The sequence below is a fragment of the Lithobates pipiens genome, unplaced genomic scaffold (genome assembly GCF_037356315.1).
Source record: "Lithobates pipiens isolate NorthernLeopardFrog02 unplaced genomic scaffold, aLitPip1_a1.2 Scaffold_28, whole genome shotgun sequence".
Taxonomy (NCBI): Eukaryota; Metazoa; Chordata; class Amphibia; order Anura; family Ranidae; genus Lithobates; species Lithobates pipiens.
Genome location: NW_027507789.1, coordinates 82,332,895 through 82,477,073, shown reverse-complemented (window position 1 = coordinate 82,477,073; position 144,179 = coordinate 82,332,895). Strand labels below are relative to the sequence as shown.

The following is a 144,179-nucleotide window of genomic DNA, read 5'->3' as shown; positions in this document are numbered from 1 at the left end:
TATATAAACTAGCCGGTCTACTGTATACACTAGTCCATCTGTATACACTAGCAAGTCTGCATACTCCTGCCTCTCTGTGTAACACAGTCTCTCTCTCTGTATACCCTAGCCTCCATCTCTGCATAACCATGACGTTCTTCTGTATAATCTAGCCTGTGTTTTGTACACTTTAGCCTCTCTGTATAAACTAGCCGGTCTTCTGCATACACGAGTCTCTCTTTATACCCTTGGATGTCTTTTGTATACACTAGCTGCTCTTTATACATTAGCTCTCTGTATACCCAAGCCTCTCTATACACTAGTCCGTCTGTATACACTAGCAAGTCTGCATACACCAGCCTCTCTGTGTAACCCAGCCTCTCTCTCTGCATACCCAAGATGTTCTTCTCTATAATCTAGCCTATTTGTATACACTAGCCTGTCTTTTGCACACATTAGCCTCCCTATATAAACTAGCCGGTCTTCTGTATACACTAGTCCGTCTGTATACACTAGCAAGTATGCATACTCTAGCCTCTCTCTCTGTATACCCTAGCCTCCATCTCTGCATACCCAGGACGTTCTTCTGTATAATCTAGTTCATCTGTATACACTAGTGTATACAGACAGACTAGTGTATACAGAGGACCGACTAATGTGTACAAAAGACAGGCTAATGTATACAGATAGGCTAGATTATACAGAAGAACGTCCTGGGTATGCAGAGCGCTCAGCTTCAAGGTATGGCCAACGTGAGTAATATGAGGGACACTCCTCACCCCCGCCCCCACCTACCAGATCTGAGTTTCATCCCCTTGCCCTCTCTGCCCCGGTCATCTGGTGGCAGTTTTATGCACTCCCTGGCCCCCACCCATTCATAATCCTTACCGACCTTTCTTTCCGCTGCTCACAGGAACACACTGGATGACTTGTCTAATTAACCAACTTGTACAAGACACAGCTATCCTCCTGTCTGACACCGGTCCCCCTTGGAGGCTTTACCCCTCACTGTTTGGGTGGTCCCTGCCTCTCCCTGGATGCTCCACATATACCACAACGACATTGTCAGAGGGGCACCACTTGACAGGACACAGGGCTTTCATTCCGGTGGCATCTCCCATTGGAGGAAGGGATGATGGCCCCAACCCCTTGGCAGCAGGTTCTTTCATGTACAGACCAGGGCGGCTCATCTTCCCTTCTGGAGTCTTGACCTTAGATGGGGGAGTTGCACTTTGGGGGGTCTGAGTGATACCTAATGCGCTGTACTGGAAGGGCTTGACATTCCCGCATATGTGTCCCCTCCCCCTGGATGTGCCCCTTGTCCCCCCCTCTGGCTCCCACCTACTCTTTGCCGACATTGCCTTCTGCAGCTTTCGGGGACCCTGGATGACTTATTTATTGAGCCTATTGGTACGAGACACTGCTTCCCTCCAGGGTGACTCTGGACCCCCCTGGAGGATTTACCCCTTACTGTTTGGGCGGTCCCAGCCTCCCTCTGGATGCTCTACACAGCCCCCGATGGCGATGCAGGAGAGACACTAATTGGCGGGCCCTAGGACTGCTGCTCGGGTGAAGTCTCCCATTGGATGGAGGGATGGTGGCCCCAGCCCCTTGCCTGCCGGATTTTCCATGCACCGACCAGGGCTGCTCCTCTTTCATCTTGATGTGGTGACCATGGAGGGGAGGAGTTGAAATTTATGGGGTCCGGGTGTTTGCTGGTGGGAGTGCGCTAAAGGACTTGACATTTCTGCATGTTTGTCCCCTCTCCCCTGTTTCCCCCCTCCCTTCCCCCCCTTCCCACCCTTCCCTTCCCTCCTTTCCCTCCCCCTTTCCCCCTTCCACTCCCCCTTTCCCCCCTTCCACTCCCCCTTTCCCCCTTCCCTGCCCCTTTTCCCCCCGGGGCGTGGACAGGGGAGAGGGGGTAAGGAGAGGACAATCTGCCAAAGGGAGAAATGCATTTGTTCGGGGACTGCATGTACTTTAGGGGTATGGGATGGGGGGTGGTGGATCCCATTCTGTGATGCCTTTTCTGTTGTGACGGGCTCCCTCGTGCATGCCTATGTTTAGGGCGAGCCGAGGAGACCCCTCAGTGCTGACAGTTATATGCTCTACCTCTGTTTTGGTTATATGGAAAGGCCAGTATGGTGGCCTGGAATTATGGGTGGAGCCCGGTGGAGTATATAACCAGCCCGTTCGCCTGGCTCCCTCGTCGGTTCCGGTGCGCGATATCTGATACGTCAGAAATCAAGGGCCGACTATCCACGAGACTTTACAGTGAGCCGGGTTCGTGAGTTCCTACGTTTTCGTCCGCCTCGTGTCGACAAAACCTTGTCGTTCATCAGCGTCCGTCCGGTCGCCGTCTGAGTCGCTATACTCTAATCGAAAGTTTCGTTGTCGTACAACACGTCTGGGCCGGCTGTCGCAGGTAGGGCTTCGGCACCCTTTTCGTTTCATGTGTTATTAAAGTCACGAAAATTAGATTCCTGAACTCACGAACCACTCACTCTAGGTCACACGAACGGCTTAACCGCGACACTTGTATTCGGTACCTCACTGTCACTACCCCTTCTTCGTAGAAGTCGTTGTCACCTTTTCGATACATGTCGTTCGTGCCAACTGGCACTTCGTTTCGCAGCACGTCGTTGCTAAACCGAATGACTCTTGTTGTGTTCGAACCGATCGAACCATCTCGAAATCACAGCCGTCTGCTTGTCGCGCTAAATTGAGCAGTCCGGGCAATGTCAATCTCAGGTTGTTCAAAAACCAAAAAAAAAAAAAAAAAAAAAAAAAATCATGTCATACCGTTTGTACTATGTCCGTCATGTCATTTCCTTTCATGTCAATCATTGCAGTCACTTCAATCATGTCAGTCGGTGATGTCGGATCATTTAATTTTCTTTGTCATGGCATATCATTTCTGTCACTTATTACGCTCCAATTCGAATCTCATCGCATTCCTCATGCATCGATTCGTTCTGGTGCGCCCAGCTGCACGCCTCATTTCAGTACCCCCCCCCCTTTTTGCCTGAGCTCCACGTGGCAGGGTCCCCCCCCCCTGCCTGATCTCCACGCGGCAAAGTCCCCTCCCCCCCCCTGCCTGAGCTCCACGTGGCGGGGTTCACCCCTCGCCTGAGCTCCACGTGGCAGGGTCCCCCCCCCCCCCCCCCCCCCTGCCTGAGCTCCACGTGGCGGGCTCCACCTCCGCCTGAGCTCCACGCGGCAGATCCCCCCCCCCCCTTCTCCCCTGCCTGAGCTCCACGTGGCAGGGTTCACCCCTCGCCTGAGCTCCACGCGGCAGGCCCCCCCTCCCCCCCCTGCCTGAGCTCCACGTGGCGGGCTCCACCTCCGCCTGAGCTCCACGCGGCAGATCCCCCCCCTTTCCCTCCCCTGCCTGAGCTCCACGTGGCGGGCTCCACCTCCGCCTGAGCTCCACGCGGCAGATCCCCCCCCCCCTCTCCCCTGCCTGAGCTCCACGTGGCAGGGTTCACCCCTCGCCTGAGCTCCACGCGGCAGGCCCCCCCTCCCCCCCCCTGCCTGAGCTCCACGTGGCGGGCTCCACCTCCGCCTGAGCTCCACGCGGCAGATCCTCCCCCTTTCCCCTCCCCTGCCTGAGCTCCACGTGGCAGGCTCCACCTCCGCCTGAGCTCCACGTGGCGGGTCCACCTCTATGCGCATCTGCGTGGAAAAAAAAAAAACGGGGAAGGGAAAAGGAAATTTTGCATCTACGACGCAACCAAGTCACGTCTCTGTCGCCATACGCACATTATTCTAAGTTCGGTTGTCTGCTCGTTTCATTTATGCAGCTCGTTTCAGTTATGTCTTTCTTCACATTTTCCAGTCTTACCTCCACGATTTAGCTAGACATCTCTCTGCAGGCATAGGAGTCTCATACAAACTTACCTTCATCTCCTCAGATCAGTCGAGTTTTCAGTAGGTCCAACCTGCACCGGGTCGGACGGTGCCTCCTTAGGTAAGAGAATCTTCGGGAAGGGAAACGCCCACAAGCGGTAGTACCCTTCTCAAAAAAAAAAAAAAAAGTTTGCTTAGGAGTCTCCTACGAGTCTTGTAATCCATGTCACCCTCTTAGGTTTCGTATAGGAGAAAAACCCGGTCCCAGGGATTAATAAAGCTTACCAAGCCCGGATTTTGCCACCATGTCCCAGGCTGGCAGCGAGGACTACACGGCTCCGTTGTCTCCGTCTCTTTTCTCAGAGAGCGGCAGCCAAAGGTCCTTCAGAACATGGACCATCCCCAGGCTGACGGCCGAGTTGAGGCGTAGGGGCGTACCCTTCCCAGCTACAGCCAGAAAGGCCGAGCTCTTCAGGCTCCTTTTTCCTCCCCCAGCCGCGGTTGAGGATAGTGCCCAGCAGGCCTCCCTGGGCTCCATCGCGGCCTCCATCACGCAGCTTCACACGCTGGTGTCATCCCTGACGACCTCAATGTCAGAAGTTCAGAGTCGGGTGGCCCTCCTCGAGACCCGCCCAGTCGTTTCTCCTCCTATACCAGCTTCACAAGCAGTGGAGAACACCAGCGCAGGTACCCCCGGGTGTACACCAGTAGTGTACCCTTCCCATTTAATATCAGCCAACATCAGGAAGGACATCCTAGAGGGAAAGGACGTCAATCTGGCCTCGCTACTGATATCCATTCACGAGCTGGCAGAAAATAAAGCTTATACTTGGGGGGACGTGTCGGTGGTCCTCAAAGCCAAAGACCCCAGGCTGGACAGAAAGCTGTCAGTCACCGAGTTCACCCTGGCCTTCGGCATGCTGAGGGATGTCATCTGCTCGGCCTCCCCCGGCAGAAGGGAGGAACTGGATCGTTACCTCCACGTAGTAGTCGACCTGGGGTACAAATACGGCGGTTTCGCTTTTTATGACTATCACCGCTCCTTCTCCGCTAAGGCGGCCGCCAGGCTCTCTCAATTTCAGTTACCTACGGATTGGAGTGCCTTGGACACCGAGTTGTTCTGCCGACACTTCGCAGGGCTGCGGTCTCCTCTTTGTGCCATCTGCCAGTCAGCTACTCACACCGCGACTTGGTGTGCCAGCTCGGTGGCAACCCCGCCTGTAGACGGTCCATCAACCTCAGGTTCTGCCCAGGCCCTACCAGCGCCGGCACGCCTGCCTCAGACAGATAAACTGGGGCGCCCGGTCAAGACCTTGGGTGGCGCAGCCATCTGTAACAACTTTAACAGTGGGTCGTGCAATTTCAGCCAGTGCAGGCTGCTCCATGTATGCTCACGGTGTAATAGAGCTCATCCCAGGCTCATGTGCGAGCTTAAGCAGGCTAGGAAATCATGACTGAGCCGGGTCAACGTGTCGTGGCTCGGTGTCTACCTCGCCAATCACCCCACCCCCTCACTTGCCACCTACCTAGTCCAGGGCTTTACTCAGGGCTTTCATACAGGACTTATTTCCCTCCCTCACCTCACACACGAGTGCCAGAACCTGCGGTCAGCAGCCACCGACGTACAGGCCATCGACCAGCTGTTACAGGCAGAACTAGACCGGAATTTCATCATAGGCCCTTTCACGAAGCCCCCATTTAACACCTGGCGAGTCAGCCCTATTGGGCTTGTCAAGGGCAAGTTCTCAAATAAACTTAGGTTGGTCTACGACTTGTCAGCGCCTTATTCTTCCTCTGTCCCCAGTCTTAATTCTCTTATCCCCTCCGAGGAGTTCTCCCTCAAATACGCGTCCGTAGACATGGCCATCCAGGCCATTCTCAAGTCAGGCACAGGTACATGGCTCTCCAAGGCCGACATCTCGGACGCCTTCAAGCTCCTTCCTATCCATCCATCTCTCTGGTGCTGGCATGGCATCAAATGGAGGGAGCTCTACTATTTTGCCACTAAGCTGACCTTCGGGTCCAAGAGTAGCCCCTGGCTCTTCGACTCGTTTGCGCAGGCTCTCGAATGGATCTTGCTGCACGTAGCCCAGTGCCAGGGAGTCATACACTACTTGGATGACTTCCTGCTGGTCGAGTCACCTGGCTCCCTTCCAGGGGATTTGGATAAACTAAGGGTGGTCTTCAATAATCTTGACGTCCCGATTGCTGAGCACAAGGTAGAGGGCCCTGCGCAGGCAATCACCTTCCTCGGGGTCAGCTTAAATACCAGCACTATGCAGGCCAGCCTTCCCCCGGATAAACTAAGCCGCATCAGGTCGGTCATGAGGGACTTCACCCGCACCAGAACTTGTACCAAGAGGCAGTTACAGTCCCTTCTCGGTATGCTTAATTTTGCCATGCGCATCATCCCTCAAGGTCGCGCTTTCATATCACGCCTGTTAGTCCTACTGTCTCATTCACAAGACCCGGAGCATATCCTCAGCCTGGACCCCGCAGCTGTAGCAGACCTTGCCATGTGGGAAGAATTCCTGACGTCCTGGAATGGCGTGTCCCTCTTCATTCCCTCCGTGTCCTCCTCATCGCCGCAGGTCGTGACCGACGCAGCGGCCTCCACGGGTTTTGCGGCAATTTTTGGCCACCTCTGGCTTGCAGCCCCTTGGCCTCCTCAGATACTGGCTATTCCGGGCTTCACCGAGACGTCCTCCCTATTTGAGTTGTACCCCATCGTAGCCGCTGCCCATACGTGGGGCCGCAGTTGGTCCGGTCAAACAGTGACCTTTTCAACGGACAATCTCGCCACTGCGGAAATCATTAACAAAGGCAGGTCCAAGTCTCTGGAGATTATGTCCTTCCTGCGGCGACTGGTCCAGCTCTCGTTATTGTTTCAATTTAATGTCCATTGTGCCTTTATCCCCGGTAAATGTAACCGGGCAGCGGACGCCCTTTCCCGCTTTAACTTAGTTTCCTTTTTTGATCAGGTGCCCGGAGCCGGACCAACGTCAGCAGTTATCCCGGACTGGTCTCAACTGACCCTGGATTAACCCCTCACCTAGTAGCCGCGACTCAACTCATCAATCACTCCCTCGCAGACAATACCCGCAAGGCCTACCAAACAGCCTGGAGGGCCTTTAACCGCTTCTTAACGTCTCACTCCACAGAGACCTCCCGGGTCAAGCAAGTTCTGGCCTTCGTTGCCCATTGCCACTCGGACTTGGCGCTATCCGTCAACACGATCCGACTATACCTGGCCGGGGTACAACATTTTACGTCCCTCCAGGACCCCGCTGAACCCTCCTTGTTCACTTTCCACGCCATTCGGGCCGTCATGCGTGGCATCCAGAAACGCCAGCCTGCGGCCTCCCTCAAACGCTTGCCTATCACAGGAGACATTTTCAGAAACATGTCCGATATTTTGGCCACTGCACCTTTCGGACTCCACACTAGTACCATTATACAAGCAGCCATACACCTGGCCTTCTACGGCTTCCTGCGGCCAGGCGAGTTTACCTCCAGTAGCCCCTCAGCTCGCACGCTATGCAAGCACCACCTGGTCAGGCACGGAGACCATTTCATCCTGCATATAGCAGTGTCCAAGACGCAACAACTTGGCCCGGGGACGGACATACATTTTTATAAAACTAACAACCGCTGGTGCCCGGTCGCCACGCTCACCCGCTTGTTGACCCTTCTGGCCGATCAACCAGGAACTGGCCCGCTTCTACCATTCCACGGTAAGCCACTGAACGCAGCCCAGTTCATGGAGCATGTCAGGATACTCCTGAGCATCCTTCACCTCGATCCGGCTCACTACTCCGGACATTCGTTTCGGATCGGAGCAGCTTCAACTGCCTCTCGCCAAGGGGTCCCGGTCCACATCATCAAAAAGTTGGGTAGGTGGAAATCCGCCTGCTTCGCCCGTTACATACCCAATCCGCAAGTAGAGATGGCCCAGGCCTTCATCAAGCTCACCCAGTAACAAACTCGAATCAATAAAGGCATTCCCTACCTGTATGTTTTTGCCCCCTTATTTTGGTATACCCTACGTTAGGCCAGGGCACACTTTCAGGTCCGGTTCAAGTAAGCGAGTTTTGTGTTATCCTTGTTTGTCATCCTTATCCGTATCGGTCAGAGGGCTCTGGGCCATAAATGGAAAGGCCAGTATGGTGGCCTGGAATTATGGGTGGAGCCCGGTGGAGTATATAACCAGCCCGTTCGCCTGGCTCCCTCGTCGGTTCCGGTGCGCGATACCCGCCCACCCATCCCCTGTCAGGGCATTTCTCAAGCATTATACTCCCGGGCGAGTACTCATTTCACTCCATTTCATTTTCATTTCATTCATTACTCATTTCTCTATCAAGGGTATGCCCCCTTATTTTGGTATACCCTACGTTAGGCCAGGGCACACTTTCAGGTCCGGTTCAAGTAAGCGAGTTTTGTGTTATCCTTGTTTGTCATCCTTATCCGTATCGGTCAGAGGGCTCTGGGCCATAAACTATTGTTTTTTGTTTCTTTGATGTTACTGATTGTCTTTTATTTGCATAGCGGTATCAGACGTGACATTTACCACTGCCGGGACTGGGGGGACTAGGATTCGGGGGCTCCCTCTCCGACCTGTCTACCCAATAACCCAAGTAGGACAGCGCTTTAAACCCAGTGTACATCTGGTAAGCGCTATAGCATAATTGTGCTGTTTTAGTATACCCTTCCTGTACTGTTGAGTGCGGACAACCCTTAATTTCCCTCTCCCCCTGGGGTTGGGGTGCCCGGCCTCTTTTTCCCTTTACCTTTCCTTCCATTTGCCCTTCCTTTCTCCCCCTTAGTTCCCGCCATGCATTACCTACCCAAAACCTACCTTGGTTCAACTTTCTTTGCTTTTCTCTGACGTCCCCCTCCCCCTCCCCGAGGAGCGATGGGAGACTCAGTCAAGGTCACCTCTCTAAACGTTAAGGGACTGAACTCCCCTGAAAAACGGTGGATCCTCCTGGGAAAACTGAACACATCCTGTACTGATGTGGCCTTTATACAAGAAACACATTTTAAAAATACTAGCCTCCCCTTTCTATGGTCGAGATCCTTCCCTAAGGTCTACCACTCTACTAACCCCTCCTCTCCATTCTGATCTCTAGCAGGCTCCCCTGGGTTCTCCAGGATTCTCTGGTGGACCCTGGGGGCCAATATCTTTTTCTTAGGGGCCACATTGGAGAGCGCCTTTTTACATTTGCCACTGTGTACGCTCCCAATGATCACCAAGACACGTTCCTCAGAACTACCCTGCACAGATTATGTGACTTTCGGGAGGGCCAATTGATATTAGGTGGGGACTTTAATGTCCCCTTTCGCCATCGGTTGACACTTCTGCCTCTTGCTCCTCGCTCCCTACCCCTCACCTAGGTCTCTATTCTGGCACCTTAATGAGAGCCTCATCCAGATACCGGAAGTTTTAGCAGATGTGACCAGGGAATTGAACCTTTATTTCCAAGAAAACTAAAGCAGGACTGTGACCCGGGGATAATTTGGGAGGCTCACAAGTCAGTACTCCGCAGGGTACTTATCAGGAACAGCTTGCTAATCTGTTTCGTGAACTTGCCTCTGTGGAAGCGAAACATAAACATACCCCCTTACGGACCTTAGAGATTGAATTGGGGACACTCCATACCCATATTGCTGTCCTTCTCCATTATAAAGCGAAAGCGGCACTCCAGTTCTGTCGTAAACTGACGTAGGAGTCAGAGGACAAATGCAGAAAAATCTTAGCCAGGTCGGTAAAGGAGTTGAAATCTTGCTCTTACATACCACAGTTGATAGATGAGAATGGCCAGAGGGCCTCTACCCCAACCCAAATAGTTGAAGTCTTTGAAAAATGTTACTCTGATCTCTACAACCTGCCCGATTCAGGGTCTGGACAGGACAATATAGACAGATATGTAACCGGTTCTGGTCTACCAACCCTCTCATCGGAATCACGGGAGTACTTGGAGGACCCGATCACACTGGAAGAAGTCCAGACGGCCGTGGGACCTCCGAAGGTGGGTAAGGCTCCGGGCCCTGCCGGATATACCGCACAATACCTTAAGACCTTCCTCCCTATTCTCGGCCCGCGCTTGGTGAATTTATTTAATACTCTGAGCTCAAATGGGGATTTTCCTGAGGATACCCTTAGAGCCCACATCTCGTTGATACCTAAGGAGGGCAAAGACCCGGGCCTATGTGGGAGCTACAGACCCATTTCCCTCCAAAATTCGGTCCTAAAACTATTCTCTAACACCTCGCCACGTGATTGGCACATCACTTGTAGTCCCTTATACATATTGACCAGTTAGGTTTTATTCCCACCAGGGAAGATAAGGACAACACCACTAAGGTGCTTACCCTGATCCGTAAAGCAAAGTCATCTGGGACCCCTTGTCTTTTCATGAGTACTGATGTCGAGAAGGCTTTTGATCGGGTCAAATGGACATTAATGTTCTCGGTCCTTTGCCATATAGGTCTGAGTGAACGGATGCTGGCATGGATAAGTAAGATATACTCACGTACTTACATTCCACCGGACATCGCGCGTACGTTTATGTTGAACTTCCCCCCACCCCTTGTCACTAAGATCCGCAGTTTGCTTCACGGGTGGCATTCTGGCCTCCATTCCTGGTTCAGCAGATGCAATCTCATTAAAATGAACATACTCCCTAAATTTACTTATCTTTTCCAAGCTCTCCCGATCCAGATTCCAGTCCTGTTTTTTAAGCAAGCTCAATCCTTGCTCACTCAATTTAAGTGGGCCCACAAAAATCCCAGACTTAAGCGGTCACAGCTGACATTGTCTAAACAACAGGGAGGGTTGGTTCTCCCTAACTTGCGACGCTACTACCTGGCCTCCCATCTGGGCCGTGTATTGGACTGGAATCGAAACAAACTTTCTAAGCTCACTCCCGAATTCCGCTAAGAAGCGCCATGTAGTGCTATAAGTATTTACCCACAGAATTTATGTCACATCCCACTATAGGGGCTTAGTTGAAAGTCAGTCACCTGATCGCTACCCAAAACACACTCACGTCTTTGACTTCCCCCCTATTCCCTATACGTGGCCATCCAACCTTTGAACTGGGGACCCACTTAGAAATTCCAACCTAGACAATGCGTCTAAATTCGTCATTGATGGAAAATGGCCTTCTTTCTCAATCCTAACAGATCCGACAGGGCTTTTCCAACTGCCTTTTTGGAGAGCGGCGCAACGACATCATTTTCTCCATTCCATCCCCAATCCTCAAACGTTCGCCCGCCCTCAGACGGAGTTTGAGACTCTATGCAGGAGCGAAGGCCCTTTGGCCCACATTCTCTCTCAAACAGATTACCCACACTTAACCTGTCTGTCCAACTGGGAAAAGGACCTTAATTGCTAATTTTCCCCAGCACAGAGACAACGCATTATCACTTTGGCTCTCAAAATGTCGCTGTGCACGAAGATACAGGAGACGAATTTTAAACTTCTCACCAGGTGGTATTTGACACCATCAAAGCTGCAGAAATGTTTCTCCTCTTCCTCGAACATATGCTGGAGGTGTGGAGAAGAAGAGGGCACGTTGCTGCACATTTTTTGGTCCTGCCTCAGCTTGGTGGACTTCTGGACAGAGATCCGATGCATAACACAAAAATTCACAGACTTCTCCATCCAGGAGGAGGCTGCATTCTTTCTCTTGCACCATTCACAGATTCCCATTAAGAAGTACAAAAAAATCTATTTTACGTCATGTGATAAATGCGGCGAAATCCTGCATCCCTCTCTATTGGAAAAAATGTTCCTCCCCTTTCATTACTCACTGACTTAAGAAAATAGAGGACATTAAAAAAAATGGAGGACTTGATCCTCACATCACAAGGTATACAAGAATTTTTTAAACAAACCTGAGACATCTGGAATACCTTTATATTCTCACTGGAAGGATGTCGCCTGCTATCGCCTTAGTGCTCTGAGCTTTCCTTGACTGGCCCCTTGGACAGTGGCTGCCATCGTGTCTCGTCCCCTCTTCTCCTTTTCTGATCTTTCAACCCTTCTCTTTTCTGCCTTCCTCCCCTATCTCTCACCCCCTCCACCCCCTCTCTCTTTTGGAAAGAGTGGAAAATTGGGAATGACGGCCCCACACCCCCCTCTGGATGGATTATGCCGGAGGGACCTGGGGGTTTGTGTGACCCTGGATCTTGGTACAGTACTTTATCCGTGCCTCGAATCATTGTGATTGATGGAAGGCAGACTCACAGTTGCGAATATACCTGTATCAAGTATTGTTCAGCTGCTTTTTGCTCTGTATTTCTCTGTTGCATTATGTACTTGGGGGACCGTCTTCCCCTATTTGGAGAAAAAATTATATTTAAAAAAAAAAAGAAGCCTACGACACCTGGTATTCCCAGGCAGTTTCCCATCCAGGCATTAACCAGGCCTGACCCTGCTTAGCCTCCAAGATCAGACGAGATGGAACAGATTCAGGGCGATGTGGCCGTAGCCGATATCTTCAGGCACTCTCAACTCTCTTGACAAACACCAAGATGGTCACCTTGGAAACAAGCGGAAAAAAATAGGTCAACGGCCACAACATAAAAAGAAGCCTACGGCATCTGGAAATCCCAGGCGGTCTCCCATCCAGGTACTAAACTGGTCCCAACCCTGCTTAGCCTCTGAGATCAGATGAGATTGGGCTCTTTTAGGGTGGTGTGGCTGGAGGAGATTTCTTCAGGCACTCTCAACCTTGACTAACGCCAATATGGTCACCTTGGGAAACAAACAAAAAAATCAAGTCAACGCCAACAACATGAGAAGAAGTCTACAGCACCTAGTATTCCCAGGTGGTCTCCCATCCAGGTATTAACAAGGCCCGACCCTGTTTAGTCTCTGAGATCAGACGAGATCTGGTGCTTTCAGGGTTATGTGGCCATAGGCGAGCTCTTCAAGCACTCTCAACCCTCTTGACAAACACCAAGATGGTCACCTTGGTAAACAAACAAAAAAAAAAAAACAAGTCAACGCCAACAACATAAAAATAAGCCTTCAGCACCTAGTATTCCCAGGTGGTCTCCAATCCAGGTACTAGCAAGGCCCGACCCTGTTTAGCCTCTGAGATCAGAGGAGATCGGGCGCTTTCAGGCTTATGTGCCCATAGGCAATCTCTTTGGGCACTCTCAACCCTCTTGACAAATGCCAAGATGGTCACCTTGGGAAACAAGCGAAAAAAAAACAAAACGAATCAAGGCCAACAACATAAAAAGAAGCCTACAATAACTGGTATTCCCAGGTGGTCTCCCATCCAGGTACTAACCAGGCCTGACTCTTCTTAGCCTCCAAGATCAGACGAGATTGGGTGCTTTCAGAGTGCTCGGACTCTTTCCCCATCACTAATGGGACGAGGCAGGGGTGCCCTCTGTCTCCCCTAATTTTTATTCTGACACTGGAACCACTTATGTGTCATGTTCGGAATGACCCGAATATTACTGGCATATCCAAACCCTCGGCACACCACAAAATTGCGGCGTACGCTGACGATCTAATTTTTTTCGTCTCCAATCCACACATTTCGCTTCCCAATATACTCGTGGCTCTCCGGCGATACGGCAGCCTATCAAACTTTAAATTTAATTGCACCATCGGCTGTATTGAATATATCGGTCCCGGATGGTGAGGCCAAGAGGCTATGCTCCGCTTTTCCATTCTACTGAGCTGAAAAATCTATACGTTACCTGGGCGTTGACATCGCAGCGGATTTGGTGCAATTGTACCCGCTTAATTTTCTTCCTCTCCTGAATAGACTGAAATCTGATTTGGGAAACTGGCATGATTTAACACTGACCTGGTTCGGGCGCTGTAATGCATTCAAAATGACGGCCCTCCCGCGGATCTTATACTTGTTCCAGACATTATCGATCCGGTTACCCCCAATCTTTTTCAGACATCTGCAGGTGCTGCTCCGGGACTTTATTTGGGCGCGCAAACCGCCCAGAGCCCGTTTGCAATTGCTTGCCAGACCAAAGGACAAGGGGGGTCTGGGTCTCCCAGATCTGAGACAATACAACAGAGCGACTCTGCTAGCGAGAGTCGTTGATTGGCATTGTAATGGCCACCACAAGCAGTGGGTGGAGATGGAGATTGAGGATGGATCCATTCCCCTATTGACCTCCCCGTGGCTCCTGTCCTCCCTACCAAAAGACCTCAGAGATCACCCCGTAGTGGGAGCTACGTTGGCTGTTGTGCGGAGGTTGTTCCGCTGCACACACATTGCTCCCCTGCCGTCACCAATGACTCCGGTTATAGGTAATCCAGACTTCCCACCGGGATTTACCAACAAGAAACTGCGACAGTTGACAGTGGTGGGGAAACAGCGTCTGGGAGAGGTGTGGTCCTCGGGAGGGCTCCCGACCACGCAAACTGTCGCCGAGCTTTCTGACCCTCCGCTTGACTTGTTTAATGCTTATCAACTTCGTCACTTTCTTCTGGCCATACAAAGGGCCCCCTACACTCCTAGAGACCTGACGCCCTATGAATCCATCTGTCACAAAAAGGAACCTGTGCAACACACCCTCTCCCTCCTGTACAACCTATTAAGTAGTCAGGAGGAGGAGTCGACCCCACCATTTATCCACAAATGGGAGATTGCATTTGGCATCACATTTACCCCACAACAGATAGGGAAGATCCTGACATTAGTACATAAAGCTTCCATCGCAAACCAATATCAAGAATCAGGATACAAGATAGTCTCACGCTGGTATAGAGTCCCATACCTTCTGAATAAAATGAATAGATCGATTCCGGATGTTTGTTGGAGGTGCAATTCAGATACGGGGACCATGGGACACATTTTCTGGGCATGCCCGGCCTTGAGGAACTTTTGGGTGGAGGTGACCGGGACAATAAAAACAGCCTGTTCGAAAATACAAAAAAACCCTCACAATGCAACTCCTGAACGCCGCCCGGGCCTGCATTCCCACACTGTGGAGGCAGCCTCAGCCCCCATCCAAGGTGCTGTGGTATTCCAAAGTCAATCATATTCTCCGGATGGAAGAATTGACCGCCACCCTTCACAACACTGAAGAGGCATTTAGTGTTACATGGAGGCCCTGGAGGTATTTTACTGGTACTTGAGACTACATTTGGGAGGTGAGCAGCGCCCCTGTCCCAGAAAACGACTGAACATCTAACGTTTACCTACGTAGGCCAAGTCTGCCCTGGGTGGCATTCCCCCCCTTCCCTTTTTGTCTTTTTTTTCTTTTTTTCCCTGCCGCCATCCCCCCCCCTCTTCTCTCTCCGTCTTTGCACTCTCTTCTTCCCCCGTCCTCCCTTTTGACTATGCCTTGTCTCCTTACTAGCCTTTGGGACCCAGAAGAACCCCAGGGTTATGGACACGACCGGCTCATATTTTACTCTGGTTCACGTAGGTCATGATAAGCTGGCTCGCTGTGGTCCCAGTTGTTCTCCATGATTACATTTGTCCGAACGGAGCTGCATTAGTTATACTGTACTACATGTCGGAGGTGGGGTTTCTCTCTTTTCTGCATGAAACTCTTGGACTCCCCTCTGAGAACCCAGAGTTATTTGGCTGCCTATTTTTTGTTACCATGTAATTGTGACTCTGGGTCATGCTGTATGGTTGACTGTTATATTTATGTTGTTCTACTTATACTTAATAAAAGAATAAAACAAAAAAAAAAAAATAAGTCAATGCCAACAACTTAAAAAAAAAGCCTATGGCATCGAGAAATCCCAGGCGGTCTCCCATCCCGGTACTAACCAGGTCCCAACCCTGCTTAGCCTCTGAGACAGGGCTGGTGCAAGGATCGTTGACACCCTAGGCGAAAACCTAATTTTGCCACCCCCCCCGGCTGCGCCCATGACTCCACCTTACCCTGCCCTTGCTACACATGACCTATCTGACCCCTACACTGACCCCCTGACACATAAACTAATCCACCTGACTCCTACTTCCTGCACTACTCACATCACATTGACCCCTACACTGACCCACCTGATAATTACACCGACCCACCTGCCACCTACACCAACCCACCTGGCACCTACACTGCCAATTACACTGACCATCACGCTGACACCTACACTGACCATCACGCTGACACCTACACTGACCATCACGCTGACACCTACACTGACCATCACGCTGACACCTACCCTGAAAACACATACCCTGAAAACACATACCCTGAAAACACATACCCTGACACATAAAATGGCACTGACGCATACACTGACGCATACACTGACATGACACATACACTGACACGACACATACACTGACACATTACACTGACACGACACATACACTGACACGACACATCACACTGGCATGACACATACAGTGGCATGACACATACACTGACACATCACACTGGCATGACACATACACAGACACATCACACTGGCATGACACATACACAGTCACATCACACTGACATGACACATACACTGACATGACACATACACAGACACATCACACTGACATGACACATACACTGATACATCACACTGACATGACACATACACTGACACATTACACTGACATGACACATACACTGACATGACACATACACTGACACATCACACTGGCATGACACATACACAGACACATCACAATGACATGACACATACACAGACACATCACACTGACATGACACATACACAGACACATTACACTGACATGACACATACACTGACACATTACACTGACATGACACATACACTGACACGACACATACACTGACACATCACACTGGCATGACACATACACTGACACATTACACTGACATGACACATACACTGACACATTACACTGACATGACACATACACAGACACATCACACTGACATGACACATACACAGACACATCACACTGACATGACACATACACAGACACATCACACTGACATGACACATACACAGACACATCACACTGGCATGACACATACACAGACACATCACACTGACATGACACATACACAGACACTTCACACTGACATGACACATACACAGACACACCACACTGGCATGACACTGACACACATCACACTGACCTACCTGACTCCTACTTCCTGCATTACTCACACACAAACCCCCTCCATACAGCTCAATGGATCAATCCTCCTCCTTACCTCTGCTCTTTGATGCTGCCTTCAGCGACCATCATCCCACCGGGCCTCTCCGACTCCTCCGCACTGCCAGCGCCATCCATCCGCTCCGCCGGGGCCACACCAGCGCCGTCCACCCTCTCCGCCGGGGCCACACCAGCGCCATCCATCCGCTCCGCCTCCATCATATCCCCGCCGGGACCAGGCCAGCGCCGTCAACCCCGCTCCATGATGTCCCCGCCGGGCAGGAGGTCAGCTGACCGACCTCTCGAAGCTCCCATCTCCGCCGAGCCCCGCCCCTCCGCTGCACTCACACAGACACACAGCGCAGCTCCAGAGGGACAGGCTGGAGCAAAGGAGTCCCGGAGCGGCGCTGTGAGATGAGTACGGTGGGGCGCTCAGCGGGAAACATGGGGGATTGGTGGCGCCGGTGGAACACCACAGGGGGGGCGAGAGAGTAGAAGAGGAGCTCACACTGGGCAGAGGCCGTAGTTGCGCCCTAGGTGGTAGTGCGCCCTAGGCGGCTGCCTACTTCGCCTAGTGGTAGCGCCGGCCCTGCTCTGAGATCAAATGAGATTTGGCTCTTTCAGGGTGATGCAGCCATAGTAGATTTTTTCAGGCACGCTCAACCGTCTTGACAAATGCCAAGATGGTCACCTTAGGAAACAAACAAAAAAAACAAGTCAACACCAACAACATAAAAAGAAGCCTACCGCACCTAGTATTTCCAGGCGGTCTCCCATCCAGGTATTAACAAGGCGCGACCCTTTCTAGCCTCTGAGATCTGAGATCTGAGATCAGCAGAGATTGGGCGCTTTCAGGGGGATGTGCCCATAGGCAATCTCTTTGGGCACTCTCATCCCTCTTGAAAAATGCCAAGATAGTCACCCTGGGAAACAAGCGAAAAAAAACAGGTCAACGCCAACAACATAAAAAGAAGAATACGGCACCTGGTATTCCAAGGCCGTCTCCCATTCAAGTACTAACTAGGCCCAACCCTTCTTAGCCTCTGAGATCAGAAGAGATAGGGTGCTTTCAGGGTGATGTGGCTGTAAATATTGAGTAATATGAGGGACACTCCTCAACCCCCCCCCCCCACCTAGCAGATCTGACTTTCATCCCCTTGCCCTCTCTGCCTCGGTCATCTGGTGGCAGTTTTATGCACTCCCGTGCCCCCACCCATTCATAATCCTTACCGACCTTTCCTTCCGCTGCTCACAGGAACACACTGGATGACTTGTCTAATAACCCAACTTGTACAAGACACCGCTATCCTCCTGTCTGACACCGGTCCCCCTTGGAGTCTTTATCCCTCACTGTTTGGGTGGTCCCTGCCTCCCCCTGGATGCTCCACATATACCCCGACGACATTGTAGGAGGGGCACCACTTGACAGGACACGGGGCTGTCATGCCGGTGGCATCTCCCATTGGAGGAAGGGATGATGGCCACAACTGACTTTATAATACAGACAGAAGGGTATACTAAAACAGCACAATTATGCTATAGCGCTTACCAGATGTACACTGGGTTTAAAGCGCTGTCCTACTTGGGTTATTGGGTAGACAGGTCGGAGAGGGAGCCCCCGAATCCTAGTCCCCCCAGTCCCGGCAGTGGTAAATGTCACGTCTGATACCGGTATGCAAATAAAAGACAATCAGTAACATGAAAGAAACAAAAAACAATAGTATAACCAAAACAGAGGTAGAGCATATAACTGTCAGCACTGAGGGGTCTCCTCGGCTCGCCCTAAACATAGGCATGCACGAGGGAGCCCGTCACAACAGAAAAGGCATCACAGAATGGGATCCACCACCCCCCGTCCCATACCCCTAAATTACATGCAGTCCCCGGACAAATGCATTTCTCCCTTTGGCAGATTGTCCTCTCCTTACCCCCCTCTCCCCCGTCCACGGCCCGGGGGGAAAAGGGGCAGGGAAGGGGGGAAAGGGGGAGTGGAAGGGGGGAAAGGGGGAGTGGAAGGGGGAAAGGGGGAGGGAAAGGAGGGAAGGGAAGGGTGGGAAGGGGGGGAAGGGAGGGGGGAAACAGGGGAGAGGGGACAAACATGCAGAAATGTCAAGTCCTTTAGCGCACTCCCACCAGCAAACACCCGGACCCCATAAATTTCAACTCCTCCCCTCCATGGTCACCACATCAAGATGAAAGAGGAGCAGCCCTGGTCGGTGCATGGAAAATCCGGCAGGCAAGGGGCTGGGGCCACCATCCCTCCATCCAACGGGAGACTTCACCCGAGCAGCAGTCCTGGGGCCCGCCAATTAGTGTCTCTCCTGCATCGCCATCGGGGGCTGTGTAGAGCATCCAGAGGGAGGCTGGGACCGCCCAAACAGTAAGGGGTAAATCCTCCAGGGGGTCCAGAGTCACCCTGGAGGGAAGCAGTGTCTCGTACCAATAGGCTCAATAAATAAGTCATCCAGGGTCCCCGAAAGCTGCAGAAGGCAATGTCAGCAAAGAGTAGGTGGGAGTCAGAGGGGGGGACAAGGGGCGCATCCAGGGGGAGGGGACACATATGCGGGAATGTCAAGCCCTTCCAGTACAGCGCATTAGGTATCACTCAGACCCCCCAAAGTGCAACTCCCCCATCTAAGGTCAAGACTCCAGAAGGGAAGATGAGCCGCCCTGGTCTGTACATGAAAGAACCTGCTGCCAAGGGGTTGGGGCCATCATCCCTTCCTCCAATGGGAGATGCCACCGGAATGAAAGCCCCGTGTCCTGTCAAGTGGTGCCCCTCTGACAATGTCGTTGTGGTATATGTGGAGCATCCAGGGAGAGGCAGGGACCACCCAAACAGTGAGGGGTAAAGCCTCCAAGGGGGACCGGTGTCAGACAGGAGGATAGCGGTGTCTTGTACAAGTTGGTTAATTAGACAAGTCATTCAGTGTGTTCCTGTGAGCAGCGGAAAGAAAGGTCGGTAAGGATTATGAATGGGTGGGGGACAGGGAGTGCATAAAACTGCCACCAGATGACCGGGGCAGAGAGGGCAAGGGGATGAAACTCAGATCTGGTAGGTGGGGGCGGGGGTGAGGAGTGTCCCTCATATTACTCACGTTGGCCATACCTTGAAGCTGAGCGCTCTGCATACCCAGGACGTTCTTCTGTATAATCTAGCCTATCTGTATACATTAGCCTGTCTTTTGTACACATTAGTCGGTCCGCTGTATACACTAGTCTGTCTGTATACACTAGTGTATACAGATAAGCTAGATTATACAGAAGAACGTCCTGGGTATGCAGAGATGGAGGCTAGAGTATGCATACTTGCTAGTGTATACAGACGGACTAGTGTATACAGAAGACCGGCTAGTTTATATAGGGAGGCTAATGTGTGCAAAAGACAGGCTAGTGTATACAAATAGGCTAGATTATAGAGAAGAACATCTTGGGTATGCAGAGAGAGAGGCTGGGTTACACAGAGAGGCTGGTGTATGCAGACTTGCTAGTGTATACAGACGGACTAGTGTATAGAGAGGCTTGGGTATACAGAGAGCTAATGTATAAAGAGCAGCTAGTGAATACAAAAGACATCCAAGGGTATACAGATAGACTCGTGTATGCAGAAGACCGGCTAGTTTATACAGAGAGGCTAAAGTGTACAAAACACAGGCTAGATTATACAGAAGAACGTCCTGGGTATGCAGAGATGGAGGCTAGGGTATACAGAGAGAGAGACTGTGATACACAGAGAGGAAGGAGTATGCAGACTTGCTACTGTATACAGATGGACTAGTGTATACAGTAGACCGGCTAGTTTATACAGAGAGGCTAATGTGTACAAAAGACAGCCTAGTGTATACAGATAGGCTAGATTATACATAAGAAGGTCCTAGTTATGCAAGAGATGGAGGCTAGGGTATGCAGAGAGAGAGGCTTGGTTACACAGACTTGCTAATGTATACAGACGGACTAGTGTATACAGAGTACCGGCTAGTTTATACAGAGAGGTTAATGTGTACAAAAGACAGGCTAGTTTATACAGATAGGCTAGATTATACAGAAGAACGTCCTGGGTATGCAGAGATGGAAGCTAGGGTATACAGAGAGAGAGAGCGAGGCTGGGTTACACAGAGAGGAAGGAGTATGCAGACTTGCTAGTGTATACAAATGGACTAGTGTATACAGTAGACCGGCTAGTTTACACAGAGAGGCTAATCTGTACAAAAGACAGGCTAGTGTATACAGATAGGCTAATTTATACAGAAGAAGGTCCTGGTTTATGCAAGAGATGGAGGCTAGGGTATGCAGAGAGAGAGGCTTGGTTACACAGACTTGCTAGTGTATACAGACGGACTAGCGTATACAGAGGACCGGCTAGTTTATACAGAGAGTCTAATGTGTACAAAAGAAAGGCAATTGTATACAGATAGGCTAGATTATACAGAAGAACGTCCTGGGTATGCAGAGATGGAGGCGAGGGTATACAGAGAGAGAGAGGCTAGAGTATGCATACAGGCTAGTGTATACAGTTAGGCTAGATTATACAGAAGAAGGTCCTGGTTTATGCAAGAGATGGAGGCTAGGGTATGCAGAGAGAGAGGCTTGGTTACACAGACTTGCTAGTGTATACAGGCGGACTAGTGTATACAGAAGACCGGTTAGTTTATACAGAGAGGCAAATGTGTACAAAAGATAGGCTAGTGTATACAGATTATTATACATAGCATTGTTAGCAGACCAATAGGACAATTTACATGGCTTAATATTGCAGAGCGTAATTTATCAGGAAAGAGATCCAAAGCGTTAGTTGCAGTAGCTTCATAAAACTGAGAAATCGTTGCATTACTCTAAATTTAAAATATGTTCCGGTTGCACTGAAAAGACGATATTAGATGAGTGATCTACACATTTCGTTTACTATTTCACTATACCGGCTAAATGTTAATATGTTAATATGTGCTGCGTGTAAGGTAGAAATTAGATGGTTTAGTGTGAGCTGGTTTACCAGGATTTAGAGATAGTAATCTGTTTATACTAGTATATAAATATAGCAAAATAATTATAACGGGTTTAAGTGGAAATACACGAAATAACAGCAACAACGTGTGTAGGTTTTTATCAATCAAGTTCATTACGTGTCTTTAATCATGTAGTGATATTGGAGCACAAGGATGAGCAAGCATAATAACTAACAGAGGATGACATGGCAAAAAGACAAACTGCATTAGAAATGTGAATATGAATTAGAGTTGAAATGCCAATCTCCAGGGCTACGTACAGCAAAGTGTGAGCTAAGCAGCTAAATATTCTGCAATAGCAGAGATTAAGTATTGCAGTCGAAATGAGATCGGAAGCGTTAGTTGCAGTAGCTCCAAAATGACTGAGAAATCATTTCATTACTCTAAATGTAAAAGTTATCCCGGTAGCACTGAGTGCTACTGATATTAGATGAGTGATCGTTCTAGTACAAATTCAGTTTCCTATAGCAGAGAGATACCAGCTAAATGTGAGACGAGCAATTAAACTGTTCACGGTAGCTTTGCATTACTCTTAATATGTGCAGCGTGTAAAGAAGCAATAAGATGGTTTTGTATTATCCTAAAATTAGCAGTATACGTAATAAAGGTGAGTAGGTAACCTGGATTTAGACATAGCAAACTCTATAATCTAATTTAGCAAAATTAGAAAGGATAATATTGAGACAGTATATACAGGTCGAGTTTAACTGGAAATACACAAAATATCTAGCTTACCTTTACATTGTTCAATAGAGCGTTGCAAAGTAATACCAAGGCAGAATGTAGGAATAGCAATTAGATGAGATGATTGCTGTAATCATGAAATATCAGCAACGACTAGGTTTCTATCGGATGAGAAAGTATAATAACTGGCAAAGTATGACATGGCAAAGAGACAAATTGCATTAGAGATGTGAGATGGACATGAAATGTCAATCCCCATTGGTTACTTACATGTAAACGCGGCTACATACAGCAAAGTGTGAGCTAAGCAGCTAAAGGGTATTTAAGAGTAAATTGACGTAGCTTGAAAATTCCAACGTGTAAATCGTTCCATTAAATATGTTACGCACGAAGACGGCTTACACTGACTGTTTTCCGTTTCCATTGGTCATCGGCATAATGTTTCAGTAACCATGAACATTAATAGTGATAGACAGCTTACATTAGGATGTATGCATGATGTGAATGTAAAATGAATGTAAAATAGTTGCATTATGTGTTATTAATGTAATCAAACTGTATTGCTATGCTTTGCTACTGCAACCACTTCTCAATCAAGTCCCACTGCTTTTCTCACTTTTTGCCGCTGTTAAAAAATGTGTTGCAAGTGTTATGTGTTACAAATGGTTATCAGTGTGACAGTTAATGTGGAGAAAAAGTAATACACAAAATAGAGTCAGAAAGAGAATCCTATTGCATAGAGGTAGCGAGAGATGGTTGCATTAATCTTAATGTGCAGTGTGTAAAAGGTTTTAAAAAGATGGTTTTGTGTGACTTTTGATTTAACGTAAAATTAGCTGTAGACATTATAATTTGTTACAATGATTTAGAGATAGTAATCTCTATAAAATAATAATAATAAGTATAGGAAAAAAAATTAGGAAAATTTTGAGGCAGTATGTATAGGTCGAGATATAGTGAATACACAAAAGGGATCAAGGGATAGTAGCAAAGTCAAGGGATAAATGCAAAGGTACTCTATTTAACAGTAAATTGACGTAGCTTGCAAATTCCAACGTATAAATCGGGATCAAGGGATAGTAGCAAAGTCAAGGGATAAATGCAAAGGTACTCTATTTAACAGTAAATTGACGTAGCTTGCAAATTCCAACGTGTAAATCGTTCCATTAATTTTGATGCTCAAGAAGACGGCTTACACTGACTGTTTTCCGTTTCCACTGGAAAGAGAATCCTATTGCATAGAGGTAGCGAAAAAGAAGTAATACAGAAAATAGAGTCAAACAGTGGAAACTTTATTTGTCATGACAGCTGATACTTGGTTGAGCAATAAAACTGTTTTATTTAGATGTAAGACTAGTTTTATTCTCTACATATAGGGTTTTCAGAGAGTTGTATAATATAGGCGACCAATAGGACATTTAAATGGCTTAATATTGTAGGGAGGAAGTATCGCTGTTCAAAGGTAAGAGATTGAAAGCTTAGCTTGAAAATGGCCGAGAAATAGTTGCGTTAGTCTAAATTTAAAGGATATGCCGGTACCAATGAGAAAGCTTATATTAGACTAGTTGATGTTTGCATTACACAATCCTATTATTATTATTATTATTATTAAGATCCAAGTGCAGAGAGATACTCAGTTAATGTCAGAGATACTCGGTCAATGTCAGAAAAGCAATACAACTGTTTACATCGTTAGAGAGCGATATTTACATTACTCTTAGTATGTGCAGCATGTCTGGTAGCAAATGGATGGTTTTGTGAACATTTTGCATTAAGGTACAATTAGCGGTAGAACTCATCGAAGTGAATAGATTTAAGCGGATTTTGAGATAGTACTCTCCATTTCTAATAAGAAATATAGAAAAATAAGTCAGGATGGTGTGTCAGGACTGTCACATACTCACAGTCCCGTTACAAATATGCAAAATAGAGCGAAAGAGTACATGGTTTATTTTGATGTATGATAGTTTTATTGCATGCTTGATGTGGATGATTAAAATCGTGTAGTGATCTATATTTAGCATAAGAATGAAAAGGCATAACATGGCAATGAGACAAACTCCATTAGAGATGTGAGCTAGATGAAATGATGAAATGTCTCTGTATAGCCCAGATTGTCTTCTGTTATCACTTAGCATACCCTCTAAATTCACTAGCCTTCTCTATATACACCAGCATGTTTACACTAGCCGGTCTTCTGCATACAATAGCCTGTCTTCGATATACACTAGCCTATGTTCTGAATACACTAGCCCGTCTTCTGTATACATTAGTCTCTCTGTATAAACTAGCATCTCTGTATACCCCAAACTGTCTTCTGTAAAAACTTGTCTCTCTTTATAACCTGTCTAGCCTTTCTTCTGTACACACTAGCTTCTCTGTATACACTAACCAGGCTTCTATATACAATAGCTTCACTCTATGCACTAGCCTCTCTGTATAATCTAGCCTCTCTATATACCCTAGATAGTGTTCTGCATCTCCGTAGTGGTAGCCTCTCCGTAGAAGCCAGCCTTTATTCTGTATTCACTAGCCTTTCTTCTGTATGCTGTAGTCTTCTATATATACTAGCTTCTCTGTACACCCTTGCATCTCTGTAATACACTAAACCCTCTGTATACCACAGCCTGTCTTCTGTATACACTAGACTGTAAACACTAGCTAGAATACACCAGCCTGTCTTCTGTACCCACTAGAATCTCTGTATACACTACCCAGTCTTCTGTATACACTGTCAGCTTGGATGTATACCCAAGCCTGTCTTCTGTATACACTAGTCTCTCTATATGCACTGTCCTATCTGTATACACTCGACTCTCTCTATACACTAACCTCTCTATATACACTAACATCTTTGTATATACTAGCCTCTCTTTAAATTAGCCTCTCTGTGTACCCCAGCCTCATTGTTTACTCTAGCATCTCTGTATACTCAAGCCTATCTGCGTACACGAGTTTGTATTCTGTATTCACTAGCCTGTATTCACTAGCCTTATATATACTAGCTTCTCGCTTCTCTGTACACCCTTGCATCTCTGTACACTAGACTCTCTGAATACACTAAACCCTCAGTATACCACAGCCTGTCTTCTGTATACATTAGACTGTAAAAACTAGCTAGAATACACCAGCCTGTCTTCTTTACCCAATAGACTCTCTGTATGCACTACCCAGTCTTCTGTATACACTGTCAGATTTGATGTATACCCAAGCCTGTCTTCTGTATACACTAGTTTCTCTATATGCACTGTCCTTACTGTATACTCTCGACCCTCTCTATACATTAACCTCTCTATATACACTAACATCTTTGTATATCTCTCTTTAAATTAGCCTCTCTGTGTACCCCAGCCTCACTGTTTACTCTAGCATCTCTGTATACTCAAGCCTATCTACATACACGAGTCTTCTGTATTGTGTATTAACTAGCCTTTCTTCTGTATGCTGTAGTCTTCTATATATACCAGCTTCTCTGTACACCCTTGCATCTCTGTAAACACTGTGTAAACTAGCCAGTCTTATGTATACACTAGACTCTCTGAATACACTAAACTCTCTGTATACCACAGCCTGTCTTCTGTATACACTAGACTGTAAAATCTAGCTAGAATACACCAGCCTGTCTTCTGTACCCACTAGACTCTCTGTATACACTACCCAGTCTTCTGTATAGAATGTCAGCTTTCATGTATACCCTTTCTGTATACACTAGCTTCTCTATATGCACTGTCCTTTCTGTATACACTCGACTCTCTCTATACACTAACCTCTCTATATACACTAACATCTTTGTATTTGTCTTTAAACTAGCCTCTCTGTGTACCCCAGCCTCACTGTTTACTCTAGCATCTCTGTATACTCAAGCCTATCTACATACACGAAACCTGTATTCTGTATTCACTAGCCTTTCTTCTGTATGCTGTAGTCTTCTATATATACCAGCTTCTCTGTACACCCTAGCACTGTAACAGTGCTAGGTTCCTGTATTACAGAAACAGAACACCAGCAATAAGGTGTATACTGTGCAGGAGGCACACAACACCGACTCTAACTTCTGCACTGCAGATGCATGTATTGCAGAAATTGAACACCAGTAATAAAGGGTAGCTTCAGGTGTGTACTGTGCAGGAGGCACATAACACCCACTGTAACAGTGCTAGGTTCCCAAGCAGTAAAGACACTGTCCCTGCCTATCGTCCTCTTTCCCTGACCACCGCAACACACTATACAAGGCCGCCGTGCTGGCGGCCTTATATAGTGTGGGGTGTGTACTAAACCCCCCTGAGCTATAATTGGCCACAGGAATCCTGCCTGTGGTGAATTGTGGCTCTCCTCACACAGGATGTCACATCTGTTCTTATTATATAGAACCTATTATGCTCCTCGTAAACTTTTTCAGTTTGGCCGAACGGCCGGACGCAAGTTGCCCCCGGTGCGGGAACATGGGGGGAGACATGATGCACATGTTTTGGAGATGCCCGAAGTTGATCCGCTACTGGACAGAGGTGACAGGAACCATTGATCGGGTGGTTGGAACCTCCACCAAGATGGGGGCGAAGTATTGTCTCCTGGGATTAGTTGAAGGAGTTGGAAAATCGGGAAGTAGCCAGATGGCAGTTCTGAGATGCCTATTTCAGGCAAGGAAACTGATTGCCCAACCCTGTTTAGCCTCCAATGTTGGCAATGACTTGTTTTTTTTCGCTTGTTTCCCAAGATGACCATGTTGGCGTTTGTCAAGATGGTTGAGAGTGCCCGAAGAGATCGCCTATGGCCCCATCACCTTGAAAGTGCCTGATCTTGTCTGATCTCGGAGGCTAAGCATTGTCGGGCCTGATTAGTAACTGGATGGGAGACCAACCGGGAATACCAGGTGCCGTAGGATTCTTTTTATGTTGTTGGCGTTGACATGGGTTTTTTTTTCCGCTTGTTTCCCAAGGTGATCATCTTGGCATTTGTCAAGAGGGCTGAGAGAGCCCAAAGAAATCTCCTACGGCCACATCCCCCTGAAAGCGCCCGATCTCATCTGATCTCAGAGGCTAAGCAGGGTCCGGCCTAGATAGTATTAAAGGTGCCGTAGGAATCTTTTTATATTGTTGGCTTTGACCTGTTTTTCTTTCGCTTGTTTCCCAAGGTGACCATTTTAGCATCAGTCAAGAGTTTTGAGTATGTCCCAAAGCGTTCGCCTGAGGTCACATCACCCTGAAAGCGCCCGATCTCAGAGGCTAAGCAGGGTCTGGGTCAGATGGGAGACCGGCAGGGTCTATGTTGTTGGCGTTGACCTTTTTTTTTTCACTTGTTTCCCAAGATAACCATCTTGGTATTTGTCAAGAGGGTTGAGAGTGTCTAAATAGAACACCTATGGCCACATCACCCTGAAAGCGCACAATCTCATCTGATCTCGGAGGCCTAGCAGTGTACGGCCTGGTTAATACCTGTATGGGAGACCATCTGTGAATACCAGGTGCCCAACAAGAGGGTTGAGAGTGCCCAAAGAGATCATCTACGGCCCCATCACCCTGAAAGCGCCCAATCTCATCTGATCTCAGAGGCTAAACAGTGTCGGGCCTGGTTAGTACCTGGATGGGAGACTGCCTGGAAATACCAGGTGCCATAGGCTTCTTTTTTTGTTGTTGGCTTTGAACTGTTTTTTTCGCTTGTTTCTCAAGGCGACCATCTTGGCGTTTGTCAAGAGGGTTGGGCGTGTCTTGAAGAGAACGCTTACGGCCACATCACCCTAAAAGCACCCGATCTTGTCTGATTTCAGAGGCTTAGCAGCATCAGGCCTGGTTAGTACCTGGACGGGAGACTGCCTGGGAAGACCAGGTGACATAGAAGGATCTGGCCTGGTTAGTGTCTTGATTGGGAGATCGCCTGGGAATTCCGGATGCCGTAGGATTCTTTTTATGTTGTTGGCTTTGACCTGTTTTTTTTCCCTTGTTTCCCAAGGTGACCATCTTGGCATTTGTCAAGAGGGTTGAGAGTGCACAAAGAAATTGCCTACGGGCACAACACCCTGAAAGCGCCCAATCTCGTTTGGTCTCAGAGGCTAAGCAGGGTTGGGCCTGGTTTGTACCTGGATGAGAGACCTCCTGGGTTTTCCAGATGCCGCAGGCTTCTTTTTATGTTGTTGGCGTTGACTTGTTTTTTTTGTTTGTTTCCCAAAGTGGCCATCTTGGCGTTTGTCAAGAGGGTTGAGCGTGCATTTGATCTCAGAGGCTAAGCAGGGTTGGGACATGGTTAGTACCTGGATGGGAGACCGCCTGGGATTTCTCGATGCCATAGGCTTTAGTTTTAAGTTGTTGGCATTGACTTATTTTCTTTATTTTTATTATTCTTTTATTAAGTAGAACAACATAAATATAACAGTCAACCATACAGCATGACCCAGGGTCACAATTACATGCTAACAAAAAATAGGCAGCCAAATATTTCTGGGTTCTCAGAGGGGAGTCCTACAGTTTCATGCAGAAAATAGAGAAACCCCACCTCCGACATGTAGTACAGTATAACTAGTGCAGCTCCGTTCGGACAAATGTAATCATGGAGAACAACTGGGACCACAGCGAGCCAGCTTATCATGACCTACGTGAACTAGAGTAAAATATGAGCCGGTCATGTCCAGAACCCTGGGGTTCTTCTGGGTCCCGAAGGCTAGTAAGGAGACAAGGCATAGTCAAAAGGGAGGACGGGGGAAGAAGAGAGTGCAAAGACGGAGAGAGAGGAGGTGGGGGGATGGCGACGGGGAAAAAAAGAAAAATAAAGACAAAAAGGGAGGGGGGAATGCCACCCAGGGCAGACATGGCCTACGTAGGTAAACGTTAGATGTTCAGTCGTTTTCTGGGACGGAGGCACTGCTCACCTCCCGAATGTAGTTTCGAGTACCAGTGAAATACCTCCAGGGCCTCCATGTAACACTAAATGCCTCTTCAGTGTTGTGAAGGGTGGCGGTCAATTCTTCCATCCGGAGAATATGATTGACTTTGGAATACCACAGCACCTTGGATGGGGGCTGAGGCTGCCTCCACAGTGCGGGAATGCAGGCCCGGGCGGCATTCAGGAGTTGCATTGTGAGGGTTTTTTTGTATTTTCGAACAGGCTGTTCGGTCAAGTGTAGAAGGCACGCTACTGGGAACCCAAAAGTTCCTCAAGGTCGGGCATGCCCAGAAAAGGTGTCCCATGGTCCCCATATCTGAATTTCACCTCCAACAAACATCCGGGATCGATCTATCCATTTTATTCAGAAGGTATGGGACTCTATACCAGCGTGAGACTATCTTGTATCTTGATATTGGTTTGCGATGGAAGCTTTATGTACTAAGGTCAGGATCTTCCCTATCTGTTGTGGGGTAAATGTGATGCCTAAGTCCCTCTCCCATTTGTGGATAAATGGTGGGGGTCGACTCCTCCTCCTGACTACTCAATAGGTTGTACAGGAGGGAGAGGGTGTGTCGCACAGGTTCCCTTTTGTGACAGATGGATTCATAGGGTGTCAGGTCTCTAGGAGTGTAGGGGGCCCTTTGTATGGCCAGAAGAAAGTGACAAAGTTTATAAGCACTAAACAAGTCAAGCGGAGGGTCAGAAAGCTCGGCGACAGTTTGCGTGGTCGGGAGCCCTCCCGTGGGCCACACCTCTCCCAGATGCTGTTTCCCCACCACTGTCAACTGTCGCAGTTTCTTGTTGGTAAATCCCGGTGGGAAGTCTGGATTACCTATAACCTGAGTCATTGGTGATGGCAGGGGAGCAATGTGTGTGCAGCGGAACAACCTCCGCACAACAGCCAACCTAGCTCCCACTACGGGGTGACCTCTGAGGTCTTTTGGTAGGGAGGACAGGAGCCACGGGGAGGTCAATAGGGGAATGGATCCATCCTCAATCTCCATCTCCACCCACTGCTTGTGTGGGCCATTACAATGCCAATCAACGACTCTCTCTAGCAGAGTCACTCTGTAGTATTGTCTGAGATCTGGGAGACCCAGACCCCCCTTGTCCTTTGGTCTGGCAAGCAATTGCAAACGGGCTTTGGGCAGTTTGCGCGCCCAAATAAAGTCCCGGAGCAGCACCTGCAGTTGTCTGAAAAAAATTGGGGGTAACCGGATCGGTAATGTCTGGAACATGTATAAGATCCGAGGGAGGGCCATCATTTTGAATGCATTACAGCGCCCGAACCAGGTCAGTGTTAAAGCATGCCAGTTTCCCAAATCAGATTTCAGTCTATCCAGGAGAGGGACAAAATTAAGCAGGTACAATTGCGCTAAATCCGCTGCGATGTTAACGTATAGATTTTTCAGCCCAGTAGAATGGAAAAGAGGTGCGGAGCCTCTTGGCCTCACCATCCGGGACCGATATATTCAATACAGCCGACTTGGCGTAATTGTTTTTATAGTTTGATAGGCTGCCGTGTCGCTGTAGAGATGCAAGTATTTTGGGAAGCAAAATGTGTGGATTGGAGACGGAAAAAATTAGATCGTCAGCGTACGCCGCAATTTTGTGGTGTGCCGAGGGTTTGGATATGCCAGTAATATTCGGGTCATTCCAAACGTGACACATAATGGTTCCAGTGTCAGAATTAAAATTAGGGGAGACAGAGACCACCCCTGCCTCGTCCCATTAGTGATGGGGAAAGAGTCCGAGCACCACTCGGTCACCCGTACCGCTGCCGATGGCGTGGAGTAAAGCGACATTACTCAGCTCATCATGTTGGGGCCAAGACCTATATGTTCCAGGGTGGCCTGCATAAAGTGCCAAGGTGACCATCTTGGCGTTTGTCAAGAGGGTTGAAAGTGCCTGAAGAGATTGCCTACGGGCACATCACCCTGAAAGCACCCGATCTCGTTTGATGTTGGAGGCTAATAGAGTCGGGCCTTGTTAGTACCTGGATGGGAGACCGCCTGGGAATACCAGGTGTCGTAGACTTCTTTTTATGTTGTTGGCGTTGACCTGTTTTTTTTTCGCTTATTTCCCAAAGTGACCATCTTGGTGTTTGTCAAGAGGGTTGAGAGTGCCTGAAGAGATTGCCTATGGCCACATCACTCTGAAAGCACCCAATCTCATCTGATCTTGGAGGCTAAGAAGAGTCGGGCCTGGTTAGTACCTGGATGGGAGACCACCTGGGATTACCAGTTATTGTAGGCTTCTTTTTATGTTGTTGGCGTTGATTCGTTTTCTTTTTTTTGCTTGTTTCCCAAGGTGACCATCTTGGCATTTGTCAAGAGGGTTGAGAGTGCCCAAAGAGATCGTTTACAGCAGCATCACCCTGAAAGAGCCCAATCTCGTCTGATCTCGGATGCTAAACAGTGTCGGGCCTGGTTAGTACCTGGATGGGAGACCGCCTGGGAATACCAGGTGCCATAGGCTTCTGTTTTTTTTGTTTTTTTATTTAGTAGTATGCGACATACAATGCAAAGGCAACTTCACAGAATGTGTGATACAAATAGTTACAAACAAACGATCATATTGCATGGATATCAGAGCCAATGGTAAGAAGTCCGAGGAGAATAGCACGTGTACAGCTTTGCGGTCATATCAAGATGAGATTAAAGCTCCATCTCGTTGGGATCCTCTACCACTTAAAATATTATTGATACTAGCCCTGCTACCCTCGAAGAGTTTAGATATCCGTAGATAGGGGAAGAGTATTGTGTAGTAGTCAAATGGGGTCGGAACATACCATTTTCTTTTCCCTTTTTTGAGTTAAGAATGGAAATAGTAGAACTGAAAGGAGGGAGAAGGGGAAAGAGAAGATTGGGGAAGGAAATGGCAGAAAAGGAAAAGAAGGGGTAAGGGGTAATTCGTTCAATATCATTTACCCTTGCGAACCACTGGGTCACCATTGGAGCAGATTGCTCTTTCCACTGACTTGGGATGCAGGCCCTAGCTGCATTGAGGAGATGTTTAAGTAAGGACTTATGATAACGCTTTCTCGACATAGGAGTTAGATTGAGAAGATTGGGGAAGGAAATGGCAGAAAAGGAAAAGAAGGGGTAAGGGGGTGTCGTGGGTAGAGTGGATAGGATGGGGTCCCCTCCCAGGGAGCAAGAGACGCCCTCGGCTCACCAGCTCATCAGCTGTCCAACGTTTGGAACAGCGATCTCCAACGATCACCATGAGCTTACTATGTCTCGCGGAGGTATTCTTCCGAAAAGCGAAACTGGGTCCAGTAGAACCATCTGTTCCCATGCTCCTCCGTTTTATCCCTCATTGTGGCAGTCAGGTCTTCCATTCGTTCAATATCATTTACCCTTGTGAACCACTGGGTCACCATTGGAGCAGATTGCTCTTTCCACTGACTTGGGATGCAGGCCCTAGCTGCATTGAGGAGATGTTTAAGTAAGGACTTATGATAACGCTTTCTCGACATAGGAGTTAGATTGAGAAGAACTGCTGCGGGATCATTGGCTAAGGAAATGTCTGTGAACTTGTGGATGAGTCTCAGGACAGGCTGCCAGAATGTTTGTAATTTAGGGCTTTCCCAGAAAATGTGGAGAATGGTGCCACATTTGGTCCACAGCGACAGCAGCGGTCAGATTGACCGGGGAATATTTTGGCCAACACCACCGGTGTACGATACCAGCGTGTTTATATGAGATCTCCTGACATTTACTGCAGAGTGACGACTTATGGGCGAAAAAGAGTATTCTGTCCTTCTGTGGTTTGGAGAATGTAGTTTGTAAGTCCCTTTTCCATTTAGCTAGGAAGGGTGGATCCGTGGAGGATTGTGCGTCTGTCAGGATTTGGTAGGACCTAGAGAGGGAACCACGAACTGGGCCATCATCCAGGCAAAGTTCCTCGAAGGGGTGGAATTGTCTAGAGAAGAACGAATGGTTAGGTAGTGATCCGAGGAAATGGATTAGCTGTCTAGCTCTCCAGCTATCCAATGCAACAGGTACTTGCTCTAGCAGTATGGTCCCCATGGGAATCAAGCCCGTGGGTCCAAGAAATAGGGCTGCTCTCAGAAGCCCTTTCGGGGCTTGCCTGGTAAAGGCCTGGTCAGACAGGCCCGGAGGGAATCTAGGATGTCCAATAATTGGGGTCATAGGAGAAGGGAAGTTAGTCAGGTGGGAAAGGTGAAAAAAACTATCCATCTCGGCGAGCGAGGGGCCAATTAACGGGTGAGTAGTCACACAGGGCTCCAATGGCCTCCCCGCCCAAGGCAGACCAGCCAGTGGAACCCGCGCCATCTCCTGCTCTAGCTTGACCCATAGCTTCAGTTCCCCATGCCGGTGTCTTATCACATATGGTCCCCCATCGGATAGTGTCCGCTGTGTACTGCGCATTCCGAAAATTGCCGAGCATGAACGGCGCCTGCGCACTGAGTCCAGGTTCTATCCCCACTATCCAAGTGGACATAGAGTAAGAATATAAAAGAGCCGAGCGCAGCGAGGCAAAGCCCGAAGCGTGGCGAGCGAAGCTCGCCTGCAAGGGACCCTCTAATATTCACAACCCTATGTCCGCTTGGATGGTGGGGCTACCACCTCCACTCACCGCGCAGGCGCCGTTCAGCTTTGGAGATTTTCCGAAGCTTCGTCTGCTCCGTACTGTGCATGCGCAGTACGGCGCGGACACTATATCATGGCCGGACAGTATATGGCAGAACACCGGCACCAGTCAACCACCGGTGTCATGTGCGTCGCTGTGTAATATAGAGCAGGGTCCGGGAAGCCAATACCTCCCCGCAATTTCGGTCGCAATAGCATTGCCCTACCAATACGCATATGTTTTCCGCGCCAGAGGAACTTGATAAAGATTGAGCGAACCGCATGAAAGAAAGTCTGGGGTATTTTGATAGGTAAGGCTTGTAGTAGATACAGAAGTCGTGGCATCGTGTTCATCTTCAACACATTACAGCGTCCGAACCATGACAGAGCTAGTGGGTCCCATCTTTTAAGGTCCGCTGAAAGCCCATAGGCTTCTTTTTATGTTGTTGGCTTTGACCTGTTTTTTTTTGCTTGTTTCTCAAGGCGACCATCTTGGCGTTTGTCAAGAGGGTTGGGCGTGTCTTGAAGAGAACGCTTACGGCCACATCAACCTGAAAGCACCCGATGTCGTCTGTTTTCAGAGGCTAAGCAGCGTCAGGCCTGGTTAGTACCTGGATGGGAGACTCCCTGGGAAGACCAGGTGCCATAGAAGGATCTGGTCTGGTTAGTGACTTTTTTTTTTTTAATTCTTTATTTACGGATTGCAGGTAATACAGAGACAAACTGTAAAAGACATAGATCCCTCAGTTTTCCAGGTTAACAAAAATACATAGTTAATACTTTGTGGGGGACCGGGGGAAACCTAACAACTTATGTCAGCAGCAGCCCCAGCCGTGGCTAGGCCACCACATTATCCCACTCTAATGATCTGGCACCCCAGTGTCTACTTATAAACCAGGGCAGTCCCCGGGGCGATCCCCCTCAAGGCCCAAACTGAGGGGCCTCTAACATCGGTCACCTTCATTCTACTGGTCAAAGAGCTCAGCCGGGACCACCCCGAGGGCCGCCAACCCCTGGCTGGGAAATCGAGGGAACAAAACGAAAAGATCCTTGCAATCACCATGTATTTTAATTATACTTGGGAGTTAGGGGGTAAGGAAAGAGGGGGGAGCAAATGGGCAGGAGAAGGGTATGGGGGTAGAAAGAATGAAAGTTATAGGGGGCTAACAGTGCTACGAGGCAGACGGGGGAGAGAGTGAACCAGGGTGGTATACGAGAAGGGAGAGAAAGAAAGAGGACTCCGATGGGTTCCCACGACCGGACCCTTCCCTCTATACACGTGCCAGAGCCTACAGATAGGATCTGTATGCGTCGGAAAACCTGAACAGGCTCCAAGACAACCAACGAGCAGTGTGCTCTTCCTCCCTGTCGCCTAACGCTGATGTGAGCTGTTCCATACGGTAGATGTCGCAAACTCTTGCAAACCAGTGAGACACCAGTGGAGCGGCCTGCTGTTTCCACATGCTAGGTATACATGCCCTGGCCCCACTCAGAAGATGTTTTAAGAGAGTTTTATGGTACTTCTTGCTCGAGAGTGGGGTCAGATTGAGGAAGATCGCAGCTGCGTTGTTCTGGAGATCAATAGCCGTGAGGTCAAAAATGATATTGAGAACCTGTCTCCAGAAATGGGCCAGTTGAGGGCATTCCCAGAAGATATGTAGTAACGTGCCGGCTTGTTCACCGCATCTCCAGCACAAAGGGCTGTGACCGGGAAACATGGCCGCCAGGACAGTGGGGGTCCTGTACCATCGGGTCAAAATTTTATAAGCTATTTCCTGGTATTTACTACATAGGGATGACTTGTGCGCAAAAAGAAGCACGCGGTTCTTCTGGTCTGGCGAGAGCCGGACATGCAGGTCTCGCTCCCATTTTTCCACGAACACCAGGTTACCCTGGGAGAGTTGGTCCAGTAGGATGCGATATGACAGGGAAAGAGACCCTCGGGTCGGTTCCTCTCCTGAGCATACCTCCTCAAACGATGTTAGGGGTCTGCGGAATTCGCCACTGTTTGGCAAAGATTTCAAGAAGTGGGAGAGTTGGGCAAGCTTCCACTGTCCCAGGGCCGTGGTTGCTAACGCCTCGTACATAGTGGAGACCGCTGTCCATGTCCTAGGGCCAAGAAAAGAAGAGGCCCGCACAAGGTCCCGGTCAGGGTTGAGGCGGAAAGACTTTTCCGTCATGCCGGGTTCAAAGCGTGGGTGTCCAATAATAGGAGTCATGGGCGAAGGGAAACTGGGCACGCCCGTCAGGGTAAAATATCTGTCTAGCTCTTGTAACGTTGGCTCAATGAGTGGGTGTGCCCACGTCGCTCCCGACCAGCCCGGTCCACTCCAGGGCAAACCCTCAAGTGGAAATGGTACGGATTCACGCTCCAGACGAACCCACAGCTTATCCTTCAGGTGTCTGCACCAGTCAACTGCTCTGTTCATGTGCACCGCCGTATATTACCATGCCGGATCTGGGAGGCCAATCCCTCCCTTGTCTTTTGGTCTGAGCAGTAATGTTCGGCTGAGTCTTGGAGGCCTGCCCTGCCATACGTATCGAATAAAGATGGAGCGCATGGCTTTAAAAAATGATTGGGGGATTTTTATCGGTAAGGCTTATAATAGATACAAGAGTCTGGGCATTACATTCATTTTGAGCACATTGCATCTCCCAAACCAAGAGGTCGCCAACTTTGACCACCTCTCTAGATCTACGGCAAATTTTTTTAGAAGCGGCTGGAAATTCAATTGGAAAATCAGATGTGGGTCCGGGGGAACCAGCGACGGGAGGTTTGCCGAAGCTAGGTACTCGTCAATGGCCGCTGTGCCGGCCTGGAGGGTGTCTCCTGAGTCCCGGGGGTGCAAGTTATAAAGGGCTTCATAGAAAGATCGGAAACACTCTGCTATCTCCCGTGAATCATGAAGCTTGGCACCCGAAGGGGAGGTTATGGTTGGAATGAAGGACGCGTTGCGTTGGGCACGCAGGGAGTTCGCTAGGGACCTACTACACTTGACTCCATATTCATAATACGTCCTGCGGACCCACATGAGTCTGGTTCTAGCCTGAAAGAGAGAGAAATCTCTGATTTGTTCTCTAAGATCTCTCACCTCCACCTCCAGCGCAGCAGTCGGCTGGGATTTGTGTCGTTGTTCACACGCATGCAACTTGGCAATAAGTTTGGAGAGAGCCTCAGTTTTGGCCACTTTGAGTCTATGACCATGTTTAATAAGAATGCCCCTAATGTAGCATTTATGAGCCGCCCATAACATGAGGGGGTTGGAAACAGAATCACGGTTATGATCAAAGTAACTTTCTAATTCCCTAAGCAGGTCTGCGTGGGTCTCAGGGTCCTTCAGGAGAGACTCGTTCAGTCTCCACCAGGACTGACCACGCGACTCCTGTTGTAGCTTCAGCATCAAAGAAATCGGGGCATGGTCAGACAGGGCTATGTGGCCTGAGCGTCTGAGCGTCTGTGACCGCCGGGATAGCATTGTGGGCGACTAAAAACATATCTATACGTGAGTAAGAACCACGAGCGGTGGAAAAGAACGTATAGTCCCTATCCTGTGGGTGAAGCGTACGCCACACATCGATCAGTCGGTGGGAGTGTAGCAGGTCTCTTATGTGTGAACGCGTTCTCGCAGAAATCGCAAAGGTGCCCGATGATGAGTCTCTGCGGGGGTCCAAGGTGAGGTTAAAGTCCCCCCCAATGATCAAAGTACCCTCCGAGAATGCAGCCAGGGCATCCAAGGATGCTTCTAAGGCCGGCAGCTGGTCCACATTCGGCATGTATAGGTTGGCAAGAGTAAAAGTTTGCGAGTGGAGAGTTCCCTTAATGAAGAGATATCTCCCTTCACTATCGGCTTGGACAGCTAACAGGCGCCACGGCAAGTTTTTAGCAAGAAGAACACACACTCCTCTCGATTTGGAAGTAGGGGACGTGCTGTGGTGGGCCAGGGGGAAGTGCTTACTATAAAGCCGTGGTATTTGGTCTGTCCTGAAATGGGTCTCCTGGAGGAAAACTATTTGGGGCTTCATCCGCCACAATTCTGTTAGGCAGCTGGACCTTTTTTCAGGTACATTCAGCCCTTTCACATTCCAGGAAACCAGCTTCAGGGCCATGACGGCAGTGGTACCCGGCCGGCGGTCCCCACCAGAGTCAGTAGTAGATATAGAGTTCAAGCACAGAGGAAGAGGAGGAGAAAAAGGAAAAGCAGTAACGAAGCGGAGAAGGTCCGGAGTTAGTAGGGAGGAGGAGGGTAGGAGGGGTGGGGATAGATCGGGGAATTGCTAAAGCTCCTATCGGAGAGAACCTGCCGGTTAGGGCAGAGGGGCCTAGTGGGGGAAGAGGTAAGGCACTGCAGAGGGAGGAACTCGTCGGTGCAGTACCCCTCCAGCATCCCATGGTCCATGCAGTCGCAATCGGGCGTGCACGGAGCTTCTTTGGCATCTTAACTACGACATCAAACGCATTATAGAACATCACTGCAGCAGGTATCGGGCAGTTAACAACAGTAGAACAGTGCATAATTAGACCAACATATTAAACTTTTCAACACAGAGTATAGATAACTTTATACCACCCAGGCACCCACCCCTCCCCCCCCCCCCAGAAAAAAAAAAAAAGGAAAAAAAGGGGGGGGGGGAGGAGGAGAGGGGGAGGGAGCAGGAACGCCGCCCAGGGGCACCCGGGGGCACCACCAGGCAGTCCAAAAACACAAAGAGCGCCGAGACTAGGGCACCTGTAGATAAACAGTAACGAGAATGGTGAACAGTACCGCCAATAACTCAGGGCTTCGTCCAGGAAGCGCAGTGTCCAACTCTGTTCTTCCAATGTCCTTCCTCTCCCCTAGCTGGGGCGCTGGGAACAATGGCCCGTGGCATGGTAAACAACACAAAGCTGGATACTCCAGCCGTCTATGTTGGTAGAGAAAAAGAAAACAAAAAAAAAAGGGTATAACACAGGAATAACGGAAAATTACTGTACTCTCTCAGGGTTCACGATCTTGAGGGGCCTGCGATCTCTGACGTTGGGATCGACGCGCACTATAAGGTGAAACGGATGGCCCCACTTGTATGGAATCCTCCGTTCAGTTAGGTGTTCCAGAAGGGGTCGCAGACAGCGTCTCATCTGGAGGGTCTTGCGGGATACATCTGGCAGAAGGGTGACTTGGGCCCCGTCAAAATCAATGCTGCCTTTGCGCCACGCCGCTTGCAGGACATCCTCCCTAACTGAGTAATTGTGGAGACAGCATAAAACGTCACGTGGCCGGTTCTCTGTGGGGCTCCTGGGGCCCAGGGTCCTGTGGACTCTATCAATGGCTATTACTGTGTCAGCAGCGCGGTCCAGACAGGCGTTAAATATAGCTGTAACTGTGGCTTTGAGGTCTGCCTGGCCAGCGGCTTCGGGCAAGTCTCTGATCCTGATGTTGCGTCTGCGGTTGCGATTCTCAAGGTCATCCACTAGGAGTTGCAACTGTGTGACTCTTTCAGCAAGGGTATCATGTGCGGCTTGCAGGCCAGAAACATCAGTGGTCAGGGAGGTCACATCCGATGCCAGGGTGGTCACCCGCTCGTTCGTAGCCGACACGTCACGTTTGACCCCTGCGATTTCATGTCGCAAGGTCGTTTCAATCCTGGCTGCCATACAGCTAAAGTCTGCTTTAGTGGGAAGGTTTTGGAGTAAAGTTAGGATGGCCTTGTCCCCCAATAATGCCGGTGCTGGTGGCAGCGGTGGGTCCCCCTGTGTGTCTGAGGTAAGAGCAGCCTGGCCATTCGGTCCTGGGATGAGGCTTCCACTGCGGGAGGGTCTCTGGGACAGTTGGGAGTTGTGAGGGAACCAGGGTGGCAGGCCGCTATGGTCCGGGCTGTCAAGCGAGGCCATGGACAGTGAGCGGGGGAGACACGGGGACAAGTCACTAGGCGGGGAGAACGGGGGCATGTCGTGTCCCTGCATAGCAGTCTGCTCACCTTCCCTCTGTACCGCGTGTCCTGGAGCGCCGGAGGCCGCGGGCGCCATCTTGGCTGGATCCGGCGTGGAGGCCGGAGGCTGCAGCGGGACCAAGTACCTGTCCATGGCAGCAGCGGCGGACCCCGCTCGGCTGGCTGTGTTCCGCCGAAGCGCGGGGATGTCGGCGATGCCGAAATATGCGACCAGACTGTGGTAAAGGGGTGTGGAGGGGTCACGGACCGGGAGCTCCGGAAAAGAGCGTCCTCACTCCTTCATGCCTAGGTCACGCCCACCCTGGTTAGTGTCTTGATTGGGAGATCGCCTGGGAATACTGGATGCCGTAGGCTTCTTTTTATGTTGTTGGCTTTGACCTGTTTTTTTTAGCTTGATTCCCAAGGTGACCATCTTGGCCTTTGTCAAGAGGCTTCAGAGTGCCCAAAGAGAGTGCCTACGGCCAAATCACCTATATAGTATCTTATATATAATAACTAAAAATATTATTTATTATTATAGATATAGATATATAGTATAGTGATTTGGCCGTAGGCACTCTCTTTGGGCACTCTGAAGCCTCTTGACAAAGGCCAAGATGGGTTGAGAGTGCCTGAAGAGATTGCCCATGGCCACATCACTCTGAAAGCACCCAATCTCGTCTGATCTTGGAGGCTAAGAAGAGTCGGGCCTGGTTAGTACCTGGATGTGAGACCACCTGGGAATACCAGTTATTGTAGGCTTCTTTTTATGTTGTTGGCGTTGATTCGTTTTTTTTTTTTTTGCTTGTTTCCCAAGGTGACCATCTTGGCATTTGACAAGAGGGTTGAGAGTGCCCAAAGAGATCACTTACAGCAGCATCACCCTGAAAGAGCCCTATCTCTTCTCTTCTCTGAGGCTAAGAAGGGTTGGGCCTAGTGGGTACCTGGATGGGAGATGGCGTTGGAATACCAGGTGCCGTATTCTTCTTTTTATGTTGTTGAAATTGACCTGTTTTTTTTCGCTTGTGTCTCAAGGTGACTATCTTGGCATTTGTCAAGAGGGTTGAGAATGCCCAAAGAGATTGCCTATGGGCACATAACCCTGAAAGCACCCGATCTCCTCTGATCTCAGAAGGTAAACAGGGTTGGGCCTTGCTAGTACCTGGATTGGAGACCACCTGGGAATACTAGGTGCTGTAGGCTTCCTTTTATGTTGTTGGTCTTGACCTGTTTTTTTTTCCACTTGTTTCCCAAGGTGACCATCTTGGCTTTTGTCAAGAGGGTTGAAAGTGCCTGAAGAGATTGCCTACGGGCACATCACCCTGAAAGCACCCGATCTCGTTTGATGTTGGAGCCTAAGAAGAGTCGGGCCTTGTTAGTACCTGGATGGGAAACCGCCTGGGAATACCAGGTGTCGTAGACTTCTTTTTATGTTGTTGACGTTGACCTGTTTTTTTTTCGCTTGTTTCCCAAAGTGACCATCTTGGTGTTTGTCAAGAGGGTTGAGAGTGCCTGAAGAGTTTGCCTATGGCCACATCACTCTGAAAGCACCCAATCTCGTCTGATCTTGGAGGCTAAGAAGAGTCGGGCCTGGTTAGTACCTGGATGGGAGACCACCAGGGAATACCAGTTATTGTAGGCTTCTTTTTATGTTGTTTGCGTTGATTCGGTTTTTTTTTTTTGCTTGTTTCCCAAGGTGACCATCTTGGCATTTGTCAAGAGGGTTGAGAGTGCCCAAAGAGATCGCTTACAGCAGCATCACCCTGAAAGAGCCCTATCTCTTCTCTTCTCTGAGGCTAAGAAGGGTTGGGCCTAGTGGGTACCTGGATGGGAGATGGCGTTGGAATACCAGGTGCCGTATTCTTCTTTTTATGTTGTTGAAATTGACCTGTTTTTTTTCGCTTGTGTCTCAAGGTGACTATCTTGGCATTTGTCAAGAGGGTTGAGAATGCCCAAAGAGATTGCCTATGGGCACATAACCCTGAAAGCACCCGATCTCCTCTGATCTCAGAAGCTAAACAGGGTTGGGCCTTGCTAGTACCTGGATTGGAGACCACCTGGGAATACTAGGTGCTGTAGGCTTCTTTTTATGTTGTTGGCCTTGACCTGTTTTTTTTTTCACTTGTTTCCCAAGGTGACCATCTTGGCGTATGTCAAGAGGGTTGAGAGTGCCCGAAGAGATTACCTATGGCCCCATCACCCTGAAAGCACCCAATCTCGTCTGATCTCGGATGCTAAACAGTACGCTAAACAGTACCTGGATGGGAGACTGCCTGGGAATACCAGGTGCCATAGGCTTCTTTTTTTATTTTTTTTATTTAGTAGTATGCAACATACAATGCAAAGGCAACTTCACAGAATGTGTGATACAAATAGTTACAAACAAACGATCATATTGCATGGATATCAGAGCCAATGGTAAGAAGTCAGAGGAGAATAGCATGTGTACAGCTTTGCGGTCATATCAAGATGAGATAAAAGCTCCATCTCGTTGGGATCCTCTACCACTTAAAATATTATTGATACTAGCCCTGCTATCCTCGAAGAGTTTAGATATCCATAGATAGGGGAAGAGTATTGTGTAGTAGTCAAATGGGGTCGGAACATACCATTTTCTTTTCCCTTTTTTGAGTTAAGAAGGGAAATAGTAGAACTGAAAGGAGGGAGAAGGGGAAAGAGAAGATTGGGGAAGGAAATGGCAGAAAAGGAAAAGAAGGGGTAAGGGGGTGTCGTGGGTAGAGTGGATAGGATGGGGTCCCCTCCCAGGGAGCAAGAGACACCCTCGGCTCACCAGCTCATCAGCTGTCCAACGTTTGGAACAGCGATCTCCAACGATCACCATGAGCTTACTATGTCTCGCGGAGGTATTCTTCCGAAAAGCGAAACTGGGTCCAGTAGAACCATCTGTTCCCATGCTCCTCCGTTTTATCCCTCATTGTGGCAGTCAGGTCTTCCATTCGTTCAATATCATTTACCCTTGCGAACCACTGGGTCACCATTGGAGCAGATTGCTCTTTCCACTGACTTGGGATACAGGCCCTAGCTGCATTGAGGAGATGTTTAAGTAAGGACTTATGATAACGCTTTCTCGACATAGGAGTTAGATTGAGAAGAACTGCTGTGGGATCATTGGCTAAGGAAATGTCTGTGAACTTGTGGATGAGTCTCAGGACAGGCTGCCAGAATGTTTGTAATTTAGGGCATTCCCAGAAAATGTGGAGAATGGTGCCAGCCTGTTGCCCACAGCGACAGCAGCGGTCAGATTGACCGGGGAATATTTTGGCCAACACCACCGGTGTACGATACCAGCGTGTGATCAGCTTATATGAGATCTCCTGATATTTACTGCAGAGTGACGACTTATGGGCGAAAAAGAGTATTCTGTCCTTCTGTGGTTTGGAGAATGTAGTTTGTAAGTCCCTTTTCCATTTAGCTAGGAAGGGTGGATCCGTGGAGGATTGTGCGTCTGTCAGGATTTGGTAGGACCTAGAGAGGGAACCACGAACTGGGCCATCATCCAGGCAAAGTTCCTCGAAGGGGTGGAATTGTCTAGAGAAGAACGAATGGTTAGGTAGTGATCCGAGGAAATGGATTAGCTGTCTAGCTCTCCAGCTATCCAATGCAACAGGTACTTGCTCTAGCAGTATGGTCCCCATGGGAATCAAGCCCGTGGGTCCAAGAAATAGGGCTGCTCTCAGAAGCCCTTTCGGGGGGCTTGCCTGGTAAAGGCCTGGTCAGACAGGCCCGGAGGGAATCTAGGATGTCCAATAATTGGGGTCATAGGAGAAGGAAAGTTAGTCAGGTGGGAAAGGTGAAAAAAACTATCCATCTCGGCGAGCGAGGGGCCAATTAACGGGTGAGTAGTCACACAGGGCTCCAATGGCCTCCCCGCCCAAGGCAGACCAGTCAGTGGAACCCGCACCATCTCCTGCTCTAGCTTGACCCTTAGCTTCAGTTCCCCATGCCGGTGTCTTATCACATATGGTCCCCCATCGGATAGTGTCCGCTGTGTGCTGCGCATGCGCAGTACACAGCAACACAGATTCCGAAAATTGCCGAGCATGAACGGCGCCTGCGCACTGAGTCCAGGTTCTATCCCCACTATCCAAGTGGACATAGAGTAAGAATATAAAAGAGCCGAGCGCAGTGAGGCCGAGCCCGAAGCGTGGCGAGCGAAGCTCGCCTGCGAGGGGCCCTCTAATATTCACAACCCTATGTCCGCTTGGATGGTGGGGCTACCGTTCGGCTTCGGAGATTTTCCGAAGCTTCGTCTGCTCCGTACTGGGCATGCGCAGTACGGCGCAGACACTATATCATGGCCGGACAGTATATGGCAGAACACCAGCACCAGTCAACCACCGGTGTCATGTGCGTCGCTGTGTAATATAGAGCAGGGTCCGGGAAGCCAATACCTCCCCGCAATTTCGGTCGCAACAGCATTGCCCTACCAATACGCATATGTTTTCCGCGCCAGAGGAACTTGATAAAGATTGAGCGAACCGCATGAAAGAAAGTCTGGGGTATTTTGATAGGTAAGGCTTGTAGTAGATACAGATGTCGTGGCATTGCGTTCATATTACAGCGTCCGAACCATGACAGAGCTAGTGGGTCCCATCTCTTAGGGTCCGCTGTAAGCCCATAGGCTTCTTTTTATGTTGTTGGCTTTGACCTGTTTTTTTTGCTTGTTTCTCAAGGCGACCATCTTGGCGTTTGTCAAGAGGGTTGGGCGTGTCTTGAAGAGAATGCTTACGGCCACATCAACCTGAAAGCACCCGATCTTGTCTGATTTCAGAGGCTAAGCAGCGTCAGGCCTGGTTTGTACCTGGATGGGAGACTGCCTGGGAAGACCAGGTGCCATAGAAGGATCTGGTCTGGTTAGTGTCTTGATTGGGAGATCGCCTGGGAATACTGGATGCCGTAGGCTTCTTTTTATGTTGTTGGCTTTGACCTGTTTTTTTTAACTTGTTTTCCAAGGTGACCATCTTGGCCTTTGTCAAGAGGCTTCAGAGTGCCCAAAGAGAGTGCCTACGGCCAAATCACCCTGAAAGAGTCCAATCTCATCTGATCTCTGAGGCTAAGCAGCAATGGGCCTGGTTAGTACCTGGATGGGAGACAGCTTGGGAATACCAGGTGCCGTAGGCTTCTCATTATGTTGTCGGCGTTGACCTGTTTTATTTTCCCTTGTTTCCCAAGGTGACCATCTTGGCATGTGTCCAGAGGGTTGAGAGTGCACAAAGAAATTGCCTACGAGCACAACACCCTGAAAGCGCCCAATCTCGTTTGGTCTCAGAGGCTAAGCAGGGTTGGGCCTGGTTTGTACCTGGATGGGAGACCGCCTTGGTTTTCCAGATGCCGCAGGCTTATTTTTATGTTGTTGGTGTTGACCTGTTTTTTTCGCTTGTTTCCCAAAGTGATCATCTTGGCATTTGTCAAGAGGGTTGAGAGTGCCTAAAGAGATCGCTTACAGCCGCATCACCCTGAAAGCACCCTATCTCTTCTGATCTCAGAGGCTAAGAAGGGTTGGGCCTAGTTAGTACTTGAATGGGAGACGGCCTTGGAATACTAGGTGCCGTAGTCTTCTTTCTATGTTGTTGGCGTTGACCTGTTTTTTTTCGCTTGTTTCCCAGGGTGACTATCTTGGCATTTTTCAAGAGGGATGAGAGTGCCCAAAGAGATTGCCTATGGGCACATCACCCTGAAAGCGCCCAATCTCCGCTGATCTCAGAGGCTAGAAAGGGTCGCGCCTTGTTAATATCTGGATGGGAGACCGTCTGGAAATACTAGGTGCGGTAGGCTTCTTTTTATGTTGTTGGCGTTGACTTGTTTTTTTTTGTTTGTTTCCCAAGGTGACCATCTTGGCGTTTGTCAAGAGGGTTGAGCGTGCCTGAAAAAATCTACTATGGCTGCATCACCCTGAAAGAGCCAAATCTCATTTGATCTCAGAGGCTAAGCAGGGTTGGGACTTATTTAGTACCTGGATGGGAGAACGCCTGGGATTTTTCGATGCCATAGGCTTTTGTTAAGTTGTTGGCATTGACTTATTTTTTTTTGTTTTGTTTTATTCTTTTATTAAGTATAAGTAGAACAACATAAATATAACAGTCAACCATACAGCATGACCCAGGGTCACAATTACATGGTAACAAAAAATAGGCAGCCAGATAACTCTGGGTTCTCAGAGGGGAGTCCTAGAGTTTCATGCAGAAAAGAGAGAAACCCCACCTCGGACATGTAGTACAGTATAACTAATGCAGCCCTGTTCGGACAAATGTAATCATGGAGAGCAACTGGGACCACAGCGAGCCAGCTTATCATGACCTATGTGAACCAGAGTAAAATATGAGCCGGTCGTGTCCAGAACCCTGGGGCTCTTCTGGGTCCCAAAGGCTAGTAAGGAGACAAGGCATAGTCAAAAGGGAGGACGGGGGAAGAAGAGAGTGCAAAGACGGAGAGAGAGGAGGGGGGGGGTGGCGGCGGGGAAAAATAGAAAAATAAAGACAAAAAGGGAGGGGGGGGATGCCACCCAGGGCAGACATGGCCTACGTAGGTAAACGTTAGATGTTCAGTCTTTTTCTGGGACAGGGGCGCTGCTCACCTTCCGAATGTAGTCTCAAGTACCAGAAAAATACCTCCAGGGCCTCCATGTAACACTAAATGCCTCTTCAGTGTTGTGAAGGGTGGCGGTCAATTCTTCCATCCGGAGAATATGATTGACTTTGGAATACCACAGCACCTTGGATGGGGGGCTGAGGCTGCCTCCACAGTGTGGGAATGCAGGCCCGGGCGGCATTCAGTAGTTGCATCGGGAGTGTTTTTTTGTATTTTCGAACAGGCTGTTCGGTCAAGTGTAGAAGGCACGCTGCTGGGTTGTCTGCGATATCTACATTTCTGAGAGTTTTTATCGTCTCGGTCACCTCCACCCAAAAGTTCCTCAAGGCCGGGCATGCCCAGAAAATGTGTCCCATGGTCCCCGTATCTGAATTGCACCTCCAACAAACATCCGGGATCGATCTATTCATTTTATTCAGAAGGTATGGGACTCTATACCAGCGTGAGACTATCTTGTATCCTGATTCTTGATATTGGTTTGCGATGGAAGCTTTATGTACTAATGTCAGGATCTTTCCTATCTGTTGTGGGGTAAATGTGATGCCAAAGTCCCTCTCCCATTTGTGGATAAATGGTGGGGGTCGACTCCTCCTCCTGACTACTTAATAGGTTGTACAGGAGGGAGAGGGTGTGTCGCACAGGTTCCTTTTTGTGACAGATGGATTCATAGGGCGTCAGGTCTCTAGGAGTGTAGGGGGCCCTTTGTATGGCCAAAAGAAAGTGATGAAGTTGATAAGCACTAAACAAGTCAAGCAGAGGGTCAGAAAGCTTGGCGACAGTTTGCGTGGTCGGGAGCCCTCCCGAGGGCCACACCTCTCCCAGACGCTGTTTCCCCACCACTGTCAACTGTTGCAGTTTCTTGTTGGTAAATCCCGGTGGGAAGTCTGGATTACCTATAACCGGAGTCATTGGTGACGGCAGGGGAGCAATGTGTGTGCAGCGTAACAACCTCCGCACAACAGCCAACGTAGCTCCCACTACGGGGTGACCTCTGAGGTCTTTTGGTAGGGAGGACAGGAGCCACGGGGAGGTCAATAGGGGAATGGATCCATCCTCAATCTCCATCTCCACCCACTGCTTGTGTGGGCCATTACAATGCCAATCAACGACTCTCGCTAGCAGAGTCACTCTGTAGTATTGTCTCAGATCTGGGAGACCCAGACCCCCCTTGTCCTTTGGTCTGGCAAGCAATTGCAAACGGGCTCTGGGCGGTTTGCGCGGCCAAATAAAGTCCCGGAGCAGCACCTGCAGTTGTCTGAAAAAAATTGGGGGTAACCGGATCGGTAATGTCTGGAACAAGTATAAAATCCGTGGGAGGGCCGTCATTTTGAATGCATTACAGCGCCTGAACCAGGTCAGTGTTAAAGCATGCCAGTTTCCCAAATCAGATTTCAGTCTATTCAGGAGAGGGACAAAATTAAGCGGGTACAATTGCGCCAAATCCGCTGCGATGTCAACGCCCAGGTAACGTATAGATTTTTCAGCTCAGTAGAATGGAAAAGCGGAGCGTAGCCTCTTGGCCTCACCATCCGGGACCGATATATTCAATACAGACAAAGGTGCAATTGATTTTATAGTTTGATAGGCTGCCGTATCGCCGGAGAGCCGCGAGTATATTGGGAAGCGAAATGTGTGGATTGGAGACAAAAGAAATTAGATCGTTAGCGTACGCCGCAATTTTGTGGTGTGCCGAGGGTTTGGATATGCCAGTAATATTCGGGTCATTCCGAACGTGACACATAAGTGGTTCCAGTGTCAGAATAAAAATTAGGGGAGACAGAGGGCACCCCTGCCTCGTCCCATTAGTGATGGGGAAAGAGTCCGAGCACTCTGAAAGCACCCAATCTCGTCTGATCTTGGAGGCTAAGAAGAGTCAGGCCTGGTTAGTACCTGGATGGGAGACCACCTGGGAATACCAGTTATTGTAGGCTTCTTTTTATGTTGTTGGCCTTGATTCGTTTTTTTTTTTTTTCGCTTGTTTCCCAAGGTGACCATCTTGGCATTTGTCAAGAGGGTTGAGAGTGCCCAAAGAGTTCGCTTACAGCAGCATCACCCTGAAAGAGCCCTATCTCTTCTCATCTCTGAGGCTAAGAAGGGTTGGGCCTAGTTAGTCCCTGGATGGGAGATGGCTTTGGAATACCAGGTGCCGTAGTCTTCTTTTTATGTTGTTGACATTGACCTGTTTTTTTTTCGCTTGTTTCCCAAGGTGACTATCTTGGCATTTGTCAAGAGGGTTGAGAGTGCCCAAAGAGATTGCCTATGGGCACATAAGCCTGAAAGCGCCCGATCTCCTCTGATCTCAGAGGCTAAACAGGGTCGGGCCTTGCTAGTACCTGGATTGGAGACCACCTGGGAATACTAGGTGCTGGAGGCTTATTTTTATGTTGTTGGCGTTGACTTGTTTTTTTGTTTACCAAGGTGACCATCTTGGTGTTTGTCAAGAGGGTTGAGAGTGCTTGAAGAGCTCGCCTATGGCCACATAACCCTGAAAGCACCAGATCTCGTCTGTTCTCAGAGACTAAACAGGGTCGGGCCTTGTTAATACCTGGATGGGAGACCACCTGGGAATACTAGGTGCTGTAGACTTCTTCTCATGTTGTTGGCGTTGACTTGATTTTTTTGTTTGTTTCCCAAGGTGACCATATTGGCGTTAGTCAAGGTTGAGAGTGCCTGAAGAAATGTCCTACGGCCACACCACCCTGAAAGAGCCCAATCTTATCTGATCTCAGAGGCTAAGCAGGGTTGGGACCAGTTTAGTACCTGGATGGGAGACCGCCTGGGATTTCCAGATGCCGTAGGCTTCTTTTTATGTTGTGGCCATTGACCTATTTTTTTCCGCTTGTTTCCAAGGTGACCATCTTGGTGTTTGTCAAGAGAGTTGAGAGTGCCTGAAGATATTGGCTATGGCCACATCACACTGAATCTGTTCCATCTCATCTGATCTTGGAGGCTAAGCAGGGTCCGGCCTGGTTAATGCCTGGATGGGAGACCGCCTGGGAATACCAGGTGTCGTAGGCTTCTTTTTTTTTCAAATATAATTTTTTCTCCAAATAGGGGAAGACGGTCCCCCAAGTACATAATGCAACAGAGAAATACAGAGCAAAAAGCAGCTGAACAATACTTGATACAGGTATATTCGCAACTGTGAGTCTGCCTTCCATCAATCACAATGATTCGAGGCACGGATAAAGTACTGTACCAAGATCCAGGGTCACACAAACCCCAGGTCCCTCCGGCATAATCCATCCAGAGGGGGGTGTGGGGCCGTCATTCCCAATTTTCCACTCTTTCCAAAAGAGAGAGGGGGTGGAGGGGGTGAGAGATAGGGGAGGAAGGCCGAAAAGAGAAGGGTTGAAAGATCAGAAAAGGAGAAGAGGGGACGAGACACGATGGCAGCCACTGTCCAAGGGGCCAGTCAAGGAAAGCTCAGAGCACTAAGGCGATAGCAGGCGACATCCTTCTAGCGAGAATATAAAGGTATTCCAGATGTCTCAGGTTTGTTTAAAAAATTCTTGTTTACCTTGTGATGTGAGGATCAAGTCCTCCATTTTTTTTAATGTCCTCTATTTTCCTAAGCCAGTGAGTAATGAAAGGGGGGGAACATTTTTTCCAATAGAGAGGGATGCAGGATTTCGCCGCATTAATCACATGCCGTAAAATAGATTTTTTTGTACTTCTTAATGGGAATCTGTGAATGGTACAAGAGAAAGAATGCAGCCTCTTCCTGGATGGAGAAGTCTGTGAATTTTTGTGTCATGCATCGGATCTCTGTCCAGAAGTCCACCAAGCTGAGGCAGGACCAAAAAATGTGCAGCAACGTGCCCTCTTCTTCTCCACACCTCCAGCATATGTTCGAGGAAGAGGGGAAACATTTCTGCAGCTTTGATGGTGTCAAATACCACCTGGTGAGAAGTTTAAAATTCGTCTCCTGTATCTTCGTGCACAGCGACATTTTGAGAGCCAAAGTGATAATGCGTTGTCTCTGTGCTGGGGAAAATTAGCAATTAAGGTCCTTTTCCCAGTTGGCCAGACAGGTTAAGTGTGGGTAATCTGTTTGAGAGAGAATGTGGGCCAAAGGGCCTTCGCTCCTGCATAGAGTCTCAAACTCCGTCTGAGGGCGGGCGAACGTTTGAGGATTGGGGATGGAATGGAGAAAATGATGTCGTTGCGCCGCTCTCCAAAAAGGCAGTTGGAAAAGCCCTGTCGGATCTGTTAGGGTTGAGAAAGAAGGCCATTTTCCATCAATGACGAATTTAGACGCATTGTCTAGGTTGGAATTTCTAAGTGGGTCCCCAGTTCAAAGGTTGGATGGCCACGTATAGGGAATAGGGGGGAAGTCAAAGACGTGAGTGTGTTTTGGGTAGCGATCAGGTGACTGACTTTCAACTAAGCCCCTATAGTGGGATGTGACATAAATTCTGTGGGTAAATACTTATAGCACCACATGGCGCTTCTTAGCGGGATTCGGGAGTGAGCTTAGAAAGTTTGTTTCGATTCCAGTCCAATACACGCCCCAGATGGGAGGCCAGGTAGTAGCGTCGCAAGTTAGGGAGAACCAACACTCCCTGTTGTTTAGACAATGTCAGCTGTGACCGCTTAAGTCTGGGATTTTTGTGGGCCCAGTTAAATTGAGTGAGCAAGGATTGAGCTTGCTTAAAAAACAGGACTGGAATCTGGATCGGGAGAGCTTGGAAAAGATAAGTAAATTTAGGGAGTATGTTCATTTTAATGAGATTGCATCTGCTGAACCAGGAATGGAGGCCAGAATGCCACCCGTGAAGCAAACTGCGGATCTTAGTGACAAGGGGTGGGGGGAAGTTCAACATAAACGTACGCGCGATGTCCGGTGGAATGTAAGTACGTGAGTATATCTTACTTATCCATGCCAGCATCCGTTCACTCAGACCTATATGGCGAAGGACCGAGAACATTAATGTCCATTTGACCCGATCAAAAGCCTTCTCGGCATCAGTACTCATGAAAAGACAAGGGGTCCCAGATGACTTTGCTTTATGGATCAGGGTAAGCACCTTAGTGGTGTTGTCCCTATCTTCCCTGGTGGGAATAAAACCTAACTGGTCAATATCAGTACTCATGAAAAGACAAGGGGTCCCAGATGACTTTGCTTTACGGATCAGGGTAAGCACCTTAGTGGTGTTGTCCCTATCTTCCCTGGTGGGAATAAAACCTAACTGGTCAATATGTATAAGGGACTACAAGTGATGTGCCAATCACGTGGCGAGGAGTTAGAGAATAGTTTTAGGACCGAATTTTGGAGGGAAATGGGTCTGTAGCTCCCACATAGGCCTGGGTCTTTGCCCTCCTTAGGTATCAACGAGATGTGGGCTCTAAGGGTATCCTCAGGAAAATCCCCATTCGAGCTCAGAGTATTAAATAAATTCACCAAGCGCGGGCCGAGAATAGGGAGGAAGGTCTTAAAGTATTGTGCGGTATATCCGTCAGGGCCCGGAGCCTTACCCACCTTCGGAGGTCCCACGGCCGTCTGGACTTCTTCCAGTGTGATCGGGTCCTCCAAGTACTCCCGTGATTCCGATGAGAGGGTTGGTAGACCAGAACCGGTTACATATCTGTCTATATTGTCCTGTCCAGACCCTGAATCGGGCAGGTTGTAGAGATCAGAGTAACATTTTTCAAAGACTTCGACTATTTGGGTTGGGGTAGAGGCCCTCTGGCCATTCTCATCTATCAACTGTGGTATGTAAGAGCCAGATTTCAACTCCTTTACCGACCTGGCTAAGATTTTTCTGCATTTGTCCTCTGACTCCTACGTCAGTTTACGACAAAACTGGAGTGCCGCTTTCGCTTTATAATGGAGTAGGACAGCAATATGGGTATGGAGTGTCCCCAATTCAATCTCTAAGGTCCGTAAGGGGGTATGTTTATGTTTCGCTTCCACAGAGGCAAGTTCACGAAACAGATTAGCAAGCTGTTCCTTCCGTGTTCGTTTGATGCGCGCCCCGTGCCTGATAAGTACCCTGCGGAGTACTGACTTGTGAGCCTCCCAAATTATCCCCGGGTCACAGTCCTGCTTTAGTTTTCTTGGAAATAAAGGTCCAATTCCCTGGTCACATCTGCTAAAACTTCCGGTATCTGGAGCAGGCTCTCATTAAGGTGCCAGAATAGAGACCTAGGTGAGGGGTAGGGAGCGAGGAGCAAGAGGCAGAAGTGTCAACCGATGGCGAAAGGGGACATTAAAGTCCCCACCTAATATCAATTGGCCCTCCCGAAAGTCACATCATCTGTGCAGGGTAGTTCTGAGGAACGTGTCTTGGTGATCATTGGGAGCGTACACAGTGGCAAATGTAAAAAGGCGCTCTCCAATGTGGCCCCTAAGAAAAAGATATTGGCCCCCAGGGTCCACCAGAGAATCCTGGAGAACCCAGGGGAGCCTGCTAGAGATCAGAATGGAGAGGAGGGGTTAGTAGAGTGGTAGACCTTAGGGAAGGATCTCGACCATAGAAAGGGGAGGCTAGTATTTTTAAAATGTGTTTCTTGTATAAAGGCCACATCAGTACAGGATGTGTTCAGTTCTCACAGGAGGATCCACCGTTTTTCAGGGGAGTTCAGTCCCTTAACGTTTAGAGAGGTGACCTTGACTGAGTCTGCCATCGCTCCTCGGGGAGGGGGGGGGGGGACATCAGAGAAAAGCAAAGAAAGTTGAACCAAGGTAGGTTTTGGGTAGGTAATGCATGGTGGGAACTAAGGGGGAGAAAGGAAGGGCAAATGCAAGGAAAGGTAAAGGGAAAAAGAGGCCGGGCACCTCAACCCCAGGGGGAGAGGGAAATTAAGGGTTGTCCGCACTCAACAGTACAGGAAGGGTATACTAAAACAGCACAATTATGCTATAGCGCTTACCAGATGTACACTGGGTTTAACGCGCTGTCCTACTTGGGTAATTGGGTAGACAGGTTGGAGAGGGAGCCCCCGAATCCTAGTCCCCCCAGCCCCGGCAGTGGTAAATGTCACGTCTGATACCGGTATGCAAATAAAAGACAATCAGTAACATCAAAGAAACAAAAAACAATAGTATAACCAAAACAGAGGTAGAGCATATAACTGTTAGCACTGAGGGGTCTCCTCGGCTCGCCCTAAACGTAGGCATGCACGAGGGAGCCCGTCACAACAGAAAAGGCATCACAGAATGGGATCCACCACCCCCCGTCCCATACCCCTAAAGTACATGCAGTCCCCAAACAAATGCCTTTCTCCCTTTGGCAGATTGTCCTCTCCTTACCCCCGCTCCCCCGTCCACGCCCCGGGGGGAAAAGGGGCAGGGAAGGGGGGAAAGGGGGAGTGGAAGGGGGGAAAGGGGGAGTGGAAGGGGGAAAGGGGGAGGGAAAGGAGGGAAGGGAAGGGTGGGAAGGGGGGGAAGGGAGGGGGGAAACAGGGGAGAGGGGACAAACATGCAGAAATGTCAAGTCCTTTAGCGCACTCCCACCAGCAAACACCCGGACCCCATAAATTTCAACTCCTCCCCTCCATGGTCACCACATCAAGATGAAAGAGAAGCAGCCCTGGTCGGTGCATGGAAAACCCGGCAGGCAAGGGGCTGGGGCCACCATCCCTCCATCCAATGGGAGACTTCACCCGAGCAGCAGTCCTGGGGCCCGCCAATTAGTGTCTCTCCTGCATCTCCAGAGGGAGGCTGGGACTGCCCAAACAGTAAGGGGTAAATCCTCCAGGGGGGTCCAGAGTCACCCTGGAGGGAAGCAGTGTCTCGTACCAATAGGCTCAATAAATAAGTCATCCAGGGTCCCCGAAAGCTGCAGAAGGCAATGTCGGCAAAGAGTAGGTGGGAGCCAGAGGGGGGGACAAGGGGCACATCCAGGGGGAGGGGACACATATGCGGGAATGTCAAGCACTTCCAGTACAGCGCATTAGGTATCACTCAGACCCCCCAAAGTGCAAATCCCCCATCTAAGGTCAAGACTCCAGAAGGGAAGATGAGCCGCCCTGGTCTGTACATGAAAGAACCTGCTGCCAAGGGGTTGGGGCCATCATCCCTTCCTCCAATGGGAGATGCCACCGGCATGACAGCCCCGTGTCCTGTCAAGTGGTGCCCCTCTGACAATGTCGTTGTGGTATATGTGGAGCATCCAGGGAGAGGCAGGGACCACCCAAACAGTGAGGGGTAAAGCCTCCAAGGGGGACCGTTGTCAGACAGGAGGATAGCGGTGTCTTGTACAAGTTGGTTAATTAGACAAGTCATCCAGTGTGTTTCTGTGAGCAGCGGAAAGAAAGGTCGGTAAGGATTATGAATGGGTGGGGGCCAGGGAGTGCATAAAACTGCCACCAGATGACCGGGGCAGAGAGGGCAAGGGGATGAAAGTCAGATCTGGTAGGTGGGGGCGGGGGTGAGGAGTGTCCCTCATATTACTCACATTGGCCATACCTTGAAGCTGAGCGCTCTGCATACCCAGGACGTTCTTCTGTATAATCTAGCCTATCTGTACACATTAGTCGGTCCTCTGTATATACTAGTCTGTCTGTATACACTAGTGTATACAGATAGGCTAGATTATACAGAAGAACGTCCTGGGTATGCAGAGATGGAGGCTAGGGTATACAGAGAGAGAGGCTAGAGTATGCATACTTGCTAGTGTATACAGACGGACTAGTGTATACAGAAGACCGGCTAGTTTATATAGGGAGGCTAATGTGTGCAAAAGACAGGCTAGTGTATACAAATAGGCTAGATTATAGAGAAGAACATCTTGGGTATGCAGAGAGAGCGGCTGGGTTACACAGAGAGGCTGCTGTATGCAGACTTGCTAGTGTATACAGACGGACTAGTGTATACAGAGAGGCTTGGGTATACAGAGAGCTAATGTATAAAGAGCAGCTAGTGTATACAAAAGACATCCAAGGGTATACAGAGAGACTCGTGTATGCAGAAGACCGGCTAGTTTATACAGAGAGGCTAAAGTGTACAAAACACAGGCTAGATTATACAGAAGAACGTCCTGGGTATGCAGAGATGGAGGCTAGGGTATACAGAGAGAGAGTGAGGCTGGGTTACACAGAGAGGCAGGAGTATGCAGACTTGCTAGGGTATACAGAGAGCGAGGCTAGAGTATGCATACTTGCTAGTGTATACAGGTGGACTAGTGTATACAGAAGACCGGTTAGTTCATGGTCACCACATCAAGATGAAAGAGGAGCAGCCCTGGTCGGTGCATGGAAAATCCGGCAGGCAAGGGGCTGGTGCCACCATCCCTCCATCCAATGAGAGGCTTCACCCGAGCAGCAGTCCTGGGGCCCGCCAATTAGTGTCTCTCCTGCATCGCCATCGGGGGCTGTGTAGAGAATCCAGAGGGAGGCTGGGACCGCCCAAACAGTAAGGGGTAAATCCTCCAGGGGGGTCCAGAGTCACCCTGGAGGGAAGCAGTGTCTCATACCAATAGGCTCAATAAATAAGTCATCCAGGGTCCCCGAAAGCTGCAGAAGGCAATGTCGGCAAAGAGTAGGTGGGAGCCAGAGGGGGGGACAAGGGGCGCATCCAGGGGGAGGGGACACATATGCGGGAATGTCAAGCCCTTCCAGTACAGCGCATTAGGTATCACTCAGACCCCCCAAAGTGCAACTCCCCCATCTAAGGTGAAGACTCCAGAAGGGAAGATGAGCCGCCCTGGTCTGTACATGAAAGAACCTGCTGCCAAGGGGTTGGGGCCATCATCCCTTCCTCCAATGGGAGATGCCACCGGAATGAAAGCCCCGTGTCCTGTCAAGTGGTGCCCCTCTGACAATGTCGTTGTGGTATACAGTATGTGGAGCATCCAGGGAGAGGCAGGGACCACCCAAACAGTGAGGGGTAAAGCCTCCAAGGGGGACCGGTGTCAGACAGGAGGATAGCTGTGTCTTGTACAAGTTGGTTAATTAGACAAGTCATCCAGTGTGTTTCTGTGAGCAGCGGAAAGAAAGGTCGGTAAGGATTATGAATGGGTGGGGGCCAGGGAGTGCATAAAACTGCCACCAGATGACCGGGGCAGAGAGGGCAAGGGGATGAAAGTCAGATCTGGTAGGTGGGGGCGGGGGTGAGGAGTGTCCCTCATATTACTCACATTGGCCATACCTTGAAGCTGAGCGCTCTGCATACCCAGGACGTTCTTCTGTATAATCTAGCCTATCTGTACACATTAGTCGGTCCTCTGTATACACTAGTCTGTCTGTATACACTAGTGTATACCGACGGACTAGTGTATACAGAGGACCGGCTAGTTTATACAGAGAGGTTGATGTGTAAAAAAGACAGGATAGTTTATACAGATAGGCTAGATTATACAGAAGAACGTCCTGGGTATGCAGAGATGGAGGCTAGGGTATACAGAGAGAGAGGCTAGAGTATGCATACTTGCTAGTGTATACAGACGGACTAGTGTATACAGAAGACCGGCTAGTTTATATAGGGGGGCTAATGTGTGCAAAAGACAGGCTAGTGTATACAAATAGGCTAGATTATAGAGAAGAACATCTTGGGTATGCAGAGAGAGCGGCTGGGTTACACAGAGAGGCTGCTGTATGCAGACTTGCTAGTGTATACAGACGGACTAGTGTATACAGAGAGGCTTGGGTATACAGAGAGCTAATGTATAAAGAGCAGCTAGTGTATACAAAAGACATCCAAGGGTATACAGAGAGACTCGTGTATGCAGAAGACCGGCTAGTTTATACAGAGAGGCTAAAGTGTACAAAACACAGGCTAGATTATACAGAAGAACGTCCTGGGTATGCAGAGATGGAGGCTAGGGTATACAGAGAGAGAGTGAGGCTGGGTTACACAGAGAGGCAGGAGTATGCAGACTTGCTAGGGTATACAGAGAGCTAGGCTAGAGTATGCATACTTGCTAGTGTATACAGGTGGACTAGTGTATACAGAAGACCGGTTAGTTTATACAGAGAGGCAAATGTGTACAAAAGACAGTGTAGTGTATACAAATAGGCTAGATTATAGAGAAGAACGTCCTGGGTATGCAGAGATGGATGGCTAGTGTATACAGATAGGCTAGATTATACAGATAGGCTAGATTATACAGAAGAACGTCCTGGGTATGCAGAGATGGAGGCTAAGGTATACAGAGAGAGAGGCTAGAGTACGCATACTTGCTAGTGTATACAGATGGACTAGTGTATACAGAGGACCGGCTAGTTTATACAGAGAGGCTAATGTGTACAAAAGACAGGCTAGTGTATACAAATAGGCTATATTATAGAGAAGAACGTCCTGGGTATGCAGAGAGAGAAGTTGGGTTACAAAGAGAGGCTAGTGTATGCAGACTTGCTAGTGTATACCGGTGGACTAGTGTATACAGAGAGGCTTGGGTATACAGAGAGCTAATGTATAAAGAGATGCTAGTGTATACCGACGGACTAGTGTATACAGAGGACCGGCTAGTTTATACAGAGAGGTTGATGTGTAAAAAAGACAGGATAGTTTATACAGATAGGCTAGATTATACAGAAGAACGTCCTGGGTATGCAGAGATGGAGGCTAGGGTATACAGAGAGAGAGAGCGAGGCTGGGTTACACAGAGAGGCAGGAGTATGCAGACTTGCTAGTGTATACAGATGGACTAGTGTATACAGTAGACCGGCTAGTTTACACAGAGAGGCTAATGTGTACAAAAGACAGGCTAGTGTATACAGATAGGCTAGATTATACAGAAGAACGTCCTGGGTATGCAGAGATGGAGGCTAGGGTATACAGAGAGAGAGGCTAGAGTATGCATACTTGCTAGTGTATACAGGCGGACTAGTGTATACAGAAGACCGGTTAGTTTATACAGAGAGGCTAATGTCTACAGAAGACCGGCTAGTGTATACACATAGGCTAGATTATAGAGAAGAACGTCCTGGGTATGCAGAGATGGAGGCTAAGGTATACAGAGAGAGAAGTTGAGTTACAAAGAGAGGCTAGTGTATGCAGACTTGCTAATGTATACCGGTGGACTAGTGTATACAGAGAGGCTTGGGTATACAGAGAGCTCATGTATAAAGAGATGCTAGTGTATACAAAAGACAACCAAGAGTAGACAGTGAGGCTCATGTATACAGAAGACCGGCTACAGAGAAGCTAATTTGTACAAAAGACAGGCTAGTGTATACAGATAGGCTAGATTATACAGAGGAAGGTCCTGGGTATGCAGAGATGTAGGCTAGGGAATCCAGAGAGAGACTGTGTTACACAGAGAGGCTAGAGTATGCAGAAGACCGGCTATTTTTTTTTTTACAGATAGGCTTGTGTATACAGAAGACAGTCTGGGGAATTCAGTGAGGCTAGTGTATGCAGAGAGGCTGGGACACCGAGACTATTGTAAAAAGAAGGCAGGCTAGTGTATATAGATTACGGGCACCTGTATACAGAAGACAGAGAGGCTAGTCTATATTGAGTGGCTGGTGTACACAGAGAGATTAATGTATACAGAAAAGCTAGCGTGTAAAGAAGACAGGACTTTATTTTTTGCTAATGCAACTACTTTTGAAACATATAAAGTGCTTTTTTCATATTTTGGTGCTGTTAAAAAGTGGTGTGTTGTCAGTGGTGACAGTTAATGTGGAGAACTACAACTATTCAAAATAGAGCAAAAGAGTGCTAAGTTTATTTTGTTAAGTCATTGACTGATAGACGTTAAGTAATTGGCCGTTATTGGTTTGGCAGTACATGGTTTATTTTGATGTAAGATAGTTTTATTCTCTACTTATAGCCGAGTTTTAGACGACTTTATTATTAGCATTATTCGCATTATTCATATATATTATGCAGAGTGTAAGTATTGCAGTGAGACGATATTGCTTTTAAAAGATTTGTATTATTATACATAGCATTGTTAGCAGACCAATAGGACAATTTACATGGCTTAATATTGCAGAGCGTAATTTATCAGGAAAGAGATCCAAAGCGTTAGTTGCAGTAGCTTCATAAAACTGAGATATCGTTGCATTACTCTAAATTTAAAAGTTGTTCCGGTAGCACTGAAAAGACGATATTAGATGAGTGATCTACACATTTCGTTTACTATTTCACTATACCGGCTAAATGTTAATATGTTAATATGTGCTGCGTGTAAGGTAGAAATTAGATGGTTTAGTGTGAGCTGGTTTACCAGGATTTAGAGATAGTAATCTGTTTATACTAGTAATAAATATAGCAAAATAACTATAACGGGTTTAAGTGGAAATACACGAAATAACAGCAACAACGTGTGTAGGTTTTTATCAATCAAGTTAATTACGTGTCAGCAGCTAAATATTCTGCAATAGCAGAGATTAAGTATTGCAGTCGAAATGAGATCGGAAGCGTTAGTTGCAGTAGCTCCAAAATGACTGAGAAATCATTTCATTACTCTAAATTTAAAAGTTATCCCGGTAGCACTGAGTGGACTGATATTAGATGAGTGATCGTTCTAGTACAAATTCAGTTTCCTATAGCAGAGAGATACCAGTTACTGTGAGACGAGTAATTAAACTGTTCACGGTAGCATTGCATTACTCTTAACATGTGCAGCGTGTAAAGAAGCAATAAGATGGTTTTGTATTATCCTAAAATTAGCAGTATACGTAATAAAGGTGAGTAGGTAACCTGGATTTAGACATAGCAAACTCTATAATCTAATTTAGCAAAATTAGAAAGGATAATATTGAGACAGTATATACAGGTCGAGTTTAACTGGAAATACACAAAATATCTAGCTTACCTTTACATTGTTCAATAGAGCGTTGCAAAGTAATACCAAGGCAAAATGTCGGAATAGCAATTAGATGAGATGATTGCTGTAATCATGAAATATCAGCAACGACTAGGTTTCTATCGGATGAGAAAGTATAATAACTGGCAAAGTATGACATGGCAAAGAGACAAATTGCATTAGAGATGTGAGATGGACATGAAATGTCAATCCCCATTGGTTACTTACATGTAAACGCGGCTACATACAGCAAAGTGTGAGCTAAGCAGCTAAAGGGTATTTAAGAGTAAATTGACGTAGCTTGAAAATTCCAACGTGTAAATCGTTCCATTAATTATGCTACGCACGAAGACGGCTTACACTGACTGTTTTCCGTTTCCACTGGTCATCGGCATAATGTATCAGTAACCATGAACATTAATAGTGATAGACAGCTTACATTAGGATGTATGCATGATGTGAATGTAAAATGAATGTAAAATAGTTGCATTATGTGTTATTAATGTAACCAAACTGTATTGCTTTGCTTTGCTACTGCAACCACTTCTTGCCGCTGTTAAAAAATGTGTTGCAAGTGTTATGTGTTACAAATGGTTATCAGTGTGACAGTTAATGTGGAGAAGAAGTAATACACAAAATAGAGTCAGAAAGAGAATCCTATTGCATAGAGGTAGCGAGAGATGGTTGCATTAATCTTAATGTGCAGTGTGTAAAAGGTTTTAAAAAGATGGTTTTGTGTGACTTTTGCTTTAACGTAAAATTAGCTGTAGACATTATAACTTGTTACAATGATTTAGAGATAGTAATCTCTATAAAATAATAATAATAAGTATAGCAAAACAAATTAGGAAAATTTTGAGGCAGTATGTATAGGTCGAGATATAGTGAATACACAAAAGGGATCAAGGGATAGTAGCAAAGTCAAGGGATAAATGCAAAGGTACTCTATTTAACAGTAAATTGACGTAGCTTGCAAATTTCAACGTGTAAATCGTTCCATTAATTTTGCTGCGCACGAAGACGGCTTACACTGACTGTTTTCCGTTTCCACTGGAAAGAGAATCCTATTGCATAGAGGTAGCGAGAGATGGTTGCATTAATCTTAATGTGCAGTGTGTAAAAGGTTTTAAAAAGATGGTTTTGTGTGAATTTTGCTTTAACGTAAAATTAGCTGTAGACATTATAAATATGGTTAGGTTTACAAAGATTTAGAGTTAGTAATCTCTATAATATAATAATAATAAGTATAGCAAAACAAATTAGGAAAAATATTGAGGCAGCATAGATAGGTCGAGATAAAGTGAATACACAAAAGGGATCAAGGGATAGTTGCAAAGTCAAGGGATAAATGCAAAGGTACTCTATTTAATAGTAAATTGACGTAGCTTGCAAATTCTAACGTGTAAATCGTTCCATTAATTTTGTTACGCACGAAGACGGCTTACACTGACTGTTTTCCGTTTCCACTGGAAAGAGAATCCTATTGCATAGAGGTAGCGAGAGATGGTTGCATATGGCAGAAAGACGGCTTACACTGCTTTTCTCACATTTTGCTGCGGTAAAAAGAAATGTTTTGTCACTGTGTTTTAACTGTGACAGATAAGGTGGAGAAAAAGAAGTAATACAGTACATGACAGCTGATACTGGTTGAGTAATAAAACTGTTTTATTAAGATGTAAGACTAGTTTTATTCTCTACATATAAGGCTTTTCAGAGAGTTGTATAATATAGGCGACCAATAGGACATTTAAATGGCTTAATATTGTAGGGAGGAAGTATCGCAGTTCAAAGGTAAGAGATTGAAAGCTTAGCTTGAAAATGGCCGAGAAATAGTTGCGTTAGTCTAAATTTAAAGGATATGCCGGTACCAATGAGAAAGCTTATATTAGACTAGTTGATCTTTGCATTACACAATCCTATTATTATTATTATTATTATTATTATTAAGATCATAGTGCAGAGAGATACTCAGTTAATGTCAGAGATACTCGGTCAATGTCAGAAAAGCAATAAAACTGTTTACATCGTTAGAGAGCGATAGTTACATTACTCTTAGTATGTGCAGCATGTCTGCTAGCAAATGGATGGTTTTGTGAACATTTTGCATTAAGGTACAATTAGCGGTAGAACTCATGGAAGTGAATAGATTTAAGCGGATTTTGAGATAGTACTCTCCATTTCTAATAAGAAATAAAGAAAAATAAGTCAGGATGGTGTGTCAGGACTGTCACATACTCACAGTCCCGGTACAAATATGCAAAATAGAGCAAAAGCGTACATGGTTTATTTTGATGTATGATAGTTTTATTGCATGCTTGATGTGGATGATTAAAATCGTGTAGTGATCTATATTTAGCATAAGAATGAAAAGGCATAACATGGCAATGAGACAAACTCCATTAGAGATGTGAGCTAGATGAAATGATGAGATGTCTCTGTATAGCCCAGATTGTCTTCTGTTATCACTTAGCCTACCCTCTAAATTCACTAGCCTCTCTATATACACCAGTATGTTTACACTAGCCGGTCTTCTGCATACAATAGCCTGTCTTCGATATACACTAGCCTATGTTCTGAATACACTAGCCCGTCTTCTGTCTTCTGTATGCCCTAGCCTGTCTTCTGTATACATTAGTCTCTCTGTATAAACTAGCATCTCTGTATACCCCAAACTGTCTTCTGTAAAAACGTGTCTCTCTTTATAGCCTGTCTAGCCTTTCTTCTGTACACACTAGCTTCTCTGTATACACTAACCAGGCTTCTATATACAATAGCTTCACTCTATGCACTAGCCTCTCTGTATAATCTAGCCTCTCTATATAACCTAGATAGTGTTCTGCATCTCCGTAGTGGTAGCCTCTCCGTAGAAGCCAGCCTTTATTCTGTATTCACTAGCCTTTCTTCTGTATGCTGTAGTCTTCTATATATACTAGCTTCTCTGTACACCCTTGCATCTCTGTAATACACTAAACCCTCTGTATACCACAGCCTGTCTTCTGTATACACTAGACTGTAAACACTAGCTAGAATACACCAGCCTGTCTTCTGTACCCACTAGAATCTCTGTATACACTACCCAGTCTTCTGTATACACTGTCAGCTTGGATGTATACCCAAGCCTGTCTTCTGTATACACTAGTCTCTCTAGATGCACGGTCCTATCTGTATACACTCGACTCTCTCTATACACTAACCTCTCTATATACACTAACATCTTTGTATATACTAGCCTCTCTTTAAATTAGCCTCTCTGTGTACCCCAGCCTCATTGTTTACTCTAGCATCTCTGTATACTCAAGCCTATCTGCTTACACGAGTCTGTATTCTGTATTCACTAGCCTGTATTCACTAGCCTTATATATACTAGCTTCTCGCTTCTCTGTACACCCTTGCATCTCTGTACACTAGACTCTCTGAATACACTAAACCCTCAGTATACCACAGCCTGTCTTCTGTATACATTAGACTGTAAAAACTAGCTAGAATACACCAGCCTGTCTTCTTTACCCAATAGACTCTCTGTATGCACTACTCAGTCTTCTGTATACACTGTCAGCTTTGATGTATACCCAAGCCTGTCTTCTGTATACACTAGTTTCTCTATATGCACTGTCCTTTCTGTATACTCTCGACCCTCTCTATACATTAACCTCTCTATATACACTAACATCTTTGTATATACTAGCCTCTCTTTAAATTAGCCTCTCTGTGTACCCCAGCCTCACTGTTTACTCTAGCATCTCTGTATACTCAAGCCTATCTACATACACGAGTCTTCTGTATTGTGTATTAACTAGCCTTTCTTCTGTATGCTGTAGTCTTCTATATATACCAGCTTCTCTGTACACTCTTGCATCTCTGTAAACACTGTGTAAACTAGCCAGTCTTATGTATACACTCGCCGACTGTATACACTAGACTCTCTGAATACACTAAACTCTCTGTATACCACAGCCTGTCTTCTGTATACACTAGACTGTAAAAACTAGCTAGAATACACCAGCCTGTCTTCTGTACCCACTAGACTCTCTGTATACACTACCCAGTCTTCTGTATAGAATGTCAGCTTTCATGTATACCCTTTCTGTATACACTAGCTTCTCTATATGCACTGTCCTTTCTGTATACACTCGACTCTCTCTATACACTAACCTCTCTATATACACTAACATCTTTGTATTTGTCTTTAAACTAGACTCTCTGTGTACCCCAGCCTCACTGTTTACTCTAGCATCTCTGTATACTCAAGCCTATCTACATACACGAAACCTGTATTCTGTATTCACTAGCCTTTCTTCTGTATGCTGTAGTCTTCTATATATACCAGCTTCTCTGTACACCCTAGCACTGTAACAGTACTAGGTTCCTGTATTACAGAAACAGAACACCAGCAATAAGGTGTATACTGTGCAGGAGGCACACAACACCGACTCTAACTTCTGCACTGCAGATGCATGTATTGCAGAAATTGAACACCAGTAATAATATGTGTACTGTGCAGGAGGCACATAACACCCACTGTAACAGTGCTAGGTTCCCAAGCAGTAAAGGCACTGTCCCTGCCTATAGTCCTCTTTCCCTGACCACCGCAACACACTATACAAGGCCGCCGCGCTGGCGGCCTTATATAGTGTGGGGTGTGTACTAAACCCCCCTGAGCTATAATTGGCCACAGGAATCCTGCCTGTGGTGAATTGTGGCTCTCTTCACAGAGGATGTCACATCTGTTCTTATTATATAGAACCTATTATGCTCCTCGTAAACTTTTTCAGTTTGGCCGAACGGCCGGACGCAAGTTGCCCCCGGTGCGGGAACATGGGGGGAGACATGATGCACATGTTTTGGAGATGCCCGAAGTTGATCCGCTACTGGACAGAGGTGACAGGAACCATTGATCGGGTGGTTGGAACCTCCACCAGGATGGAGGCGAAGTATTGTCTCCTGGGATTAGTTGAAGGAGTTGGAAACCCGGGAAGTAGCCAGATGGCAGTTCTGAGATGCCTATTTCAGGCAAGGAAACTGATTGCTCAACCCTGCTTAGCCTCCAATGTTGGCAATGACTTGGTTTTTTTCGCTTGTTTCCCAAGATGACCATGTTGGCGTTTGTCAAGATGGTTGAGAGTGCCCGAAGAGATCGCCTATGGCCCCATCACGTTGAAAGTGCCTGATCTTGTCTGATCTCGGAGGCTAAGCATTGTCGGGCCTGATTAGTAACTGGATGGGAGACCAACTGGGAATACCAGGTGCCGTAGGATTCTTTTTATGTTGTTGGCGTTGACATGGTTTATTTTTTCCGCTTGTTTCCCAAGGTGATCATCTTGGCATTTGTCAAGAGGGCTGAGAGAGCCCAAAGAAATCTATTACGGCCACATCCCCCTGAAAGCGCCCGATCTCATCTGATCTCAGAGGCTAAGCAGGGTCCGGCCTGGATAGTACCTAATTAAAGGTGCCGTAGGAATCTTTTTATATTAATGGCTTTGACCTGTTTTTCTTTCGCTTGTTTCCCAAGGTGACCATTTTAGCATCAGTCAAGAGTTTTGAGTATGTCCCAAAGCGTTCGCCTGAGGTCACATCACCCTGAAAGCGCCCAATCTCAGAGGCTAAGCAGGGTCTGGGTCAGATGGGAGACCGGCAGGGTCTATGTTGTTGGCGTTGACCTTTTTTTTTTCACTTGTTTCCCAAGATAACCATCTTGGTATTTGTCAAGAGGGTTGAGAGTGTCTAAATAGAACACATATGGCCACATCACCCTGAAAGCGCACAATCTCATTGATCTCGGAGGCCTAGCAGTGTACGGCCTGGTTAATACCTGTATGGGAGACCATCTGTGAATACCAGGTGCCGTAGGCTTCTTTTTATGTTGTTGGCGTTTACCTGTTTATTTTCGCTTGTTTCCCAAGGTGACCATCTTGGCGCTTAACAAGAGGGTTGAGAGTGCCCAAAGAGATCACCTACGGCCCCATCACCCTGAAAGCGCCCAATCTCATCTGATCTCAGAGGCTAAACAGTGTCGGGCCTGGTTAGTACCTGGATGGGAGACCGCCTGGAAATACCAGGTGCCATAGGCTTCTTTTTTTGTTGTTGGCTTTGACCTGTTTTTTTTCCCTTGTTTCCCAAGGTGACCATCTTGGCATTTGTCAAGAGGGTTGAGAGTGCACAAAGAAATTGCCTATGGGCACAACACCCTGAAAGCGCCCAATCTCGTTTGGTCTCAGAGGCTAAGCAGGGTTGGGCCTGGTTTGTACCTGGATGGGAGACCGCCTGGGTTTTCCAGATGCCGCAGGCTTCTTTTTATGTTGTTGGCGTTGACTTGTTTTTTTTGTTTGTTTCCCAAGGTGACCATCTTGGCGTTTGTCAAGAGGGTTGAGCGTGCATTTGATCTCAGAGGCTAAGCAGGGTTGGGACATGCTTAGTACCTGTATGGGAGACCGCCTGGGATTTCTCAATGCCATAGGCTTTAGTTTTAAGCTGTTGGCATTGACTTATTTTTTTTATTTTTATTATTCTTTTATTAAGTAGAACAACATAAATATAACAGTCAACCATACAGCATGACCCAGGGTCACAATTACATGCTAACAAAAAATAGGCAGCCAAATAACTCTGGGTTCTCAGAGGGGAGTCCTACAGTTTCATGCAGAAAATAGAGAAACCCCACCTCCGACATGTAGTACAGTATAACTAGTGCAGCTCCGTTCGGACAAATGTAATCATGGAGAACAACTGGGACCACAGCGAGCCAGCTTATCATGACCTACGTGAACCAGAGTAAAATATGAGCCGGTCATGTCCAGAACCCTGGGGTTCTTCTGGGTCCTGAAGGCTAGTAAGGAGACAAGGCATAGTTAAAGGGAGGACGGGGGAAGAAGAGAGTGCAAAGACGGAGAGAGAGGAGGTGGGGGGATGGCGGCGGGGAAAAAAAGAAAAATAAAGACAAAAAGGGAGGGGGGAATGCCACCCAGGGCAGACATGGCCTACGTAGGTAAACGTTAGATGTTCAGTCGTTTTCTGGGACGGGGGCACTGCTCACCTCCCGAATGTAGTCTCGAGTACCAGTAAAATACCTCCAGGGCCTCCATGTAACACTAAATGCCTCTTCAGTGTTGTGAAGGGTGGCGGTCAATTCTTCCATCCGGAGAATATGATTGACTTTGGAATACCACAGCACCTTGGATGGGGGCTGAGGCTGCCTCCACAGTGCGGGAATGCAGGCCCGGGCGGCATTCAGGAGTTGCATCGTGAGGTTTTTTTTGTATTTTCGAACAGGCTGTTCGGTCAAGTGTAGAAGGCACGCTACTGGGAACCCAAAAGTTCCTCAAGGTCGGGCATGCCCAGAAAAGGTGTCCCATGGTCCCCATATCTGAATTTCACCTCCAACAAACATCCGGGATCGATCTATCCATTTTATTCAGAAGGTATGGGACTCTATACCAGCGTGAGACTATCTTGTATCTTGATATTGGTTTGCGATGGAAGCTTTATGTACTAAGGTCAGGATCTTCCCTATCTGTTGTGGGGTAAATGTGATGCCTAAGTCCCTCTCCCATTTGTGGATAAATGGTGGGGGTCGACTCCTTCTCCTGACTACTCAATAGGTTGTACAGGAGGGAGAGGGTGTGTCGCACAGGTTCCCTTTTGTGACAGATGGATTTATAGGGTGTCAGGTCTCTAGGAGTGTAGGGGGCCCTTTGTATGGCCAGAAGAAAGTGACGAAGTTGATAAGGACTAAACAAGTCAAGCGGAGGGTCAGAAAGCTCGGCGACAGTTTGCGTGGTCGGGAGCCCTCCCGTGGGCCACACCTCTCCCAGACGCTGTTTCCCCACCACTGTCAACTGTCGCAGTTTCTTGTTGGTAAATCCCGGTGGGAAGTCTGGATTACCTATAACCGGAGTCATTGGTGATGGCAGGGGAGCAATGTGTGTGCAGCGGAACAACCTCCGCACAACAGCCAACGTAGCTCCCACTACGGGGTGACCTCTGAGGTCTTTTGGTAGGGAGGACAGGAGCCACGGGGAGGTCAATAGGAGAATGGAACCATCCTCAATCTCCATCTCCACCCACTGCTTGTGTGGGCCATTACAATGCCAATCAACGACTCTCGCTAGCAGAGTCACTCTGTAGTATTGTCTGAGATCTGGGAGACCCAGACCCCCCTTGTCCTTTGGTCTGGCAAGCAATTGCAAACGGGCTCTGGGCGGTTTGCGCGCCCAAATAAAGTCCCGGAGCAGCACCTGCAGTTGTCTGAAAAAAATTGGGGGTGACCGGATCGGTAATGTCTGGAACATGTATAAGATCCGAGGGAGGGCCATCATTTTGAATGCATTACAGCGCCCGAACCAGGTCAGTGTTAAAGCATGCCAGTTTCCCAAATCAGATTTCAGTCTATCCAGGAGAGGGACAAAATTAAGCAGGTACAATTGCGCTAAATCCGCTGCGATGTCAACGCCCAGTTAACGTATAGATTTTTCAGCCCAGTAGAATGGAAAAGCGGACCGGAGCCTCTTGGCCTCACCATCCGGGACCGATATATTCAATACAGCCGACTTGGTGCAATTGTTTTTATAGTTTGATAGGCTGCCGTGTCGCTGTAGAGACGCAAGTATTTTGGGAAGCAAAATGTGTGGATTGGAGACGGAAAAAATTAGATCGTCAGCGTACGCCGCAATTTTGTGGTGTGCCGAGGGTTTGGATATGCCAGTAATATTCGGGTCATTCCGAACGTGACACATAAGTGGTTCCAGTGTCAGAATTAAAATTAGGGGAGACAGAGGGCACCCCTGCCTTGTCCCATTAGTGATGGGGAAAGAGTCCGAGCACCCCTCGGTCACCCGTACCGCTGCCGACGGCGTGGAGTAAAGCGACATTACCCAGCTCATCATGTTGGGGCTAAGACCTATATGTTCCAGGGTGGCCTGCATAAAGTGCCAGGCCACCCTGTCAAAGGCATTCTCCGCGTCCGTTGACAACATAAGCAAGGGCCTTCCCTGTACATGCGCCGCATGGATTAAATTGAGGACTCGGGCCGTATTGTCTCTAGCTTCCGACTTATTTATATTTTTTTGCTTGTTTCCCAAGGTGACCATCTTGGCGTTTGTCAAGAGGGTTGAAAGTGCCTGAAGAGATTGCCTGCGGGCACATCACCCTGAAAGCACCCGATCTCGTTTGATGTTGGAGGCTAATAGAGTCGGGCCTTGTTAGTACCTGGATGGGAGACCGCCTGGGAATACCAGGTGTCGTAGACTTCTTTTTATGTTGTTGGCGTTGACCTGTTTTTTTTTCGCTTATTTCCCAAAGTGACCATCTTGGTGTTTGTCAAGAGGGTTGAGAGTGCCTGAAGAGATTGCCTATGGCCACATCACTCTGAAAGCACCCAATCTCGTCTGATCTTGGAGGCTAAGAAGAGTCGGGCCTGGTTAGTACCTGGATGGGAGACCACCTGGGATTACCAGTTATTGTAGGCTTCTTTTTATGTTGTTGGCGTTGATTCGTTTTCTTTTTTTTGCTTGTTTCCCAAGGTGACCATCTTGGCATTTGTCAAGAGGGTTGAGAGTGCCCAAAGTGATCGCTTACAGCAGCATCACCCTGAAAGAGCCCTATCTCTTCTCTTCTCTTCTCTGAGGCTAAGAAGGGTTGGGCCTAGTTAGTACCTGGATGGGAGATGGCGTTGGAATACCAGGTGCCGTATTCTTCTTTTTATGTTGTTGACATTGACCTGTTTTTTTTTTCACTTGTTTCCCAAGGTGACCATCTTGGCATTTGTCAAGAGGGTTGAGAGTGCCCGAAGAGATCACCTATGGCCCCATCACCCTGAAAACGCCCAATCTCGTCTGATCTCGGATGCTAAACAGTGTCGGGCCTGGTTAGTACCTGGATGGGCGACCGCCTGGGAATACCAGGTGCCATAGGCTTCTGTTTTTTTTATTTTTTATTTAGTAGTATGCGACATACAATGCAAAGGCAACTTCACAGAATGTGTGATACAAATAGTTACAAACAAATGATCATATTGCATGGATATCAGAGCCAATGGTAAGAAGTCTGAGGAGAATAGCACGTGTACAGCTTTGCGGTCATATCAAGATGAGATTAAAGCTCCATCTCGTTGGGATCCTCTACCACTTAAATTATTATTGATACTAGCCCTGCTATCCTCGAAGAGTTTAGATATCCATAGATAGGGGAAGAGTATTGTGTAGTAGTCAAATGGGGTCGGAACATACCATTTTCTTTTCCCTTTTTTGAGTTAAGAAGGGAAATAGTAGAACTGAAAGGAGGGAGAAGGGGAAAGAGAAGATTGGGGAAGGAAATGGCAGAAAAGGAAAAGAAGGGGTAAGGGGGTGTCGTGGGTAGAGTGGATAGGGTGGGGTCCCCTCCCAGGGAGCAAGAGATGCCCTCGGCTCACCAGCTCATCAGCTGTCCAACGTTTGGAACAGCGATCTCCAACGATCACCATGAGCTTACTATGTCTCGCGGAGGTATTCCTCCGAAAAGCGAAACTGGGTCCAGTAGAACCATCAGTTCCCATGCTCCTCCGTTTTATCCCTCATTGTGGCAGTCGGGTCTTCCATTCGTTCAATATCATTTACCCTTGCGAACCACTGGGTCACCATTGGAGCAGATTGCTCTTTCCACGACTTGGGATGCAGGCCCTAGCTGCATTGAGGAGATGTTTATGATAACGCTTATGATAACGCTTTCTCGACATAGGAGTTAGATTGAGAAGAACTGCTGCGGGATCATTGGCTAAGGAAATGTCTGTGAACTTGTGGATGAGTCTCAGGACAGGCTGCCAGAATGTTTGTAATTTAGGGCATTCCCAGAAAATGTGGAGAATGGTGCCAGTCTGTTGCCCACAGTGACAGCAGAGGTCAGATTGACCGGGGAATATTTTGGCCAACACCACCGGTGTACGATACCAGCGTGTGATCAGCTTATATGAGATCTCCTGATATTTACTGCAGAGTGACGACTTATGGGTGAAAAAGAGTATTCTGTCCTTCTGTGGTTTGGAGAATGTAGTTTGTAAGTCCCTTTTCCATTTAGCTAGGAAGGGTGGATCCGTGGAGGATTGTGCGTCTGTCAGGATTTGGTAGGACCTAGAGAGGGAACCACGAATTGGGCCATCATCCAGGCAAAGTTCCTCGAAGGGGTGGAATTGTCTAGAGAAGAACGAATGGTTAGGTAGTGATCCGAGGAAATGGATTAGCTGTCTAGCTCTCCAGCTATCCAATGCAACAGGTACTTGCTCTAGCAGTATGGTCCCCGTGGGAATCAAGCCCGTGGGTCCAAGAAATAGGGCTGCTCTCAGAAGCCCTTTCGGGGCTTGCCTGGTAAAGGCCTGGTCAGACAGGCCCGGAGGGAATCTAGGATGTCCAATAATTGGGGTCATAGGAGAAGGGAAGTTAGTCAGGTGGGAAAGGTGAAAAAAACTATCCATCTCGGCGAGCGAGGGGCCAATTAACGGGTGAGTAGTCACACAGGGCTCCAATGGCCTCCCCGCCCAAGGCAGACCAGCCAGTGGAACCCGTGCCATCTCCTGCTCTAGCTTGACCCATAGCTTCAGTTCCCCATGCCGGTGTCTTATCACATATGGTCCCCCATCGGATAGTGTCCGCTGTGTACTGCGTATGCGCAGTACACAGCAACACAGATTCCGAAAATTGCCGAGCATGAACGGCGCCTGCGCACTGAGTCCAGGTTCTATCCCCACTATCCAAGTGGACATAGAGTAAGAATATAAAAGAGCCGAGCGCAGCGAGGCCGAGCCCGAAGCGTGGCGAGCGAAGCTCACCTGCGAGGGGCCCTCTAATATTCACAACCCTATGTCCGCTTGGATGGTGGGGCTACCACCTCCACTCACCGCGCAGGCACCGTTCAGCTTCGGAGATTTTCCGAAGCTTCGTCTGCTCCGTACTGCGCATGCGCAGTACGGCGCGGACACTATATCATGGCCGGACAGTATATGGCAGAACACCGGCACCAGTCAACCACCGGTGTCATGTGCATCGCTGTGTAATATAGAGCAGGGTCCGGGAAGCCAATACCTCCCCGCAATTTCGGTCGCAATAGCATTGCCCTACCAATACGCATATGTTTTCCGCGCTAGAGGAACTTGATAAAGATTGAGCGAACCGCATGAAAGAAAGTCTGGGGTATTTTGATAGGTAAGGCTTGTAGTAGATACAGAAGTCGTGGAATCGCGTTCATCTTCAACACATTACAGCGTCCGAACCATGACAGAGCTAGTGGGTCCCATCTTTTAAGGTCCGCTGTAAGCCCATAGGCTTCTTTTTATGTTGTTGGCTTTGACCTGTTTTTTTTTTGATTGTTTCTCAAGGTGAGCATCTTGGCGTTTGTCAAGAGGGTTGGGCGTGTCTTGAGGAGAACGCTTACGGCCACATCAACCTGAAAGCACCCGATCTCGTCTGTTTTCAGAGGCTAAGCAGCGTCAGGCCTGGTTAGTACCTGGATGGGAGACTCCCTGGGAAGACCAGGTGCCATAGAAGGATCTGGTCTGGTTAGTGTCTTGATTGGGAGATTGCCTGGGAATACTGGATGCCGTAGGCTTCTTTTTATGTTGTTGGCTTTGACCTGTTTTTTTTAGCTTGCTTCCCAAGGTGACCATCTTGGCCTTTGTCAAGAGGCTTCAGAGTGCCCAAAGAGAGTGCCTACGACCAAATCACTATACTATATATCTATATCTATAATAATAAATAATATTTTTAGTTATTATATATAAGATACTATATAGGTGATTTGGCCGTAGGCACTCTCTTCGGGCACTCTGAAGCCTCTTGACAAAGGCCAAGATGGTCACCTTGGGAAACAAGCTAAAAAAAACAGGTCAAAGCCAACAACATAAAAAGAAGCCTACGGCATCCAGTATTCCCAGGCGATCTCCCAATCAAGACACTAACCAGGGGGGGCGTGGCCTAGGCATGAAGGAGTGAGGACGCTCTTTTCTGGAGCTCCCGGTCCGTGACCCCTCCGCACCCCTTTACCACAGTCTGGTTGCATATTTCGGCATCGCCGACATCCCCGCGCTTCGGCGGAACACAGCCAGCCGAGCGGGGTCCGCCGCTGCTGCCATGGACAGGTACTTGGTCCCGCTGCAGCCTCCGGCCTCCACGCCGGATCCAGCCAAGATGGCGCCCGCGGCCTCCGGCGCTCCAGGCACAGAGGGAAGGTGAGCAGACTGCTATGCAGGGACACGACATGCCCCCGTTCTCCCCGCCTAGTGACTTGTCCCCGTGTCTCCCACGCTCACTGTCCATGGCCTCGCTTGACAGCCCGGACCATAGCGGCCTGCCACCCTGGTTCCCTCACAACTCCCAACTGTCCCAGAGACCCTCCCGCAGTGGAAGCCTCATCCCAGGACCGAATGGCCAGGCTGCTCTCGCCTCAGACACACAGGGGGACCCACCGCTGCCACCAGCACCGGCATTATTGGGGGACAAGGCCATCCTAGCTTTACTCCAAAACCTTCCCACTAAAGCAGACTTTAGCTGTATGGCAGCCAGGATTGAAACGACCTTGCGACATGAAATCGCAGGGGTCAAACGTGACGTGTCGGCTACGAACGAGCGGGTGACCACCCTGGCATCGGATGTGACCTCCCTGACCACTGATGTTTCTGGCCTGCAAGCCGCACATGATACCCTTGCTGACAGAGTGGCACAGTTGCAACTCCTAGTGGATGACCTTGAGAATCGCAACCGCAGACGCAACATCAGGATCAGAGACTTGCCCGAAGCCACTGGCCAGGCAGACCTCAAAGCCACAGTTACAGCTATATTTAACGCCTGTCTGGACCGCGCTGCTGACACAGTAATAGCCATTGATAGAGTCCACAGGACCCTGGGCCCCAGGAGCCCCACAGAGAACCGGCCACGTGACGTTTTATGCTGTCTCCACAATTACTCAGTTAGGGAGGATGTCCTGCAAGCGTCGTGGCGCAAAGGCAGCATTGATTTTGACGGGGCCCAAGTCACCCTTCTGCCAGATGTATCCCGCAAGACCTTCCAGATGAGACGCTGTCTGCGACCCCTTCTGGAACACCTAACTGAACGGAGGATTCCATACAAGTGGGGCCATCCGTTTCACCTTATAGTGCGCAAAAATGGGAGGCCCCTTGCGCTACGACACCCTTCGGAGGTCCCGTCCTTTCTGGAGGCTTTGGGCCTGCCCTCGGTTCAGGTCCCCGACTGGTTGGCTCCTGTTGTCCCCCAGGGAGCAGTGGCCCCGACGAACAACCCCTCAACCAGGCCACAGAGAGTGAGACGCCACCATCGATCCCAACGTCAGAGATCGCAGGCCCCTCAAGATCGTGAACCCTGAGAGAGTACAGTAATTTTCCGTTATTCCTGTGTTATACCCTTTTTTTTTTGTTTTCTTTTTCTCTACCAACATAGACGGCTGGAGTATCCAGCTTTGTGTTGTTTACCATGCCACGGGCCATTGTTCCCAGCGCCCCCGCTAGGGGAGAGGAAGGACATTGGAAGAACAGAGTTGGACACTGCACTTCCTGGACGAAGCCCTGAGTTATTGGCGGTACTGTTCACCATTCTCGTTACTGTTTATCTACACTTGCCCTAGTCTCGGCGCTCTTTGTGTTTTTGGACTGCCTGGTGGTGCCCCCCGGGTGCCCCTGGGCAGCGTTCCCGCTCCCTCCCCCTCTCCCCCCCCCCCTTTTTTCCATTTTTTTTTTGGGGGGGGGGGAGGGGCGGGTGCCTGGGTGGTATAAAGTTATCTATACTCTGTGTTGAAAAGTTTAATATGTTGGTCTAATTATGCACTGTTCTACTGTTGTTAACTGCCCGATACCTGCTGCAGTGATGTTCTATAATGCGTTTGATGTCGTAGTTAAGATGCCAAAGAAGCTCCGTGCATGCCCGATTGCGACTGCATGGACCATGGGATGCTGGAGGGGTACTGCACCGATGAGTTCCTCCCTCTGCAGTGCCTTACCTCTTCCCCCACTAGGCCCCTCTGCCCTAACCGGCAGGTTCTCTCTGATAGGAGCTTTAGCAATTCCCCGATCTATCCCCACCCCTCCTACCCTCCTCCTCCCTACTAACTCCGGACCTTCTCCGCTTCGTTACTGCTTTTCCTTTTTCTCCTCCTCTTCCTCTGTGCTTGAACTCTATATCTACTACTGACTCTGGTGGAGACCGCCGGCCGGGTACCACTGCCGTCATGGCCCTGAAGCTGGTTTCCTGGAATGTGAAAGGGCTGAATGTACCTGAAAAAAGGTCCAGCTGCCTAACAGAATTGTGGCGGATGAAGCCCCAAATAGTTTTCCTCCAGGAGACCCATTTCAGGACAGACCAAATACCACGGCTTTATAGTAAGCACTTCCCCCTGGCCCACCACAGCACGTCCCCTACTTCCAAATCGAGAGGAGTGTGTGTTCTTCTTGCTAAAAACTTGCCGTGGCGCCTGTTAGCTGTCCAAGCCGATAGTGAAGGGAGATATCTCTTCATTAAGGGAACTCTCCACTCGCAAACTTTTACTCTTGCCAACCTATACATGCCAAATGTGGACTAGCTGCCGGCCTTAGAAGCATGCTTGGATGCCCTGGCTGCATTCTCGGAGGGTACTTTGATCGTTGGGGGGGACTTTAACCTCACCTTGGACCCCCGCAGAGACTCATCATCGGGCACCTCTGCGATTTCTGCGAGAACGCGTTCACACATAAGAGACCTGCTACACTCCCACCGACTGATCGATGTGTGGCGTACGCTTCACCCACAGGATAGGGACTATACATTCTTTTTCACCGCTCATGGTTCTTACTCACGTATAGATATGTTTTTAGTCACCCACAATGCTATTCCGGCGGTCACAGACGCTCAGATAGGCCACATAGCCCTGTCTGACCATGCCCCGATTTCTTTGATGCTGAAGCTACAACAGGAGTCGCGTGGGCAGTCCTGGTGGAGACTGAACGAGTCTCTCCTGAAGGACCCTGAGACCCACGCAGACCTGCTTAGGGAATTAGAAAGTTACTTTGATCATAACCGTGATTCTGTTTCCAACCCCCTCATGTTATGGGCAGCTCATAAATGCTACATTAGGGGCATTCTTATTAAACATGGTCATAGACTCAAAGTGGCCAAAACTGATGCTTTCTCCAAACTTATTGCCAAGTTGCATGCGTGTGAACAACGACACAAATCCCAGCCGACTGCTGCGCTGGAGGTGGAGGTGAGAGATCTTAGAGAACAAATCAGAGATTTCTCTCTCTTTCAGGCTAGAACCAGACTCATGTGGGTTCGCAGGACGTATTATGAATATGGAGACAGGTGTAGTAGGTCCCTAGCGAACTCCCTGCGTGCCCAACGCAACGCGTCCTTCATTCCAACCATAACCTCCCCTTCGGGTGCCAAGCTTCATGATTCACGGGAGATAGCGGAGTGTTTCCGATCTTTCTATGAAGCCCTTTATAACTTGCACCCCCGGGACTCAGGAGACGCCCTCCAGGCCGGCACAGCGGCCATTGACGAGTACCTAGCTTCGGCAAACCTCCCGTCGCTGACACAGGAAGAGATAGAGCTTCTCTCGCAACCTATCTCCCCGGAGGAATTGTCGGCAGCGTTAAGAGACTCACCCAAGGGCAAGGCACCAGGCCCAGATGGGTTTACGGTCCCTTATTATAAGGCCTTCCTCTCCCTGTTGTCCACGCCGTTTGTGTCAGCTTTTAACGCCCTATTGGAGGGCCAGACCTTTCCACCGGAGCTGTTGCAGGCAAGCATCTCGGTCATACTCAAGCCGGAGAAGGATCCGCTTCTCTGTGCGAACTACAGGCCCATCTCCTTATTAAACAGCGACCTTAAGCTCTTCACTAAGATACTGGCGGAGCGGTTGGCGCCCATTCTCCAACGCCTGATACCTCTGGATCAGGTGGGGTTTATTCGTAACAGGGAAGCCCGAGACAACACTACCAGGACAATCAATGTTATAGAACGCGTCAGACGCCTTAAACTACCGATTATGTTGCTCTCTGTGGACGCAGAAAAAACGTTTGACAGGGTGAGCTGGCCTTTTTTGCTAGCCACCCTGCGAAGCTTGGGTGTACCCCCCCATGCTTTCATGCGTTACAGCTCTTTACTCGTCACCGACGGAGATGGTTAGGGTCAATGGGTTTGCCTCGTCGCGTTTCACTATTGGCAATGGAACGAGGCAGGGATGCCCATTGTCCCCCCTTTTGTTTGTCCTATCGCTTGAACCCTTGCTGCACCACATCAGGCAGAACATAGACATCAAGGGACTGGACACCCCCTCACACCACCATAAGGTCGCAGCCTTTGCAGACCTCTTGTTCTATGTCTCGGAGCCTCACATTACATTGCCGAATCTCTTAGCGGAAATAAGACGATATGGCACCCTGTCAAATTTTAAAATTAACTTACAGAAATCGGAAGCACTCAACGTCTCCCTGTCTACCAACGCCCAGACGAGTCTAAGCACTAATTTTCCCTTTCGTTGGGCAACTGGGGCTATACAATATCTGGGTACCAAGGTTCCCCCGGACCCACATCTGATTTTCCAATTGAATTTCCAGCCGCTTCTAAAAAATTTTGCCGTAGATCTAGAGAGGTGGTCAAAGTTGGCGACCTCTTGGTTTGGGAGATGCAATGTGCTCAAAATGAATGTAATGCCCAGACTCTTGTACCTATTACAAGCCTTACCGATAAAAATCCCCCAATCATTTTTTAAAGCCATGCGCTCCATCTTTATTCGATACGTATGGCAGGGCAGGCCTCCAAGACTCAGCCGAACATTACTGCTCAGATCAAAAGACAAGGGAGGGATTGGCCTCCCAGATCCGGCATGGTACTATACGGCGGTGCACATGAACAGAGTAGTTGACTGGTGCAGACACCTGAAGGATAAGCTGTGGGTTCGTCTGGAGCGTGAATCCGTACCATTTCCAGGTTTGCCCTGGAGTGGACCGGGCTGGTCGGGAGCGACGCAGGCACACCCACTCATTGAGCCAATGTTACAAGAGCTAGACAGATATTTTACCCTGATGGGCGTGCCCAGTTTCCCTTCGCCCATGACTCCTATTATTGGACACCCACGCTTTGAACCCGGCATGACGGAAAAGTCTTTCCGCCTCGACCCTGACCGGGACCTTGTGCGGGCCTCTTCTTTTCTTGGCCCTAGGACGTGGACAGCGGTCTCCACTATGTACGAGGCGTTAGCAACCACTGCCCTGGGACAGTGGAAGCTTGCCCAACTCTCCCACTTCTTGAAATCTTTGCCAAACAGTGGCGAATTCCGCAGACCCCTAACATCGTTTGAGGAGGTATGCTCAGGAGAGGGACCGACCCGAGGGTCTCTTTCCCTGTCATATCGCATCCTACTTGACCAACTCTCCCAGGGTAACCTGGTGTTCGTGGAAAAATGGGAGCAAGACCTGCATATCCGGCTCTCGCCAGACCAGAAGAACCGCGCGCTTCTTTTTGCGCACAAGTCATCCCTATGCAGTAAATACCAGGAAATAGCTTATAAAATTTTGACCCGATGGTACAGGACCCCCACTGTCCTGGCGGCTATGTTTCCCGGTCACAGCCCTTTGTGCTGGAGATGCGGTGAACAAGCCGGCACGTTACTACATATCTTCTGGGAATGCCCTCAACTGGCCCATTTCTGGAGACAGGTTCTCAATATCATTTATGACCTCACGGCTATTGATCTCCAGAACAACCCAGCTGCGATCTTCCTCAATCTGACCCCACTCTCGAGCAAGAAGTACCATAAATCTCTCTTAAAACATCTTCTGAGTGGGGCCAGGGCATGTATACCTAGCATGTGGAAACAGCAGGCCGCTCCACTGGTGTCTCACTGGTTTGCAAGAGTTTGCGACATCTACCGTATGGAACAGCTCACATCAGCGTTAGGCGACAGGGAGGAAGAGCACACTGCTCGTTGGTTGTCGTTGGTTGTCTTGGAGCCCCCCATCCCCTTCTCCTGCCCATTTGCTCCCCCCTCTTTCCCTACCCCCTAACTCCCAAGTATAATTAAAATACATGGTGATTGCAAGGATCTTTTCATTTTGTTCCCTCGATTTCCCAGCCAGGGGTTGGCGGCCCTCGGGGTGGTCCCGGCTGAGCTCTTTGACCAATAGAATGAAGGTGACCGATGTTAGAGGCCCCTCAATCTGGGCCTTGAGGGGGATCGCCCCGCGGACTGCCCTGGTTTATAAGTAGACACTGGGGTGCCAGATCATTAGAGTGGGATAATGTGGTGGCCTAGCCACGGCTGGGGCTGCTGCTGACATAAGTTGTTAGGTTTCCCCCGGTCCCCCACGAAGTATTAACTATGTATTTTTGTTAACCTGGAAAACTGAGGGATCTATGTCTTTTAAAGTTTGTCTCTGTATTACCTGCAATCCGTAAATAAAGAATAAAAAAAAAAAAAAGACACTAACCAGACCAGACCAGATCCTTCTATGGCACCTGGTCTTCCCAGGGAGTCTCCCATCCAGGTACTAACCAGGCCTGACGCTGCTTAGCCTCTGAAATCAGACGACATCGGGTGCTTTCAGGTTGATGTGGCCGTAAGCGTTCTCTTCAAGACACGCCCAACCCTCTTGACAAACGCCAAGATGGTCGCCTTGAGAAACAAGCAAAAAACAACATAAAAAGAAGCCTATGGGCTTACAGCGGACCTTAAAAGATGGGACCCACTAGCTCTGTCATGGTTCGGACGCTGTAATGTGTTGAAGATGAACGCGATGCCACGACTTCTGTATCTACTACAAGCCTTACCTATCAAAATACCCCAGACTTTCTTTCATGCGGTTCGCTCAATCTTTATCAAGTTCCTCTGGCGCGGAAAACATAAGCGTATTGGTAGGACAATGCTATTGCGACCGAAATTGCGGGGAGGTAATGGCTTCCCGGACCCTGCTCTATATTACACAGCGACGCACATGACACCGGTGGTTGACTGGTGCCGGTGTTCTGCCATATACTGTCCGGCCATGATATAGTGTCCGCGCCGTACTGCGCATACGCAGTACGGAGCAGACGAAGCTTCGGAAAATCTCCGAAGCTGAACGGCGCCTGCGCGGTGAGTGGAGGTGGTAGCCCCACCATCCAAGCGGACATAGGGTTGTGAATATTAGAGGGTCCCTCGCAGGCGAGCTTTGCTCGCCACGCTTCGGGCTGCGCTCGCCTCTTTTATATTCTTACTCTATGTCCACTTGGATAGTGGGGATAGAACCTGGACTCAGTGCGCAGGCGCCGTTCATGCTCCGCAATTTTCGGAATCTGTGTTGCTGTGTACTGCGCATGCGCAGTACACAGCGGACACTATCCGATGGGGGACCATATGTGATAAAACACCGGCATGGGGAACTGAAGCTATGGGTCAAGCTAGAGCAGGAGATGGCGCGGGTTCCACTGGCTGGTCTGCCTTGGGCGGGGAGGCCATTGGAGCCCTGTGTGACTACTCACCCGTTAATTGGCCCCTCGCTCGCCGAGATGGATAGTTTTTTTCACCTTTCCCACCTGACTAACTTCCCTTCTCCTATGACCCCAATTATTGGACATCCTAGATTCCCTCCGGGCCTGTCTGACCAGGCCTTTACCAGGCAAGCCTCGAAAGGGCTTCTGAGAGCAGCCCTATTTTTGGACCCACGGGCTTGATTCCCGTGGGGACCATACTGCTAGAGCAAGTACCTGTTGCATTGGATAGCTGGAGAGCTAGACAGCTAATCCATTTCCTCGGATCACTACCTAACCATTCGTTCTTCTCTAGACAATTCCACCCCTTCGAGGAACTTTGCCTGGATGATGGCCCAATTCGTGGTTCCCTCTCTAGGTCCTACCAAATCCTGACAGACGCACAATCCTCAACGGATCCACCCTTCCTAGCTAAATGGAAAAGGGACTTACAAACTACATTCTCCAAACCACAGAAGGACAGAATACTCTTTTTCGCCCATAAGTCGTCACTCTGCAGTAAATATCAGGAGATCTCATATAAGCTGATCACACGCTGGTATCGTACACCGGTGGTGTTGGCCAAAATATTCCCCGGTCAATCTGACCGCTGCTGTCACTGTGGGCAACAGACTGGCACCATTCTCCACATTTTCTGGGAATGCCCTAAATTACAAACATTCTGGCAGCCTGTCCTGAGACTCATCCACAAGTTCACAGACATTTCCTTAGCCAATGATCCCGCAGCAGTTCTTCTCAATCTAACTCCTATGTCGAGAAAGCGTTATCATAAGTCCTTACTTAAACATCTCCTCAATGCAGCTAGGGCCTGCATCCCAAGTCAGTGGAAAGAGCAATCTGCTCCAATGGTGACCCAGTGGTTCGCAAGGGTAAATGATATTGAACGAATGGAAGACCTGACTGCCACAATGAGGGATAAAACGGAGGAGCATGGGAACAGATGGTTCTACTGGACCCAGTTTCGCTTTTCGTAAGAATACCTCCGCGAGACATAGTAAGCTCATGGTGATCGTTGGAGATCGCTGTTCCAAACGTTGGACAGCTGATGAACTGGTGAGCCGAGGGCGTCTCTTGCTCCCTGGGAGGGGACCCCACACTATCCACTCTACCCACGACACCCCCTTACCCCTTCTTTTCCTTTTCTGCCATTTCCTTCCCCAATCTTCTCTTTCCCCTTCTCCCTCCTTTCAGTTCTACTATTTCCCTTCTTAACTCAAAAAAGGGAAAAGAAAATGGTATGTTCCGACCCCATTTGACTACTACACAATACTCTTCCCCTATCTATGGATATCTAAACTCTTCGAGGGTAGCAGGGCTAGTATCAATAATATTTTAAGTGGTAGAGGATCCCAACGAGATGGAGCTTTAATCTCATCTTGATATGACCGTAAAGCTGTACACGTGCTATTCTCCTCAGACTTCTTACCATTGGCTCTGATATCCATGCAATATGATCGTTTGTTTGTAACTATTTGTATCACACATTCTGTGAAGTTGCCTTTGCATTGTATGTCGCATACTACTAAATAAAAAAACAAAAAAAACAGAAGCCTATGGCACCTGGTATTCCCAGGCGGTCTCCCATCCAGGTACTAACCAGGCCCGACACTGTTTAGCATCCGAGATCAGACGAGATTGGGCGCTTTCAGGGTGATGGGGCCGTAGGTGATCTCTTCGGGCACTCTCAACCCTCTTGACAAATGCCAAGATGGTCACCTTGGGAAACAAGTGAAAAAAAAACAGGTCAATGTCAACAACATAAAAAGAAGAATACGGCACCTGGTATTCCAACGCCATCTCCCATCCAGGTACTAACAAGGCCCAACCCTTCTTAGCCTCAGAAAAGAGAAGAGATAGGGCTCTTTCAGGGTGATGCTGCTGTAAGCGATCTCTTTGGGCACTCTCAACCCTCTTGACAAATGCCAAGATGGTCACCTTGGGAAACAAGCAAAAAAAAAAAAACGAATCAACGCCAACAACATAAAAAGAAGCCTACAATAACTGGTAATCCCAGGTGGTCTCCCATCCAGGTACTAACCAGGCCCGACTCTTCTTAGCCTCCAAGATCAGACGAGATTGGGTGCTTTCAGAGTGATGTGGCCATAGGCAATCTCTTCAGGCACTCTCAACCCTCTTGACAAACACCAAGATGGTCACTTTGGGAAATAAGCGAAAAAAAAACAGGTCAACGCCAACAACATAAAAAGAAGTCTACGACACCTGGTATTCCCAGGCGGTCTCCCATCCAGGTACTAACAAGGCCCGACTCTATTAGCCTCCAACATCAAACGAGATCGGGTGCTTTCAGGGTGATGTGCCCGTAGGCAATCTCTTCAGGCACTTTCAACCCTCTTGACAAACGCCAAGATAGTCACCTTGGGAAACAAGCAAAAAAATAAAAATAAGTCGGAAGCTAGAGACAATACGGCCCGAGTCCTCAATTTAATCCATGCGGCGCATGTACAGGGAAGGCCCTTGCTTATGTTGTCAACGGACACGGAGAAGGCCTTTGACAGGGTGGCCTGGCACTTTATGCAGGCCACCCTGGAACATATAGGTCTTGGCCCCAACATGATGAGCTGGGTAATTTCGCTTTACTCCACGCCATCGGCAGCGGTACGGGTGACCGAGTGGTGCTCGGACTCTTTCCCCATCACTAATGGGACGAGGCAGGGGTGCCCTCTGTCTCCCCTAATTTTAATTCTGACACTGGAACCACTTATGTGTCACGTTCGGAATGACCCGAATATTACTGGCATATCCAAACCCTCGGCACACCACAAAATTGCGGCGTACGCTGACGATCTAATTTTTTCCGTCTCCAATCCACACATTTTGCTTCCCAAAATACTTGCGTCTCTACAGCGACACGACAGCCTATATGTATTGAATATATCGGTTCCGGATGGTGAGGCCAAGAGGCTCCGCTCCTCTTTTCCATTCTACTGGGCTGAAAAATCTATACGTTAACTGGGCGTTGACATCGCAGCGGATTTAGCGCAATTGTACCTGCTTAATTTTGTCCCTCTCCTGGATAGACTGAAATCTGATTTGGGAAACTGGAATGCTTTAACACTGACCTGGTTCGGGCGCTGTAATGCATTCAAAATGATGGCCCTCCCTCGGATCTTATACATGTTCCAGACATTACCGATCCGGTTACCCCCAATTTTTTTCAGACAACTGCAGGTGCTGCTCCGGGACTTTATTTGGGCGCGCAAACCGCCCAGAGCCCGTTTGCAATTGCTTGCCAGACCAAAGGACAAGGGGGGTCTGGGTCTCCCAGATCTCAGACAATACTACAGAGTGACTCTGCTAGCGAGAGTCGTTGATTGGCATTGTAATGGCCCATACAAGCAGTGGGTGGAGATGGAGATTGAGGATGGATCCATTCCCCTATTGACCTCCCCGTGGCTCCTGTCCTCCCTACCAAAAGACCTCAGAGGTCACCCCGTAGTGGGAGCTACGTTGGCTGTTGTGCGGAGGTTGTTCCGCTGCACACACATTGCTCCCCTGCCATCACCAATGACTCCGGTTATAGGTAATCCAGACTTCCCATCGGGATTTACCAACAAGAAACTGCGACAGTTGACAGTGGTGGGGAAACAGCGTCTGGGAGAGGTGTGGCCCACGGGAGGGCTCCCGACCACGTAAACTGTCGCCGAGCTTTCTGACCCTCCGCTTGACTTGTTTAGTGCTTATCAACTTCGTCACTTTCTTCTGGCCATACAAAGGGCCCCCTACACTCCTAGAGACCTGACACCCTATAAATCCATCTGTCACAAAAGGGAACCTGTGCGACACACCCTCTCCCTCCTGTACAACCTATTGAGTAGTCAGGAGGAGGAGTCGACCCCCACCATTTATCCACAAATGGGAGAGGGACTTAGGCATCACATTTACCCCACAACAGATAGGGAAGATCCTGACCTTAGTACATAAAGCTTCCATCGCAAACCAATATCAAGATACAAGATAGTCTCACGCTGGTATAGAGTCCCATACCTTCTGAATAAAATGGATAGATCGATCCCGGATGTTTGTTGGAGGTGAAATTCAGATATGGGGACCATGGGACACCTTTTCTGGGCATGCCCGACCTTGAGGAACTTTTGGGTTCCCAGTAGCGTGCCTTCTACACTTGACCGAACAGCCTGTTCGAAAATACAAAAAAACCCTCACGATGCAACTCCTGAATGCCGCCCGGGCCTGCATTCCCGCACTGTGGAGGCAGCCTCAGCCCCCATCCAAGGTGCTGTGGTATTCCAAAGTCAATCATATTCTCCGGATGGAAGAATTGACCGCCACCCTTCACAACACTGAAGAGGCATTTAGTGTTACATGGAGGCCCTGGACGTATTTTACTGGTACTCGAGACTACATTCGGGAGGTGAGCAGTGCCTCCGTCCCAGAAAACGACTGAACATCTAACGTTTACCTACGTAGGCCATGTCTGCCCTGGGTGGCATTCCCCCCCTCCTTTTTGTCTTTATTTTTCTTTTTTTCCCCGTCGCCATCCCCCCACCTCCTCTTCTCTCCGTCTTTGCACTCTCTTCTTCCCCCGTCCTCCCTTTTGACTATGCCTTGTCTCCTTACTAGCCTTCGGGACCCAGAAGAACCCCAGGGTTCTGGACATGACCGGCTCATATTTTGCTCTGGTTCACGTAGGTCATGATAAGCTGGCTCGCTGTGGTCCCAGTTGTTCTCCATGATTACATTTGTCCGAACGGAGCTGCACTAGTTATACTGTACTACATGTCGGAGGTGGGGTTTCTCTATTTTCTGCATGAAACTGTAGGACTCCCCTCTGAGAACCCAGAGTTATTTGGCTGCCTATTTTTTGTTAGCATGTAATTGTGACCCTGGGTCATGCTGTATGGTTGACTGTTATATTTATATTGTTCTACTTATACTTAATAAAAGAATAAAACAAAAAAAATAAATAAGTCAATGCCAACAACTTAAAAAAAAAGCCTATGGCATCGAGAAATCCCAGGCGGTCTCCCATCCCGGTACTAACCAGGTCCCAACCCTGCTTAGCCTCTGAGATCAAATGCACGCTCAACCCTCTTGACAAACGCCAAGATGGTCACCTTGGGAAACAAACAAAAAAAAACAAGTCAATGCCAACAACATAAAAAGAAGCCTGCAGCATTTGGAAAACCCAGGCGGTCTCCCATCCAGGTACAAACCAGGCCCAACCCTGCTTAGCCTCTGAGACCAAACGAGATTGGGCGCTTTCAGGGTGTTGTGCCCGTAGGCAATTTCTTTGTGTACTCTTAACCCTCTTGACAAATGCCAAGATGGTCACCTTGGGAAAAAAGGGAAAAAAAACAGGTCAAAGCCAACAACATAAAAAGAATCCTACGGCATCCGGTATTCCCAGGCGATCTCCCAATCAAGACACTACCAGACCAGATCCTTCTATGTAACCTGGTCTTCCCAGGCAGTCTCCCATCCAGGTACTAACCAGGCCTGATGCTGCTAAGCCTCTGAAATCAGACGAGATCGGGTGCTTTCAGTGTGATGTGGCCGTAAGCGTTCTCTTCAAGACACGGCCAACCCTCTTGACAAACGCCAAGATGGTCGCCTTGAGAAACAAGCGAAAAAAACAGTTCAAAGCCAACAACAAAAAAAGAAGTCTATGGCACCTGGTATTTCCAGGCGGTCTCCCATTCAGGTACTAACCAGGCCCGACACTGTTTAGCCTCTGAGATCAGATGAGATTGGGCGCTTTCAGGGTGATGGGGCCGTAGGTGATCTCTTTGGGCACTCTCAACCCTCTTGTTAAACACCAAGATGGTCACCTTGGGAAACAAGCGAAAATAAACAGGTAAATGCCAACAACATAAAAAGAAGCCTACGGCACCTGGTATTCACAGATGGTCTCCCATACAGGTATTAACCAGGCCGTACACTGCTAGGCCTCCGAGATCAGATGAGATTGTGCACTTTCAGGGTGATGTGGCCATAGGTGTTCTATTTAGACACTCTCAACCCTCTTGACAAATACCAAGATGGTTATCTTGGGAAACAAGTGAAAAAAAAAAGGTCAACGCCAACAACATAGACCCTGGCGGTCTCCCATCTGACCCAGACCCTGCTTAGCCTCTGAGATCGGGCGCTTTCAGGGTGATGTGACCTCAGGCGAACGCTTTGGGACATACTCAAAACTCTTGACTGATGCTAAAATGGTCACCTTGGGAAACAAGCGAAAGAAAAACAGGTCAAAGTACTATCCAGGCCGGACCCTGCTTAGCCTCTGAGATCAGATGAGATCGGGCGCTTTCAGGGGGATGTGGCCGTAAGAGATTTCTTTGGGCTCTCTCAGCCCTCTTGACAAATGCCAAGATGATCACCTTGGGAAACAAGCGGAAAAAAAAAAGCATGTCAACGCCAACAACATAAAAAGAATGCTACGGCACCTGGTATTCCCAGTTGGTCTCCCATCCAGTTACTAATCAGGCCCGACAATGCTTAGCCTCCGAGATCAGACAAGATCAGGCACTTTCAAGGTGATGGGGCCATAGGCGATCTCTTCGGGCACTCTCAACCATCTTGACAAACGCCAACATGGTCATCTTGGGAAACAAGCGAAAAAAAACAAGTCATTGCCAACATTGGAGGCTAAGCAGGGTTGGGCAATCAGTTTCCTTGCCTGAAATAGGCATCTCAGAACTGCCATCTGGCTACTTCCCGGGTTTCCAACTCCTTCAACTAATCCCAGGAGACAATACTTTGCCTCCATCATGGTGGAGGTTCCAACCACCCGATCAATGGTTCCTGTCACCTCTGTCCAGTAGCGGATCAACTTCGGGCATCTCCAAAACATGTGCATCATGTCTCCCCCCATGTTCCCGCACCGGGGGCAACTTGCGTCCGGCCGTTTGGCCAAACTGAAAAAGTTTACGAGGAGCATAATAGGTTCTATATAATAAGAACAGATGTGACATCCTGTGTGAGGAGAGCCACAATTCACCACAGGCAGGATTCCTGCGGCCAATTATAGCTCAGGGGGGTTTAGTACACACCCCACACTATATAAGGCCGCCAGCATGGCGGCCTTGTATAGTGTGTTGCGGTGGTCAGGGAAAGAGGACGATAGGCAGGGACAGTGTCTTTACTGCTTGGGAACCTAGCACTGTTACAATGGGTGTTATGTGCCTCCTGCACAGTACACACCTGAAGCTACCCTTTATTACTGGTGTTCAATTTCTGCAATACATGCATCTGCAGTGCAGAAGTTAGAGTCGGTGTTGTGTGCCTCCTGCACAGTATACACCTTATTGCTGGTGTTCTGTTTCTGTAATACAGGAACCTAGTACTGTTACAGTGCTAGGGTGTACAGAGAAGCTGGTATATATAGAAGACTACAGCATACAGAAGAAAGGCTAGTGAATACAGAATACAGGTTTCGTGTATGTAGATAGGCTTGAGTATACAGAGATGCTAGAGTAAACAGTGAGGCTGGGGTACACAGAGAGGCTAGTTTAAAGACAAATACAAAGATGTTAGTGTATATAGAGAGGTTAGTGTATAGAGAGAGTCGAGTGTATACAGAAAGGACAGTGCATATAGAGAAGCTAGTGTATACAGAAAGGGTATACATGAAAGCTGACATTCTATACAGAAGACTGGGTAGTGTATACAGAGAGTCTAGTGGGTACAGAAGACAGGCTGGTGTATTCTAGCTAGTTTTTACAGTCTAGTGTATACAGAAGACAGGCTGTGGTATACAGAGAGTTTAGTGTATTCAGAGAGTCTAGTGTATACAGTCGGCGAGTGTATACATAAGACTGGCTAGTTTACACAGTGTTTACAGAGATGCAAGGGTGTACAGAGAAGCTGGTATATATAGAAGACTACAGCATACAGAAGAAAGGCTAGTTAATACACAATACAGAAGACTCGTGTATGTAGATAGGCTTGAGTATACAGAGATGCTAGAGTAAACAGTGAGGCTAATTTAAAGAGAGGCTAGTATATACAAAGATGTTAGTGTATATAGAGTGTATAAAGGAGAGGGTATAAATTAGAGGGTCGAGAGTATACAGAAAGGACAGTGCATATAGAGAAACTAGTGTATACAGAAGACAGGCTTGGGTATACATCAAAGCTGACAGTGTATACAGAAGACTGGGTAGTGCATACAGAGAGTCTATTGGGTAAAGAAGACAGGCTGGTGTATTCTAGCTAGTTTTTACAGTCTAATGTATACAGAAGACAGGCTGTGGTATACTGAGGGTTTAGTGTATTCAGAGAGTCTAGTGTACAGAGATGCAAGGGTGTACAGAGAAGCAGGAAGCTAGTATATATAAGGCTAGTGAATACAGGCTAGTGAATGCAGATAGGCTTGAGTATACAGAGATGCTAGAGTAAACAATGAGGCTGGGGTACACAGAGAGGCTAATTTAAAGAGAGGCTAGTATATACAAAGATGTTAGTGTATATAGAGAGGTTAGTGTATAGAGAGAGTCGAGTGTATACAGAAGACAGGCTTGGGTATACATCCAAGCTGACAGTGTATACAGAAGACTGGGTAGTGTATACAGAGATTCTAGTGGGTACAGAAGACAGGCTGGTGTATTCTAGCTAGTGTTTACAGTCTAGTGTATACAGAAGACAGGCTGTGGTATACAGAGGGTTTAGTGTATTACAGAGATGCAAGGGTGTACAGAGAAGCTAGTATATATAAAAGACTACAGCATACAGAAGAAAGGCTAGTGAATACAGAATAAAGGCTGGCTTCTACGGAGAGGCTACCACTACGGAGATGCAGAACACTATATATAGAGAGAGGGTATATAGAGAGGCTAGATTATACAGAGAGGCTAGTGCATAGAGTGAAGCTATTGTATATAGAAGCCTGGTTAGTGTATACAGAGAAGCTAGTGTGTACAGAAGAAAGGCTAGACAGGCTATAAAGAGAGACAAGTTTTTACAGAAGACAGTTTGGGGTATACAGAGATGCTAGTTTATACAGAGAGACTAATGTATACAGAAGACAGGCTAGGGCATACAGAAGACAGAAGACGGGCTAGTGTATTCAGAACATAGGCTAGTGTATATCGAAGACAGGCTATTGTATGCAGAAGACCGGCTAGTGTAAACATGCTGGTGTATATAGAGAGGCTAGTGAATTTAGAGGGTAGGCTAAGTGATAACAGAAGACAATCTGGGCTATACAGAGACATTTCATCATTTCATCTAGCTCACATCTCTAATGGAGTTTGTCTCATTGCCATGTTATGCCTTTTCATTCTTATGCTAAATATAGATCACTACACGATTTTAATCATCCACATCAAGCATGCAATAAAACTATCATACATCAAAATAAACCATGTACTCTTTTGCTCTATTTTTCATATTTGTACCGGGACCTTGAGTATGTGACAGTCCTGACACACCATCCTGACTTATTTTTCTTTATTTCTTATTAGAAATGGAGAGTACTATCTCAAAATCCGCTTAAATCTATTCACTTCTACCGCTTTTTGCTACCAGACATGCTGCACATACTAAGAGTAATGTAACCATCGCTCTCTAACGATGTAAACAGTTTTATTGCTTTTCTGACATTGACCGAGTATCTCTGACATTAACTGAGTATCTCTCTGCACTATGATCTTAATAATAATAATAATAATAATAATAGGATTGTGTAATGCAAAGATCAACTAGTCAATCAATAAGCTTTCTCATTGGTACCGGCATATCCTTTAAATTTAGACTAACGCAACTATTTCTCGGCCATTTTCAAGCTAAGCTTTCAATCTCTTACCTTTGAACAGCGATACTTCCTCCCTACAATATTAAGCCATTTAAATGTCCTATTGGTCGCCTATATTATACAACTCGGTTAAAAGCCTACATGTAGAGAATAAAACTAGTCTTACATCTTAATAAAACAGTTTTATTGCTCAACCAGTATCAGCTGTCATGACAAATAAACGTTTCCACGTTTTGACTCTATTTTCTGTATTACTTCTTTTTCTCCACCTTATCTGTCACAGTTAAAACACAGTGACAAAACATTTCTTTTTACCGCAGCAAAATGTGAGAAAAGCAGTGTAAGCCGTCTTTCTGCCATATGCAACCATCTCTCGCTACCTCTATGCAATAGGATTCTCTTTCCATTGGAAACGGAAAACAGTCAGTGTAAGCCGTCTTCGTGCGTAACAAAATTAATGGAACGATTTACACGTTAGAATTTGCAAGCTACGTCAATTTACTATTAAATAGAGTACCTTTGCATTTATCCCTTGACTTTGCAACTATCCCTTGATCCCTTTTGTGTATTCACTTTATCTCGACCTATATATACTGCCTCAATATTTTCCTAATTTGTTTTGCTATACTTATTATTATTATATCATAGAGATTACTAACTCTAAATCATTGTAAACCTAACCATAGTTATAATGTCCACAGCTAATTTTACGTTAAAGCAAAATTCACACAAAACCATCTTTTTAAAACCTTTACACATTAAGAGTAATGCAACCATCTCTCGCTACCTCTATGCAATAGGATTCTCTTTCCAGTGGAAACGGAAAACAGTCAGTGTAAGCCGTCTTCTTGAGCAGCAAAATGAATGGAACGATTTACACGTTGGAATTTGCAAGCTACGTCAATTTACTGTTAAATAGAGTACCTTTGCATTTATCCCTTGACTTTGATCCCTTGATCCCTTTTGTGTATTCACTATATCTCGACCTATACATACTGCCTCAGAATTTTCCTAATTTGTTTTGCTATACTTATTATTATTATTTTATAGAGATTACTATCTCTAAATCATTGTAACAAGTTATAATGTCTACAGCTAATTTTACGTTAAAGCAAAAGTCACACAAAACCATCTTTTTAAAACCTTTTACACACTGCACATTAAGATTAATGCAACCATATCTCGCTACCTCTATGCAATAGGATTCTCTTTCTGACTCTATTTTGTGTATTACTTCTTCTCCACATTAACTGTCACACTGATAACCATTTGCAACACATTTTTTAACAGCGGCAAAATGTGAGAAAAGCAGTGGGACGGTTTACTTGATTGAGAAGTGGTTGCAGTAGCAAAGCATAGCAATACATTAATAACACATAATGCAACTATTTTACATTCATTTTACATTCACATCATGCATACATCCTAATGTAAGCTGTCTATCATTATTAATGTTCATGGTTACTGATACATTATGCCGATGACCAGTGGAAACGGAAAACAGTCAGTGTAAGCCGTCTTCGTGCGTAACATAATTAATGGAACGATTTACACGTTGGAATTTTCAAGCTACGTCAATTTACTCTTAAATACCCTTTAGCTGCTTAGCTCACACTTTGCTGTATGTAGCCGCGTTTACATGTAAGTAACCAATGGGGATTGACATTTCATGTCCATCTCACATCTCTAATGCAATTTGTCTCTTTGCCATGTCATACTTTGCCAGTTATTATACTTTCTCATCCGATATTAACCTAGGCGTTGCTGATATTTCATGATTACAGCAATCATCTCATCTAATTGCTATTCCGACATTCTGCCTTGGTATTTCTTTGCAACGCTCTATTGAACAATGTAAAGGTAAGCTAGATATTTTGTGTATTTCCACTTAAACTCGACCTGTATATACTCTCTCAATATTATCTTTTCTAATTTTGCTAAATTAGATTATAGAGTTTGCTATGTCTAAATCCAGGTTACCTACTCACCTTTATTACGTATACTGCTAATTTTAGGATAATACAAAACCATCTTATTGCTTCTTTACACGCTGCACATATTAAGAGTAATGCAATGCTACCGTGAACAGTTTAATTGCTCGTCTCACATTTAGCTGGTATCTCTCTGCTATAGGAAACTGAATTTGTACTACAACGATCACTCATCTAATATCAGTCCACTCAGTGCTACCGGGATAACTTTTACATTTAGAGTAATGAAATGATTTCTCAGTCATTTTGGAGCTACTGCAACTAACGCTTCCGATCTCATTTCGACTGCAATACTTAATCTCTGCTATTGCAGAATATTTAGCTGCTTAGCTCACACTTTGCTGTACGTAGCCGTGGCGATTGGCATTTCAACTCTAATTCATATTCACATTTCTAATGCAGTTTGTCTTTTTGCCATGTCATCCTCTGTTAGTTATTATGCTTTCTCATCCTTGTGCTCCAATATTGGGGTATATTCACTACATGATTAAAGACACGTAATGAACTTGATTGATAAAAACCTACACACGTTGTTGCTGTTATTTCGTGTATTTCCACTTAAACCCGTTATAGTTATTTTGCTATATTTATTACTAGTATAAACAGATTACTATCTCTAAATCCTGGTAAACCAGCTCACACTAAACCATCAAATTTCTACCTTACACGCAGCACATATTAACATATTAACATTTAGCCGGTATAGTGAAATAGTAAACGAAATGTGTAGATCACTCATCTAATATCGTCTTTTCAGTGCTGCCGGAACATATTTTAAATTTAGAGTAATGCAACGATTTCTCAGTTTTATGAAGCTACTGCAACTAACGCTTTGAATCTCTTTCCTGATAAATTACGCTCTGCAATATTAAGCCATGTAAATTGTCCTATTGGTCTGCTAACAATGCTATGTATAATAATACAAATCTTTTAAAAGCAATATCGTCTCACTGCAATACTTACACTCTGCATAATATATATGAATAATGCGAATAATGCTAATAATAAAGTCGTCTAAAACTCGGCTATAAGTAGAGAATAAAACTATCTTACATCAAAATAAACCATGTACTGCCAAACCAATAACGGCCAATTACTTAACGTCTATCAGTCAATGACTTAACAAAATAAACTTAGCACTCTTTTGCTCTATTTTGAATAGTTGTAGTTCTCCACATTAACTGTCACATTGATATCACCACTGACAATACACCACTTTTTAACAGCACCAAAATATGAAAAAAGCACTTTATATGTTTCAAAAGTAGTTGCATTAGCAAAAAATAAAGTCCTGTCTTCTTTACACGCTAGCTTTTCTGTATACATTAATCTCTCTGTGTACACCAGCCACTCAATATAGACTAGCCTCTCTGTCTTCTGTATACAGGTGCCCGTAATCTATATACACTAGCCTGCCTTCTTTTTACAATAGTCTTGGTGTCCCAGCCTCTCTGCATACACTAGCCTCACTGAATTCCCCAGACTGTATTCTGTATACACAAGCCCATCTGTAAAAAAAATAGCCGTTCTTCTGCATACTCTAGCCTCTCTGTGTAACACAGTCTCTCTCTGGATTCCCTAGCCTACATCTCTGCATACCCAGGACCTTCCTCTGTATAATCTAGCCTATCTGTATACACTAGCCTGTCTTTTGTACAAATTAGCTTCTCTGTAGCCGGTCTTCTGTATACACGATCCTCACTGTCTACTCTTGGTTGTCTTTTGTATACACTAGCATCTCTTTATACATATACATATACAGCTCTCTGTATACCCAAGCCTCTCTGTATACACTAGTCCACCGGTATACACTAGCAAGTCTGCCTACACTATCCTCTCTTTGTAACTCAACTTCTCTCTCTGTATACCTTAGCTTCCATCTCTGCATACCCAGGACGTTCTTCTCTATAATCTAGCCTATGTGTATACACTAGCCGGTCTTCTGTAGACATTAGCCTCCCTGTATAAACTAGCTGGTCTACTGTATACACTAGTCCGTCTGTATACACTAGCAAGCTTGCATACACTAGCCTCTCTGTGTAACCCAGCCTCCATCTCTGCATACCCAGGACGTTCTTCTCTATAATCTAGCCTATTTGTATACACTAGCCTGTCTTTTGTACACATTAGCCTCTCTGTATAAACTAGCCGGTCCTCTGTATACACTAGTCCATCTGTATACACTAGCAATTATGCGTACTCTAGCCTCTCTCTCTGTATAACTTAGCCTCCATCTCTGCATACCCAGGACGTTCTTCTGTATAATCTAGCCTATCTGTATAATCTAGCCTATCTGTATACACTAGCCATCCATCTCTGCATACCCAGGACGTTCTTCTGTATAATCTAGCCTATCTGTATAAACTAGCCTGTCTTTTGTACACATTAACCTCTCTGTATAAACTAGCCGGTCCTCTGTCTACACTAGTCCGTCTGTATACACTAGCAAGTCTGTGTAACCAAGCCTCTCTCTCTGCATACCCTAGCCTCCATCTCTTGCATAAACCAGGACCTTCTTCTGTATAATCTAGCCTATCTGTATACACTAGCCTGTCTTTTGTACACATTAGCCTCTCTGTGTAAACTAGCCGGTCTACTGTATACACTAGTCCATCTGTATACACTAGCAAGTCTGCATACTCCTGCCTCTCTGTGTAACCCAGCCTCGCTCTCTCTCTCTGTATACCCTAGCCTCCATCTCTGCATACCAAGGACGTACTTCTGTATAATCTAGCCTATCTGTATAAACTAGCCTGTCTTTTGTACACATTAACCTCTCTGTATAAACTAGCCGGTCCTCTGTATACACTAGTCCGTCGGTATACACTAGCATCTCTTTATACATTAGCTCTCTGTATACCCAAGCCTCTCTGTATACACTAGTGCACCGGTATACACTAGCAAGTCTGCATACACTAGCCTCTCTTTGTAACCCAACTGCTCTCTCTGCATACCCAGGACGTTCTTCTCTATAATCTAGCCTATCTGTATAATCTAGCTTATCTGTATACACTAGCCATCCATCTCTGCATACCCAGGACGTTCTTCTCTATAATCTAGCCTATTTGTATACACTAGCCTGTCTTTTGTACACATTTGCCTCTCTGTATAAACTAACCGGTCTTCTGTATTACACTAGTCCCCCTGTATACACTAGCAAGTATGCATACTCTAGCCTCTCTCTCTGTATACCCTAGCAAGTCTGCATACTCCTGCCTCTCTGTGTAACCCAGCCTCACTCTCTCTCTGTATACCCTAGCCTCCATCTCTGCATACCCAGGACGTTCGTTTGTATAATCTAGCCTATCTGTATAAACTAGCCTGTCTTTTGTACACATTAGTCTCTCTATATAAACTAGCCGGTCCTCTGTATACACTAGTCCGTCTGTATACATTAGCAAGTCTGTGTAACCAAGCCTCTCTCTCTGCATACCCTAGCCTTCATCTCTTGCATAACCAGGACCTTCTTATGTATAATCTAGCCTATCTGTATACACTAGCCTGTCTTTTGTACACATTAGCCTCTCTGTATAAACTAGCCGGTCTACTGTATACACTAGTCCATCTGTATACACTAGCAAGTCTGCATACTCCTGCCTCTCTGTGTAACACAGTCTCTCTCTCTGTATACCCTAGCCTCCATCTCTGCATAACCATGACGTTCTTCTATATAATCTAGCCTGTGTTTTGTACACTTTAGCCTCTCTGTATAAACTAGCCGGTCTTCTGCATACACGAGTCTCTCTTTATACCCTTGGATGTCTTTTGTATACACTAGCTGCTCTTTATACATTAGCTCTCTGTATACCCAAGCCTCTCTATACACTAGTCCGTCTGTATACACTAGCAAGTCTGCATACACCAGCCTCTCTGTGTAACCCAGCCTCTCTCTCTGCATACCCAAGATGTTCTTCTCTATAATCTAGCCTATTTGTATACACTAGCCTGTCTTTTGCACACATTAGCCTCCCTATATAAACTAGCCGGTCTTCTGTATACACTAGTCCGTCTGTATACACTAGCAAGTATGCATACTCTAGCCTCTCTCTCTGTATACCCTAGCCTCCATCTCTGCATACCCAGGACGTTCTTCTGTATAATCTAGTTTATCTGTATACACTAGTGTATACAGACAGACTAGTGTATACAGAGGACCGACTAATGTGTACAAAAGACAGGCTAATGTATACAGATAGGCTAGATTATACAGAAGAACGTCCTGGGTATGCAGAGCGCTCAGCTTCAAGGTATGGCCAACGTGAGTAATATGAGGGACACTCCTCACCCCCGCCCCCACCTACCAGATCTGAGTTTCATCCCCTTGCCCTCTCTGCCCCGGTCATCTGGTGGCAGTTTTATGCACTCCCTGGCCCCCACCCATTCATAATCCTTACCGACCTTTCTTTCCGCTGCTCACAGGAACACACTGGATGACTTGTCTAATTAACCAACTTGTACAAGACACAGCTATCCTCCTGTCCGACACCGGTCCCCCTTGGAGGCTTTACCCCTCACTGTTTGGGTGGTCCCTGCCTCTCCCTGGATGCTCCACATATACCACAACGACATTGTCAGAGGGGCACCACTTGACAGGACACAGGGCTTTCATTCCGGTGGCATCTCCCATTGGAGGAAGGGATGATGGCCCCAACCCCTTGGCAGCAGGTTCTTTCATGTACAGACCAGGGCGGCTCATCTTCCCTTCTGGAGTCTTGACCTTAGATGGGGGAGTTGCACTTTGGGGGGTCTGAGTGATACCTAATGCGCTGTACTGGAAGGGCTTGACATTCCCGCATATGTGTCCCCTCCCCCTGGATGCGCCCCTTGTCCCCCCCTCTGGCTCCCACCTACTCTTTGCTGACATTGCCTTCTGCAGCTTTCGGGGACCCTGGATGACTTATTTATTGAGCCTATTGGTACGAGACACTGCTTCCCTCCAGGGTGACTCTGGACCCCCCTGGAGGATTTACCCCTTACTGTTTGGGCGGTCCCAGCCTCCCTCTGGATGCTCTACACAGCCCCCGATGGCGATGCAGGAGAGACACTAATTGGCGGGCCCTAGGACTGCTGCTCGGGTGAAGTCTCCCATTGGATGGAGGGATGGTGGCCCCAGCCCCTTGCCTGCCGGATTTTCCATGCACCGACCAGGGCTGCTCCTCTTTCATCTTGATGTGGTGACCATGGAGGGGAGGAGTTGAAATTTATGGGGTCCGGGTGTTTGCTGGTGGGAGTGCGCTAAAGGACTTGACATTTCTGCATGTTTGTCCCCTCTCCCCTGTTTCCCCCCTCCCTTCCCCCCCTTCCCACCCTTCCCTTCCCTCCTTTCCCTCCCCCTTTCCCCCTTCCACTCCCCCTTTCCCCCCTTCCACTCCCCCTTTCCCCCTTCCCTGCCCCTTTTCCCCCCGGGGCGTGGACAGGGGAGAGGGGGTAAGGAGAGGACAATCTGCCAAAGGGAGAAATGCATTTGTTCGGGGACTGCATGTACTTTAGGGGTATGGGATGGGGGGTGGTGGATCCCATTCTGTGATGCCTTTTCTGTTGTGACGGGCTCCCTCGTGCATGCCTATGTTTAGGGCGAGCCGAGGAGACCCCTCAGTGCTGACAGTTATATGCTCTACCTCTGTTTTGGTTATACTATTGTTTTTTGTTTCTTTGATGTTACTGATTGTCTTTTATTTGCATAGCGGTATCAGACGTGACATTTACCACTGCCGGGACTGGGGGGACTAGGATTCGGGGGCTCCCTCTCCGACCTGTCTACCCAATAACCCAAGTAGGACAGCGCTTTAAACCCAGTGTACATCTGGTAAGCGCTATAGCATAATTGTGCTGTTTTAGTATACCCTTCCTGTACTGTTGAGTGCGGACAACCCTTAATTTCCCTCTCCCCCTGGGGTTGGGGTGCCCGGCCTCTTTTTCCCTTTACCTTTCCTTCCATTTGCCCTTCCTTTCTCCCCCTTAGTTCCCGCCATGCATTACCTACCCAAAACCTACCTTGGTTCAACTTTCTTTGCTTTTCTCTGACGTCCCCCTCCCCCTCCCCGAGGAGCGATGGGAGACTCAGTCAAGGTCACCTCTCTAAACGTTAAGGGACTGAACTCCCCTGAAAAACGGTGGATCCTCCTGGGAAAACTGAACACATCCTGTACTGATGTGGCCTTTATACAAGAAACACATTTTAAAAATACTAGCCTCCCCTTTCTATGGTCGAGATCCTTCCCTAAGGTCTACCACTCTACTAACCCCTCCTCTCCATTCTGATCTCTAGCAGGCTCCCCTGGGTTCTCCAGGATTCTCTGGTGGACCCTGGGGGCCAATATCTTTTTCTTAGGGGCCACATTGGAGAGCGCCTTTTTACATTTGCCACTGTGTACGCTCCCAATGATCACCAAGACACGTTCCTCAGAACTACCCTGCACAGATTATGTGACTTTCGGGAGGGCCAATTGATATTAGGTGGGGACTTTAATGTCCCCTTTCGCCATCGGTTGACACTTCTGCCTCTTGCTCCTCGCTCCCTACCCCTCACCTAGGTCTCTATTCTGGCACCTTAATGAGAGCCTCATCCAGATACCAGAAGTTTTAGCAGATGTGACCAGGGAATTGGACCTTTATTTCCAAGAAAACTAAAGCAGGACTGTGACCCGGGGATAATTTGGGAGGCTCACAAGTCAGTACTCCGCAGGGTACTTATCAGGAACAGCTTGCTAATCTGTTTCGTGAACTTGCCTCTGTGGAAGCGAAACATAAACATACCCCCTTACGGACCTTAGAGATTGAATTGGGGACACTCCATACCCATATTGCTGTCCTTCTCCATTATAAAGCGAAAGCGGCACTCCAGTTCTGTCGTAAACTGACGTAGGAGTCAGAGGACAAATGCAGAAAAATCTTAGCCAGGTCGGTAAAGGAGTTGAAATCTGGCTCTTACATACCACAGTTGATAGATGAGAATGGCCAGAGGGCCTCTACCCCAACCCAAATAGTTGAAGTCTTTGAAAAATGTTACTCTGATCTCTACAACCTGCCCGATTCAGGGTCTGGACAGGACAATATAGACAGATATGTAACCGGTTCTGGTCTACCAACCCTCTCATCAGAATCACGGGAGTACTTGGAGGACCCGATCACACTGGAAGAAGTCCAGACGGCCGTGGGACCTCCGAAGGTGGGTAAGGCTCCGGGCCCTGACGGATATACCGCACAATACTTTAAGACCTTCCTCCCTATTCTCGGCCCGCGCTTGGTGAATTTATTTAATACTCTGAGCTCAAATGGGGATTTTCCTGAGGATACCCTTAGAGCCCACATCTCGTTGATACCTAAGGAGGGCAAAGACCCGGGCCTATGTGGAAGCTACAGACCATTTCCCTCCAAAATTCGGTCCTAAAACTATTCTCTAACTCCTCGCCACGTGATTGGCACATCACTTGTAGTCCCTTATACATATTGACCAGTTAGGTTTTATTCCCACCAGGGAAGATAAGGACAACACCACTAAGGTGCTTACCCTGATCCGTAAAGCAAAGTCATCTGGGACCCCTTGTCTTTTCATGAGTACTGATGCCGAGAAGGCTTTTGATCGGGTCAAATGGACATTAATGTTCTCGGTCCTTTGCCATATAGGTCTGAGTGAACGGATGCTGGCATGGATAAGTAAGATATACTCACGTACTTACATTCCACCGGACATCGCGCGTACGTTTATGTTGAACTTCCCCCCACCCCTTGTCACTAAGATCCGCAGTTTGCTTCACGGGTGGCATTCTGGCCTCCATTCCTGGTTCAGCAGATGCAATCTCATTAAAATGAACATACTCCCTAAATTTACTTATCTTTTCCAAGCTCTCCCGATCCAGATTCCAGTCCTGTTTTTTAAGCAAGCTCAATCCTTGCTCACTCAATTTAACTGGGCCCACAAAAATCCCAGACTTAAGCGGTCACAGCTGACATTGTCTAAACAACAGGGAGGGTTGGTTCTCCCTAACTTGCGACGCTGCTACCTGGCCTCCCATCTGGGCCGTGTATTGGACTGGAATCGAAACAAACTTTCTAAGCTCACTCCCGAATTCCGCTAAGAAGCGCCATGTAGTGCTATAAGTATTTACCCACAGAATTTATGTCACATCCCACTATAGGGGCTTAGTTGAAAGTCAGTCACCTGATCGCTACCCAAAACACACTCACGTCTTTGACTTCCCCCCTATTCCCTATACGTGGCCATCCAACCTTTGAACTGGGGACCCACTTAGAAATTCCAACCTAGACAATGCGTCTAAATTCGTCATTGATGGAAAATGGCCTTCTTTCTCAACCCTAACAGATCCGACAGGGCTTTTCCAACTGCCTTTTTGGAGAGCGGCGCAACGACATCATTTTCTCCATTCCATCCCCAATCCTCAAACGTTCGCCCGCCCTCAGACGGAGTTTGAGACTCTATGCAGGAGCGAAGGCCCTTTGGCCCACATTCTCTCTCAAACAGATTACCCACACTTAACCTGTCTGTCCAACTGGGAAAAGGACCTTAATTGCTAATTTTCCCCAGCACAGAGACAACGCATTATCACTTTGGCTCTCAAAATGTCGCTGTGCACGAAGATACAGGAGACGAATTTTAAACTTCTCACCAGGTGGTATTTGACACCATCAAAGCTGCAGAAATGTTTCTCCTCTTCCTCGAACATATGCTGGAGGTGTGGAGAAGAAGAGGGCACGTTGCTGCACATTTTTTGGTCCTGCCTCAGCTTGGTGGACTTCTGGACAGAGATCCGATGCATAACACAAAAATTCACAGACTTCTCCATCCAGGAAGAGGCTGCATTCTTTCTCTTGCACCATTCACAGATTCCCATTAAGAAGTACAAAAAAATCTATTTTACGTCATGTGATAAATGCGGCGAAATCCTGCATCCCTCTCTATTGGAAAAAATGTTCCCCCCCTTTCATTACTCACTGGCTTAAGAAAATAGAGGACATTAAAAAAAATGGAGGACTTGATCCTCACATCACAAGGTATACAAGAATTTTTTAAACAAACCTGAGACATCTGGAATACCTTTATATTCTCACTGGAAGGATGTCGCCTGCTATCGCCTTAGTGCTCTGAGCTTTCCTTGACTGGCCCCTTGGACAGTGGCTGCCATCGTGTCTCGTCCCCTCTTCTCCTTTTCTGATCTTTCAACCCTTCTCTTTTCTGCCTTCCTCCCCTATCTCTCACCCCCTCCACCCCCTCTCTCTTTTGGAAAGAGTGGAAAATTGGGAATGACGGCCCCACACCCCCCTCTGGATGGATTATGCCGGAGGGACCTGGGGGTTTGTGTGACCCTGGATCTTGGTACAGTACTTTATCCGTGCCTCGAATCATTGTGATTGATGGAAGGCAGACTCACAGTTGCGAATATACCTGTATCAAGTATTGTTCAGCTGCTTTTTGCTCTGTATTTCTCTGTTGCATTATGTACTCGGGGGACCGTCTTCCCCTATTTGGAGAAAAAATTATATTTGAAAAAAAAAAGAAGCCTACGACACCTGGTATTCCCAGGCGGTTTCCCATCCAGGCATTAACCAGGCCTGACCCTGCTTAGCCTCCAAGATCAGACGAGATGGAACAGATTCAGGGCGATGTGGCCGTAGCCGATATCTTCAGGCACTCTCAACTCTCTTGACAAACACCAAGATGGTCACCTTGGAAACAAGCGGAAAAAAATAGGTCAACGGCCACAACATAAAAAGAAGCCTACGGCATCTGGAAATCCCAGGCGGTCTCCCATCCAGGTACTAAACTGGTCCCAACCCTGCTTAGCCTCTGAGATCAGATGAGATTGGGCTCTTTTAGGGTGGTGTGGCCGTAGGAGATTTCTTCAGGCACTCTCAACCTTGACTAACGCCAATATGGTCACCTTGGGAAACAAACAAAAAAATCAAGTCAACGCCAACAACATGAGAAGAAGTCTACAGCACCTAGTATTCCCAGGTGGTCTCCCATCCAGGTATTAACAAGGCCCGACCCTGTTTAGTCTCTGAGATCAGACGAGATCTGGTGCTTTCAGGGTTATGTGGCCATAGGCGAGCTCTTCAAGCACTCTCAACCCTCTTGACAAACACCAAGATGGTCACCTTGGTAAACAAACAAAAAAAAAAACAAGTCAACGCCAACAACATAAAAATAAGCCTTCAGCACCTAGTATTCCCAGGTGGTCTCCAATCCAGGTACTAGCAAGGCCCGACCCTGTTTAGCCTCTGAGATCAGAGGAGATCTGGCGCTTTTCGGCTTATGTGCCCATAGGCAATCTCTTTGGGCACTCTCAACCCTCTTGACAAATGCCAAGATAGTCACCTTGGGAAACAAGCGAAAAAAAAACAAAACGAATCAAGGCCAACAACATAAAAAGAAGCCTACAATAACTGGTATTCCCAGGTGGTCTCCCATCCAGGTACTAACCAGGCCTGACTCTTCTTAGCCTCCAAGATCAGACGAGATTGGGTGCTTTCAGAGTGCTCGGACTCTTTCCCCATCACTAATGGGACGAGGCAGGGGTGCCCTCTGTCTCCCCTAATTTTTATTCTGACACTGGAACCACTTATGTGTCACGTTCGGAATGACCCGAATATTACTGGCATATCCAAACCCTCGGCACACCACAAAATTGCGGCGTACGCTGACGATCTAATTTTTTTCGTCTCCAATCCACACATTTCGCTTCCCAATATACTCGTGGCTCTCCGGCGATACGGCAGCCTATCAAACTATAAAATCAATTGCACCATCGGCTGTATTGAATATATCGGTCCAGGATGGTGAGGCCAAGAGGCTATGCTCCGCTTTTCCATTCTACTGAGCTGAAAAATCTATACGTTACCTGGGCGTTGACATCGCAGCGGATTTGGTGCAATTGTACCCGCTTAATTTTCTTCCTCTCCTGAATAGACTGAAATCTGATTTGGGAAACTGGCATGATTTAACACTGACCTGGTTCGGGCGCTGTAATGCATTCAAAATGACGGCCCTCCCGCGGATCTTATACTTGTTCCAGACATTATCGATCCGGTTACCCCCAATCTTTTTCAGACATCTGCAGGTGCTGCTCCGGGACTTTATTTGGGCGCGCAAACCGCCCAGAGCCCGTTTGCAATTGCTTGCCAGACCAAAGGACAAGGGAGGGTCTGGGTCTCCCAGATCTGAGACAATACAACAGAGTGACTCTGCTAGCGAGAGTCGTTGATTGGCATTGTAATGGCCCACACAAGCAGTGGGTGGAGATGGAGATTGAGGATGGATCCATTCCCCTATTGACCTCCCCGTGGCTCCTGTCCTCCCTACCAAAAGACCTCAGAGATCACCCCGTAGTGGGAGCTACGTTGGCTGTTGTGCGGAGGTTGTTCCGCTGCACACACATTGCTCCCCTGCCGTCACCAATGACTCCGGTTATAGGTAATCCAGACTTCCCACCGGGATTTACCAACAAGAAACTGCGACAGTTGACAGTGGTGGGGAAACAGCGTCTGGGAGAGGTGTGGTCCTCGGGAGGGCTCCCGACCACGCAAACTGTCGCCGAGCTTTCTGACCCTCCGCTTGACTTGTTTAATGCTTATCAACTTTCTTCTGGCCATACAAAGGGCCCCCTACACTCCTAGAGACCTGACGCCCTATGAATCCATCTGTCACAAAAAGGAACCTGTGCAACACACCCTCTCCCTCCTGTACAACCTATTAAGTAGTCAGGAGGAGGAGTCGACCCCACCATTTATCCACAAATGGGAGATTGCATTTGGCATCACATTTACCCCACAACAGATAGGGAATATCCTGACATTAGTACATAAAGCTTCCATCGCAAACCAATATCAAGAATCAGGATACAAGATAGTCTCACGCTGGTATAGAGTCCCATACCTTCTGAATAAAATGAATAGATCGATTCCGGATGTTTGTTGGAGGTGCAATTCAGATACGGGGACCATGGGACACATTTTCTGGGCATGCCCGGCCTTGAGGAACTTTTGGGTGGAGGTGACCGGGACAATAAAAACAGCCTGTTCGAAAATACAAAAAAACCCTCACGATGCAACTCCTGAACGCCGCCCGGGCCTGCATTCCCACACTGTGGAGGCAGCCTCAGCCCCCATCCAAGGTGCTGTGGTATTCCAAAGTCAATCATATTCTCCGGATGGAAGAATTGACCGCCACCCTTCACAACACTGAAGAGGCATTTAGTGTTACATGGAGGCCCTGGAGGTATTTTACTGGTACTTGAGACTACATTTGGGAGGTGAGCAGCGCCCCTGTCCCAGAAAACGACTGAACATCTAACGTTTACCTACGTAGGCCAAGTCTGCCCTGGGTGGCATTCCCCCCCTTCCCTTTTTGTCTTTATTTTTCTTTTTTTCCCTGCCGCCATCCCCCCCCTCTTCTCTCTCCGTCTTTGCACTCTCTTCTTCCCCCGTCCTCCCTTTTGACTATGCCTTGTCTCCTTACTAGCCTTTGGGACCCAGAAGAACCCCAGGGTTCTGGACACGACCGGCTCATATTTTACTCTGGTTCACGTAGGTCATGATAAGCTGGCTCGCTGTGGTCCCAGTTGTTCTCCATGATTACATTTGTCCGAACGGAGCTGCATTAGTTATACTGTACTACATGTCGGAGGTGGGGTTTCTCTCTTTTCTGCATGAAACTCTAGGACTCCCCTCTGAGAACCCAGAGTTATTTGGCTGCCTATTTTTTGTTACCATGTAATTGTGACCCTGGGTCATGCTGTATGGTTGACTGTTATATTTATGTTGTTCTACTTATACTTAATAAAAGAATAAAACAAAAAAAAAAAATTAAGTCAATGCCAACAACTTAAAAAAAAAGCCTATGGCATCGAGAAATCCCAGGCGGTCTCCCATCCCGGTACTAACCAGGTCCCAACCCTGCTTAGCCTCTGAGACAGGGCTGGTGCAAGGATCGTTGACACCCTAGGCGAAAACCTAATTTTGCCACCCCCCCCCGGCTGCGCCCATGACTCCACCTGCCCTTGCTACACATGACCTATCTGACCCCTACACTGACCCCCTGACACATAAACTAATCCACCTGACTCCTACTTCCTGCACTACTCACATCACATTGACCCCTACACCGACCCACCTGGCACCTACACCAACCCACCTGGCACCTACACCAACCCACCTGGCACCTACACTGCCAATTACACTGACTATCGCGCTGACACCTACACTGACCATCACGCTGACACCTACACTGACCATCACGCTGACACCTACCCTGAAAACACATACCCTGAAAACACATACCCTGAAAACACATACCCTGACACATAAAATGGCACTGACGCATACACTGACGCATACACTGACGCATACACTGACATGACACATACACTGACACGACACATACACTGACACATTACACTGACACGACACATACACTGACACGACACATCACACTGGCATGACACATACAGTGGCATGACACATACACTGACACATCACACTGGCATGACACATACACAGACACATCACACTGGCATGACACATACACAGACACATCACACTGACATGACACATACACTGACATGACACATACACAGACACATCACACTGACATGACACATACACTGACACATCACACTGACATGACACATACACTGACACATTACACTGACATGACACATACACTGACACGACACATACACTGACACATCACACTGGCATGACACATACACAGACACATCACAATGACATGACACATACACAGACACATCACACTGACATGACACATACACAGACACATCACACTGACATGACACATACACAGACACATTACACTGACATGACACATACACTGACACATTACACTGACATGACACATACACTGACACGACACATACACTGACACATCACACTGGCATGACACATACACTGACACATTACACTGACATGACACATACACTGACACATTACACTGACATGACACATACACAGACACATCACACTGACATGACACATACACAGACACATCACACTGACATGACACATACACAGACACATCACACTGACATGACACATACACAAACACATCACACTGGCATGACACATACACAGACACATCACACTGACATGACACATACACAGACACATCACACTGACATGACACATACACAGACACACCACACTGGCATGACACTGACACACATCACACTGACCTACCTGACTCCTACTTCCTGCATTACTCACACACAAACCCCCTCCATACAGCTCAATGGATCCATCCTCCTCCTTACCTCTGCTCTTTGATGCTGCCTTCAGCGACCATCATCCCACCGGGCCTCTCCGACTCCTCCGCACTGCCAGCGCCGTCCACCCGCTCCGCCGGGGCCACGCCAGCGCCATCCATCCGCTCCGCCGGGGCCACACCAGCGCCGTCCACCCGCTCCGCCGGGGCCACACCAGCGCCATCCATCCGCTCCGCCTCCATCATATCCCCGCCGGGACCAGGCCAGCGCCGTCAACCCCGCTCCATGATGTCCCCGCCGGGCAGGAGGTCAGCTGACCGACCTCTCGAAGCTCCCATCTCCGCCGAGCCCCGCCCCTCCGCTGCACTCACACAGACACACAGCACAGCTCCAGAGGGACAGGCTGGAGCAAAGGAGTCCCGGAGCGGCGCTGTGAGATGAGTACGGTGGGGCGCTCAGCGGGAAACATGGGGGATTGGTGGCGCCGGTGGAACACCACAGGGGGGGCGAGAGAGCAGAAGAGGAGCTCACACTGGGCAGAGGCCGTAGTTGCGCCCTAGGTGGTAGTGCGCCCTAGGCGGCTGCCTACTTCGCCTAGTGGTAGCGCCGGCCCTGCTCTGAGATCAAATGAGATTTGGCTCTTTCAGGGTGATGCAGCCATAGTAGATTTTTTCAGGCACGCTCAACCCTCTTGACAAATGCCAAGATGGTCACCTTAGGAAACAAACAAAAAAAACAAGTCAACACCAACAACATAAAAAGAAGCCTACCGCACCTAGTATTTCCAGGCGGTCTCCCATCCAGGTATTAACAAGGCGCGACCCTTTCTAGCTTTTGAGATCAGCAGAGATTGGGCGCTTTCAGGGGGATGTGCCCATAGGCAATCTCTTTGGGCACTCTCATCCCTCTTGAAAAATGCCAAGATAGTCACCCTGGGAAACAAGCGAAAAAAAACAGGTCAACGCCAACAACATAAAAAGAAGAATACGGCACCTGGTATTCCAAGGCCGTCTCCCATTCAAGTACTAACTAGGCCCAACCCTTCTTAGCCTCTGAGATCAGAAGAGATAGGGTGCTTTCAGGGTGATGTGGCTGTAAGCGATCTCTTTAGGCACTCTCAACCCTCTTGACAAATGCCAAGATGATCCCTTTGGGAAACAAGCGAAAAAAACAGGTCAACACCAACAACATAAAAAGAAGCCTGCGGCATCTGGAAAACCCAGGCGGTCTCCCATCCAGGTACAAACCAGGCCCAACCCTGCTTAGCCTCTGAGACCAAACGAGATTGGGCGCTTTCAGGGTGTTGTGCCCATAGGCAATTTCTTTGTGCACTCTCAACCCTCTTGACACATGCCAAGATGGTCACCTTGGGAAACAAGGGAAAAAAAACAGGTCAACGCGACAACATAATGAGAAGCCTACGGCACCTGGTATTCCCAAGCTTTCTCCCATCCAGGTACTAACCAGGCCCATCGCTGCTTAGCCTCCGGGATCAGATGAGATTAGGCTCTTTCAGGGTGATTTGGCTGTAGGCACTCTCTTTGGGCACTCTGAAGCCTCTTGACAAAGGCCAAGATGGTCACCTTGGGAAACAAGCTAAAAAAAACAGGTCAAAGCCAACAACATAAAAAGAAGCCTACGGCATCCAGTATTCCCAGGCGATCTCCCAATCAAGACACTAACCAGACCAGATCCTTCTATGGCACCTGGTCTTCCCAGGCAGTCTCCCATCCAGGTACTAACCAGGCCTGACGCTGCTTAGCCTCTGAAATCAGACGAGATCGGGTGCTTTCAGGTTGATGTGGCCGTAAGCGTTCTCTTCAAGACACGCCTAACCCTCTTGACAAACGCCAAATGGTCGCCTTGAGAACAACAGACAAAGCCAACAACATAAAAGGAAGCCTATGGGCTTACAGCGGACCTTAAAAGATGGGACCCACTAGCTCTGTCATGGTTCGGACGCTGTAATGTGTTGAAGATGAACGCGTTGCCACGACTTCTGTATCTACTACAAGCCTTACCTATCAAAATACCCCAGACTTTCTTTCATTCGGTTCGCTCAATCTTTATCAAGTTCCTCTGGCGCGGAAAACATATGCGTATTGGTAGGGCAATGCTATTGCGACCGAAATTGCGGGGAGGTATTGGCTTCCCGCACCCTGCTCTATATTACACAGCGAGGCACATGACACCGGTGGTTGACTGGTGCCGGTGTTCTGCCATATACTGTCCGGCCATGATATAGTGTCCGCTGTGTACTCCGAAGCTGAACGGCTCCTGCGCGGTGAGTGGAGGTGGTAGCCCCACCATCCAAGCGGACATAGGGTTGTGAATATTAGCCACTTCCCGACCAGCGCACGACGATGTACGTCGACAGCATGGCACGGGCAGGCATATTGGCGTACATGTACGTCCATGCTCCCGCGCTGGTCGGGACCCCCGTGAGTCCGGTCGCGGGACCCGCGGACTCGATCGCCGCGGGCATCCCCGCGATCGTCTCACGGAGCGGCGGAAGTGAGGAAATGCTGTATAAACAACATTTTCTCATTCTGCCTAGCAACTAGTGACGCTGATCTCTGCTCCATGTGATTGGAGCAGAGAACAGTGTACACTAAATGAAAGCCCAACCCCCCCACAGTTAGTAACACTCCCCTAGGAACACTTAACCCCTACACTGCCACTCACTGGTTAACCCTTTCACTGCCAGTGTCATTTACACAGGAATCACTGCATTTATATAGCAGTGATTACTGTATAAATGACAATGGTCCCAAAAATGTGTCAAAAATGTCCGATGGGTCCCCGACAATGTCGCAGTCACAATAAAAATCGCAGATCGCCGCCATTACTAGTAAAAATAAAATAATAAAAAAATATTAATAAAAATGCTATAAAACTATCCCTATTTTGTAAACGCTATAACTTTTGCGCAAACCAATCAATAATCGCTTATTGCGATTTTTTTTACCAAAAATATGTAGACGAATACGTATTGGCCTAAATTGAGGGAAAAAAATGTTTTTTTATATATTTTTGGGGGATATTTATTATAACAAAAAGTAAAAAATAATGGGTTTTTTTCAAAATTGTCGCTCTATTTTTGTTTATAGCGCAAAAAATAAAAACCGCAGGGGTGATCAAATACCACCAAAAGAAAGCTCTATTTGTGGGAAAAAAAGGACGTTAATTTTGTTTGAGAGCCACGTCGCACGACCGCGCAATTGTCAGTTAAAGCGACGCAGTGCCGAATCACAAAAAGTGGTCTGGTCTTTGACCAGCAAATTGGTCCGGTCTGAAAGTGGTTAGAGGGCCCCTCGCAGGCGAGCTTCGCTCGCCACGCTTCGGGCTTGGCTTCGCTGCGCTCGGCTCTTTTATATTCTTACTCTATGTCCACTTGGATAGTGGGGATAGAACCTGTACTCAGTGCGCAGGTGCCGTTCATGCTCGCAATTTTTGAAATCTGTGTTGCTGTGTACTGCGCATGCGCAGTACACAGCGGACACTATCCGATGGGGGACCATATGTGATAAGACACCGGCATGGGGAACTGAAGCTATGGGTCAAGCTAGAGCAGGAGATGGCGCGGGTTCCACTGGCTGGTCTGCCTTGGGCGGGGAGGCTATTGGAGCCCTGTGTGACTACTCACCCATTAATTGGCCCCTCGCTCGCCGAGATGGATAGTTTTTTTCACCTTTCCCACCTGACTGTCTGACCAGGCCTTTACCAGGCAAGCCCCGAAAGGGCTTCTGAGAGCAGCCCTATTTCTTGGACCCACAGGCTTGATTCCCATGGGAACCATACTGCTAGAGCAAGTACCTGTTGCATTGGATAGCTGGAGAGCTAGACAGCTAATCCATTTCCTCGGATCACTACCTAACCATTCGTTCTTCTCTAGACAATTCCACCCCTTCAAGGAACTTTGCCTGGATGATGGCCCAATTCATGGTTCCCTCTCTAGGTCCTACCTAATCCTGACAGATGCACAATCCTCCACGGATCCACCCTTCCTAGCTAAATGGAAAAGGGACTTACAAACTACATTCTCCAAACCACAGAAGGACAGAATACTCTTTTTCGCCCATAAGTCGTCACTCTGCAGTAAATATCAGGAGATCTCATATAAGCTGATCACATGCTGGTATCGTACACCGGTGGTGTTGGCCAAAATATTCCCCGGTCAATCTGACCGCTGCTGTCGCTGTGGGCAACAGGCTGGCACCATTCTCCACATTTTCTGGGAATGCCCTAAATTACAAACATTCGGGCAGCCTGTCCTGAGACTCATCCACAAGTTCACAGACATTTCCTTAGCCAATGATCCCGCAGCAGTTCTTCTCAATCTAACTCCTATGTCGATAAAGCGTTATCATAAGTCCTTACTTAAACATCTCCTCAAGGCAGCTAGGGCCTGCATCCCAAGTCAGTGGAAAGAGCAATCTGCTCCAATGGTGACCCAGTGGTTCGCAAGGGTTAATGATATTGAACGAATGGAAGACCTGACTGCCACAATGAGGGATAAAACGGAGGAGCATGGGAACAGATGGTTCTACTGGACCCAGTTTCGCTTTTCGGAAGAATACCTCCGCGAGACATAGTAAGCTCATGGTGATCGTTGGAGATCGCTGTTCCAAACGTTGGACAGCTGATGAGCTGGTGAGCCGAGGGCGTCTCTTGCTCCCTGGGAGGGGACCCCATCCTATCCACTCTACCCACGACACCCCCTTACCCCTTCTTTTCCTTTTCTGCCATTTCCTTCCCCAATCTTCTCTTTCCCCTTCTCCCTCCTTTCAGTTCTACTATTTCCCTTCTTAACTCAAAAAAGGGAAAAGAAAATGGTATGTTCCGACCCCATTTGACTACTACACAATACTCTTCCTCTATCTATGGATATCTAAACTCTTCGAAGGTAGCAGGGCTAGTATCAATAATATTTTAAGTGGTAGAGGATCCCAACGAGATGGAGCTTTAATCTCATCTTGATATGACCGCAAAGCTGTACACGTGCTATTCTCCTTGGACTTCTTACCATTGGCTCTGATATCCATGCAATATGATCGTTTGTTTGTAACTATTTGTATCACACATTCTGTGAAGTTGCCTTTGCATTGTATGTCGCATACTACTAAATAAAAAAAAAAAAAAAAAAAAAGCCTATGGCATCTGGTATTTCCAGGCGGTCTCCCATCCAGGTACTAACCAGGCCCGACACTGTTTAGCATCCGAGATCAGACGAGATTGGGCGCTTTCAGGGTGATGGGGCCGTAGGTGATCTCTTTGGGCACTCTCAACCCTCTTGACAAACGCCAAGATGGTCACCTTGGGAAACAAGTGAAAAAAAAACCAGGTCAAGGCCAACAACATAAAAAGAAGCCTACAGCACCTAGTATTCCCAGGTGGTCTCCAATCCAGGTACTAGCAAGGCCCAACCCTGTTTAGCTTCTGAGATCAGAGGAGATCGGGCGCTTTCAGGGTTATGTGCCCATAGGCAATCTCTTTGGGCATTCTCAACCCTCTTGACAAATGCCAAGATAGTCACCTTGAGATACAAGCGAAAAAAAACAGGTCAATGTCAACAACATAAAAAGAAGAATACGGCACCTGGTATTCCAACGCCATCTCCCATCCAGCTACTAACTAGGCCCAACCCTTCTTAGCCTCAGAGAAGAGAAGAGATAGGGCTCTTTCAGGGTGATGCTGCTGTAAGCGATCTCTTTGGGCACTCTCATCCCTCTTGACAAATGCCAAGATGGTCACCTTGGGAAACAAGCGAAAAAAGAAAACGAATCAACGCCAACAACATAAAAAGAAGCCTACAATAACTGGTATTCCCAGGTGGTCTCCCATCCAGGTACTAACCAGGCCCGACTCTTCTTAGCCTCCAAAGTCAGACGAGATTGGGTGCTTTCAGAGTGATGTGGCCATAGGCAATCTCTTCAGGCACTCTCAACCCTCTTGACAAACACCAAGATGGTCACTTTGGGAAACAAGCGGAAAAAAAACAGGTCAACGCCAACAACATAAAAAGAAGTCTACGACACCTGGTATTCCCAGGCGGTCTCCCCTCCAGGTACTAACAAGGCCTGACTCTTCTTAGCTTCCAACATCAAACGTGATCGGGTGCTTTCAGGGTGATGTGCCTGTAGGCAATCTCTTCAGGCACTTTCAACCCTCTTGACAAACGCCAAGATGGTCACCTTGGGAAACAAGCAAAAAAATAAAAATAAGTCGGAAGCTAGAGACAATACGGCCCGAGTCCTCAATTTAATCCATGCGGCGCATGTACAGGGAAGGCCCTTGCTTATGTTGTCAACGGACGTGGAGAAGGCCTTTGACAGGGTGGCCTGGCACTTTATGCAGGCCACCCTGAAACATATAGGTCTAATATATATATATATATCCAATGCAACAGGTACTTGCTCTAGCAGTATGGTCCCCATGGGAATCAAGCCCGTGGGTCCAAGAAATAGGGCTTCTCTCAGAAGCCCTTTCGGGGCTTGCCTGGTAAAGGCCTGGTCAGACAGGCCCGGAGGGAATCTAGGATGTCCAATAATTGGGGTCATAGGAGAAGGGAAGTTAGTCAGGTGGGAAAGGTGAAAAAAACTATCCATCTCGGCGAGCGAGGGGCCAATTAACGGGTGAGTAGTCACACAGGGCTCCAATGGCCTCCCCGCCCAAGGCAGACCAGCCAGTGGAACCCGCACCATCTCCTGCTCTAGCTTGACCCATAGCTTCAGTTCCCCATGCCGGTGTCTTATCACATATGGTCCCCCATCGGATAGTGTCCGCTGTGTACTGCGCATGCGCAGCGAGGCCAAGCCCGAAGCGTGGCGAGCGAAGCTCGCCTGCGAGGGGCCCTCTAATATTCACAACCCTATGTCCACTTGGATGGTGGGGCTACCACCTCCACTCACCACGCATGAAAATCTCCGAAGCTTCGTCTGCTCCGTACTGCGCATGCGCAGTACGGCGCAGACACTATATCATGGCCGGACAGTATATGGCAGAACACCGGCACCAGTCAACACCGGTGTCATGTGCGTCGCTGTGTAATATAGAGCAGGGTCCGGGAAGCCAATACCTCCCCGCAATTTCGGTCGCAATAGCATTGCCCTACCAATACGCATATGTTTTCCACGCCAGAGGAACTTGATAAAGATTGAGCGAACCGCATGAAAGAAAGTCTGGGGTATTTTGATAGGTAAGGCTTGTAGTAGATACAGAAGTCGTGGCAACGCGTTCATCTTCAACACATTACAGCGTCCGAACCATGACAGAGCTAGTGGGTCCCATCTTTTAGGGTCCACTGTAAGCCCATAGGCTTCTTTTTATGTTGTTGGCTTTGACCTGTTTTTTTTGCTTGTTTCTCAAGGCGACCATCTTGCCATTTGTCAAGAGGGTTGGGCGTGTCTTGAAGAGAACGCTTACGGCCACATCAACCTGAAAGCACCCGATCTCGTCTGATTTCAGAGGCTAAGCAGCGTCAGGCCTGGTTAGTACCTGGATGGGAGACTGCCTGGGAAGACCAGGTGCCATAGAAGGATCTGGTCTGGTTAGTGTCTTGATTGGGAGATCGCCTGGGAATACTGGATGCCGTAGGCTTCTTTTTATGTTGTTGGCTTTGACCTGTTTTTTTTAGCTTGTTTCCCAAGGTGACCATCTTGGCCTTTGTCAAGAGGCTTCAGAGTACCCAAAGAGAGTGCCTACGGCCAAATCACCCTGAAAGAGCCCAATCTCATCTGATCTCGAAGGCTAAGCAGCGATGGGCCTGGTTAGTTCCTGGATGGGAGACAGCTTGGGAATACCAGGTGCCATAGGCTTCTCATTATGTTGTCGGCGTTGACCTGTTTTATTTTCCCTTGTTTCCCAAGGTGACCATCTTGGCATGTGTCAAGAGGGTTGAGAGTGCACAAAGAAATTGCCTACGAGCACAACAACCTGAAAGCGCCCAATCTCGCTTGGTCTCAGAGGCTAAGCAGGGTTGGGCCTGGTTTGTACCTGGATGGGAGACCGCCTGGGTTTTCCAGATGCCGCAGGCTTCTTTTTATGTTGTTGGTGTTGACCTGTTTTTTTCGCTTGTTTCCCAAAGTGATCATCTTGCCATTTGTCAAGAGGGTTGAGAGTGCCTAAAGAGATCGCTTACAGCCACATCACCCTGAAAGCACCCTATCTCTTCTGATCTCAGAGGCTAAGAAGGGTTGGGCCTAGTTAGTACTTGAATGGGAGACGGCCTTGGAATACCAGGTGCCGTATTCTTCTTTTTATGTTGTTGGCGTTGACCTGTTTTTTTTCGCTTGTTTCCCAGGGTTTTGGCATTTTTCAAGAGGGATGAGAGTGCCCAAAGAGATTGCCTATGGACACATCACCCTGAAAGCGCCCAATCTCCGCTGATCTCAGAGGCTAGAAAGGGTCGCGCCTTGTTAATACCTGGATGGGAGACCGCGTGGAAATACTAGGTGCGGTAGGCTTCTTTTTATGTTGTTGGCATTGACTTGTTTTTTTTGTTTGTTTCCCAAGGTGACCATCTTGGCGTTTGTCAAGAGGGTTGAGCGTGCCTGAAAAAATCTACTATGGCTGCATCACCCTGAAAGAGCCAAATCTCATTTGATCTCAGAGGCTAAGCAGGTTTGGGACCTGGTTAGTACGTGGATGGGAGACCGCCTGGGATTTCTCGATGCCATAGGCTTTTTTTTTAAGTTGTTGGCATTGACTTATTTTTTATTTTTTGTTTTATTCTTTTACTAAGTATAAGTAGAACAACACAAATGTAACAGTCAACCATACAGCATGACCCAGGGTCACAATTACATGGTAACAAAAAATAGGCAGCCAAATAACTCTGGGTTCTCAGAGGGGAGTCCTAGAGTTTCATGCAGAAAAGAGAGAAACCCCACCTCCGACATGTAGTACAGTATAACTAATGCAGCTCCGTTCGGACAAATTTAATCATGGAGAACAACTGGGACCACAGCGAGCCAGCTTATCATGACCTACGTGAACCAGAGTAAAATATGAGCCGGTCGTGTCCAGAACCCTGGGGTTCTTCTGGGTCCCAAAGGCTAGTAAGGAGACAAGGCATAGTCAAAAGGGAGGACGGGGGAAGAAGAGAGTGCAAAGACGGAGAGAGAGGAGGGGGGGGATGGCGGCGGGGAAAAATAGAAAAATAAAGACAAAAAGGGAGGGGGGGGGAATGCCACCCAGGGCAGACATGGCCTACGTAGGTAAACGTTAAATGTTCAGTCGTTTTCTGGGACAGGGGCGCTGCTCACCTCCCGAATGTAGTCTCAAGTACCAGTAAAATACCTCCAGGGCCTCCATGTAACACTAAATGCCTCTTCAGTGTTGTGAAGGGTGGCGGTCAATTCTTTCATCCGGAGAATATGATTGACTTTGGAATACCACAGCACCTTGGATGGGGGCTGAGGCTGCCTCCACAGTGTGGGAATGCAGACCCGGGCGGCGTTCAGGAGTTGCATCGTGAGGGTTTTTTTGTATTTTCGAACAGGCTGTTCGGTCAAGTGTAGAAGGCACGCTGCTGGGTTGTCTGCGATATCTACATTTCTGAGAGTTTTTATCGTCCCGGTCACCTCCACCCAAAAGTTCCTCAAGGCCGGGCATGCCCAGAAAATGTGTCCCATGGTCCCCGTATCTGAATTGCACCTCCAACAAACATCTGGGATCGATCTATTCATTTTATTCAGAAGGTATGGGACTCTATACCAGCGTGAGACTATCTTGTATCCTGATTCTTGATATTGGTTTGCGATGGAAGCTTTATGTACTAATGTCAGGATCTTCCCTAACTGTTGTGGGGTAAATGTGTTGCCAAATGCAAACTCCCATTTGTGGATAAATGGTGGGGTCGACTCTTCCTCCTGACTACTTAATATGTTGTACAGGAGGGAGAGGGTGTGTCGCACAGGTTCCTTTTTGTGACAGATGACTCATAGGGCGTCAGGTCTCTAGGAGTGTAGGGGGCCCTTTGTATGGCCAGAAGAAAGTGACGAAGTTGATAAGCATTAAACAATTCAAGCGGAGGGTCAGAAAGCTCGGCGACAGTTTGCGTGGTCGGGAGCCCTCCCGAGGGCCACACCTCTCCCAGACGCTGTTTCCCCACCACTGTCAACTGTCGCAGTTTATTGTTGGTAAATCCCGGTGGGAAGTCTGGATTACCTATAACCGGAGTCATTGGTGACGGCAGGGGAGCAATGTGTGTGCAGCGGAACAACCTCCGCACAACAGCCAACGTAGCTCCCACTACGGGGTGATCTCTGAGGTCTTTTGGTAGGGAGGACAGGAGCCACGGGGAGCTCAATAGGGGAATGGATCCATCCTCAATCTCCATCTCCACCCACTGCTTGTGTGGGCCATTACAATGCCAATCAACGACTCTCGCTAGCAGAGTCGCTCTGTTGTATTGTCTCAGATCTGGGAGACCCAGACCCTCCCTGTCCTTTGGTCTGGCAAGCAATTGCAAACGGGCTCTGGGCGGTTTGCGTGCCCAAATAAAGTCCCGGAGCAGCAGCTGCAGTTGTCTGAAAAAAATTGGGGGTAACCGGATCGGTAATGTCTGGAACAAGTATAAGATCCGCGGGAGGGCCGTCATTTTGAATGCATTACAGCGCCCGAACCGGGTCAGTGTTAAAGCATGCCAGTTTCCCAAATCAGATTTCAGTCTATTCAGGAGAGGGACAAAATTAAGCGGGTACAATTGCGCCAAATCCGCTGCGATGTCAACGCCCAGGTAACGTATAGATTTTTCAGCTCAGTAGAATGGAAAAGCGGAGCGTAGCCTCCTGGCCTCACCATCCGGGACCGATATATTCAATACAGCCGACGGTGCAATTGATTTTATAGTTTGATAGGCTGCCGTATCGCCGGAGAGCCGCGAGTATATTGGGAAGTGAAATGTGTGGATTGGAGACGAAAAAAATTAGATCGTCAGCGCATGCCGCAATTTTGTGGTGTGCCGAGGGTTTGGATATGCCAGTAATATTCGGGTCATTCCGAACGTGACACATAAGTGGTTCCAGTGTCAGAATAAAAATTAGGGGAGACAGAGTACACCCCTGCCTCGTCCCATTAGTGATGGGGAAAGAGTCCGAGCACTCTGAAAGCACCCAATCTCATCTGATCTTGGAGGCTAAGAAGAGTCAGGCCTGGTTAGTACCTGGATGGGAGACCACCTGGGAATACCAGTTATTGTAGGCTTCTTTTTATGTTGTTGGCCTTGATTCGTTTTGTTTTGTTTTCGCTTGTTTCCCAAGGTGACCATCTTGGCATTTGTCAAGAGGGTTGAGAGTGCCCAAAGAGTTCGCTTACAGCAGCATCACCCTGAAAGAGCCCTATCTCTTCGCATCTCTGAGGCTAAGAAGGGTTGGGCCTAGTTAGTCCCTGGATGGGAGATGGCTTTGGAATACCAGGTGCCGTAGTCTTCTTTTTATGTTGTTGACATTGACCTGTTTTTTTTTCGCTTGTTTCCCAAGGTGACTATCTTGGCATTTGTCAAGAGGGTTGAGAGTGCCCAAAGAGATTGCCTATGGGCACATAAGCCTGAAAGCGCCCGATCTCCTCTGATCTCAGAGGCTAAACAGGGTCGGGCCTTGCTAGTACCTGGATTGGAGACCACCTGGGAATACTAGGTGCTGAAGGCTTATTTTTATGTTGTTGGCGTTGACTTGTTTTTTTTTTTTTTTTGTTTACCAAGGTGACCATCTTGGTGTTTGTCAAGAGGGTTGAGAGTGCTTGAAGAGCTCGCCTATGGCCACATAACCCTGAAAGCAACAGATCTCGTCTGATCTCAGAGACTAAACAGGGTCGGGCCTTGTTAATACCTGGATGGGAGACCACCTGGGAATACTAGGTGCTGTAGACTTCTTCTCATGTTGTTGGCGTTGACTTGATTTTTTTGTTTGTTTCCCAAGGTGACCATATTGGCGTTAGTCAAGGTTGAGAGTGCCTGAAGAAATCTCCTACGGCCACACCACCCTAAAAGAGCCCAATCTCATCTGATCTCAGAGGCTAAGCAGGGTTGGGACCAGTTTAGTACCTGGATGGGAGACCGCCTGGGATTTCCAGATGCCGTAGGCATCTTTTTATGTTGTGGCCATTGACCTATTTTTTTCCGCTTGTTTCCAAGGTGACCATCTTGGTGTTTGTCAAGAGAGTTGAGAGTGCCTGAAGATATCGGCTACGGCCACATCACCCTGAATCTGTTCCATCTCGTCTGATCTTGGAGGCTAAGCAGACCAGCAGGCCTGGTTAATGCCTGTATGGGAAACCGCCTGGGAATACCAGGTGTCGTAGGCTTCTTTTTTTTTTTCAAATATAATTTTTTCTCCAAATAGGGGAAGACGGTCCCCCGAGTACATAATGCAACAGAGAAATACAGAGCAAAAAGCAGCTGAACAATACTTGATACAGGTATATTCGCAACTGTGAGTCTGCCTTCCATCAATCACAATGATTCGAGGCACGGATAAAGTACTGTACCAAGATCCAGGGTCACACAAACCCCCAGGTCCCTCCGGCATAATCCATCCAGAGGGGGGTGTGGGGCCGTCATTCCCAATTTTCCACTCTTTCCAAAAGAGAGAGGGGGTGGAGGGGGTGAGAGATAGGGGAGGTAGGCAGAAAAGAGAAGGGTTGAAAGATCAGAAAAGGAGAAGAGGGGACGAGACACGATGGCAGCCACTGTCCAAGGGGCCAGTCAAGGAAAGCTCAGAGCACTAAGGCGATAGCAGGCGACATCCTTCCAGCGAGAATATAAAGGTATTCCAGATGTCTCAGGTTTGTTTAAAAAATTCTTGTATACCTTGTGATGTGAGGATCAAGTCCTCCATTTTTTTTAATGTCCTCTATTTTCCTAAGCCAGTGGGTAATGAAAGGGGGGGAACATTTTTTCCAATAGAGAGGGATGCAGGATTTCGCCGCATTTATCACATGCCGTAAAATAGATTTTTTTGTACTTCTTAAAGGGGAGGGCCACCCTGAAAAACAAAAAAATGTTAAAAATTACAAAAAATCTAAAAAAAAAAAAAATGAAAAAAATTTTTTTTTTTACTTACCAGAAATGCCTGTTGCTAGGCACTTTCTCCTAATCTTCCTCTTCCTCCTCCGCGGAGATCTTCTGTCTTCTGTCTTCGTCGCGGCGTCTTCTGGGTAATGAGTCGCGCTGTGTTCTGGGAACTGTGTGTTCCAGAACACAGCGCGTCCCATTCAGAAAGCGCTGCGGGACTCGCGCATGCGCAGTAGCTGCGGGACTCGCGCATGCGCAGTAGGAAACGGGCAGTGAAGCCATAAGGCTCCGCTGCCTGTTTCCCTTACAAGGGATGGCGGCGCCGGGACCCGAGAGCCGAGGGACGGGTCGGCCTCGGGCGGCCGACATCGCGGGCGCCCTGGACAGGTGAGTGTGTTTATTAAGTCAGCAGCTGCAGTGTTTGCAGCTGCTGACTTTTTTTTTTTTTTTTTTTTTTTTTTATAACCGGCCCTCCACTTTAATGGGAATCTGTGAATGGTGCAAGAGAAAGAATGCAGCCTCTTCCTGGATGGAGAAGTCTGTGAATTTTTGTGTTATGCATCGGATCTCTGTCCAGAAGTCCACCAAGCTGAGGCAGGACCAAAAAATGTGCAGCAACGTGCCCTCTTCTTCTCCACACCTCCAGCATATGTTCGAAACATTTCTGCAGCTTTGATGGTGTCAAATACCACCTGGTGAGAAGTTTAAAATTCGTCTCCTGTATCTTCGTGCACAGCGACATTTTGAGAGCCAAAGTGATAATGCGTTGTCTCTGTGCTGGGGAAAATTAGCAATTAAGGTCCTTTTCCCAGTTGGACAGACAGGTTAAGTGTGGGTAATCTGTTTGAGAGAGAATGTGGGCCAAAGGGCCTTCGCTCCTGCATAGAGTCTCAAACTCCGACTGAGGGCGGGCGAACGTTTGAGGATTGGGGATGGAATGGAGAAAATGATGTAGTTGCGCCGCTCTCCAAAAAGGCAGTTGGAAAAGCCCTGTCGGATCTGTTAGGGTTGAGAAAGAAGGCCATTTTCCATCAATGACGAATTTAGACGCATTGTCTAGGTTGGAATTTCTAAGTGGGTCCCCAGTTCAAAGGTTGGATGGCCACGTATAGGGAATAGGGGGGAAGTCAAAGACGTGAGTGTGTTTTGGGTAGCGATCAGGTGACTGACTTTCAACTAAGCCCCTATAGTGGGATGTGACATAAATTCTGTGGGGGAATACTTATAACACCACATGGCGCTTCTTAGCGGAATTCGGGAGTGAGCTTAGAAAGTTTGTTTCGATTCCAGTCCAATACATGCCCCAGATGGGAGGCCAGGTAGTAGCGTCGCAAGTTAGGGAGAACAAACCCTCCCTGTTGTTTAGACAATGTCAGCTGTGACCGCTTAAGTCTGGGATTTTTGTGGGCCCAGTTAAAATGAGTGAGCAAGGATTGAGCTTGCTTAAAAAACAGGACTGGAATCTGGATCGGGAGAGCTTGGAAAAGATAAGTAAATTTAGGGAGTATGTTCATTTTAATGAGATTGCATCTGCTGAACCAGGAATGGAGGCCAGAATGCCACCCGTGAAGCAAACTGCGGATCTTAGTGACAAGGGGTGGGGGGAAGTTCAACATAAACGTACGCGCGATGTCCGGTGGAATGTAAGTACGTGAGTATATCTTACTTATCCATGCCAGCATCCGTTCACTCAGACCTATATGGCGAAGGACCGAGAACATTAATGTCCATTTGACCCGATCAAAAGCCTTCTCGGCATCAGTACTCATGAAAAGACAAGGGGTCCCAGATGACTTTGCTTTACGGATCAGGGTAAGCACCTTAGTGGTGTTGTCCCTATCTTCCCTGGTGGGAATAAAACCTAACTGGTCAATATGTATAAGGGACTACAAGTAATGTGCCAATCACGTGGCGAGGAGTTAGAGAATAGTTTTAGGACCGAATTTTGGAGGGAAATGGGTCTGTAGCTCCCACATAGGCCTGGGTCCTTGCCCTCCTTAGTTATCAACGAGATGTGGGCTCTAAGGGTATCCTCAGGAAAATAAATTCACCAAGCGCAGGCCGAGAATAGGGAGGAAGGTCTTAAAGTATTGTGCGGTATATCCGTCAGGGCCCGGAGCCTTACCCACCTTCGGAGGTCCCACGGCCGTCTGGACTTCTTCCAGTTTGATCGGGTCCTCCAAGTACTCCCGTGATTCCGATGAGAGGGTTGGTAGACCAGAACCGGTTACATATCTGTCTATATTGTCCTGTCCAGACCCTGAATCGGGCAGGTTGTAGAGATCAGAGTAACATTTTTCAAAGACTTCGACTATTTGGGTTGGGGTAGAGGCCCTCTGGCCATTCTCATCTATCAACTGTGGTATGTAAGAGCCAAATTTCAACTCCTTTACCGACCTGGCTAAGATTTTTCTGCATGTGTCCTCTGATTCCTACGTCAGTTTACGACAAAACTGGAGTGCCGCTTTCGCTTTATAATGGAGTAGGACAGCAATATGGGTATGGAGTGTCCCCAATTCAATCTCTAAGGTCCGTAAGGGGGTATGTTTATGTTTCGCTTACACAGAGGCAAGTTCACGAAACAGATTAGCAAGCTGTTCCTTCCGTGTTCGTTTGATGCGCGCCCCGTGCCTGATAAGTACCCTGCGGAGTACTGACTTGTGAGCCTCCCAAATTATCCCCGGGTCACAGTCCTGCTTTAGTTTTCTTGGAAATAAAGGTCCAATTCCCTGGTCACATCTGCTAAAACTTACGGTATCTGGAGGAGGCTCTCATTAAGGTGCCAGAATAGAGACCTAGGTGAGGGGTAGGGAGCGAGGAGCAAGAGGCAGAAGTGTCAACCGATGGCGAAAGGGGACATTAAAGTCCCCACCTAATATCAATTGGCCCTCCCGAAAGTCACATAATCTGTGCAGGGTAGTTCTGAGGAACGTGTCTTGGTGATCATTGGGAGCGTACACAGTGGCAAATGTAAAAAGGCGCTCTCCAATGTGGCCCCTAAGAAAAAGATATTGGCCCCCAGGGTCCACCAGAGAATCCTGGAGAACCCAGGGGAGCCTGCTAGAGATCAGAATGGAGAGGAGGGGTTAGTAGAGTGGTAGACCTTAGGGAAGGATCTCGACCATAGAAAGGGGAGGCTAGTATTTTTAAAATGTGTTTCTTGTATAAAGGCCACATCAGTACAGGATGTGTTCAGTTCTCACAGGAGGATCCACCATTTTTCAGGGGAGTTCAGTCCCTTAACGTTTAGAGAGGTGACCTTGACTGAGTCTGCCATCGCTCCTCGGGGAGGGGGAGGGGGACATCAGAGAAAAGCAAAGAAAGTTGAACCAAGGTAGGTTTTGGGTAGGTAATGCATGGCGGGAACTAAGGGGGAGAAAGGAAGGGCAAATGGAAGGAAAGGTAAAGGGAAAAAGAGGCCGGGCACCTCAACCCCAGGGGGAGAGGGAAATTAAGGGTTGTCCGCACTCAACAGTACAGGAAGGGTATACTAAAACAGCACAATTATGCTATAGCGCTTACCAGATGTACACTGGGTTTAAAGCGCTGTCCTACTTGGGTTATTGGGTAGACAGGTCGGAGAGGGAGCCCCCGAATCCTAGTCCCCCCAGTCCCGGCAGTGGTAAATGTCACGTCTGATACCGGTATGCAAATAAAAGACAATCAGTAACATCAAAGAAACAAAAAACAATAGTATAACCAAAACAGAGGTAGAGCATATAACTGTCAGCACTGAGGGGTCTCCTCGGCTCGCCCTAAACATAGGCATGCACGAGGGAGCCCGTCACAACAGAAAAGGCATCACAGAATGGGATCCACCACCCCCCGTCCCATACCCCTAAAGTACATGCAGTCCCCGGACAAATGCATTTCTCCCTTTGGCAGATTGTCCTCTCCTTACCCCCCTCTCCCCCGTCCACGCCCCGGGGGGAAAAGGGGCAGGGAAGGGGGGAAAGGGGGAGTGTAAGGGGGGAAAGGGGGAGTGGAAGGGGGAAAGGGGGAGGGAAAGGAGGGAAGGGAAGGGTGGGAAGGGGGGGGTGGGAAGGGGGGGGAGGGAGGGGGAAACAGGGGAGAGGGGACAAACATGCAGAAATGTCAAGTCCTTTAGCGCACTCCCACCAGCAAACACCCGGACCCCATAAATTTCAACTCCTCCCCTCCATGGTCACCACATCAAGATGAAAGAGGAGCAGCCCTGGTCGGTGCATGGAAAATCCGGCAGGCAAGGGGCTGGGGCCACCATCCCTCCATCCAACGGGAGACTTCACCTGAGCAGCAGTCCTGGGGCCCGCCAATTAGTGTCTCTCCTGCATCGCCATCGGGGGCTGTGTAGAGCATCCAGAGGGAGGCTGGGACCGCCCAAACAGTAAGGGGTAAATCCTCCAGGGGGGTCCAGAGTCACCCTGGAGGGAAGCAGTGTCTCGTACCAATAGGCTCAATAAATAAGTCATCCAGGGTCCCCGAAAGCTGCAGAAGGCAATGTCAGCAAAGAGTAGGTGGGAGTCAGAGGGGGGGACAAGGGGCGCATCCAGGGGGAGGGGACACATATGCGGGAATGTCAAGCCCTTCCAGTACAGCGCATTAGGTATCACTCAGACCCCCCAAAGTGCAACTCCCCCATCTAAGGTCAAGACTCCAGAAGGGAAGATGAGCCGCCCTGGTCTGTACATGAAAGAACCTGCTGCCAAGGGGTTGGGGCCATCATCCCTTCCTCCAATGGGAGATGGCACCGGAATGAAAGCCCCGTGTCCTGTCAAGTGGTGCCCCTCTGACAATGTCGTTGTGGTATATGTGGAGCATCCAGGGAGAGGCAGGGACCACCCAAAAAGTGAGGGGTAAAGCCTCCAAGGGGGACCGGTGTCAGACAGGAGGATAGCGGTGTCTTGTACAAGTTGGTTAATTAGACAAGTCATTCAGTGTGTTCCTGTGAGCAGCGGAAAGAAAGGTCGGTAAGGATTATGAATGGGTGGGGGCCAGGGAGTGCATAAAACTGCCACCAGATGACCGGGGCAGAGAGGGCAAGGGGATGAAACTCAGATCTGGTAGGTGGGGGCGGGGGTGAGGAGTGTCCCTCATATTACTCACGTTGGCCATACCTTGAAGCTGAGCGCTCTGCATACCCAGGACGTTCTTCTGTATAATCTAGCCTATCTGTATACATTAGCCTGTCTTTTGTACACATTAGTCGGTCCTCTGTATACACTAGTCTGTCTGTATACACTAGTGTATACAGATAAGCTAGATTATACAGAAGAACGTCCTGGGTATGCAGAGATGGAGGCTAGAGTGTATACAGACGGACTAGTGTATACAGAAGACCGGCTAGTTTATATAGGGAGGCTAATGTGTGCAAAAGACAGGCTAGTGTATACAAATAGGCTAGATTATAGAGAAGAACATCTTGGGTATGCAGAGAGAGAGGCTGGGTTACAAAGAGAGGCTGGTGTATGCAGACTTGCTAGTGTATACAGACGGACTAGTGTATAGAGAGGCTTGGGTATACAGAGAGCTAATGTATAAAGAGCAGCTAGTGTATACAAAAGACATCCAATGGTATACAGAGAGACTCGTGTATGCCGAAGACCGGCTAGTTTATACAGAGAGGCTAAAGTGTACAAAACACAGGCTAGATTATACAGAAGAACGTCCTGGGTATGCAGAGATGGAGGCTAGGGTATACAGAGAGAGAGACTGGGTTACACAGAGAGGCAGGAGTATGCAGACTTGCTAGTGTATACAGATGGACTAGTGTATACAGTAGACCGGCTAGTTTACACAGAGAGGCTAATCTGTACAAAAGACAGGCTAGTGTATACAGATAGGCTAGATTATACAGAAGAAGGTCCTGGTTTATGCAAGAGATGGAGGCTAGGGTATGCAGAGAGAGAGGCTTGGTTACACAGACTTGCTAGTGTATACAGACGGACTAGTGTATACAGAGGACCGGCTAGTTTATACAGAGAGTCTAATGTGTACAAAAGACAGGCAATTGTATACAGATAGGCTAGATTATACAGAAGAACGTCCTGGGTATGCAGAGATGGAGGCTAAGGTATACAGAGAGAGAGAGGCTAGAGTACGCATACTTGCTAGTGTATACAGATGGACTAGTGTATACAGAGGACCGGCTAGTTTATACAGAGAGGCTAATGTGTACAAAAGACAGGCTAGTGTATACAAATAGGCTAGATTATAGAGAAGAACGTCTTGGGTATGCAGAGATGGAGGCTGGGTTACACAGAGAGGCTAGTGTATGCAAGCTTGCTAGTGTATACAGACGGACTAGTGTATACAACCAGCTAGTTTATACAGGGAGGCTAATGTCTACAGAAGACCGGCTAGTGTATACACATAGGCTAGATTATAGAGAAGAACGTCCTGGGTATGCAGAGATGGAGGCTAAGGTATACAGAGAGAGAAGTTGAGTTACAAAGAGAGGCTAGTGTATGCAGACTTGCTAGTGTATACCGGTGGACTAGTGTATACAGAGAGGCTTGGGTATACAGAGAGCTAATGTATAAAGAGATGCTAGTGTATACAAAAGACAACCAATAGTAGACAGTGAGGCTCGTGTATACAGAAGACCGGCTACAGAGAAGCTAATTTGTACAAAAGACAGGCTAGTGTATACAGATAGGCTAGATTATACAGAGGAAGGTCCTGGGTATGCAGAGATGTAGGCTAGGGAATCCAGAGAGAGACTGTGTTACACAGAGAGGCTAGAGTATGCAGAAGACCGGCTATTTTTTTTACAGATAGACTTGTGTATACAGAAGACAGTCTGGGGAATTCAGTGAGGCTAGTGTATGCAGAGAGGCTGGGACACCGAGACTATTGTAAAAAGAAGGCAGGCTAGTGTATATAGATTACGGGCACCTGTATACAGAAGACAGAGAGGCTAGTCTATATTGAGTGGCTAGTGTACACAGAGAGATTCATGTATACAGAAAAGCTAGCGTGTAAAGAAAACAGGACTTTATTTTTTGCTAATGCAACTACTTCTGAAACATGTAAAATGCTTTTTTCATATTTTGGTGCTGTTACAAAGTGGTGTGTTGTCAGTGGTGATATCAATGTGACAGTTAATGTGGAGAACTACAACTATTCAAAATAGAGCAAAAGAGTGCTAAAGTTTATTTTGTTAAGTCATTGACTGATAGACGTTGAGTAATTGGCCATTATTGGTTTGGCAGTACATGGTTTATTTTGATGTAAGATAGTTTTATTCTCTACTTATAGCCGAGTTTTACACGACTTTATTATTAGCATTATTCGCATTATTCATATATATTATGCAGAGTGTAAGTATTGCAGTGAGACGATATTGCTTTTAAAAGATTTGTATTATTATACATAGCATTGTTAGCAGACCAATAGGACAATTTACATGGCTTAATATTGCAGAGCGTAATTTATCAGGAAAGAGATCCAAAGCGTTAGTTGCAGTAGTTTCATAAAACTGAGAAATCGTTGCATTACTCTAAATTTAAAAGTTGTTCCGGTAGCACTGAAAAGACGATATTAGATGAGTGATCTACACATTTCGTTTACTATTTCACTATACCGGCTAAATGTTAATATGTTAATATGTGCTGCGTGTAAGGTAGAAATTAGATGGTTTAGTGTGAGCTGGTTTACCAGGATTTAGAGATAGTAATCTGTTTATACTAGTAATAAATATAGCAAAATAACTATAACGAGTTTAAGTGGAAATACGTGAAATAACAGCAACAACGTGTGTAGGTTTTTATCAATCAAGTTAATTACGTGTCAGCAGCTAAATATTCTGCAATAGCAGAGATTAAGTATTGCAGTCGAAATGAGATCGGAAGCGATAGTTGCAGTAGCTCCAAAAAAACTGAGAAATCATTTCATTACTCTAAATGTAAAAGTTATCCCGAGCAATTAAACTGTTCACGGTAGCATTGCATTACTCTTAATATGTGCAGCGTGTAAAGAAGCAATAAGATGGTTTTGTATTATCCTAAAATTAGCAGTATACGTAATAAAGGTGAGTAGGTAACCTGGATTTAGACATAGCAAACTCTATAATCTAATTTAGCCAAATTAGAAAGGATAATATTGAGACAGTATATACAGGTCGAGTTTAACTGGAAATACACAAAATATCTAGCTTACCTTTACATTGTTCAATAGAGCATTGCAAAGTAATACCAAGGCAGAATGTCGGAATAGCAATAAGATGAGATGATTGCTGTAATCATGAAATATCAGCAACGCCTAGGTTTCTATCGGATGAGAAAGTATAATAACTGGCAAAGTATGACATGGCAAAGAGACAAATTGCATTAGAGATGTGAGATGGACATGAAATGTCAATCCCCATTGGTTACTTACATGTAAACGCGGCTACATACAGCAAAGTGTGAGCTAAGCAGCTAAAGGGTATTTAAGAGTAAATTGACGTAGCTTGAAAATTCCAACGTGTAAATCGTTCCATTAATTATGTTACGCACGAAGACGGCTTACACTGACTGTTTTCCGTTTCCACTGGTCATCGGCATAATGTTTCAGTAACCATGAACATTAATAGTGATAGACAGCTTACATTAGGATGTATGCATGATGTGAATGTAAAATGAATGTAAAATAGTTGCATTATGTGTTATTAATGTAATCAAACTGTATTGCTATGCTTTGCTACTGCAACCACTTCTCAATCAAGTAAACCGTCCCACTGCTTTTCTCACATTTTGCCGCTGTTAAAAAATGTGTTGCAAGTGTTATGTGTTACAAATGGTTATCAGTGTGACAGTTAATGTGGAGAAGAAGTAATACACAAAATAGAGTCAGAAAGAGAATCCTATTGCATAGAGGTAGCGAGAGATGGTTGCATTAATCTTAATGTGCAGTGTGTAAAAGGTTTTAAAAAGATGGTTTTGTGTGACTTTTGCTTTAACGTAAAATGCTGTAGACATTATAACTTGTTACAATGATTTAGAGATAGTAATCTCTATAAAATAATAATAATAAGTATAGCAAAACAAATTACGAAAATTTTGAGGCAGTATGTATAGGTCGAGATATAGTGAATACACAAAAGGGATCAAGGGATAGTAGCAAAGTCAAGGGATAAATGCAAAGGTACTCTATTTAACAGTAAATTGACGTAGCTTGCAAATTCCAACGTGTAAATCGTTCCATTAATTTTGCTGCGCACGAAGACGGCTTTCACTGACTGTTTTCCGTTTCCACTGGAAAGAGAATCCTATTGCATAGAGGTAGCGAGAGATGGTTGCATTACTCTTAATGTGTAAAGGTTTTAAAAAGATGGTTTTGTGTGAATTTTGCTTTAACGTAAAATTAGCTGTAGACATTATAACTATGGTTAGGTTTACAATGATTTAGAGTTAGTAATCTCTATAATATAATAATAAGTATAGCAAAACAAATTAGGAAAATATTGAGGCATTATATATAGGTCGAGATAAAGTGAATACACAAAAGGGATCAAGGGATAGTTGCAAAGTCAAGGGATAAATGCAAAGGTACTCTATTTAACAGTAAATTGACGTAGCTTGCAAATTCCAACGTGTAAATCGTTCCACTAATTTTGTTACGCACGAAGACGGCTTACACTGACTGTTTTCCGTTTCCACTGGAAAGAGAATCCTATTGCATAGAGGTAGCGAGAGATGGTTGCATATGGCAGAAAGACGGCTTATACTGCTTTTCTCACATTTTGCTGCGGTAAAAAGAAATGTTTTGTCACTGTGTTTTAACTGTGACAGATAAGGTGGAGAAAAAGAAGTAATACAGAAAATAGAGTCAAACAGTGGAAACGTTTATTTGTCATGACAGCTGATACTGGTTGAGCAATAAAACTGTTTTATTAAGATGTAAGACTAGTTTTATTCTCTACATATAGGCTTTTCAAAGAGTTGTATAATATAGGCGACCAATAGGACATTTAAATGGCTTAATATTGTAGGGAGGAAGTATCGCTGTTCAAAGGTAAGAGATTGAAAGCTTAGCTTGAAAATGGCCGAGAAATAGTTGCGTTAGTCTAAATTTAAAGGATATGCCGGTACCAATGAGAAAGCTTATATTAGACTAGTTGATCTTTGCATTACACAATCCTATTATTATTATTATTATTATTAAGATCATAGTGCAGAGAGATACTCAGTTAATGTCAGAGATACTCGGTCAATGTCAGAAAAGCAATAAAACTGTTTACATCGTTAGAGAGCGATAGTTACATTACTCTTAGTATGTGCAGCATGTCTGGTAGCAAAGGGATGGTTTTGTGAACATTTTGCATTAAGGTACAATTAGAGGTAGAACTCATGGAAGTGAATAGATTTAAGCGGATTTTGAGATAGTACTCTCCATTTCTAATAAGAAATAAAGAAAAATAAGTCAGGATGGTGTGTCAGGACTGTCACATAATCACAGTCCCGGTACAAATATGCAAAATAGAGCAAAAGAGTACATGGTTTATTTTGATGTATGATAGTTTTATTGCATGCTTGATGTGGATGATTAAAATCGTGTAGTGATCTATATTTAGCATAAGAATGAAAAGGCATAACATGGCAATGAGACAAACTCCATTAGAGATGTGAGCTAGATGAAATGATGAAATGTCTCTGTATAGCCCAGATTGTCTTCTGTTATCACTTAGCCTACCCTCTAAATTCTCTAGCCTCTCTATATACACCAGCATGTTTACACTAGCCGGTCTTCTGCATACAATAGCCTGTCTTCGATATACACTAGCCTATGTTCTGAATACACTAGCCCGTCTTCTGTCTTCTGTATGCCCTAGCCTGTCTTCTGTATACATTAGTCTCTCTGTATAAACTAGCATCTCTGTATACCCCAAACTGTCTTCTATAAAAACTTGTCTCTCTTTATAGCCTGTCTAGCCTTTCTTCTGTACACACTAGCTTCTCTGTATACACTAACCAGGCTTCTATATACAATAGCTTCACTCTATGCACTAGCCTCTCTGTATAATCTAGCCTCTCTATATACCCTAGGTAGTGTTCTGCATCTCCGTAGTGGTAGCCTCTCCGTAGAAGCCAGCCTTTATTCTGTATTCACTAGCCTTTCTTCTGTATGCTGTAGTCTTCTATATATACTAGCTTCTCTGTACACCCTTGCATCTCTGTAATACACTAAACCCTCTGTATACCACAGCTTGTCTTCTGTATACACTAGACTGTAAACACTAGATAGAATACACCAGCCTGTCTTCTGTACCCACTTGAATCTCTGTATACACTACCCAGTCTTCTGTATACACTGTCAGCTTGGATGTATACCCAAGCCTGTCTTCTGTATAAACTAGTTTCTCTATATGCACTGTCCTTTCTGTATACTCTCGACCCTCTCTATACATTAACCTCTCTATATACACTAACATCTTTGTATATACTAGCCTCTCTTTAAATTAGCCTCTCTGTGTACCCCAGCCTCACTGTTTACTCTAGCATCTCTGTATACTCAAGCCTACACGAGTCTTCTGTATTCTGTATTAACTAGCCTTTCTTCTGTATGCTGTAGTCTTCTATATATACCAGCTTCTCTGTACACCCTTGCATCTCTGTAAACACTGTGTAAACTAGCCAGTCTTATGTATACACTCGCCGACTGTATACACTAGACTCTCTGAATACACTAAGCTCTATGTCTTCTGTATACACTAGACTGTAAAAACTAGCTAGAATACACCAGCCTGTCTTCTGTACCCACTAGACTCTCTGTATACACTACCCAGTCTTCTGTATAGAATGTCAGCCTTCATGTATACCCTTTCTGTATACACTATCTTCTCTATATGCACTTTCCTTTCTGTATACACTCGACTCTCTCTATACACTAACCTCTCTATATACACTAACATCTTTGTATTTGTCTTTAAACTAGCCTCTCTGTGTACCCCAGCCTCACTGTTTACTCTAGCATCTCTGTATACTCAAGCCTATCTACATACACGAAACCTGTATTCTGTATTCACTAGCCTTTCTTCTGTATGCTGTAGTCTTCTATATATACCAGCTTCTCTGTACACCCTAGCACTGTAACAGTATTACAGAAACAGAACACCAGCAATAAGGTGTATACTGTGCAGGAGGCACACAACACCGACTCTAACTTCTGCACTGCAGATGCATGTATTGCAGAAATTGAACACCAGTAATAAAGGGTAGCTTCAGGTGTGTACTGTGCAGGAGGCACATAACACCCACTGTAACAGTGCTAGGTTCCCAAGCAGTAAAGACACTGTCCCTGCCTATCGTCCTCTTTCCCTGACCACCGCAACACACTATACAAGGCCGCCGTGCTGGCGGCCTTATATAGTGTGGGGTGTGTACTAAACCCCCCGAGCTATAATTGGCCACAGGAATCCTGCCTGTGGTGAATTGTGGCTCTCCTCACACAGGATGTCACATCTGTTCTTATTATATAGAACCTATTATGCTCCTCGTAAACTTTTTCAGTTTGGCCGAACGGCCGGACGCAAGTTGCCCCCGGTGCGGGAACATGAGGGGAGACATGATGCACATGTTTTGGAGAGGCCCAAAATTGATCCGCTACTGGACAGAGGTGACAGGAACCATTGATCGGGTGGTTGGAACCTCCACCAGGATGGAGGCGAAGTATTGTCTCCTGGGATTAGTTGAAGGAGTTGGAAACCCGGGAAGTAGCCAGATGGCAGTTCTGAGATGCCTATTTCAGGCAAGGAAACTGATTGCCCAACCCTGCTTAGCCTCCAATGTTGGCAATGACTTGGTTTTTTTCGCTTGTTTCCCAAGATGACCATGTTGGCGTTTGTCAAGATGGTTGAGAGTGCCCGAAGAGATCGCCTATGGCCCCATCACCTTGAAAGTGCCTGATCTTGTCTGATCTCGGAGGCTAAGCATTGTCGGGCCTGATTAGTAACTGGATGGGAGACCAACTGGGAATACCAGGTGCCGTAGGATTCTTTTTATGTTGTTGGCGTTGACATGTTTTTTTTTTTCCGCTTGTTTCCCAAGGTGATCATCTTGGCATTTGTCAAGAGGGCTGAGAGTGCCCAAAGAAATCTCCTACGGCCACATTCCCCTGAAAGCGCCCGATCTCATCTGATCTCAGAGGCTAAGCAGGGTCCGTAGGAATCTTTTTATATTGTTGGCTTTGACCTGTTTTTCTTTCGCTTGTTTCCCAAGGTGACCATTTTAGCATCAGTCAAGAGTTTTGAGTATGTCCCAAAGCGTTCGCCTGAGGTCACATCACCCTGAAAGCGCCCGATCTCAGAGGCTAAGCAGGGTCTGCGTCAGATGGGAGACCGCCAGGGTCTATGTTGTTGGCGTTGACCTTTTTTTTTTCACTTGTTTCCCAAGATAACCATCTTGGTATTTGTCAAGAGGGTTGAGAGTGTCTAAATAGAACACCTATGGCCACATCACCCTGAAAGCGCACAATCTCATCTGATCTCGGAGGCCTAGCAGTGTACGGCCTGGTTAATACCTGTATGGGAGACCATCTGTGAATACCAGGTGCCGTAGGCTTCTTTTTATGTTGTTGGCGTTTACCTGTTTATTTTCGCTTGTTTCCCAAGGTGACCATCTTGGCGTTTAACAAGAGGGTTGAAAGTGCCCAAAGAGATCATCTACGGCCCCATCACCCTGAAAGCGCCCAATCTCATCTGATCTCAGAGGCTAAACAGTGTCGGGCCTGGTTAGTACCTGGATGGGAGACCGCCTGGAAATACCAGGTGCCATAGGCTACTTTTTTTGTTGTTGGCTTTGAACTGTTTTTTTCGCTTGTTTCTCAAGGCGACCATCTTGGCGTTTGTCAAGAGGGTTGGGCGTGTCTTGAAGAGAACGCTTACGGCCACATCACCCTGAAAGCACCCGATCTCGTCTGATTTCAGAGGCTTAGCAGCATCAGGCCTGGTTAGTACCTGAATGGGAGACTGCCTGGGAAGACCAGGTGACATAGAAGGATCTGGCCTGGTTAGTGTCTTGATTGGGAGATCGCCTGGGAATTCCGGATGCCGTAGGCTTCTTTTTATGTTGTTGGCTTTGACCTGTTTTTTTTCCCTTGTTTCCCAAGGTGACCATCTTGGCATTTGTCAAGAGGGTTGAGAGTGCACAAAGAAATTGCCTACGGGCACAACACCCTGAAAGTGCCCAATCTCGTTTGGTCTCAGAGGCTAAGCAGGGTTGGGCCTGGTTTGTACCTGGATGGGAGACCGCCTGGGTTTTCCAGATGCCGCAGGCTTCTTTTTATGTTGTTGGCGTTGACTTGTTTTTTTTGTTTGTTTCCCAAGGTGACCATCTTGGCGTTTGTCAAGAGGGTTGAGCGTGCATTTGATCTCAGAGGCTAAGCAGGGTTGGGACATGGTTAGTACATGGATGGGAGACCGCCTGGGATTTCTCGATGCCATAGGCTTTAGTTTTAAGTTGTTGACATTGACTTATTTTTTTAATTTTTATTATTCTTTTATTAAGTAGAACAACATAAATATAACAGTCAACCATACAGCATGAGCCAGGGTCACAATTACATGCTAACAAAAAATAGGCAGCCAAATAACTCTGGGTTCTCAGAGGGGAGTCCTACAGTTTCATGCAAAAAATAGAGAAACCCCACCTCCGACATGTAGTACAGTATAACTAGTGCAACTCCGTTCGGACAAATGTAATCATGGAGAACAACTGGGACCACAGCGAGCCAGCTTATCATGACCTACGTGAACCAGAGTAAAATATGAGCCGGTCATGTCCAGAACCCTGGGGTTCTTCTGGGTCCCGAAGGCTAGTAAGGAGACAAGGCATAGTCAAAAGGGAGGACGGGGGAAGAAGAGAGTGCAAAGACGGAGAGAGAGGAGGTGGGGGGATGGCGGCGGGGAAAAAAAAGAAAGATAAAGACAAAAAGGGAGGGGGGGAATGCCACCCAGGGCAGACATGGCCTACGTAGGTAAACGTTAGATGTTCAGTCGTTTTCTGGGACGGAGGCACTGCTCACCTCCCGAATGTAGTCTCGCGTAACAGTAAAATACCTCCAGGGCCTCCATGTAACACTAAATGCCTCTTCAGTGTTGTGAAGGGTGGCGGTCAATTCTTCCATCCGGAGAATATGATTGACTTTGGAATACCACAGCACCTTGGATGGGGGCTGAGGCTGCCTCCACAGTGCGGGAATGCAGGCCCGGGCGGCATTCAGGAGGTGCATCGTGAGGGTTTTTTTGTATTTTCGAACAGGCTGTTCGGTCAAGTGTAGAAGGCACACTACTGGGAACCCAAAAGTTCCTCAAGGTCGGGCATGCCCAGAAAAGGTGTCCCATGGTCCCCATATCTGAATTTCACCTCCAACAAACATCCGGGATCGATCTATCCATTTTATTCAGAAGGTATGGGACTCTATACCAGCGTGAGACTATCTTGTATCGTGATATTGGTTTGCGATGGAAGCTTTATGTACTAAGGTCAGGATCTTCCCTATCTGTTGTGGGGTAAATGTGATGCCAAAGTCCCTCTCCCATTTGTGGATAAATGGTGGGGGTTGACTCCTCCTCCTGACTACTCAATAGGTTGTACAGGAGGGAGAGGGTGTGTCGCACAGGTTCCCTTTTGTGACAGATGGATTCATAGGGTGTCAGGTCTCTAGGAGTGTAGGGGGCCCTTTGTATGGCCAGAAGAAAGTGACGAAGTTGATAAGCACTAAACAAGTCAAGCGGAGGGTCAGAAAGCTCGGCGACAGTTTGCGTGGTCGGGAGCCCTCCCGTGGGCCACATCTCTCCCAGACGCTGTTTCCCCACCACTGTCAACTGTCGCAGTTTCTTGTTGGTAAATCCCGGTGGGAAGTCTGGATTACCTATAACCGGAGTCATTGGTGATGGCAGGGGAGCAATGTGTGTGCAGCGGAACAACCTCCGCACAACAGCCAACGTAGCTCCCACTACGGGGTGACCTCTGAGGTCTTTTGGTAGGGAGGACAGGAGCCACGGGGAGGTCAATAGGGGAATGGATCCATCCTCAATCTCCATCTCCACCCCCTGCTTGTGTGGGCCATTACAATGCCAATCAACGACTCTCGCTAGCAGAGTCACTCTGTAGTATTGTCTGAGATCTGGGAGACCCAGACCCCCCTTGTCCTTTGGTCTGGCAAGCAATTGCAAATGGGCTTTGGGCAGTTTGCGCGCCCAAATAAAGTCCCGGAGCAGCACCTGCAGTTGTCTGAAAAAAATTGGGGGTAACCGGATCGGTAATGTCTGGAACATGTATAAGATCCGAGGGAGGGCCATCATTTTGAATGCATTACAGCGCCCGAACCAGGTCAGTGTTAAAGCATGCCAGTTTCCCAAATCAGATTTCAGTCTATCCAGGAGAGGGACAAAATTAAGCAGGTACAATTGCGCTAAATCCGCTGCGATGTCAACGCCCAGTTAACGTATAGATTTTTCAGCCCAGTAGAATGGAAACGAGGAGCGGAGCCTCTTGGCCTCACCATCCGGAACCGATATATTCAATACATATAGGCTGCCGTGTCGCTGTAGAGACGCAAGTATTTTGGGAAGCAAAATGTGTGGATTGGAGACGGAAAAAATTAGATCGTCAGCGTACGCCGCAATTTTGTGGTGTGCCGAGGGTTTGGATATGCCAGTAATATTCGGGTCATTCCAAACGTGACACATAAGTGGTTCCAGTGTCAGAATTAAAATTAGGGGAGACAGAGGGCACCCCTGCCTCGTCCCATTAGTGATGGGGAAAGAGTCCGAGCACCACTCGGTCACCCGTACCGCTGCCGATGGCGTGGAGTAAAGCGACATTTCCCAGCTCATCATGTTGGGGCCAAGACCTATATGTTCCAGGGTGGCCTGCATAAAGTGCCAGGCCACCCTGTCAAAGGCCTTCTCCGCGTCCGTTGACAACATAAGCAAGGGCCTTCCCTGTACATGCGCTGCATGGATTAAATTGAGGACTCGGGCCGTATTGTCTCTAGCTTCCGACTTATTTTTATTTTTTTGCTTGTTTCCCAAGGTGACCATCTTGGCGTTTGTCAAGAGGGTTGAAAGTGCCTGAAGAGATTGCCTACGGGCACATCACCCTGAAAGCACCCGATCTCGTTTGATGTTGGAGGCTAATAGAGTCGGGCCTTGTTAGTACCTGGATGGGAGAACGCCTGGGAATACCAGGTGTCGTAGACTTCTTTTTATGTTGTTGGCGTTGACCTGTTTTTTTTCCGCTTATTTCCCAAAGTGACCATCTTGGTGTTTGTCAAGAGGGTTGAGAGTGCCTGAAGAGATTGCCTATGGCCACATCACTCTGAAAGCACCCAATCTCGTCTGATCTTGGAGGCTAAGAAGAGTCGGACCTGGTTAGTACCTGGATGGGAGACCACCTGGGATTACCAGTTATTGTAGGCTTCTTTTTATGTTGTTGGCGTTGATTCGTTTTCTTTTTTTTGCTTGTTTCCCAAGGTGACCATCTTGGCATTTGTCAAGAGGGTTGAGAGTGCCCAAAGAGATCGCTTACAGCAGCATCACCCTGAAAGAGCCCTATCTCTTCTCTTTTCTGAGGCTAAGAAGGGTTGGGCCTAGTTAGTACCTGGATGGGAGATGGCGTTGGAATACCAGGTGCCGTATTCTTCTTTTTATGTTGTTGACATTGACCTGTTTTTTTTTCACTTGTTTCCCAAGGTGACCATCTTGGCATTTGTCAAGAGGGTTGAGAGTGCCCGAAGAGATCACCTACGGCCCCATCACCCTGAAAGCGCCCAATCTTGTCTGATCTCGGATGCTAAACAGTGTCGGGCCTGGTTAGTACCTGGATGGGAGACCGCCTGGGAATACCAGGTGCCATAGGCTTCTGTTTTTTTTTTTTTTTTATTTAGTAGTATGCGACATACAATGCAAAGGCAACTTCACAGAATGTGTGATACAAATAGTTACAAACAAACGATCATATTGCATGGATATCAGAGCCAATGGTAAGAAGTCTGAGGAGAATAGCACGTGTACAGCTTTGCGGTCATATTAAGATGAGATTAAAGCTCCATCTCGTTGGGATCCTCTATCACTTAAAATAGTATTGATACTAGCCCTGCTACCCTCGAAGAGTTTAGATATCCATAGATAGGGGAAGAGTATTGTGTAGTAGTCAAATGGGGTCAGAACATACCATTTTCTTTTCCCTTTTTTGAGTTAAGAAGGGAAATAGTAGAACTGAAAGGAGGGAGAAGGGGAAAGAGAAGATTGGGGAAGGAAATGGCAGAAAAGGTAAAGAAGGGGTAAGGGGGTGTCGTGGGTAGAGTGGATAGGGTGGGGTCCCCTCCCAGGGAGCAAGAGACGCGCTCGGCTCACCAGCTCATCAGCTGTCCAACGTTTGGAACAGCGATCTCCAACGATCACCATGAGCTTACTATGTCTCACGGAGGTATTCTTCCGAAAAGCGAAACTGGGTCCAGTAGAACCATCTGTTCCCATGTTTTATCCCTCATTGTGGCAGTCAGGTCTTCCATTCGTTCAATATCATTTACCCTTGCGAACCACTGGGTCACCATTGGAGCAGATTGCTCTTTCCACTGACTTGGGATGCAGGCCCTAGCTGCATTGAGGAGATGTTTAAGTAAGGACTTATGATAACGCTTTCTCGACATAGGAGTTAGATTGAGAAGAACTGCTGCGGGATCATTGGCTAAGGAAATGTCTGTGAACTTGTGGATGAGTCTCAGGACAGGCTGCCAGAATGTTTGTAATTTAGGGCATTCCCAGAAAATGTAGAGAATGGTGCCAGTCTGTTGCCCACAGCGACAGCAGCGGTCAGATTGACCGGGGAATATTTTGGCCAACACCACCGGTGTACGATACCAGCGTGTGATCAGCTTAAATGAGATCTCCTGATATTTACTGCAGAGTGACGACTTATGGGCGAAAAAGAGTATTCTGTCCTTCTGTGGTTTGGAGAATGTAGTTTGTAAGTCCCTTTTCCATTTAGCTAGGAAGGGTGGATCCGTGGAGGATTGTGCGTCTGTCAGGATTTGGTAGGACCTAGAGAGGGAACCACGAATTGGGCCATCATCCAGGCAAAGTTCCTCGAAGGGGTGGAACTGTCTAGAGAAGAACGAATGGTTAGGTAGTGATCCGAGGAAATGGATTAGCTGTCTAGCTCTCCAGCTATTCAATGCAACAGGTACTTGCTCTAGCAGTATGGTCCCCATGGGAATCAAGCCCGTGGGTCCAAGAAATAGGGCTGCTCTCAGAAGCCCTTTCGGGGCTTGCCTGGTAAAGGCCTGGTCAGACAGGCCCGGAGGGAATCTAGGATGTCCAATAATTGGGGTCATAGGAGAAGGGAAGTTAGTCAGGTGGGAAAGGTGAAAAAAACTATCCATCTCGGCGAGCGAGGGGCCAATTAACGGGTGAGTAGTCACACAGGGCTCCAATGGCCTCCCCGCCCAAGGCATACCAGCCAGTGGAACCCGCGCCATCTCCTGCTCTAGCTTGACCCATAGCTTCAGTTCCCCATGCCGGTGTCTTATCACATATGGTCCCCCATTGGATAGTGACCGCTGTGTACTGCGCATGCGCAGTACACAGCAACACAGATTCAGAAAATTGCCGAGCATGAACGGCGCCTGCGCACTGAGTCCAGGTTCTATCCCCACTATCCAAGTGGACATAGAGTAAGAATATAAAAGAGCCGAGCGCAGCGAGGCCGAGCCCGAAGCGTGGCGAGCAAAGCTCGCCTGCGAGGGACCCTCTAATATTCACAACCCTATGTCCGCTTGGATGGTGGGGCTACCACCTCCACTCACCGCGCAGGCGCCGTTCAGCTTCGGAGATTTTCCGAAGCTTCGTCTGCTCCATACTGCGCATGCGCAGTACGGCGCGGACACTATATCATGGCCGGACAGTATATGGCAGAACACCGGCACCAGTCAACCACCGGTGTCATGTGCGTCGCTGTGTAATATAGAGCAGGGTCCGGGAAGCCAATACCTCCCCGCAATTTCGGTCACAATAGCATTGCCCTACCAATACGCATATGTTTTCCGCGCCAGAGGAACTTGATAAAGATTGAGCGAACCGCATGAAAGAAAGTCTGGGGTATTTTGATAGGTAAGGCTTGTAGTAGATACAGAAGTCGTGGCCTCGCGTTCATCTTCAACACATTACAGCGTCCGAACCATGACAGAGCTAGTGGGTCCCATCTTTTAAGGTCCGCTGTAAGCCCATAGGCTTCTTTTTATGTTGTTTTTTGCTTGTTTCTCAAGGCGACCATCTTGGCATTTGTCAAGAGGGTTGGGCGTGTCTTGAAGAGAACGCTTACGGCCACATCAACCTGAAAGCACCCGATGCCGTCTGATTTCAGAGGCTAAGCAGCGTCAGGCCTGGTTAGTACCTGGATGGGAGACTCCCTGGGAAGACCAGGTGCCATAGAAGAATCTGGTCTGGTTAGTGTCTTTTTTTTTTTTAATTCTTTATTTACGGATTGCAGGTAATACAGAGACAAACTGTAAAAGACATAGATCCCTCAGTTTTCCAGGTTAACAAAAATACATAGTTAATACTTTGTGGGGGACCGGGGGAAACCTAACAACTTATGTCAGCAGCAGCCCCAGCCGTGGCTAGGCCACCACATTATCCCACTCTAATGATCTGGCACCTCAGTGTCTACTTATAAACCAGGGCAGTCCGCGGGGCGATCCCCCTCAAGGCCCAGACTGAGGGGCCTCTAACATCGGTCACCTTCATTCTATTGGTCAAAGAGCTCAGCCGGGACCACCCCGAGGGCCGCCAACCCCTGGCTGGGAAATCGAGGGAACAAAACGAAAAGATCCTTGCAATCACCATGTATTTTAATTATACTTGGGAGTTAGGGGGTAGGGAAAGAGGGGGGAGCAAATGGGCAGGAGAAGGGGATGGGGGGCTCCAAGACAACCAACGACAACCAACGAGCAGTGTGCTCTTCCTCCCTGTCGCCTAACGCTGATGTGAGCTGTTCCATACGGTAGATGTCGCAAACTCTTGCAAACCAGTGAGACACCAGTGGAGCGGCCTGCTGTTTCCACATGCTAGGTATACATGCCCTGGCCCCACTCAGAAGATGTTTTAAGAGAGATTTATGGTACTTCTTGCTCGAGAGTGGAGTCAGATTGAGGAAGATCGCAGCTGGGTTGTTCTGGAGATCAATAGCCGTGAGGTCATAAATGATATTGAGAACCTGTCTCCAGAAATGGGCCAGTTGAGGGCATTCCCAAAAGATATGTAGTAACGTGCCGGCTTGTTCACCGCATCTCCAGCACAAAGGGCTGTGACCGGGAAACATAGCCGCCAGGACAGTGGGGGTCCTGTACCATCGGGTCAAAATTTTATAAGCTATTTCCTGGTATTTACTACATAGGGATGACTTGTGCGCAAAAAGAAGCGCGCGGTTCTTCTGGTCTGGCGAGAGCCGGACATGCAGGTCTCGCTCCCATTTTTCCACGAACACCAGGTTACCCTGGGAGAGTTGGTCCAGTAGGATGCGATATGACAGGGAAAGAGACCCTCGGGTCGGTCCCTCTCCTGAGCATACCTCCTCAAACGATGTTAGGGGTCTGCGGAATTCGCCACTGTTTGACAAAGATTTCAAGAAGTGGGAGAGTTGGGCAAGCTTCCACTGTCCCAGGGCCGTGGTTGCTAACGCCTCGTACATAGTGGAGACCGCTGTCCACATCCTAGTGCCAAGAAAAGAAGAGGCCCGCACAAGGTCCCGGTCAGGGTCGAGGCGGAAAGACTTTTCCGTCATGCCGGGTTCAAAGCGTGGGTGTCCAATAATAGGAGTCATGGGCGAAGGGAAACTGGGCACGCCCGTCAGGGTAAAATATCTGTCTAGCTCTTGTAACGTTTGCTCAATGAGTGGGTGTGCCGCGTCGCTCCCGACCAGCCCGGTCCACTCCAGGGCAAACCTGGAAATGGTACGGATTCACGCTCCAGACGAACCCACAGCTTATCCTTCAGGTGTCTGCACCAGTCAACTACTCTGTTCATGTGCACCGCCGTATAGTACCATGCCGGATCTGGGAGGCCAATCCCTCCCTTGTCTTTTGATCTGAGCAGTAATGTTCGGCTGAGTCTTGGAGGCCTGCCCTGCCATACGTATCGAATAAAGATGGAGCGCATGGCTTTAAAAAATGATTGGGGGATTTTTATCGGTAAGGCTTGTAATAGGTACAAGAGTCTGGGCATTACATTCATTTTGAGCACATTGCATCTCCCAAACCAAGAGGTCGCCAACTTTGACCACCTCTAGATCTATGGCAAAATTTTTTAGAAGCGGCTGGAAATTCAATTGGAAAATCAGATGTGGGTCCGGGGGAACCTTGGTACCCAGATATTGTATAGCCCCAGTTGCCCAACGAAAGGGAAAATTAGTGCTTAGACTCGTCTGGGCGTTGGTAGACAGGGAGACGTTGAGTGCTTCCGATTTCTGTAAGTTAATTTTAAAATTTGACAGGGTGCCATATCGTCTTATTTCCGCTAAGAGATTCGGCAATGTAATGTGAGGCTCCGAGACATAGAAAAAGAGGTCATCTGCAAAGGCTGCGACCTTATGGTGGTGTGAGGGGGTGTCCAGGCCCTTGATGTCTATGTTCTGCCTGATGTGGTGCAGCAAGGGTTCAAGCGATAGGACAAACAAAAGGGGGGACAACGGGCATCCCTGCCTCGTTCCATTGCCAATAGTGAAACGCGACGAGGCAAACCCATTGACCCTAACCATCGCCGTCGGTGACGAGTAAAGAGCTGTAACCCATGAAAGCATGGGGGGGTACACCCAAGCTTCGCAGGGTGGCTAGCAAAAAAGGCCAGCTCACCCTGTCAAACGCTTTTTCTGGGTCCACAGAGAGCAACATAATCGGTAGTTTAAGGCGTCTGGCGCGTTCTATAACATTGATTGTCCTGGTAGTGTTGTCTCGGGCTTCCCTGTTACGAATAAACCCCACCTGATCCAGAGGTATCAGGCGTTGGAGAATGGGCGCCAACCGCTCCGCCAGTATCTTAGTGAAGAGCTTAAGGTCGCTGTTTAATAAGGAGATGGGCCTGTAGTTCGCACAGAGAAGCGGATCCTTCTCCGGCTTGAGTATGACCGAGATGCTTGCCTGCAACAGCTCCGGTGGAAAGGTCTGGCCCTCCAATAGGGCGTTAAAAGCTGACACAAACGGCGTGGACAACAGGGAGAGGAAGGCCTTATAATAAGGGACCGTAAACCCATCTGGGCCTGGTGCCTTGCCCTTGGGTGAGTCTCTTAACGCTGCCGACAATTCCTCCGGGGAGATAGGTTGCGAGAGAAGCTCTATCTCTTCCTGTGTCAGCGACGGGAGGTTTGCCGAAGCTAGGTACTCGTCAATGGCCGCTGTGCCGGCCTGGAGGGCGTCTCCTGAGTCCCGGGGGTGCAAGTTATAAAGGGCTTCATAGAAAGATCGGAAACACTCCGCTATCTCCCGTGAATCATGAAGCTTGGCACCCGAAGGGGAGGTTATGGTTGGAATGAAGGACGCGTTGCGTTGGGCACGCAGGGAGTTCGCTAGGGACCTACTACACTTGTCTCCATATTCATAATACGTCCTGCGGACCCACATGAGTCTGGTTCTAGCCTGAAAGAGAGAGAAATCTCTGATTTGTTCTCTAAGATCTCTCACCTCTACCTCCAGCGCAGCAGTCGGCTGGGATTTGTGTCGTTGTTCACACGCATGCAACTTGGCAATAAGTTTGGAGAGAGCCTCAGTTTTGGCCACTTTGAGTCTATGACCATGTTTAATAAGAATGCCCCTAATGTAGCATTTATGAGCCGCCCATAACATGAGGGGGTTGGAAACAGAATCACGGTTATGATCAAAGTAACTTTCTAATTCCCTAAGCAGGTCTGCGTGGGTCTCAGGGTCCTTCAGGAGAGACTCGTTCAGTCTCCACCAGGACTGACCACGCGACTCCTGTTGTAGCTTCAGCATCAAAGAAATCGGGGCATGGTCAGACAGGGCTATGTGGCCTATCTGAGCGTCTGTGACCGCTGGGATAGCATTGTGGGTGACTAAAAACATATCTATACGTGAGTAAGAACCATGAGCGGTGAAAAAGAACGTATAGTCCCTATCCTGTGGGTGAAGCGTACGCCACACATCGATCAGTCGGTGGGAGTGTAGCAGGTCTCTTATGTGTGAACGCGTTCTCGCAGAAATCGCAGAGGTGCCCGATGATGAGTCTCTGCGGGGGTCCAAGGTGAGGTTAAAGTCCCCCCCAACGATCAAAGTACCCTCTGAGAATGCAGCCAGGGCATCCAAGCATGCTTCTAAGGCCGGCAGCTGGTCCACATTCGGCATGTATAGGTTGGCAAGAGTAAAAGTTTGCGAGTGGAGAGTTCCCTTAATGAAGAGATATCTCCCTTCACTATCGGCTTGGACAGCTAACAGGCGCCACGGCAAGTTTTTAGCAAGAACACAC

The 144,179-nt window shown here is 47.6% G+C and overlaps 31 pseudogenes; 22 read left to right on the top strand and 9 right to left on the bottom strand.

Moving 5' to 3' along the window:
• Positions 1-12,638: 12,638 nt before the first annotated feature.
• LOC143936486 (5S ribosomal RNA) lies at positions 12,639-12,757 on the bottom strand (annotated as a pseudogene).
• Positions 12,758-27,363: 14,606 nt separating this feature from the next.
• Positions 27,364-27,482, top strand: LOC143937044 (5S ribosomal RNA; annotated as a pseudogene).
• Positions 27,483-28,098: 616 nt separating this feature from the next.
• On the top strand, positions 28,099-28,217 carry LOC143936964 (5S ribosomal RNA; annotated as a pseudogene).
• Positions 28,218-31,613: 3,396 nt separating this feature from the next.
• On the top strand, positions 31,614-31,732 carry LOC143937397 (5S ribosomal RNA; annotated as a pseudogene).
• A 103-nt stretch (positions 31,733-31,835) lies between these two features.
• LOC143936804 (5S ribosomal RNA) lies at positions 31,836-31,954 on the top strand (annotated as a pseudogene).
• An 8,670-nt stretch (positions 31,955-40,624) lies between these two features.
• On the top strand, positions 40,625-40,743 carry LOC143936388 (5S ribosomal RNA; annotated as a pseudogene).
• A 322-nt stretch (positions 40,744-41,065) lies between these two features.
• On the top strand, positions 41,066-41,184 carry LOC143936412 (5S ribosomal RNA; annotated as a pseudogene).
• Positions 41,185-41,504: 320 nt separating this feature from the next.
• On the top strand, positions 41,505-41,623 carry LOC143937256 (5S ribosomal RNA; annotated as a pseudogene).
• A 321-nt stretch (positions 41,624-41,944) lies between these two features.
• LOC143937747 (5S ribosomal RNA) lies at positions 41,945-42,063 on the top strand (annotated as a pseudogene).
• A 2,941-nt stretch (positions 42,064-45,004) lies between these two features.
• LOC143937038 (5S ribosomal RNA) lies at positions 45,005-45,123 on the top strand (annotated as a pseudogene).
• Positions 45,124-49,057: 3,934 nt separating this feature from the next.
• Positions 49,058-49,176, top strand: LOC143936866 (5S ribosomal RNA; annotated as a pseudogene).
• A 95-nt stretch (positions 49,177-49,271) lies between these two features.
• Positions 49,272-49,391, top strand: LOC143937053 (5S ribosomal RNA; annotated as a pseudogene).
• A 16,038-nt stretch (positions 49,392-65,429) lies between these two features.
• On the top strand, positions 65,430-65,548 carry LOC143936682 (5S ribosomal RNA; annotated as a pseudogene).
• A 694-nt stretch (positions 65,549-66,242) lies between these two features.
• On the top strand, positions 66,243-66,361 carry LOC143936430 (5S ribosomal RNA; annotated as a pseudogene).
• Positions 66,362-69,635: 3,274 nt separating this feature from the next.
• LOC143937496 (5S ribosomal RNA) lies at positions 69,636-69,754 on the top strand (annotated as a pseudogene).
• A 328-nt stretch (positions 69,755-70,082) lies between these two features.
• On the top strand, positions 70,083-70,201 carry LOC143937241 (5S ribosomal RNA; annotated as a pseudogene).
• A 12,114-nt stretch (positions 70,202-82,315) lies between these two features.
• LOC143937307 (5S ribosomal RNA) lies at positions 82,316-82,434 on the bottom strand (annotated as a pseudogene).
• Positions 82,435-82,756: 322 nt separating this feature from the next.
• On the bottom strand, positions 82,757-82,875 carry LOC143937495 (5S ribosomal RNA; annotated as a pseudogene).
• Positions 82,876-86,406: 3,531 nt separating this feature from the next.
• LOC143937024 (5S ribosomal RNA) lies at positions 86,407-86,525 on the bottom strand (annotated as a pseudogene).
• Positions 86,526-102,224: 15,699 nt separating this feature from the next.
• LOC143936994 (5S ribosomal RNA) lies at positions 102,225-102,344 on the bottom strand (annotated as a pseudogene).
• Positions 102,345-102,439: 95 nt separating this feature from the next.
• LOC143936485 (5S ribosomal RNA) lies at positions 102,440-102,558 on the bottom strand (annotated as a pseudogene).
• Positions 102,559-111,876: 9,318 nt separating this feature from the next.
• Positions 111,877-111,995, bottom strand: LOC143936658 (5S ribosomal RNA; annotated as a pseudogene).
• A 101-nt stretch (positions 111,996-112,096) lies between these two features.
• On the bottom strand, positions 112,097-112,215 carry LOC143936361 (5S ribosomal RNA; annotated as a pseudogene).
• A 320-nt stretch (positions 112,216-112,535) lies between these two features.
• On the bottom strand, positions 112,536-112,654 carry LOC143937428 (5S ribosomal RNA; annotated as a pseudogene).
• Positions 112,655-114,426: 1,772 nt separating this feature from the next.
• On the top strand, positions 114,427-114,545 carry LOC143936892 (5S ribosomal RNA; annotated as a pseudogene).
• A 3,936-nt stretch (positions 114,546-118,481) lies between these two features.
• On the top strand, positions 118,482-118,600 carry LOC143936940 (5S ribosomal RNA; annotated as a pseudogene).
• Positions 118,601-118,695: 95 nt separating this feature from the next.
• LOC143937083 (5S ribosomal RNA) lies at positions 118,696-118,815 on the top strand (annotated as a pseudogene).
• Positions 118,816-132,577: 13,762 nt separating this feature from the next.
• Positions 132,578-132,696, top strand: LOC143936827 (5S ribosomal RNA; annotated as a pseudogene).
• Positions 132,697-133,362: 666 nt separating this feature from the next.
• Positions 133,363-133,481, top strand: LOC143936624 (5S ribosomal RNA; annotated as a pseudogene).
• Positions 133,482-137,007: 3,526 nt separating this feature from the next.
• Positions 137,008-137,126, top strand: LOC143937766 (5S ribosomal RNA; annotated as a pseudogene).
• A 322-nt stretch (positions 137,127-137,448) lies between these two features.
• On the top strand, positions 137,449-137,567 carry LOC143937679 (5S ribosomal RNA; annotated as a pseudogene).
• Positions 137,568-144,179: the final 6,612 nt, after the last annotated feature.